Below are 104,123 nucleotides of genomic sequence, written 5' to 3'. Positions count from 1 at the left end.
CTGCTGGCTCAAAGCATGCAGCTGGGGCAGAGGGTGCTGGTTTAGCTGGGACCCCCCTTGGGTGATACGGCAAATCCTGCTGCCAGGTCATGAGGTTGGAGCAGACATGGAAACTCTGATCTCTAAACCAGAGTGAGCTTTGGTGTTCGCATGTGACATTTGCTTCCATCGATCCTGAGGCATCTGCAGTGTGACCCTTCTGCCCCAGGCAGTGTCCATCACTCCCTGAGGCAGACCCACCACTGACTGCCACGAGGCAGGGATGTTGCCTGCAGTGAAGGTTTCCCAGGGTTTCCAAGTATTTTCATTGCAGTGATTCCTTCTCTCTCCATTGAAGTGTTTAAAACCATGGAAGCAGGCTGGGAAGCAGAAGAGCAGGAGCCCACATCCCAAGAGCAGCAGCTGGCCCAGCCCCACAGAGGGTGCTCCCAGCCCTGCCCCATCCTCACCTTCAATCCCTAGCATGGACCAGGCCTGGGAACACACAATAGGATGAACCTGTATTTGCTGACAGGGAAACGTCTCCTCCCTGCTGTGAGTCCCTCAGCAGTCACCGGCTCCAGGAGCAAGCAGCAATGGGAACCCAGCAGGCACTGGCTCCGCTTCGGCTCTCCCCAGTGCCGTGGTGCAGGCAGGGAAGCAGCCCTGCGGAGCCGCGCTCCATGCGCCCGGAGCTCCCGCATCGCCTCCTCCTCTGCAAGGCTCCTGGCAGCATTATGTAAAGATGCAGATAAGGTCCATGGGAAGCTGCAGAGCCGCAAGTGCCCAGAGCTGAGCTCCGTCGGGATCCACGCGCTGAGCTCGTTCCGGGGGCTGGAATCACAGGCACAAGCCTTTGGCTTTACAAGTGTTGGCAGCTCCACGTGTGCTCCCCATAAAGGGCCCTTTAACCAGGGCTGTGCTGCAGCAGGAGGGTGATCCCAATGGAGCGCGGTGACTTCCCTCGCTGCTCGTCAGCACTTCAGGGCTTGCAAGAAGCTGCCCATTGCCTCCCTGGCTGCAGAGCTGGGCTTTGGAAATGCTTTTGATTCCCTGCTTTAGAAATCATTGGCCTCCTGGAGCAGGAATTGGAGCTTTGTATGTGCCAGGCAGGAGAGGGACAGGGAGAGGGACACAAACCTGCAAGGGGACAGCACTGGCCAGGGCAGGATGCTGGTGCATGGGGCTCTCTGGGGAGCAGACACCTCTCCCACACTGAGCCCCTACTGATCCCATTTGAGCAAAGAGCTTCCATCAGCCAGGCACTGAAATCACTCACCAGAGATGGGAAATCGGGATGCTCTCCTATCTTCTGGATAAGACAAAGCTGCTGATGCAGCAGGTTAGGAGGCTGTGTTCTCACCAAGCAGGGTGAGTGCCACCGACCCCACCACCAGCACCTATGCCCCTTTCCACCTCCTAAGTCCCATTTCCCAGCAGCACTGGAGCCAAGCAGGCAGAGCAGTGACATTTGCTTGCAGCACTGGATGGGGGTGTACAAACACCACAACAGAGATGCTGCGGGTTCATTAGGATAATGTATCACTTAGAACCCTCCACCCTGCCAGGGGTGTCAGGCCAGGGCTGACCCCAGAGCCAGCAGGCAGCCAGGCTGCCAGAGCCATGGATTCCTTGGTGGGTTTTAATGGGAAAGCTCAAGGACTGTTATTATGCTGTGTGAATTGCTTCAGCAGCCCTTTGAACCGCTAAGCTATTCCTTGGGAATCTCAGCTCCAGGGATGACAACGTGGTAATTTATGCCAGCAGCTCTCGAGCCCTCAGAGGGTGCAGGCACCGCTCCTGTCGCACAGCACTGGGTACCAGCTCCTTCACCTGAAGTATAGGGGCTGAATTGACTCCCCATATTTAATCAAGGCATGGATTGCTCAGGGTCTGCCCCTCCACGTGTCCCACTGGCCTCAGCCATCCCTGTGCACTGTGCTCTGCTGGAGCGAGGCCAGAGGAGCCCATGGGGATGCTGCGAGGGCTGGAGCATCCCTGCTCTGGAGCCAGGCTGAGAGAGCTGGGCTGGGGCAGCCTGGACAAGAGAAGGCTCCTGAAGGGGAGACCTGAGAGCAGCTCCAGTGCCTGAAGGGGCTGCAGGAAACCTGGAGAGGGGCTTGGGACAAGGGATGTAGGGACAGGCCAAGGGGAATGGCTTGAACCTGCCTGAGGGGAGACTGAGCTGAGCTCTGAGGCAGAAGCTGTTCCCTGGGAGGGTGCTGAGGCGCTGGCACAGGGTGCCCAGAGAAGCTGTGGCTGCCCCATCCCTGGCAGTGCTCAAGGCCAGGTTGGACACAGGGGCTTGGAGCAGCTGCTCCAGTGGAAGACGTCCCTGCCCTGGCAGGGGTTGGAGCTGGAGGAGCTTTAGGATCCCCTCCAACACAACCCATCCTAGCATTCTGTACCAGTGACAAGCTGGACAATGACACAGCCTCTGCCCAGCAAAGACCACCAAGCATCTGTGCACAGACAACAATTGTCCCTGTCCCATGCCAGGGTCAGGCAGAGGCACTGAGCACCCACTGCAGCACCTCAAACCACTGCCCCTTTGGCTGGATGAGGACAAGCACCACTCACAGCCACCCCACGCACAGCAGTTGGTGATCACCTAATGTGAATCATTCCCATCTCCATGGAGAGCTCCCGCGGGAGCTGAATCCATCAGCACGGGGCCGTTGCCAGCACCTTGTGCCAGGTACCCAGAGCAGTGACGCTGCTGGCATGAGAGCAGCAGCACACGGGGCTCCGGGAGGCTCTGGGCTCACACAGCAGTGATTTGGTAACCAACCGTTATTTTTAGGCATTCCTGAGACAAAGCAGCACTTTTGGTGCCTCACCGAGCACATCACAGCTACAATTATAGCTGTGTGTGTGTGATCTGTGCTGCACAGGCTGGGTCCCTGCTGCTCCACACCGCACTGGCCACACCACAGAGCACTGACACCTCCCCTAAAGCCAGAGCTGCCGGTGTCTGAGGACCCCCCCAGCCCTGCAGGGACAGGTATTTGAGGTACAAACATCCCCACTCACTGTGTATCCGACCGTGCTCCTCTGGGGTTCCCACACTGCTGAGCACCCAGAGCAGGAGCCAGGCTGGGTCCCCAGCATCCCCAGCCCCACACCAGTGACAGAGAACCCTGGAAACCAGCCCATCCTGGGGGACTTCACTGCCCCCCTCATGCTCCACAGGCAGGGCACAACCAGGGCATGTGTGTGGCAGCACAAGGAGCCCTGGAGCATCTTCCCCACCTTGCAATGCCTTTCTGCCCAGTGCGGTAGTGAGCAGAATTCCCCATGCCTGGCTCTGTGGGATATCCAGAACCCCAGGGGCACTGCCAGCACTGCCAGTGGAGCATCAGCAACACTGGGGTACATTTCATAAGCAGCAGGACTAAAATCATGCATTTGTACCTCAATTCTGTGATCATGAGGGAGCTTTCTCTATGCTTGGGCACTTGCTGCAGGGAAAGACAGCTCCTTGCTATCAAGGCAGGAACCAGGAGCTTGTCTCCCTTCCAGGTGTCTGCCTGGCTGCTGCCGGCATTCCCAGCTGGATTGCCCATCTCCCCATGGATGCACACACAGCAGCTCCTGCCACCCTGCAGATCCAGGTTAAAGCTGGTGCGAGCAGCACTGTGGGAGCTGCAGAGGGAACAGCTCCGCACATCATCCATCGTTAGGCTTCAGAGTGAACCCCACACTGGGCTGAAGGGCTCCTGCTGCTCCGGGATCACAGTGATTTCCCCTAAGCTACAACTGAAAGTGGAGCCGCATTCCCCAGAGCCCCGGCTCACACAATCCCACTGCCCAGGCCCGGTGCTGGGGTCCCCGTGCTGAGCATCTCCCATGGGCCAGGGCCCATTGGGGCTTAAACCGGCGCCAGGCATGGCCTGACCGGCTCTGGGAAGCAGGAATGTGCTGGTTCTGTTCTCAATTGCACCAAGATCGCATCTTACCAGCGAAGGAGCAAACAGACAATCACAGACTTGATGGGGTGTTAAATGTGACACTGGCAGGAAGAGGGGAGCAGCTGCACCAGAGCTGGGCTCTGCCCGCAGTGGGGCAGCCCCATAGCCCTGTGTGCGCACACGGGTCCGGGCACACGTGTGGGTGCGAAGCCTGATGTGACCAGCACCAGCAGAGGTGGATCTGCCCCAGGTGGACACCTGCAACATCCCAGCAAACAGCATCCTTCCAATCCCAGCAGGCTCCAGCATCCCCAGCACAAGGTATTTGTGTCAATGAACGCCTATAACAGGGTTTTCCCCATTCACTGCTTTCACGGATGGCTGCAGAAGGCTCCCATCCCTCTGCCCAGCAGCACAACAGACCTTTACTCAGCAGCACTAAACACAGACCTGCGGAGGTTCTATTTTTGAAACCCTCTGGACACTGGAAGAGTGAGCTGTGCTCTGAGCTGGGAGCACAGGAACTGGCAACGCTTTGCCTGTGATGCCTGCACAGCAGCCAGTGCTGGGCTGGTACCCAGGGGCACAGGGATGAGGTGCAAGAGCAGATCCTGAGCATCCTTCCTCAGGACATACCCAGAGGGGAGAGCCAGGGCTGGCCAAGCCCAAAGCCACAGAGCAGCAGGACCTGAGGTCTAGGGTCCGTGTGAACCCTGGTTTTGCAGCCTGCCTGGGGACAGGTCAGTGTCACCAGTCCGGGGCAGCCCTGCACCCTTGCCTTCAGGCACCCGAGCATTAGGAGTGGGGTTTTTCAGCCCCCTCCAAGCCTTGGGCAGCTGCTGCACTAATGCTACAGGTTCTGGGGGAGGATCTGTGTGCTGGACACCAGAGCCGGTGCAGGATCACCTTGGATGATCTGTCCCAGGACTGGATGTGCTGCCTTCAGGTGTGTAATCCCCAGGGCCAGTGGGATTAGCCATGGGGGCCAAGGCCAGCACACTGCTGGGGGGAGCTCTAGGTAATGCTACTGCAGATGTATCCCATCCCTGATCAACAACTTAATGACTCTAAAGCAATTAATCTCTTATTGTCATGGAGAAGTTGTTCCTCTGTCCCTCTACCAGCACGTCTGGAAGACACCAAACACTCCTGTACCTGCTACAATGGCACAAGGAGACACCAGAGCCACAGGATTTGGTTTGAGGGATGAAACAAACCCGGACAGCAGACAATGAACACAGCGGATGACAGAGGGAGCTGGGGCAGGACACGGGTGTCACTCACTAACCCAGGCAGCTCCCCACTTGCTGCAGGTCAAACCCCCCACAAGAACCCATCGATCAGCTCTGCATGAGCTGCTTATGCAGGTGATGGGATTATCTGCACCAAGGGCACGGTGGGATCCGTGCACCCCAGTTCACCTTCCCAGTAAGAAAGTGCTGTGTCAGGCCTCCAGCTCCATCACCTGCCTGCTGTTGGCAGATGGACTCTGGTGTTACAGCACCTGGAAGAGCCCCAGCATTTCCCAGCTCCCATCCCTCGAGCTGCTGATCCCAGCTCCCTGCAAGGTGCAGGACAGGGCTGGGCCCCAGCAGCATCCCTGGGGCTGCCCCACAGGGACAGGACCCACATCCACAGCACCCGTCACAGCCAAGCCACAGCTCCCGATCCCTGTCTGTACAGCTCTATGTGTTCTTACAGAACCTTGGGGATTCTGCCGGGGTTTTTTGGGTGCTGGATGGAGCTGGTTCACCTGGATGGAGCTGGTTCACCTGGGTGTGAGGAACCCTCCTCGTCTGCCCCATGCTGTGTTATCCCTCTCCTCAGCTCACAGCAGAAGGCAGTGGTTTGCCCAAGGCCACAGCAGCCACAAGCTGAGCAAGCAGAGGCACCAGGTCTCCTCGCCCTTGCTGGCTGCTATTTGCGGCTGTGTCAGGAATAACCCGTGGGAGAGCAGTGAGCCCCGGCACCACCAGCAAGGTCCCAGCACCGGGGGAAGGCTCCAACACCCAGCACAGGCTGCTCGGTTCCCATCCCGATGGGATTTGCTGTAACAGACCCCATCAGGCAGGGTTATTTTTAAACAGCTTAAAGCATGTGCTGCTGACGGAGCAGATCCCAGCACATCCCGGGCAGCATTCCATGAGCAGTGCCATAGGGAGACATGGATGGGAACACCGCGCAGGCAGGACCTGGGCTGGCTCAGAACGTGCTCCAGGATCCCTGTCAGCAGAGGATGTCCCACCAGGGCTCCCTGTGCTCACCAACGTGCTCCGGGCAGGGCTGGCACTGCCATGGATGCAGATGCCGGCTCTGCAGGATGTGTTCATGCTGCTCATGGAAACAAGTGACACAAAACATTTGCTAATTCAGGGAGATTCTTCTGGATACGGCAAATTCATCAGATGTGATTCACTCTTGTGCTTTCTCTGTGGGACAGAGGTGGATCAGGGGATCAGCGAGCTGGACGGGAGCATCGGGACCATGTGAATCCAGGTTCCCAAAGGCTCTCCCACCTCGGGGCCACAGGACTGGCTGGGCTGCAGCACCCGGGGCCCATTCAAGCATCACAGGCAGCAGAGAATCAGTGACAGGCTTGTTCAGTTGTCCCGATGGGGCCAGAACTAACCAGGAAACACTTTGGAGCTGGGCTGTTAAATTCCCGTTCCCAAACACCTCATGTCCTTGTCAGCTCAGGTGAGGAGCTGCCCACTGGGAGCACATGGATCTGGATGAGCATTGAGGTCCCCTCCAACCCAAACCAGTCTGTGGCTCTATAAGTACCTGTGTTACACAGATGCACTTTGATACCCCACCAGGCTGTGAGGAATCACCTGGCAGAGCCCGATGCTGCCTGTCCCCTCATCACAGGTCCCACAGGGATGCTGCAGCACATCTCTGCTGTCAGTGGGTCAGGATGTGGGGCTCAGCACACCCCCTGCTCCCTCCCAGCCCTGTCCAATGCACCCCACAGCATCACATGCATGGGCTTGAGAGGGATGCAGCATTGTCCCTATGCTGCTGCTGCACCCATCACTCAGGAACATAAGGAGCAGTTGAGGCACTGGGGGAAAAGGATGCTGAAACCCCCAGGAATGCTTCACCAGGCCTCCTGCTTTCCCATAGATTTGCTGTCTCCAAGGGAGCATTTCCAGCAGCCTCCAGTGCCTGGGAACCAGGACTGTGGGAGAGCCCACACCAATTGCATCTGAAAGAGGGAATTCTCTACTAAATCCTCGTGCTCCTGGTGGTGTTATCCACATGGGAGCTCTGGCAGCAGCTGCAGGGATGGTTTCCCCCTAGGACACACAGGGAGGGGTTGGGGACCAGGGCACCCCCCCTCAGGGTCCCCAACACCTTCACTCCCAACCAGAGGACAGAAGACACAGGGTGAGACAAGCAGCAGGAGGATGAAAACACACAGGAAATATCCAGCTCTGAAGTACAGAAAGCTTATGGGGCTGCAGGGATGCCCTTGGCCAAGGGAGTCTGTTCCATCAACTCTTACTCTAGCAGGGTCCAAAGCCACCTTCTCCCCTCAGCGCCCCATAGGCTGCAGGCTCACAGCATCCCCTTCACTGGGGGAGACCAGCGCAAGGGAAGGGGTTTGTCCCCAGAACACAGCCTGGACAGCAGCACCCGTGTTCCCTCTCCTGCCTCAGCAGACACTGAATCATCTCTGGTATTTCAGAGCCGAATTCCTCTTTTAGCACAAACACTGCTCAGAGGAGAGGGCTGAAGGGGATGCACGTGCTGCCCCAGCTGCTGCACAGGCTGCACAGCCAAGGCTGCTGGCACAGAGAGGGATGAGGACAGTGGGCACCGTGACAGCCATCATCCGTATGGGACACTGGGGAGAGCTGCAGCACTTCCAACCCAAACCAGCCTGATCCCATGAAAACCAGACCTGCTTTCCCTATAACAGCCCAAAGGCCAGACCCACCCCAGCCACCCCGTGCATAGGCAGGGCTGTATTGGCTCTGTCATCCACAGCATCCAAAGGGGTGCCAGGTTTCCCATTCCCACAGCCTGGTCCCTGCCTAGGGCTGCTCCCAATCACCACCCACTGTCAGGGCAGCTTTGCTTCCAGTGGCTGCCTCACACACCTCCAAATCTCTACACATGCTCAAACAAGCCCAGGTCACCCCACAGCACTTACACAACCCAGAACATCACCATCAACAACTTATTCCCACTAAATGGCTCATTTACCAAAGATAACAGAATTGAGCAGCAGATGCTGCCTCCAGGGCATCAGCTCCAGGCCAGCTCTGCTGCAGCAGGTAGCAAACACCCCAGTGCATCAGCCTTACCTGGCATAAGCATCCTCTGCAGTGCTGGGATCACCCACACCAATGAGACTGCATTGGGATACAGGGAGCAGAGATTGCCTCTGAACATCACTGCGGCTCCTGTCCATCTTGTACGCACAGCTGAAACAGAAGCCACAGGGAGATTCCCAGGGCATCACCATCACTTGGCCTCAAAACCCAACCCCACAACACAGACCAAGCAGCAGCTTCTCCTTTTATTGCTGAAGATGACCCAGAAGCACCAGCTCTGTGGCCTCATCCCCAGGCATCACCCACAGCACCTGGCACTGATGGCTAATGAGGGCTGACTGCCCCAGCTCCCACCTGGGCTTCCCAAGGAGCTGCTCTCCCCACCCATGGATGCTCCCTGTGGGCAGCCAGACCCACTGCACTGCTGCATCCCTCCCACTTCATCCTTCCCATTGCCTCAGGCTGAGCCCATGAGGAACAACTTGTATGCAGGGTGAATGGACTCATAAGAGTGAGCACTCCTGGGCTGCTCGCTCTGAGGTGTGAGGCCTCAGTTCCCTTAAACAGAACATTCTGGATACAGGCAGCACATGAGTCCATGAGCATCCAAAGCCACACCAGGGAAAGGTTTCCCAAGCATGTGTATGGCAGCACTTCAGAGCTCAGCATACAGTGTGTGAACCAATCCTAAAACCCCAAACATGAAACAGCCTTTTAGCATTTCCCATTTCAGGTAGTTCAGGAGATCAGCACAGGGATGAAATGGCTGCACCCCCAGTAAGGTAACAAGGGTAAGGTAACAAGGCAAGCATGTGGGTACCCAGAAGCTCCCCCCAAGCCTGGAACCACACGAACAAGCCACATTTCTGCTATTTCAAAGCTGATTTATTCTTACAGCAGAGACTTTATTTTTTCCCCGAGCTGCTCTGTTCATAATGGAATGAAACCAGGAAAGGGAGAGATTCCTGCCCTGAAAAACAGCAGGAAAAATGCAGTATAAAGGCATAAGGTTTTGCCTGGCAATGAAATAAGTGAGTTTCAAATGTCACGCCTGCTGAGTGCTGCTGCATTTGAAGGATCCCTTCCAAGCTGTCGGAGGTGTCACAAACGTTGGATTTTGTCTCTCTGTTCCAACTGACTTCTGTAAATGACAAAAAAATGCCTCTAAAACACAGGAATTGGCCATGTTGGCTGCACAAATAAAGCAGTTATCACCGTAATGGGTATTGGTGTTCCCATTGTCTAAGTTACAAACCTTCTGGGTGTCAAATGCCACCCACTGGACGCTCTCTGTGTGTACACACAACCAGTGGAAGCAGTAGGGCTGGAATGGGACCAGGGGAGGTGTAGATGTGACCTCTGAGATCCTGCACCATGAAACATGGGCTGCAGGAAAAATGGGGTAAAAACCCGAACTGGCCAAAGGAAACCCCAAACTGAGCAAAGGAAATATCCACCAGGAAACTGGGGCCAGGTGTCCACTACCTGCCTGGGAGTGCAGGGAAAGGACCATAAATCATCCCAAATTTGCCCGTGGGACATGGGGCAGATCCCAGTTCCGGTGGGAAGAGGATGCTTCCAGGAACCCTTCATCCCCCCCAGGCTGCTGCTGTTCCATGGATGCTCTGGGGTACAGATTCCCAGCAGCGCATCCCTGCTCAGCGCAGGGCAGCCGGTGCCTTTGTGGTGCTAAACACGAGGGAGAGGCACCGGGCTCTGTGTGGGGCTGGAAGGAGCTGCATTGGGAGCACAGCCCCTGCCGGCCCCACCGCAGCCTCGGGGGGACACGGGCCGTCGGCTGCTGGGTCTGCCGTGGGTCCGCATGGAGCCGGGGCCTGGGGGCTGCACCCATCCCGGGGGGTCTGTCCGTGGGGCCGGGGAGCGGCGCATTGAGCTCATCCCTGCCACAGGAAGGCTGCTCGGGACCGAAGCCCTCGGGATGCGCTTCCATGTGCTCCGTTAGCAGAGCTCTGCCTCGGCTGCCGGGGTGGGAGGGAGCTCGTTAGCACTTGTCAGAGCAGATCTGGCTGCTGCAGCTGAATCCAGATCAGGTGTCAGTGCTGCGGAGCCGTTCGGTTGGGATGGATTTGGAAACTCAGCCGAGGCTGTCCCGGGAATTGCGGATGCGGCTCTGCCAGGAGGCTCTCCCGTTACAGCCAGAACTGGACGGAGCTGCTGCTGCTGCAGTGCCTGCATGGAGCACCTTGACCCAGGCAGCACTCACTGGGGACATGCTCCTTCCACAGGAGGCAGAAACCAAACCACCTGGTTTGGTTTGGTACAGGTTTGGTACAGGCATGGGGACAGGCAAGGTCACTGGGACCAGATCCATGTGCATCCTCCTGCTCTGACCTGCTGCCTTGTTCCAAAAGCAGGATCATTACCCCCTGTGCAGAACAGTTATACACCTCACTCCACACTACTGGGAGGGATTCAGCCACTGCAGGCCTTGGCTCCCAGTCAGCCCAGCATGATTCAGTGCTGGAACATTCCGCAGGGCCTCTCCAGGATGGGCATGTGGGCAGGAGGGAGCTGAGAGCCACCTGTACCAGGGAGGAGGGCAGGGACGTGGGCATGTGCTGGTGGAAGAGAAAGGGTGAGCCCAGCACAGGCTGCTCCAGTGGGACCAGGAACCATCCCAGTCACTCACTATGGGCTGTGACCCCAGCACTGCTTGGCACTGCCTGGTGCCATCGGTGCTGCCACACAGAGCCTTGGCACAGGCTGCTCCTGAAAGAAGGGCTTGGAACAGCCTGGTTTAGTGGAAGGGGTTGGAACTGGAGGAGCTTTAATGTCCCTTCCAACACAAACCAACACATTCCTCTGCATTGTGCTGTGCATGGGGAATGTCAGAAACAAACCCCAACCAAGTCATGATCAGTTGCTGGAAGAGACTTTTGCTTGACCGCTGCAGTGCATTAAAACTGTGGACCCCGGAGCACTGGGGACAGATGGACGGTGCCAATGGGTTACAAAGTCATTTGGTGGGTGTTTGAAAACAAGCATGCTGCGTGTTATTAACAATTCATTTCTCTGACCCCAGTCTACAGCCGCAGGTGATGGAGCCACAGACCCACCATGGGTGTTCATGTGGGGCTCGGGAAGTGCAGTGGTACCAGGATGCAGCTGAAAGCAGCAATGTTAAACTGAGCTGTTGATCGATTCCAGACTGTGGGTTTAGTATTTATAATTCCCCTCATTTGACATGTTTGGATGGTGTTTCCATACCCCGTTGTCATGGCGACACATTTGCCTCCCGGATGCTCCGTGAATCCTGTTCTCCAGAGAGCACAGAGCACCCTGGTACCCAGCAGCCAGGCAGGGTCCAACTGGGCACTGGATGTGCTGGCCCTATGGGCTGCTGAGCACAGCTATGGACTGCCTGTCATAGTGTCCATCCCTGAGCTGTGCAGTGCCATCTACACAGTGCAGGGAAGGGATGCATCCGCAGGGACCGTGACAGGCTGAAGAGGTGGGATCATGCAAACCTCATGGAATTCAGCAAGGCCAAGTGCAAGGTCCTGCCCCTAGGCTGGGGCAATCCCCGGAACAGGCTGGGAGAGACTGGATGGAGCAGTCTGAGGAGAAGGACTTGGGACCTCCCTGCCATCCTGCACCCAGCTCTGGGGCAGCAGCACAAGGACATGGAGCTGCTCTGGAGCCAGGCTGAGAGCTGGGCTGGGGCAGCCTGGACAAGAGAAGGCTCCTGAAGGGGAGAGCTGAGAGCAGCTCCAGTGCCTAAAGGGGCTGCAGGAAACCTGGAGAGGGGCTTGGGACAAGGGATGTAGGGACAGGCCAAGGGGAATGGCTTCATACCCATGGCTGTGTGGAAGAACTGAACGCTTTGGCACTTCAGCAAATGCTCCCTCAGTGGCACATGAGGTGTTTTTTCCAGGCACTCACAGTTTCCCAGGGTATTTTATCGTGTTTCCTTGCACACCAGCACAGGCAGCACAGGAGCAGCCGTGTTTCCTTGCACACCAGCACAGGCAGCACAGGAGCAGCCGGTTCCGGGTGTAGTGGCAGCACTGGGTTTCCCTGACTCGTTTCGGACCCATGGAGGGCTGTGGAGCACTGGGGGAAGCATCATTCCTGCTGACAAAATTAGCACAAACAAGTAGGACATAAACCAAGATCTCCAGTAAATGCGGAACCTCTGTGTGCTGCAGGAGCCACAGATCCAGCTGGAATTCTATTGCACCAGGAAAAAGGTTTTAAAAAGATACGGAAAAAATATAAAGCCATTCAAATGTGCCAAAGCTTTGGCTTTCTCATTGACACAGCAGGGAACAGAGCGGTGGAAAATGGGATATAGAAAACAGAATATCCTCAAAGAAGCCTCCATGGATTCACCGCTGAGGCTCCCCTATGGCAGCCTCTGGGGGAAACCAGGAATCCCTGCACAAGGTGCGGGAGGAGCTGGGGCTGGCTGAAGCCCACCTGCTCCAAGTGCCTGTGGTCCCCTATGGGCAGGTAGACAGATGGACTCCATCCCAGGCGCTGCCTTCCCCATGGAAACCTGGCTGAAAACCCCACCGGGCACAAGAACAGGAAAACAGCCCTCAGGGAAACAGGATAACATGGGAACAGCAGTGAGAGCACAGCCAGGTCAACCCAGTGCCTGTCCTCATGGGAACATCCTCACAGCCTCTGTGCTCTGCTTGGGTACTCGGCCACAATCACAGAACCATGGAATGGTTTGTGTTGGGAAGGAGCCCAAAGCTCCTCCAGCTCCAACCCCTTCCACTGGAGCAGCTGCTCCAAGCCCCTGTGTCCAACCTGGCCTTGAACACTTCCCTGGCCATACGTGGCTTATTCCTCCAACCAAACTATCCACCTGGTTGAGCCCTCATGTCCCTAAACCTCACTCCAAGGAAATCTCTTCATGTTTCCTCCCCTGCCCTTTGGGAAGGGACCTGCTCTCCTTGTGCGGAGGAGCAGGGCAGTGCAGTCAAACAGGGAGACCAAGGGATGTACAAGTGCTGCTCATGAATACACACAAGCACTAACAGCTCCTGTTATGTTGGCCCCTGGCGAAGCATTTTTGCAACTTCTCGGTAAAATCCCTCTAAATGCATCATTTCCCTGATCCCCTGTGGAGATGTTTCCACAACCAGAACCTCTGGGCTGCTGCACGTGATGGAACCTGCTGAATGCCTCCCAGACCCCATCACCTCGAGGAGGAGAGCAGTGGGGAGAGCTTGGGTTGCTTCACCAGAGCAGCAGCTTTGCTGTAGCCTGCACAATGGCTCTGTCTCCAGGTCTCTGTCCTGGGAGCTGATCTCTGCCTCAGACTGTGAAGGGAGCAGCAGCGACAGGGAAAAGATGGAAAGAGAAGCGGCACCGTTCCTGTGCTGTGCTAGAGGGAATAAACCCTGCTGCTGATCCACAGCATGGGGGTCACTCACCCAACCCATGGCTGGGCAGCAGCATGGCTCCCTGCCACGGATCCCCCACACCTCACCCTGGCACTGCCGTGATGCTCTGGTTACCCCAGTGCAGACCAAGAGGAGCTGGGGTCAGCCTCACCCCATCCCCTTGGCTGGGGGGGCACAGGTTCCTGGTCCCCATCCCGGTGAGATGCGCTCGGACACATGGGAATCACACTGCAGGGAACAAGGGTGGTGCAGAGCCCACCCTGACCCCCAGCCCCAGCAAATCCCATGGATCAGGGCTGGGGTCTGGTGGCCATGGGCAGCCAGCACCCCCTGCACCATCCCTGCTCTCCCCACTGCCCTGCTTTCCTTGTGTCAGCGGCTTACCCCGGCTGTGATAAACAGTAGCCTGGATCTGAAACCAAGCCCAGTGCCAGGCTGGCTCCCCAGCGCCTCTGCAAGCCCTGCAGGCAGGTGCAGGTGCCACATCAATATGTCAGTGCTCCATGACGAGTTCATCATCTTTTCTGCTTGCATTCCACTGTCTGGGCGCATTAGTGCACAGGAGCTCCCCAGCACTGTGCTCTGGAGCCAGGGCTTGCAGCTTGAATAACAAACCCATTGGTGTAAAGTGTTAGCTGGTGATTCAGAGTGGAAATACCTCATTAGCACTTGGGCATGTGCAGTGCACAGCTGATCAAACCTCCCAGTTGTGACTAATGAAGTGCAGGACAGAAAATATCCCAAATCAGAACTACAGTCATCTACTACTGAGAGTGAGACACACGAGGGCACAGCACCTGTGTGCATGGGGAGGTGAAGGCACCTACAGTAGGGTTTAGTCATAGAACCATGGAATGGGTTGTGTTGGAGGGGATCATAAAGCTCCTCCAGCTCCAACCCCTTCCACTGGAGCAGCTGCTCCAAGCCCCTGTGTCCAACCTGGCCTTGAGCACTGCCAGGGATGGGGCAGCCACAGCTTCTCTGGGCACCCTGTGCCAGCGCCTCAGCACCCTCCCAGGGAACAGCTTCTGCCTAAGAGCTCATCTAAGGACCCCAGTAGCTGTGCACCCAGTGCCCTCTTGGCTCCTCTGGTCGGCACCAAGAAGCCAGGACCCAGCTGTGCCCCCGATCCCATGGGAATGCCAGGCTGGTCTCAGGCACTCAGTGGAAAGCAGGGGTACCAAACTGCCACCCAGCGAGCCTCTCATGCTAAGAAAGGGTCTAAAAATAAGCTTTTAATACACTCTGCATCCTGTCAGGCTTTAAATAACGGTTTGGAGCTCGAAGTTTGAAAACTGTGGAGCTCAAATCATTTATGACAAGTTGGGAGCCAGAAATAAATGGGGATGAGGAAGGGGAGGAGTGAGGCTCCCACCATGGCTGCGAGAGACATGCCCATGGCTGAGCCCACCGACAGCACTGCCAGGAGCTATGGGGACAAGGGGCAAAGCAGTTACTGTGGGGCTCACCCCAGGGGGGTTGATCCATGGTCACCCCATCCCAACAGCATCACCTGCTGATCCCAGTGCCCAGTGCCCTGTCCTGCCTGCAGAGGGAAGTGGCCGTGGGGTGTCACACACCAGCACCAGGACAGCAGAGCAGGGATCACAGGAAAGCTGCTTCTGACTGGGAAACTCAGTGGGAATGACCCAGGAGCCGAGGGGTACATGTACCTCTGAGATACCAGCTCACCACAGGGACCTCCTGGTCGCACTGGGGCCTCGGGGCTTTTGTCCATTGCAATGTTCTTTTACCTGTGAAATACGAGACCCACTCCAAACCAGTTTGTAGTAAGAAAAGCACCAGGAGCTCCTGCTTGGCCCCATCTCCAAGGCGAGACTTGCAGAGCCTGTGGCACATGTTTTCTGCTCTTTATGAGTAGGGTGAGCTCTGGGGAAGAGATGAACACAGACAGAGAAGGGCCACAAAGATGGTCCAAGGGCTGGGCAAGGTGTGAGGAAAGGCTGAGAGCTGGGACTGTTCAGCTCTTCCAGGGGCTCCCGGCTTATCCACGTCCAGCTGCTGTTGGGGGCTAATTCCCACAGTGCCTCTGCAAATGGCATCCACAGGGAGAGCAAGGGGCATTGCCCAGGCCATGAGCCAGGACCTGCCCATGTCCTGGCCGGGACAGGCAGCACCGCTGATGGATGTGCCATGCAGCCGTGGGTCTCTCCCATGTGCCAGACCAGGGATGTGCCACAGCGAGAAGGGAGGGTCTGGGGTAGGGATGGACAGGGAGTGCAGGAGGGGAGAGCTCTGGGGCAGGTGCTTGGACACCCTGTTTACTTTTGCTGCTGCTGGCATGAGGCTCCTGCAGCTCCCACCCCTGTGAGCCCAGTGGGGTGACCAGCCCAGTACCCCAAGATCAGCCCCTTCACCAGAGCAGAGCAATGGGACCTGCTCTGCACCCGGGTTTGGTGCTCCTCAGTGCAGAAGCCTCACGGAAAGCAGTTTTACATGCAGCTCCTTCAGTGACTGATCTCAGATCTGGAAAGGCTGCATCCCACAACAGCAGAACGATGTGGATGTGAAAATGAGGCTTAATAATGAATAATTTGCTCTCTAGGGGGAAAAACGCCAAATGGAAGCGTGTTGTTGTACCTGCAGTCGTGTCATTACAGATGTAGTGATTCTGTGCTTCTTACCAGCTCCTTATGGAAACACTGCTCCAGAGCAGCGAGGGGACTTCCTGAGCCCTGGGGACTGCATCTTCCCACTCCAGGGGCTGCCAGAGAGGAGCCAGGAATCCCAAGTGCCAAATCAAACCTAAGGGTGTAGGCAGGAGCAGAGAGGGAATAATGAGGCAGAGCAGCCTGGGGAAGGAGTGTGGAGGTGTCAGCAGCAGTGGGGAGGACACAGCGCAGGATACATTGGGGTGTCACAGCAGGACCCCCGGTGCCACCCTCCACGGTGCCAGGGGATGGTGGCTCTGGGTGTCCCAGCCTGGCCTGTGAAGCTGCGGCTGCAGCAGAGGCAGTCACTAGCTTTGGCTCTTGGCTCATATGAGAGCCCTGCTGCAGCCCATGGCTGCTGGCATCAGTGCCCTGCACTGAGCATTGCTGTGGGCAGCCTCCATCACCCCTGCAGCTCCATCACCCCTGCAGCCTCCATCACCCCTGCAGCCTCCATCACTCCTGCAGCCTCTATCCCTCCTGCAGCTCCATCATCACTGAAGCTCCTTTGCCCCTGCAGCCTCCATTCCTCCTGCAGCTCCATCACTCCTGCAGCTCCATCACCCCTGCAGCCTCCATCCCTCCTGCAGTTCTATCATTCCTACAGCCTCTATCCTTCCTGCAGCCCCACCACCCCTGCAGCCTCCATCCCTCCCGCAAGAGGCTGTGTGCGCCGCACAGTCCATATTGCAGGTGACACCCAGCGGCTGTGTGCGGGCAGTGCAGCCCCACTGCCACCGCGGGCACCCCGCACCGCACCGGGGCATGCGGCTGCACTGCAGCCGAGGGCTGGGAAGAGATCATCCTGTCCAAGCCCTGCCAAGGCAGGGCCGCCCAGAGCAGGCTCAGCCGGCTGCCAGCCTGGCTATGGCACCGCAGGGACCCGCTGATGCTGCAGCATCCAGCACTGGCTGTGCCAGGGCCGCTCCAGCAGCCGGAGGATAGGGCTCCGCTGGGAGGGGGCATCGGGAGGTATTTGCAATCTCCTTCCCACCCCGGGGCATTTTCCATCCCCGCTCCCGAGGGCAGCGGCAGGAAGCTCAGTTCCCTCTGTCCGAGAGCCGGTTCATAACACAGGTATGTGGGGGAGGACACTCAGCACTAACACCCACAGACAGGAGCACCAGCGAAGGGAGTCCCCACTGGTCCCACTCCTGGAGGGTGCCTTGAGCTCTCCTGCCCCACTGCTAGAGGGGTTCTGCCCCATGAGCCGCAGGCATCGGCCGGCACCGACTGCAACCCGGATGGGACAACCCAGCACCGTTTCTGCCCCTCCACTGGGAGCATCACCCCCTGCCACCACATCAGCATCATGTTCCAGGCCAGGCTGGACGGGGCTTGGAGGAACCTGCTCTAGTGGAAGGTGTGGAACCCCATGGCAGGGGATTGGAGCTCAATGAGCTTTAAGGTCCCTTCCAACACAAACCATTCCATGGCTCTGATTCCAGAAAGACCCTCATTTTGGGAGCAAGCCCTGTTTACTTTGACACAAACGTTCACATCCCTGGGAGCTGCTCAGCTACATCAGCATCAAAACCAACACGGGACATGGGGCTGCTCGCTCTTTTTGTGCTTGCCCACTGGCTGCTCACACAGATGAAAGCCTTGGCTGAGCTGGAGCTGGGTCTGCGGGCTCTGTCTGGCTGAGTCCAATGCACTTTCCCACCCTGCAGCGGTCCTGGCATGGCTGGGAATGCTGTGAGAGCCTCTGAAGCCAGCAGCAATGCTGTGGGACTCAAGCTGCTCCAAGCTGAGCCTGCTGCTAACCCTGCACATGAGACAATTCCAAAGCAGGCAAGTTCCAAGACCTGTTACAGGCCAGTGGGAAGAGCCACGGCCATGCTGGGGTGGCTCATTCGGCATCACTCGCATGAGTGGGAAGCTCTTTACAGCCCTGTGGTGCCACCCAGGATTTGTTGTACCCCCGTGTATCTCCCACCATCCAAAGCAGTTGGGATGTGATTGTCACCATCACCCCTGTCCCCCAGTAGGAAACACGGGTGGCTATGGGGGGGCTCACTCTGACACAGGGAAACATCAGGGCCCTCTCCCTGCCCCTCTGCTCACAGATGGTTTATATGGGACAGTTTGCACCTTCCAGCAGAGTCAGACACTGAACGTGGCCTCATCCAGCAGCCAAAGCTGCAGCTCTGCACGGCTTGGAGCCAGGGCAGCCACGGCACAGAGCAGGGGTACCTGCTCCTGCAGCCTTTGTTACCATCACCCCAGCGGTGGCTCCGGATGAGGCCAGGGCTGTGTGCCACTGACTCACGCCAGGGGAATCTCCAGTTCAAGCCAGTGTCTTGGAGCAGGACCGTTCCCCAGCCGGCTCAACGGCTGTGACAAGCGCTCACATGCCCAGGCTGGGGAGTGGAGATCCGGATTCCTCAGCTCCAGCCTCGGCTGTGCTGGAGCTGGAAGCAGGAGGGGTCAGGGTGCTTCGATGCAGAGCAGATGCAGAGTGGGTGCAGGCACAAGTGGCCCACCCCAAAGGGATGGATCGGACTTGGACAACCTTCTTTGTGCCATTGTCCTCACATGCTCCAAGGGGAGAAATCACAAGAGAAGAGGTTGGGGCACAGTGACACAGGGGCATGGGCTGGGGTGGCACCATGGCACAGGGCCCCATGTTCACTGGGTGAGGTGCGCAGGGATGTGGTAATGGACTGTTCCCAGCCACCCACAATGGGGTTCTCTTGCCATTGGCACCCCCGGCCCTGCCACAGCACTGGGGGGAGGCAGCGGCTGCCGGTGCCTTTCTGCAGTGTCAGACGGATGCACCCGCTCAGCCCCTGGTGTGTGCACACAGCCCGGCCCGAGGGGTCCCCCCCCCACCGAGCCCGGTCCCTCCCCATAGGGAGGGGACTGACTTATGAAATTTGGGAATAGGGAGTGTCTGTGGGGCTGGAGCAGCCGCAGCCACGGGAGCAGGGCACTCACTGCGGGCAGCATGGGCAGAGGGGACTGGTACACGAGGTGCTGCCACCGACGGGAAGAGGCGACTGGGATGTCCCAACCTCCACCTCGCCCATTGCTGCTCCAGCTTCTTGTGTTTTCTGTCCTAAAGCTCCAGGGCAGACGTCTCCTGAGGCCGCTCTCATCTCCTTATCACTTTTCCAGCCCAGCTTCTTCACTGTAACTGTTGGACGGAGAACTGATAAGGGTATGCGAGAGGCACGAGCATCGTCCTGGCACATCGGTCCCGGCGCTCCCCAGGCTGTCCCGGATGGGATGTGGGACTCCAACTAAACCCGAGTGCAAAGCAAACTCAAGGGTTAAAGAAACATCTTGTTTTACCCAAGAGCCGGCAGGTCCTGTCCTTCCTTCCGGGCTTGTTCTCTTTCAGCACCTCCAACAGGTCTGTCCTGCAGGAAAACACCGGTATTTAAGAGGTCTTGAGACAGTGTCTGTGGGCGCTGGAGCACGGCACCGGCACGCTACCGATCCTTGTGTCCCTATGGAGGCAGCTTGAAACCCTTGGGAACTGGCACAAAGAGTCATTACCAAAGTAAGAAATGAGTGTGGTGTGTGAAGCTCCTGTGCTCTGTACCTGCCTGGGGCTGTTCACATGAAACATGACTTACTCCGAATGTTCCATAGTTTTAAGGTGAGCTCTCGCAGCACAGCTGGACCTGCAGCCAACAGCAGGAGCTGGTGCCACAGGAGCAAAGCGGGACGTGGGTAAGCGAAGCAGCAGGTAAGGGTTTGCTCGGCAGAGCCCCGAGTTGCTCACATGCAGCTTTGGGGTGCTGCTGGGGCACAGCCGTGTCCTACCGAGCCCATGGGGAGCTGCCCTGAAGCTCTAAACCTCCCAGGATCTGCTTCTCATTCCCAGCCCACTGTTTTCCTTTCCCTGGGTCCCCCATGATCCCCCATAGCCACAGAGCACCGTGCAGCTCCAGGGAGCATCACCACCCTCATGGGGACCAAGGGGTGACACCAGTGCAGGCAGCCCCTGACTGCATCTCCCTGCACACCCATCACAGTGACAGGGGCTGGGGGTGGGTGCCCCAAATCCCCTCAATTCTCAGGTGCAGGCACCAGGACAGAGACCAACATGGAGGAGGGAGCCCCATGCGGATGCACCCCAAAACCCTGGTGCTGCTTCAGGGACCCTCCTGCTCAGACCTTCCTGCTCCCAGAGCCCCGGCCCCATCCCCACCCCAGAGACCCAGTTTGTTGGAGGTGAAGCACCAGCACAGGGTCTTGTCCTCTCGTGTGACATCCCCCCAGGCAGCCAGGGAGGGCACATGGGGGCAGAGCACTGCTCCCAGTCTCCCCAGTCCCTCAGCTGGGCAGGGCTGCTCCCAGTATGTGGGGAGGCTGCAGTGAGACCCACAATGAAGCAGGAGGTGAATGCTCCTCCTCAGCATCCCCCATGAACTGGTCAAGGGGAAATAACCTGGGTGCTGCCGGGATTCCTCCCTGTGCAGAGAGCCCAGAGCTGCCGGGAGCCACTAAAGGGCTGGGGGCAAACGTCTGCGTCCTCACAGCTGCTTCTGCATGAGGGGTTTGGTGCAGGGACCTCACCTGATCCCTCTGCAAACAGAGCACCCACCAATTGTCCGTGTGCATTGGGATTTCACCCATGGCAGGGGGGTGCTGAGCCGTGAAACGCGGCTTAGAGCTGGCTGGAAAACTACTGAGGCAGCCGAATTCCACAGCGCCAGCCCCGGCCATGGGCGATGGGGAGGGAGCCAGGACCTGGGGCTGTCAGCACGGATGGGCAGCCAGGGCTGAGCCAGCCCCGGTGCTGCAGCCGCTTCCCTCCCAGAGCACGTAGCCCCTATATTAAATCCATGAATAGGAAATTCCAATTCCTCAGAATCCGGATATTTCATAAGTGTCCCGGTGGACATGAAAGGCCAACCAGGAAATTTCACTCAGCAGAGAGATATTAAAGTTGCTGCAGGCCTTGGGGCAGCAGTGGCATGGGACAAAGGATGGCTGCAGGATACACGTGTGCCACGGCCCAGCCCGGCTCACGCAGCTCCTTGCTGTGGCACTGCCTGTCTCACTGTCCACCACATAGAATGGGTTGGGTTGGATGGGACCTTAAAGCTCCTTCAGTTCCAGACCCCTTCCACTAGAGCAGGTTGCTCCAAGCCCCCGTGTCCAACCTGGCCTTGAACATGATGCTGATGCGGCAGCAGAGCCCCACAGGGGTTCGCTCCAGTGCTCCTCACCCACCTCCACCTACAAAATGTCCCTGTCACCAAGAGACCAAGGACACCCAATGGTGCCGGCTTGGGGAGGGCTGTGCCAGGGCTGTCCTCAGAGGAGGAAGAGCCACACACAGGGGCTCGGGGGGGCAATGGGATGGATGGTGAGAGCACCCAGGCATCCCACAGCACAGATGTGCTCCCGCGCTGCTGCACTGTGCGAAGCCACCCCCACAGCCCTGCTCGGAGGTAATTGCAGGTTAGTGCAGGGCTCTGTTGTTAAATACGGATCAGTTCTCTTCCGACAAGCGCTCTGTGTAATGCAAACTCAAATCATCTCCCTCCTCCGCCCCGCACCTCCTCACCTGCCAGGAGACACAGCAAGTCCCAGCCACGGCAGAGGATGCAGCGAGCGTTGGACACATCATCATGGACATGGACACCTCCAACCACACCATTGTTTGCCAGACCCTGTGGCCCCCAGGCAGGGTGGGATTCTCAGGCAGGCCAAGTTGTGCATCTCCCACCACAGTAATGCCACAGCCCCCACAGGCTCTGAGCTCTGACATGGCTGCAGATGGGCCACAGCTCTGACCCAGGTTCCAGCATCACCATCCCCTGCTCACACGTGCACCCCAGCTTCACCTCTGCCTCTTCACCCCCTGTCCTCAGGCCAAGTGGCTTTTTCCTCCCACCCCTGCACTCAACTGGTGAGTAATGGCTCCAGACTGCACTGACTCAGCTCCGGAACTCCTGGAGCTGGTGGGCTCAGCAGCACCCATATGAACCACTCCATCATGGGCTTCAGCACCCAACACCATCACCAAGGATCACCCATATGCTTCCAAACCCTGAGACCCCACTGGGGTTGTGGCTTCCAGGAGAGGGTGGCATCGCAGTGACAGCACCCGGCTTGGGAAGGACCCACGTTCACCACAGTGGGATGGAGCAGCGCTGCTTCACCCCGCAGCAACACAACCATCCTCAGCTCCCAACAGCAACAACCCCTGCCCAGGGTCAGTGGTTTTCCAGCCCAGCACCGGGAGCTGCCTTTCAATGCAAAGAGCTTCTCTGCAGATCCTCTGGAGTAGAGCCGAGATGGAAGTGAAACATCGCGGAGGTGCTGGAATGCAAAGGAAGGAGGAGGAAGTGTAGGGAGAGGGAGGATGCGTCGTCAGGGCAACCGCCGGCTGCGGGATGGGAGCGGGGTGAGGGGACAGGGGACAAGGGGAGTAGGGACACCAGTGGGGGCTCGGTGCTGCACCCCCAGCACAGGCTCACTGGAGGGAATGCAGCTCCTTGGCACACAGCACACGGATGGGAGCAGGTTGAAGTGGTTTTATAGCCACTTTCAAAACACATCCACACCCCCATGTGAGAGGAGAGGGAACAGGAAGGGGGTTGGGAATGGATCTTCACCTCCAGAGCTCTGGTGATGGAGACAACGGGATGGAAATCCCAGTACTGGGGGCTGCCCCTCTGCCCACTGTGTGCCAAGGTGGGTGAGTCCCAGCACAGCAGCATTCCCTGAGTCCATCAGCCTGCATCTCACCTGTTCTCACAGCAAGGAGCTGCCCTCCCTGGAGGAGAGGGGTCAGGATCCAAGAGCTGCAGCCATGCAGGGCCCAGCACATTGAGTCAATACTGCAGAACGCCAGCCGGTCATCAGCAAGGGAGGGCACTGGCTGTGCAGTGACACATGGCAGCAGCGCCTCTATTGCCAGGCCTTAACACAGCTTATTAGAGTCAAAGTCTAATTAATGCAGGCCCTGTTGAGCAGAGGATGGAAAACGGCCCAGATCCCACCCAGCTCCCAGCATTCCTCCTTACAGAGGGGTTTAAACTTTGTTCATGCTGCAGACATGGATCAGGAGATGGGCACTGAAACCTTGGGGTGGGCATGGGCAGTGCCCTGCTTGTGCTGCTCTGCAAGTGGAAGGTGAAGCGAAGCCAGACTCACCCAGGCTCTGGGATGCACTGGCAAAAGAGATTGAGTGGATTCCTGTGTGTGGTCCCCATCTCTGCAGCAGGGATGGAGCTGCTGATCCCCACTGCTGTCCTCACTGCATGTGGAGGTCAGCAGAACCCATGGCTCTGCATTGCCATGTCCATGTCCTGACCCACATCCTGTGCTCTCTCCCCGGCACAGGCAGCAGCCCCATCAGTGTGGTGAGCCCCGCTCCCCAAACACCACATCCCAGCATTTCCCCTGCCGGGCCCTGACAGCTCCTAAAAGCTGCTGCACTATTTTTACCACGGTTGCCATAGAGACCTGGGCCGCGGTGATGCTGCTCTTTGGGAAGCGCTGCATCACCATCACCATCAGCGCCGCTGCTGCCTCCACACGCACCGGCTATTTTGGGCTGAGCCCCACCGGGGCTGGAGATCACCCGGCCCTGTTGGGAGGAGGGAGCAGCATCTCCAAGCCCCAGCACCCTGCCCACAACAACCAGCCCCACCAGAGGACCCCCGAGGCCCAGACCTGCTTTTAGAAGCAAAAAGGGAAGTGCTGAGTTTGTCCAGCCTGAGCGATCAGGGTCAACACCAAAGCAGATGCAAACCTGCCCCAAGCTTTGGTCCTGCAAGGAGAATATCTGGATGCAGTAGGAAGGGGTCTCTTCCGCCATGAGACCCTTGTGAGGAGCACGGGCAGGGCTGAGAAACCCGCACTGGACTTCATAAACATGGCATCAGCCCTAATCAGTAACACACCTGCAGCATCCTCCTGGAGCAGCCAGGAGACTGGACCCCCAGCTGCCCCATAGCAGGGAATACAGATCCTCCCCATGCCCAGAAAACATGGGCCATGCCCCAGGAGGGCAGCAGAGTTGGTTGGTCCCCTCCGGAATGCCGGCACCAAAAGCTTCCCCATCACCTGTACTCATCCCCCCGGGAAACATGGCTATAAAAAGAGGCTGTGCAGGGATGAGCTGGCAGGAATAGCTGAGCGCAGCCCTCGCCACTGCTCTGCAAAGCACCCAAAATAGAGCCAGTACCAACAGCCCGAGAGGGGAGATGGTCCTGCCCATGGGCTGTCTGTGCTGCAGCTTGTCCCAGGCTTTGGAAGCACAAGGAGCCAGGATTGCTGCTTGCACCCTCAGCCTCCCGAGCACCATCGGATCCTCTGGGGATCACACAAACCAGACAGGCTGCTACAGTCCCAACAAGCAGCCAAAGCAGCTCCCTCCTCCTCTGGGCTGGGCCACACTAATTATAACTATAGAAAACGGGAATAGAGGCAGGAGAGCTGCCCGACAGCTTGTCTGTGGGGAGACACTGCTGGAGCTGCCCAGCAAAGCACCCTCAGCACCGCTGTTCTCTTTGGTGTCACCTCTCCTGCTCTCCGCCCCATCCAGGGGGAAGGCACCATGGGGAGAAGAGCCCTGGGCAGGGAGCAGGAGCTTTCCTCGATCCCACAGTGAATCACCCAGAGCAAATCACAGCCTGAGGAGCAGCACAGCCTGACTCAGCAGATCATTATGAATAACTAAGAGAAAACACAGCCTGTGATGGAGTGTGAGGGGAAGGGAAACATCTCCATTAATCACTGTGAATTATTCAGCACAAGGCCAACACACACACTGTTGATGTGAAGAGGGTGGGTTATCATCAGCACCCAGCCCCAGGCAGGGGTCCCAGCTCTGCAGCTAGGAACCAGCCTGGGCTCTGGCACAAGGATGAGAACTAATGAGAATGGCAAGGTCAGCAGAAGAGGAAGGGTCCTTGTGGGTGAGGGGATGTCAGATCCCACCACTCATTGCCAACACTTTCCGAATTAAGAGGAGAGCCCTCAGGAATCTGAGCTGTCAAACGTTTCTGTAAGCCCAGGGTACAAAGATGTTTGGTGAGAGGCCTCTCAAACAAATGGACACTCACCTGCAGGGCTTATTGAGCCAACTCAGCCAACAGAAGTCTCCATGTTCCTGAAAGATCGCAGGGAAGCTGCCATACAGTTTGCTTGCTAATGTGGCAGTTTTCCTTCTAGCTCCAGTTATTGTTGTCAACTTCTACCAAAGAAAGTTGTCATTTTAGGTTATATTTTAGCAATCACAAGAGAGATTCCCCCTCCTGCCAACCTCACCCTTACAGGCAGCAGCAGGCTGATAAACCAGAGCCGCATGTACACGGGTGTTGTACCAGCAGTACACATGTACCAGCGCACACCATTCCCCGGTGCCTGGGCACACATTGGCACCAGAGAACACATGTGGCACAGCTCCCCACGCACACAGGGACATGGGCACCTGTGTGCAGGCACCCCGACACGCATTGTACATGGGCACACATGAAAATACGTGTGTGCAGGGACACGTAGACATAGGCACACACACACTGTCCACACATGGGCTTACCTTGTACAAGCATGAATAGACATAGACACACAGGGGCATGGGCACCCCTGTGCAGGCACCTCCTGCACATGCAAATACACACACTGCAGGGGCATATGGACACAGGCACCCACCAGGGACATACATACTCCTGCACAGACACCTCCTGCACATGGGCTAAAGTGTGCAGGGACATACGGACACATCCAGAGGTACATGGGCACCATGCACAGACACCCCCTGCACCCCTTGTACACGGGCACACACAGGTACTCATGTGCAGGGACACAGGGACAACCCCGACGTGCACCCCCCCCCGGAACACGGGCACCCGCGCACGGGTGGGCGCGGACACGTGCGCACACGGACACCCACCGGGGGCGGATGCGCCGCCCCCCCCATCCCCGCGGGCAGGAGCGGCGGGTGACGCAGCACCCCGAGCGTACCGGGGGACGGTGCGGGCGGGGGCACCGCGGAGCCGCCCCCGGTAACCCCGCACCGAGCAGCCGGTAACGGGCAGCGCCGCCTGCATCCTCTCCCCGGCCGGCACCGAGGCGGAGGGACCCGGGACAGCCCCACCGGTGCCGCTGCTTTCCTCCCGGTCGGCGGCCCCTGCAGCCCCCGGTAAGGGACGAGGCTGCCCCCGGGCCCGGGACCCTCCGGCGGCACCGGAGAGCACGAGGAGCCGCAGGTAAGAGCGCAGCGGAGCAGCCGCGGCCCCTCCCCGAGGGAAGTCCCGGTGCGAGCACTTCCATCCGGCCCCAGCGCTGCGGGAGCCGCGGTTCTCCGGGCACAGGAGGGGGGGTGCGGGGGATGCTCCAGGGAAGAGCAGGGCAAGACCCGAGGGGTAGAAGTGGGGCAGGATTCGGGGCCGTGTCTGCCTCCGGGATGGTTGCAGCTGGGCTCTGCTGGTCCCTCCAGCACCGCTCCGAGCACTGCCTCTGCCTGGAGCCCCAGGGCTCGCAGCTGCCAGGGGTAGGTTTGGTCCTGGGGACGCAGGCAGCAGGGTCATGGGGTGCTCGGGTCATGCGCCATGGCTGGGTCCTTACCTGCCCGAATTCCCCACAGCCAGTGCCAGGGAAGCGCCTGTTGATGCTCCGGAGCCAGGCTGCTGCGGAGCTGTCGGAGTGGAGGCTGCTCCTTCAGCAGCAGCTCACACCAGTGCCGAGCAGCAACGGGTTACAGACAGTGTGACCACAGCTTCAGCAGCGAGGAAGCAGAGATGGTGGCTTCAGCACAAGGAGCCGTAGGAGATGCTCACACTGTCTCCAGTGGGCTCTGTGTTACCAGCCGGAGGACCTGGAGAACATAGTGGAAACCACCGCGGGGTCAGGACTGCACAGATTGCTCTGGAAATCGGGTGCATCCAGGCAGATGCCAGCATGGCCACTGGGGCAGCATAGCTGGAGAAGAGCAAGGTGAGATGAACCAGGGTGTCTTGGTAGGAAGCTGCCAGAGAAGAGCTGCTCTGTGGGGAAGCACAAGTCATAAGCTGAGGACCACCACAGCACAGGCTGGGATGAGACACGGATGAGTCCATACCTGGTCCCATCAACAGCAACCATCGGGGTAACGGGTGGTGAGTCAGGTCCTGGGTAATCGAGGGAAGTCCAGTGAAGGAGCTGGTGTGACAGAGTGGATGGAGGCTCCAGCACCTTCATAGGTCACACCAGGACTGGTCTGGACTAGGCCTGCATTTAAATAGAGCCCCAGCCCAGGAGCAGTGGGAGGGGGGCAGGAAGGTGGGTGGGGATCTCAGCTGAGCTCCTCAGGGCAATTAAGGGCAGTTAAGGTCAACTGGGACCCTGGCAGCCAAGTCATAGAATCACACAATGGTTTGTACTGGAAGGACCTTAAACCTCCTCCAGTTCCAACCCCCTGCCTGTGGCAGGGACACCTTCCACTGGACCCAGTGTGTGGGGTGGGTGGCTTTGGGGTTCCACAGTGTGGGCTGGACACGGTCAGCCAGGACAGGGCAGCCCGGCAGGGCAGGGCAGGGGGAGCTGAGCACCAAACCTCACCTTTCCTCACGGTCCCTCCGCAGCTGACACTGCCATTGCCCACCAGTAAAAACCAGCCGGTGCCATGGATGTGACAGAGCTGGAGACGGGGGGGAACCCCCTCCTGAAGGCAGTGTGGCTCGGGCGGCTCCGCCTCACCCGGCTGCTGCTGGAAGGGGGGGCTTACATCAACGAGAGCAATGAGAGAGGGGAGACGGCCCTGATGGTGGCCTGCATCACCAAGCACGTTGACCAGCAGAGCATCAGCAAGCTCAAGATGGTGAAGTACCTGCTGGACAACAGAGCTGACCCCAACATCCAGGACAAGTCCGGGAAAACAGCCCTGATGCATGCCTGCATCCGCGGTGCCGGTGGGGAAGTGGTGTCCCTGCTGCTGGAGAACGGCTCAGACCCCAGCCTGGAGGACCACTCGGGAGCATCAGCATTGGTCCATGCCATCAACGCCAATGACAAGGATGTGCTGCAGCACCTCCTGAACGCCTGCAAAGCCAAAGGGAAGGAGGTGATCATCATCACCATGGACAAATCCGCCTCCGGCACCAAGACAGCCAAGCAATACCTGAACATGCCACCCTTGCTGGACTTCAAGGAGAGGAGCCCTGAGGCATGCACAGCACCCTCCAGCACCCACCCGAAAGCTCCCATCTCAGCACCTTCCCCTGCCGAGGAGGAGAGCAGCATCTTCCCATCGCACCCTGGGGACATCCCCTGTGCCAACGAGCCGCCCTCCCCAGGGCAGCACACTGGGGCAGCCCACAGAGCGCGGCTGCCGCGGCTCAAGAGGCTGCGCTCGGAGCCGTGGGGTCTGGTGGCACCCTCGGTGCTGGCAGCCTCCACACACCACGATGACACCCGGGTGGGTGCGGATGAGGAGGTGATCACAGGCATCGGAGACCTCTCATTGTCCAAAAAGGCTCCTCTCTCCTGCAGCGGCAGCAGGAGCAAGGACCCGTCTGTCCTGCCGCCGGTGGATGACCCTGCTCCGAGGGCACCGCTATGGAAGGCAGCGTTCGAGAAGAGCCCGGCCGCGGTGCAGCGCCTGCCCCGCAGGAGCACGGTGCCCGAGGAGCCGGATGCGGCCGCGGTGCAGCGCCTGCCCCGCAGGAGCACGGTGCCCGAGGAGCCGGATGCGGCCGCGGGGCTGCGCTGGCGGCGGCTCAGCACCGAGCACCACGATGATGAACCCCAGCTCTGCGGCATCCCCGGCCCGGCCGAGGGGAAGGGGCCGTTGGAGCGCAGGAGGCTCAGTGGGCCCCATGTGGGCTCGCTGGATGGCTACCAGGATGCCCTGGACGGCAGCACGGGCACCTCGCCCGGGCCCATGCGGCACCGGCCGCCTGGCTTGCTGGAGAGGAGAGGCTCCGGCACCCTGCTGCTGGACCACATCGCACACAGCAGGCCTGGGTACCTGCCCCCCCTGAACGTGAACCCCAACCCCCCCATCCCTGACATCGGCTCCAGCAGCAAAGCCCCCTCCCCGCTGGCTGCTGGCCTGAAGGCTCTGGTGTCTTTCACCCCCAGCTCACCCAGGTGGGGAGACCTGCGAGCCAAAAGGAAGCTGCTCCGGAGACATTCCATGCAGGCAGAGCAGATGCGGCAGCTCTCCGACTTCGAGGAAATCGTGGCCCAGTAGCCACATCACCATCTGCTTCCCACAGAGGTCACCAAACCAGTGCTGCCTCTGCAGAAACGTGATGGTTCCCATGCCACCCAGCTCCAGGGAAGCACTGGTGACCACAGGGACCAGACCTGTGCCCAGGGGCTCAACTGGGAGGCTCCTGCTCCCACTCCAGGCAGCTGGAGCCTCTCGTATTGCGGTTTCTTCTGGACCTTTCCCCAGGAGTGATGACCTGAGACATCAGTCCCAGACCATCTGACATCATTTGGCTTCACTCACTGGCTCCTGCCTGCAGGTCACTAATTCCTCATCATTTATAACCTACTTTCCTTCCACCCAGCTTGTTCAGACATAGAAACCTGTGTGGAGCCACACACGAGCGAGCCGTGGGGTGATGTGTGTGCGAAGTGCCTGCCAGGGAGAAGAGCTTAATGATGGATGTGCTTGGAAGACCACCCATTCCTAGCAACTGAATGTGTTGGTACCGTAGCCATGCTGGACAGGGAGACAGCTCTGCAGCTCAGACCCTTGCAAGCACTGAAGCTCCAGAAGCTGAGCTCACCCATCATTGCTGCAGGCTGGTGCCTGGCTTGGGCTGGGTTTGTCTCCATCTCTGGAGTGACCAAGGTTCAGGTGCATCTCCCACCTAACACTGGGAATGCTCCTGGCTGCATGGGAAGCTTCTGCCCATTGCTGGGGTCTGCAGCAGCTCTCACAGGTCCATCCCCAGCACCATGAGCCCAAGCCAGCAAACACACCCACATAGCTGGAGATGGGGGTACAGCTGCAGCTCCCTCCCAGGGCTGGGGACCCAGTGGCCCTGCCCTGCAGACAGAACATGTGGCATCCTGCTGTGGGACTGGGGCTGCACCGGCAGCACAGGCAGCTCTGCACCATCAGGGCAGGGAACTGGGCACTGCAGGGCCCCATCCTCAGCTGGGCTCTGCGGGAAGCTCCCCCCACACCACAGGACCATGGGATGGATGTGCCGTAGCTGCCGCCAGGCTCCACTGAACCCACCACATGGAGCTGGTGGCATGGAGGGAACCAGCCCAGGGCCCTGCGCCACTGCCCGGCAAGCTCTGGGTCTGTACCCCATAGAGGGCTGATGTGTCCTGACACCACTGCATGGGCAGTGGGGTTTGACCTCCTCTGCTGCAGGTTTGGCCCTTACCTGACCCACACGTGCTCCGTCTGTCCATCCATCCCCAACACGGCTGGCGAGGACCCGGTTCCCTGCCCAGGGCACGAGGCAATGCTCAACAGGCTGCTGCAGAGCCTGGCACAAGGCAGAGCTGGGCTTTGGCTGTAACAGCCCAGGAGTGCTCTCTAGGACTGAGGTTTAAATATGTGGCTTAGAGCAAAGGGAAGAGGTTATATTTTTACAGCCTTAACGTTTCTACTTTAGGTCAAATGTCTCAGATTGAATTTCAGACATATTTGTGCTGTAAGTGACGTTTGTCTTATATTTTAGGGTGCAGAATTTTAAATCCTGTTGTTCTCCTCCATTCGTTACTAAATACCCTGATATTTGGTGGTTTTCTTCTTTCTTTTTTAAAAAAACCAAACAATGTTTGATGCCTTTGGGCAGCAGTTGGAGATGGGAAGTCTGCAGAAACTGGGTCATAGAACCACAGATTGGTTTGGGTTGGAAAGGACCTTAAAGCTCCTCCAGCTCCAACCCCTGCAGGGGCAGGGACCACTTCCACTGGAGCAGCTGCTCCAAGCCCCTGTGTCCAACCTGGCCTTGAGCACTGCCAGGGATGGGGCAGCCACAGCTTCTCTGGGCACCCTGTGCCAGCGCCTCAGCACCCTCCCAGGGAACAGCTTCTGCCTCAGAGCTCAGCTCAGACTCCCCTCTCTTGGGCAGGTTCAAGCCATTCCCCTTGGCCTGTCCCTACATCCCTTGTCCCAAGCCCCTCTCCAGCTTTCCTGCAGCCCCTTTAGGCACTGGAGCTGCTCTCAGGTCTCCCCTTCAGGAGCCCTCTCTCCTGCAGTTGAACACCCGCGGCTCTCCCAGCCCCACACGGGTCCCCCCGGGGTCTCCCCGTGCTCTACATGGGAGCAGACGGGGGCAGCGCTCCCACCCTCCCGTTCATGGCGCTCGGGGCCGGCTCTCGGTTGCTGCTCGGTACCGGCCCCTCCGCAGCCCCTGCGCGGCCCCGGGGGCGGGGGTGGCGCTGGAGCCGCCCCCAGCGGAAGCGGCGGCGGTGCCGGTGTGCGCCACGTCAGGAGCGGGGGATGCGGACCGGGATGGGGGCCGGGATGCGGACCGGGATGGGGGCCGGGATGCGGACCGGGATGCGGACCGGGATGCGGGCGCTGCTGGTGCTGGTGCCGGTACTGGGCGCGCTGCGGGCCCGAGCCACGGAGCTGACGTTCGAGCTGCCCGACAGCGACCGGCAGTGCTTCCACCAGGAGCTGCAGCGCGGCCTCAAGTTCACGCTGGACTACCAGGTACTGCCCTGCCCGTGCCCATGGGCCTCTGTCCAACCCGAGGCCCCATGGCCCTGCCCACACCATCGCCCCCTGCTTGTGCCCATCACCGTCCCCACGTACCGCAGCTCTGTGCTCCTGCCCGTGTCCCACAGAGCCCCTGGCAGGGCTGCACCTGCACCTTTCCCATGCAGTTCCCATCTCCCCCTGCACTGCACCAGGACCAGTCCCCAACCCTGTTCTCATGCCCAGTGGTGCCTGTCTTGGAGCAAGCACTGGGATGTGCCCACAGTGACCAGAGGAGCCCCTGACCCAGGGCTGGACCCAGGCACCCCCCCTCGAGCTGTGACACCCCACTTGAGCTGTGTGCCCCATGGGGTGCAACTTCCCCAGTGCCATGTGAGGCATGGGCAGAAGCACGTGCTCTCACCTCAGGTTTTGGCCTGTGCTGCTGCATCTCCTTGTGCAGGTGATCACCGGCGGACACTATGATGTGGACTGCTACGTGGAGGACCCCAATGGCAGGACCATCTACAAGGAGACCAAGAAGCAGTACGACAGCTTCCCACACCGCACTGAAGTCCAGGGCGTCTACACCTTCTGCTTCAGCAACGAGTTCTCCACCTTCTCCCACAAAACCATCTACTTCGACTTCCAGGTGGGCGACGAGCCCCCGATCCTGCCCGACATGAGCAACCGCGTCACCGCGCTCACACAGGTAGGTCCCTGCAGTGACATGGGGCTGCCATGGGGGAAGGTCCTACCGCAGCTCCCGCTTGTGGCCAAACGGCCCCACAGGACGGCGGTTGGGGCTCGTCCCCCTTCCCCTCTGCCGAATGCAGAAGTGCCAACTGCCAACCACCCGCCCCATGCCATGCAGGGCATGTCCTGCTCCCAGGGAGGGATGGGGGGGCTGCTCCAGGCCTGAACCTGCTCCATCGGGAGCACCCGGCTCCCATCCCACTCATGGCAAGCACAGCAGGGCTGGACCAGCCCCAGTGCCTCCCAGTTGTGCTGTGGTGCCCACAGTGGGGTCCCTTCACTGGGAGGTCTCCAGTTTCCCTTTTGAGCAGAGCTCAGCTGGTGGAGACCCACAGCTCAGGGCACTGCTGTCCTGCCCTGGGTGTCCCAGCCCTGCCCTCAGCACTGCAGCAGCAGCAGTGCTGGAATGCACTTGTCTCCCCAGATGGAGTCTGCCTGTGTCACCATCCACGAGGCACTGAACACGGTGATCGACTCCCAGACCCATTACCGCTTGCGGGAGGCGCAGGACCGGAGCAGGGCCGAGGACCTCAATGGTCGGGTCTCATACTGGTCTGTGGGGGAAACCCTTATCCTCTTTGTGGTCAGCATCGGGCAAGTGCTGCTGCTCAAGAGCTTCTTCACCGAGAAGCGCCCCGGCAGCACCAGCACCAGCACCTAGAGCCTCAGCCACACCACACTGAGCTGCAAGGGGAGCGGGCAGCAGTGTTCTGGGTCACCCCATGCTCTGCAAGGCACTGCTGCAGGGAGGGCAATGCAGGGAGCAGGGGATGCAGTGATGCTGCTGAGCTGGGTGGGAAATGGTCACCCAAGTACAGGCATCCCCTGGCAGGTCCTCCCAGCATCACCTCCCACTGCAGCATTGCCCTACCTGCGGTTCTGTCCCCTCTCCTGACCGGTCTGTGCTGCTCTCCAGGTTCTCTGGTGGAGGGGGTGGGTGTCCTGGACCAGCATCAACCCTTCAGACTCTTGTCCAATGACTGATATACTGTCAGAGCATGGGGAAAGAGCCCCAGGGCAGAGGCAAAGCCAACAGCAGTATCCCAGGAGCTGCTGACTCATAAACAGAGCTGAAGGTTCAGCTGGAGCTCATTGCTTGGTGATTCCCATCACTTGATGGGTCCTGTGGTTCCCGTTGCTTTACGAGTCCCTATCCTCACAGTAAAGTATTGCTCAGGCCTTTCTCTGCCACAGGAGCAAGTGACGTGTCCTATGCAAGATCACAGAACCACAGATTAGTTTGGGTTGGAAGTGACCTTAAAGCTCCTCCAGCTCCAACCCCTTCCACTGGAGCAGCTGCTCCAAGCCCCTGTGTCCAACCTGGCCTTGAGCACTGCCAGGGATGGGGCAGCCACAGCTTCTCTGGGCACCCTGTGCCAGCGCCTCAGCACCCTCCCAGGGAACAGCTTCTGCCTCAGAGCTCAGCTCAGTCTCCCCTCAGGCAGGTTCAAGCCTTTTCCTTGTCCCAAGCCCCTCTCCACGTTCACTGTCACCCCTTTAGGTATTGCAGACTGTTATTTTCATACTTACCATCATCCACACCTGGGGCTTGTCCCCCATACACATCCCAGCCACAGCTCTGCCCCATCCGTCCCAAGGAAGCCCTATCCCTGCCCAGCCACAGCAAGGATCCCCTGCACCCCTGGGACTGCAGCCCCATTCCCTGGAGCCCCACAAGGCAGAGGTCCCCAGGAGCAGCACCCCTGGTTCTTTGCTACTTGCCAATAACCCCTGTGCCTGAGGCTGCAGGTCCTGTCCCGCAGCAGGGATGGAGGGGCTGAGGGAGCCCAGCACCCACTGCGGCAAAGGGGGAGCCCCACAGATGCTGCCCCACGGCTCCTGCGGCAGCGCCGGCCTTGGGCAGTTGCCACGCAGCCGGGAGCAGCCGGGGCCTGGCAGTGACCTTCAGCTGAGCCAGGAGCTCCTGTGCAGAGCGGGGCCACAGCAGCACGGAGACTGCAGCCGTGGGCCCCACTGGGAGCAGGAGCCGCTGCAGAGACACAGCCTGGGCACCCTGGGGTCTGCCCTGCACTGGGACCACCCCACGGCAGGGATGGAGCAGCCAGGACCAGTTCCAGACCAGTCACCGTACCAGGAACAGTGGGTCAGGGCTCTGGGGATCCCAGCCCAACTCACCCAGGGACATAGGCAGGGCAGGAGGTGGCCATGGGGTGCTTTATTCCCATGCAGAGCTTGCCAGGCACAAAAAGGGGCTGGGGGCACCCGCAGCAGCCCCACCGCCTGCAGAGGCACTTTGGGGTGCAGGGAGAGGCAGTGACCCCCCAAACCCTGTCAGACCTCCCCTACTGCTGCTGTCCCCCCAGCCGAGCACCCCGGGGCATGGGGCCGTGTCCCTCACAGGGAGCTGCTGTGTCAGGAGCCGGTGCCGAGCACTGGAAGGAGCCGGTGGCCAAGGAGGGCGGCTGGGGCTTGGGTCTGTGCCCACAGGGGCAGCCCCAGCCCCTCTGGAAGGGGATGGTGAAGAGCCCGTAGGTGATGGGGTCCAGGCACGCATTGAAGAGGCCAAAGATGAAGAGGATGTGGGCGAGGGCAGGTGAGACCCTCTTCTCCATGGCCCGCGGGCAGAACCAGTACCACAGCCCCAGCAGGTAGTAGGGGGTCCAGCAGAGGATGAAGGAGGAGACAATGACCACGCTCATCTTCAGCATGCGCAGCCGGGCTCTGGGGATGTTGTTCCTGGAGCACCGCAGCGAAGCATCCTGGGAGGAGACTGGGGGAGACCATGGCCTATGAGTGGGGGACCCTGAGCAGCCTGGCTGGAATGGGGACCCCATTTCCTAATGGGGGGTCCCCACACAGCTCCAGCCAGGGCTCCCTCCTGCTCTCCCCATCCCAGTGTCCCTGCAGAGCCCCCAGGCACAGAGCCATGGCATCCTGGACACTCACAGAGGCTGGAGCCCATGCGCCGGGTGATCTGCAGGAGGATGCGGGTGTAGCAGCAGACCATGATGAGCAGCGGCAGCAGGAAGAGGCAGGTGAAGCCCAACATGTTGTAGAAGGTCTCATGCCAGGGCTGGGCAAAGCTGCCGAGCGTGGTGCACTGTGTGAAGTTGTACAGGGGCTGGATGGTGACCGTGACCGTGTGGAAGAGGAAGAGCTGGAGGCAAAGCAGAGGTGGGATGGCAGCCAGGGGCTCCCAAGGTAGAACACCAGTATCCAAACCAGGGACTATTAGAGCCACAGGGTCAGGCCATGGTCATCAGAGTGGGACCCAAAGTCACCCATGCACCAGACGGGCTCCCCACCCCCAGGGACTCAGGGCACACAGAGGAGGGTGTTGGGCTGCCTCTCCTCCATCCCTCTCCATCCCTGTCCTGCAGGCTCACGGCAGCACCGGCCTTGGAACCCAGCCGGGCACCCTGAAAGGGTGGGAGCCTTCCATGGGCATGAGCCAGAGCAGAGCTCTGTGCCGGTACCTGTGGTGCCGAGAGCACCGCGCTGAGGAGCCAGGCGACCTGCAGCATGATGCGGTTCCTCCTCCGGGCACGGGCAATGGCCAGCGGGTGCAGGATGGCAGCCTGCCGGTCCAGGCTGATGACGACGGTGACGAAGGCAGAGGCGTACATGGCCAGCAGCCGCAGGTACATGAGGATGCGGCAGGCCAGGTCCCCTGCCCACCACTGCAGGGTGATGTTCCAGATGGCATCCAGCGGCATCACGGCCACGGTGAGCAGCAGGTCGGCCGCAGCCAGGTGCCGCAGCAGCAGGCGGATGTGGGAGCGCCGGGACCCCGATGCCCGCAGCACTGCCAGGTTGCAGCCGGCGGAGAGGGCAAACAGGGCAAATGTGATGGCCACACGCACCTGGGCAGCCGGTGAGAACGTGGGCACCCGCAGGGGCTCCGCAGCCCCCTCGGCCGGGGGTGTCCCGGTACAGCCCCCATGCAGGGCGCCCATGGTGCTGGGGGGCTCCACACTGGAGTTCCTCATGGGGTCTGTGTCCGGATGGCCCCGTCCTGCGGCAACAGCAGCCTGGGATGGGGGCTCAGAGGGGACGGGTCCCCCGGAGCCCTGCTTCCTGCTCCACACCATGGGGTCTGCACCCCAGCTCACTGCCTCCCCCTTCAGCTGCTCCCTCCATCCCCACTGCTCCCCCCGAGCCCCTCACATTGCCACAGGGGTCCCTGGCACCAAAGAGGGCAGAGTGAAACAGTCTTGGCTGACCCCAAGTGCTGCCCATCATCCCTCAGCCTGGAGCATCCCCTGTGGTCCTGCATGGGGATGGAGACACACGCAATTCCGGAGTTCCCAAGGGAACCAGCACCCACTCCCCACCAGCACCACCAGCACCACCTCACCTCCAGCCAGGGTGTCCTGTCCAGCCGTGGCAGGGTCACTGTGGCTGGTGAATGAGTGGGGAAGGTTCTGCTGGCTCCGGCACTCGCAGCACCTCTGCACCCGCTGCCAGGAGACACCTGAAGGCAGCTCTGGGTGCCCTTGGCTGGTAGCTCAGGTTCCTCCTTGACGTAGCCAAGCTAGGAACAGCTCAGTCCTGCAGCCTGCACCACCCCCTGTGCACAGGGACACCCGAGTGTGCGCAGAGCTCATGTACACACACACAGACACCCGAGTGTGCACAGAGCTCATGTACACACACACAGACACCCGAGTGTGCACAGAGCTCATGTACACACACACAGACACCCGAGTGTGCGCAGAGCTCATGTACACACACACAGACACCCGAGTGTGCACAGAGCTCATGTACACACACACAGACACCTGAGTGTGCACAGAGCTCATGTACACACACACAGACACCCGAGTGTGCACAGAGCTCATGTACACACACACAGACACCCGAGTGTGCACAGAGCTCATGTACACACACACAGACACCCGAGTGTGCACAGAGCTCATGTACACACAGACACCCGAGTGTGCACAGAGCTCATGTACCCACACACAGACACCTGAGTGTACACAGAGCTCATGTACCCACACACACACCCGAGTGTGCGCAGAGCTCATGTACACACACACAGACACCCGAGTGTGCACAGAGCTCATGTACACACACACACAGACCCAGGTTCAGGGTTCTGTTGATGCCCCCACAGACACACAACACACACGGCTCTGCCAACAGTCCGAGTCCCTCCGTACCCGCTCCCACTGCACCGGCTCATCCCACATCCCTCCTTAACGGAGCAGGGTCCCTGCTGAGCACCTTGTGCAGCTGCGAGCCCCATAGAACCCCCGGGAGCAGGGGGGGTGCTCGGGCAGCAGCGATGTCCCCACAGCCGGAGCATCCCCATGTCCCCTGAGCCGTGGCTGGGGAGAGCCGCAGCCGAGCGGAGGGCGCCGGGGGCTGATTTGCATCTCAAAGGCTTCCCCCGCCCCGCACAGGGAATTAACGTAATTAGCGAGTCCTTGCACAGAGACCCGCAGCTCATTAACCCCCAGGCCCCCGCCCAGGGCCCCGGCGCATTCGCACCCGGCTGCCAGCCCAGCACGGTCCCATTAACGGGGGACCCCAGTGGGGACCCGTGGAGCGGGTTCCTCTGTAGCTCCCCCCCGCGCTCCGCTCTGTCTGCGGGGTCTCCAGCCCAGTGGGGGGGTCAGCCCCACACCCCAGCCCGTTGCGGGATCCCCAACACCCACATTTCACTTCGTGCTGTGGGACTCGCTCCGGCAGAGGGACGGGCAATGCTCAGCTCACACCGAGCCCCAGAGCTGGACCCGCGGGTGCTGGTGATGTCCATTCCTCCTCGGCCTCCCCACAGTGGCTTTCCCAGACGTGGTCTAGCCTGCCCGAGCAGCAGGCCCCAACCTCTGCAGCCCAGCCAGGCAATGCTGGTACCCACACCAGAGCCTGACCAGATAGATGCCTGTGGCTGGCCTGTCTGCAGAGCAGGAGTTCACCAGCTTGGGCATCCTCTTCCTGTCCCCAAATCTGATCCCAGAGCCAACACAGTGACCCAGGAATGGAGCATCCCGTGCTGTACCTGGCTCCTGCCGTGGGAACAGCCACATGGTGACACATGGAGGGGCACAAGGGTTTATTTATGTACAGTCGCAGCCCCCCAGTGTGTCCAGCACAGCTCCAGGCCCACATGAGCGGCAGGTCGTCCCCACCACCCCCCACTGTCCAAGAAGGGACACGGTCCCCAGAGCTGCTCCATCCATGTAGTGCGTAGTGGGGCCGCATGGCACTGAGCAACTGGGGTTTGATCGGGTCAGTCCTGGTGCTGCGGTGGGAGCAGAGCTTCCAAGAGCGAGAGCAGGTCTGCAGACAGGTCCTGGGGAGCAGAGCATGGATCAGAGAGAGACCAGCCAGGAAAGGAGCTTGGGGGGGTTGATAGAGCACACCCACAATGGGACCAGCTAACAGGACCTCAGTGAACACGAGGCAGGGTGGCACTGGGGAGGGTCAGTGACCCGCATGCACCCGCTACAGGGAGGAGAGAGACACCTCTCCCTTCCTGACCCCAGACAAGGCTGTTGTCACCTCAAACCTGGTCCTCCCAGTGCCCCAAGATGTGAGTGCACAAGGGAGTGACCTGTGCCCATGGGCTCACCCCAGACACGTACCTGGGTGACAGTCCCTGCATCCACACACTCCGGCAGCATCAGCCCTGCATCCAGGAGAGGGTCTCCAGGGAGGTCCGGAGAAGCTCCTGCCCCATGAAGGGGAGATGGCCACGAGCACGTGTCAGGGGTGACTGCGCTCCCGTACAGCTCCGGGGGGGTCCTCATCGAAGGGACGTAGGGGTCCGACCCCCAGGCTCCCGGCCCCACGTCTGGAACCCCAAGCACCCCCAGGGGGGGCCCTGCTGCAGCGCCACAGGGAGCTGATGACCCCCAGGCCCCCGGCCCCCCACCGCCAGCCCCGAGCAGCTCCGGGGGGGGCCCGGCCACGGGAGGTGACCCCCATCCCGCAGCGCCGGCGGCCGCAGCGTGGCTCGGGGCCGGTGCGGGCGGCAGCGGGCGGGGCTCCGGGCTCCGGCAGCAGCCCAGGCCCCGGGGGCAGAGCGGGCAGTGCCGGGGGGCCGCCCCCCGCCGCCGGCCCAGCGCCTCCTCGCCGAGCCCCAGCAGCGCCGAGAGGTGCGCGATGTAGCGGGCGGCGAGGCGCAGGGTCTGGATCTTGGTGAGGCTGTGGCCGGCGGGCGCCAGCGCGGGGGGCAGGTAGTGCCGCAGCCGCCCCAGGGCCTGCGCCAGCCGCCGCATCCGCAGCTTCTCCCGTTCGCTGGCGCTCTGCCGCGGGCCCCCCGCTGCTGCCCGGGCTCCCTTCCTGCCCCTGGGGCCGCTCCGGGGTCCCCGGGAGGCTGAGGGGGAGGAGAGGCCGCAGGAGTCGGGCGAGGCTGCGGGAGAGCTGCTGCTGTAGCCCTCGGGGTCCGGGGGTCCGCGGCAGCCCCAGTGCTGCGGCAGGGATGTGGGGGGCAGCGGGAGGCCGGGGGCTGACATGGCTGCGGCTGCGGGGCCTGTGCCGGAGTCTCCCTCCCGGCCCCGCTTTATGCGGGTCCGAGGTGTGAAGTGGCACCTTCGTGGCCGCCACCAGCAGCACTTCAAAGGCCGGGGTGGGGGCGAGGGCTCTGAGCACGGGGGTGACAAATCTCACCCCAGAGCTGTGGGGCTGCTCCGGTGCCTCCCCTCCCCGCCAGCCATCACCCTGCTCATGTTCTGAGGATGGGCTCGGGCCGTCGGCAGTGGGGTGAGCAGTGGGGCTGCAGTGGGGTGTCCTATAGGGTCTGCACTGGGATGCAAGCTGCAGAAGTGCCAGCTCTGGGGGTCCCCGTCCACCACCATCACCACCACCACCCAGCGTGGCTCCCGGGGACACCGGCCCGGGCACGGCCCCTCCAGGTCCCCACTACCGGCACTTCAGTCACCCCTCGGGAAGCACCCGGTGCCGGTGCCGGTGGCGCTGCGAGGGGCGGCCCCCGGCGCGGTGACCCCACGGGGGGGTGTGTGTGAGGGGCCCCCCCGCCGCGTTCCCAGGCCCCGCAGGTGTCGGTGCCGCCGGGTGCGAACGTTTCCAGGGAAACCGACCCCTCGAGGGAAGGAAAACCCATCAGGGAGCGGACGGGAGGGGGGGGGGGGGCAGCGGCACGTGGAGCTCAGCACGAGAACCCCCAGCACGGGAACCCCCAGCACAACCCGGGGTAGGGAGGGGGGCTCGGGACCCCCCGGGTCCGGAGGTACAAGCGCCCCTGCACAACATCAGGCATCAGCCACAGAGCTGGGATGGGGCATGGAGCCAGCAGTGGGGTGACAGAGCGGCCCCTCCGCAGGGAACTGCTGGTGACACAGCGGGTGCTCAGCGCCTCGCTGCTCACGGGCTCGGTTTTCCACAGGAAGCTCGTTCAGTTTTCCCTGGCAGGGCCGTGGCATGGAGGTGACAAGATAAGTCCTGCTTATAGTTCACTGCTGCCTGAACACTCCTGCCACACTGGAACTGGGCACACGGCTCAGCCTGGGCAGCCCTGGCCCCGGTATCACTGTGTGGGTGTCCAGGGCTCCAGCGGTGCAGGGGTCGTAGGGACGGGACACTGACCTTCTGTGGTCCCCTCATGCCACCACACTTGCCATGGCACCAGGCCCGGTGCTGCTGGAGGATGAGCCCCATCCAGTTCCCGAGGGTGCTGGTGCCCACCCTGACCCCCAGCACTTCTCTGGGTGCACACGTCTGATGCTGTCCCAGAGCCTGTCTCCATCCCTGGGGGCTGCAGTGGGGTCCAGGGCGCTCCGCGGGGTGCTCAGCACAGCCCAGGGCACGGCCCCTTCCCCTGTGCCCCTCGGCGCTGCCCCAGCCCCACTTCCCCGCCCGTTCCCGGGCCCCCTCCTGGGTCTCATTAGCTGATGAGCTCCCGGGTAATGAGTTCTGCGGCCCCTGCGGCCGCTTCCCACCTCCCTCTGTTTAGACAAGTGCTGGGGCTCGGCTGGGCCGTGACAGCGCTGATGTGGGGTCAGAGCCCCGCTTGGGACAGCCCGCAGCCCCCACCTTCGAGGGAGATCCCCCCACTTCCCTCTGGCATGTTTAGGACCATAGGGTGGTGGTGAGGGCACAGGGATGGAGTTGGTCACAGAGTTTCTCATGATGCTGCTGCCCAAACCCCTCCTGCACCCCAGGAGCAGCCAGTCCCCCAATAAGGAATCCCACCAGGGTCCCTCCCCAGAACACCTTAATACCCTCTTTGGACTCACCATCCCTGCTCCAGCACCTCTGTCTGCATGGCTCCCAGTCCTGGCTGTGCACTCTTGTACCCCTGGCTAGGATGGGGACTGCTGGCAAGGATAGTGCCCGGCCCAGGGGTGAGGGACATAAAAGCATCACAGGAGACAAGCATCCCAAAGAGCTCAACATCCCCATGGGGCTGCCCACTGGGGACCCAGTCCACAGCCTGGAGTTCACACAGTGGGTCAGGAAGACCAAATCAGGGCAGCCAGCACAGGGATGTCTCCTGGGAAAGGAACATGTCCAGAGGAGGCCATGGAGATGCTCCGAGGCCTGGAGCAGCTATGTTCTGGAGCCAGGGTGAGAGAGCCAGAGGTGTTCAACTGGAGAAGGCTCCTGAAGGGGAGACCTGAGAGCAGCTCCAGTGCCTGAAGGGGCTGCAAGAAACCTGGAGAGGGGCTTGGGACAAGGGATGTAGGGACAGGCCAAGGGGAATGGCTTGAACCTGCCCAAGAGAGGGGAGACTGAGCTGAGCTCTGAGGCAGAAGCTGTTCCCTGTGAGGGTGCTGAGGCGCTGGCACAGGGTGCCCAGAGAAGCTGTGGCTGCCCCATCCCTGGCAGTGCTCAAGGCCAGGTTGGACACAGGGGCTTGGAGCAGCTGCTCCAGTGGAAGGGGTCCCTGCCCATGGCAGGGGTTGGGGCTGGAGGAGCCTTAAGGTCCCTTCAGTCCAAACCAGTCTGGGATTCTGTGATTCCATTCTCATCCCACCACCGGTGCACAGCACATCCCTGCCCCTCGGGGCATTTGGTTTGAGCTGTGGGCACAGCAAGGACTCCCAGCCCTAGAGAGGTGTGGGGACACTGTTGGGTGTCGGGGTGCCAGCCCTGGAAGGTCAAGTCCCAGTGGCAGGGCTCCGTGCAAGGCGATGCGGGCTTGGCAGGGCTGGTGGACGCGTTAGCATCTCTCATGGCCGTGTGAATTGGTTCCTGCACACTTCCCAGCGTCGGGCAGCGCCAATTAAGGGTCGGAGGAGTCAGAACTGACACCTCTGCAAATGGGTCCGGCATTCCCAGGCTCCCAGCCCGGCTCTGTGGGTTTTGACACCTCCGGGCGGCCACAAACCCGTCCCGTCGCATAAAGCCGGGGCACCCCCAGCCCCGGGCAGCGGAGCCATGGCCGGACCCCCAGCCCCGCTGCTGCCCTGCGGCCTCCAGCCCCCAGCACCCGCTGCCCCTCTGCGGGGCTCCGGTGATGCCACCCCCGCCGCTGCCCCCGGCAGCTCCCGGTGCCCCCCGCGGGGCCGGCGGCCGGGCCCCGGTTCCGAGCCCTGGGGCTGCGGGCAGCGGGGCCCGCGGCAGAGCGCCAGCGAACGGGAGAAGCTGCGGATGCGGCGGCTGGCGCAGGCCCTGGGCCGGCTGCGGCACTACCTGCCCCCGGCGCTGGCGCCCGCCGGCCACAGCCTCACCAAGATCCAGACCCTGCGCCTCGCCGCCCGCTACATCGCGCACCTCTCGGCGCTGCTGGGGCTCGGCGAGGAGGCGCTGGGCCGGCGGCGGGGGGCGGCCCCCCGGCACTGCCCGCTCTGCCCCCGGGGCCTGGGCTGCTGCCGGAGCCCGGAGCCCCGCCCGCTGCCGCCCGCACCGGCCCCGAGCCACGCTGCGGCCGCCGGCGCTGCGGGATGGGGGTCACCTCCCGTGGCTGGGCCCCCCCCGGAGCTGCTCGGGGCTGGCGGCGGGGGGCCGGGGGCCTGGGGGTCATCAGCTCCCTGTGGCGCTGCAGCAGGCCCCCCCCCGGAGCTGCTTGGGGTTCCAGACGTGGGGCCGGGAGCCTGGGGGTCGGACCCCTACGTCCCTTCGATGAGGACCCCCCCGGAGCTTCAGGGGAGCCCTGGCTCCACATCAAGGTCGTGGTCGTCCCCACTGTGCAGCCTCGGAGCAGGGACCCCCCTGCAGCCCCCCCGGAGATGCACCGAGGCCACGGGCACGGCACCAGCTTCCTCCTGCTGCTTGGAGCCAGCAGCCCCTCCGCAGCCCCCCACGGTAGGAGTGACGAGCATCGGTCCCCCCGCGACCCCAGCGCCTGGCTTCCAGTCACCTGCGCACCTGCAGGTACTCACAGCCCCGTCCCCATTCCCTCCTCCTGCACCCCTGAGGCTGGGAGAGAGTCCAAGGGTGGGTGGGCAGGGGTGTGGATGCTCTTCATGGGGTGCGGGACTGGCTTCACCTATAAATCCCCCCACAGCATGGCCAGGGTGTCTACCTGGGTATGAGGCACAGCAGGATGTGTGCTGAGCCAGGGAGCATGGGGTGTGCAGCATGGGGCACAGGATGTGGGGCCAGGGATGAGGGACACAGGGTGCTGGGCAGGGACTCTGGGTGCTGGGCAGGGACTAGGGTTGCTGGGCAGGGGCACGGTTCCATCCGGCAGCCTCTCACCTCACACATCTCCTCCTGCACAGCTCTGCATCCCACCAGCCATGGACAGAACCCTCACTGCAGTGCCCCACACAGCCCCGGTCCTGCCCGGCTGCCCCCCAGCACGGCACTGGGGGGGCTGGAGCTGATCCCACAGCCCTGGCCACAGGCTGCACAGGGGACAGGGACGTGGCTGCACCAGACGGACACCGGGACCAGGCTCCTCAATAAAGCTGCTGTGCACTGCTCCAACATGGCTCCTTACTGCGGGACCCCAATCCCTGCGCCCCAGCTCCAGTGCCTCCAGACCAGAGGCACCCGCGGGCTGGTACCCCCATACACACACAGAGCCTGGCATCGCCTCCAAGCCAGGGGCACCTGCAGCTCAGAGCTGTCCCTAAGGGTGAGGGAGGGACCCACCGCCCGGGGGGCTCTTCCAGCCCCCCCGATACCAGGAAGGATGCTCCTGCCCCTTCCCTGCAAGGGGTTGGCACTGGGGCTGCTGGGCCCATCCAGCTCCATCCCTCGGTGTCCATGGGGTCTGGCTGCAGCACCCTCTGGCACACCATGCCCACGCCGGTGCCTCCTGCCCTATCCTGCAGTGGCTGCCGGGGGGGTCACACAGCGCAGGGGTGCTCAGAGCAGGGCTGGGGCTCAGCGGGAGAGCTCACACGCAGCCGTCAGACAGAGGGGCCGGGGCCTGGCGTCACCAAAGCCCCCAGAGCCACTTAGCACCAGGATCCTAATGGCCCCCACCCCACGGTCCCAGGCGCTTCCTGCCCCCCCCCCCAGCAGCACCCAGGGCAGGGTGATGGTGTGAACCCTTTATTTACACCCCAGGCCCTGCCTGAGCCTGCAGAACCCAGCGCCTCACTGGGCAGCGATGGCTGCAGGGACCCACCAGGCCCACAGCCCCCCATTACCCCCTCTGCTGCCCATCATAGGGGCGTCAGGCACAGCCCCTCAGGTGCAGCGATCCTAGAGAGTCACCTGGAGTGTCCTGAGGTTGGAGTGTTTCAGGATGGGGGTTGAGGGGATGGAGTGAAGAGAGATGGGGAGGGGGCAAGGCTGGGGGCGGTGGGCTCTGGGACGTGAGCACACTAGCTGGTTAGCTGGTTATTTGGTTAGCTGGTTATCTGGTTAGCTGGTCATTTGGTTAGCTGGGGAGCTGGAGCCAGTCTCACCCTGGAACCAGGCCAGCACCTTCTGCTGGTTCTCATTGACCCAGTTGATGTTGGTGCGGGTCCTCTCCAGTGCCTGCTCCAGCGCCCGTGTCCCTGACCCGAAGCCAATGTCCTGGTTGTCTGCCTTGAACTGCTCCAGCTGCCAGAGGAAGAGACGTTGGAGCAGCCATGGGGCACACGGCTGCCCCACTGCCCCCCAGGACAGGGACAGAAGCCGATCAGAGCCTGGGGACCCAGGGGCAGGAGCCCCTTGCCGAGGGCAGTGGGATGGTGCCAGCAGTGCAGAGCAGGGCTGGGGTCCCTTGTTCCTCATCCCATAGACCCTGCCTGGTCCAGCCTCACCTGCTGCAGCTCGAACTCCGTGGAAAACCGCTGGGTCACCGAGGAAATCAGCCCGGAGAAGGAGAAGGAGCCACCTCCATACCTGGAGAGCAGAGCAGAGCTGAGCCAGCGGCTCCGGCAGCATGGGATGGGGACAAGGGCTGGTGCCACCCCCAGGTCCCCGGCAGATGGGGGTGCTGCCTCCCCCCCCCGAGCTCACTGGGTGAAGATCTTCCTCCAGTTGCCACGGATGAAGTCCCAGGCCAGAGGCTGCCCCACCACGTTGCTGGCGATGCTGTTGATGGTGGAGGTGGCATCCTGCTTGCGGATCTTGCTGGGGTCCAGGGTGTACTGCAGGTACCTGGGGGAGCACAGTGCCATGAGGGGCTGCAGGGGCTGAGCCATGGCACCCACCGGGACCCTGCACCCACCGGTTGAGGATCCAGGGAAGGCGGCTGCAGGTGAGGGCTGTGCGGAGCTTGTCAGCCTCAGACACCACCGGCGCCTCTTTGAACCGGTCCCAGATGAAGTCCCAGGCCTGCTCCCCGCCCATGGCCACGATGGTGCAGTAGATGGAGGAGCGAAGGTTCGGGGGGATCCTATGGGACAGAGGAGCCGTGAGCCTGGAGCCCTGCACCCAGTGCGGGCACAGCACCGGGCACGGGGCACTCACGGGTTCCTGGAGATGTTCTGCTGCCACTGCTGGAAGTAGCTGCTGGCCAGGTCCTGGCACTCGGTGATGCCATAGGAGCAGGCTGTGCTGATGGCATTGATCTCATTGTACCTGGGAGAGAGGGACCATGCAGGGCTGGGGATCAGCACAGGGCAGCCAGGGAACAACCAGGACCATGCCCTGACCTGGTGGCCATCCCAGTGTGATCGGGGAGACCCTGGGGTGCAGCCCAGCCCTGGGGCTGTGGCACTCACTGGTCCATCAGGCCACTGGGGATGGTGGTCCAGTTACTGGTGATGGTCTTGTAGTGGTTGAAGAGGGGCATCACCTGCTGCTGTATGTATTTCTGGGGGGCAGGAGGATGGTCAGCACCAGAGCCTCCGTTCTGGGGCAGCCCCAGCCCAGGGCTCTGCTCACCGTCATCACCCCAAAGACCTCACTGCGGTCAAACATCAGCTTGAAGTAGGCAAGGTTGTTGAGAGCTGCCTGCCAGGGCATGTATTGGGTGTCACGGCTCAGGAACCGGGTGGTGGCCAAGGCCAAGGTCACATCAATGTAGTGTGCCCTGCACAGAGAGGGCAGCATCAGCACCCACCGGTGCTGCCCTGGTGCCACCGGCACTGCGGCAGCCGGCACAGCTCACCTGGCCAGGTTAAAGGCATCATCGATGATCTGGGCACGGTTGATCACAGGGATGGCCTGGAAGAGAGGGCAAAGTCAGCATCAGAGTGGGGTGCATGGGGTGGGGGCCACTCCTTGTCCACGGGCAGCCCCATGTACCTCGTGGTTGGTGGAAAGCTGGTTGAGGAGCTGGTCCCAGTTCTCCTGGTTGTAGTTGACACGGAAGTACCCACTGACGTTCAGGTTCAGCAGGAGCCAGCTGGAGCTGCCCACACGGAACTCGGGTTTGGTGTCTGGGAGGGGGAGAGAAGGCTCAGACCCCCCCACAGCAGTACCCTCACCCCAGGACCCTGACCTGCAGCAGGAACCCCCTCCCAGGACATGCTGTACCTGACACATTCGTCAGCCACAGCCTCTCCCCAGTGGTCTCCGGTGTCATCCAGGTGATGGGCACGATCCAGGTGTAGCTGTGATGGGACAGGGGCAGTGGGACCATCCCTCACCCCCTGCCTCCCCACACCCCATCCGCAGCCCCCAGCCAGCTCACTTGAACACAGAGGGTCTGTCCACCACCGAGTCACGGTCCAGCAGGAAGTGGTTCTGCCTGACGGAGCCATCCAGGGTGTTGACAGTGACCAAGGGAAAGCCCATCTGCAGTGTCCAGCGGTCCATGATGTCGCTGATGTTGCCGGGCAGCTGGATGCTGCTCCTTCGGACAGCCTGCGGCAGGCAGCGCCGGGGGTCACCAGTGACAGGGTGTGGGTTGGGGGCTGCACCCCATGGCCAGGACCCCCTGAGCCGGGGCAGCAGCAGGGATGGGGCTGAGCTGGGGGAGGCAGCCGGAGCTGCAGCCCTCACTGACCTCTTCCAAATGGGTCCAGAGGTCCGTGTAGACGGTGTTCCCATAGGCGAAGGTGTGGAGGTAGGACTGGGGGAGAGAACCAGCGTGAGCCGCGGCAGGACCGGCACAAGGGGCACTGGCAGAGCACCGGGCAGGCCCTGCCATGGGACCCCCCCCCAGCTCCGGCAGAGCCTCACCTGCAGCCCCTCCTTGAACACACCCTCGGTGAGGAAGTCCGAGAGCATCCGCAGCACTGATGCTCCCTGCGGGCACCGCGGCTCAGAGATCCGGTGCACGGGACACCCGGTGCACGAGACACCCGGTGCATGAGACACCCGGTGCATGAGACACCCGGTGCACGGGACACCCGGTGCACGGGACACCCGGTGCACGGGACACCCGGTGCACGGGACAACCAGCTCACGGGACACCCGGTGCACGGGACACCCGGTGCATGGGACACCCGGTGCACGGGACACCCAGTGCACGGGACACCCGGTGCACAGGACCCACACAGCCCCCCTGCCCCGGGGACCCCTCTGCACCCACCTTGCTGTAGGAGATGGAGTCAAAGACCTCGCTGATCTGGGCTGGGGTGTTGATCTCGTCCTCGCGGAAGGACAGCGGGTGGGACGTGGCCAGGGAATCTGTCGCCATCACCGTGTACACCTCGTTCAGCACCATCAGGTCTTTCTGTGGGGGTGACAGCACCGGCCTCAGCTCTGCCCTCCCCCTGCCTGCACCCTGCCCGCATCCCGACACTCACAATGTTCCAGGAGAGCTCTGCTGAGTCAGCACCCAGGTACTCCACATAGGAGGCGAAGCCCTCATTCAGCCACAGGTCGTTCCACCACCGCAGCGTCACCAGGTTCCCGAACCACTGTGTGGGGCACAGCACCCGTCACACCGCAGGGACAGGGTGGGATGGAGGGGGGACAGAGGGGGTATGGTGAGTACCTGGTGTGCCAGCTCGTGGGCAATGACGGTCAAAACCCGCTCCTTGTTGCCGATGGAGGAGTAGGCATCGTCGAACAGCAGCGAGTTCTCCCGGTACGTCACCAAACCCCAGTTCTCCATCGCGCCCGCGTTGAAGTCAGGGAGACCAACCTGATCTGAGGGCAGAGGGGTCCTGTTGGTGCCACCAACCTGGGTACCTGCAATGCTAGTACCACCAACCCTGGTGCCACCAACCCCCAGTACCAACAACCCTGGTGCCTCCAACCCCAGTACCAACAACCCTGGTGCCTCCAACCCCAGTACCAACAACCCTGGTGCCTCCAACCCCAGTACCACCAGCCCTGGTGCCTCCAACCCTTCAGTGCTGCGGCACGCACCAGACTTGGGCAGCGGGTATGGTGTATTGTAGTGCCTCTCAAAGAAGCTGAGGATGTGGCCAGTGACCTGCAGTGCATACGCGCCCTGGCCCCTCCTGATGGCTGCGGGGCGGCCCCAGATGCGGATCTGAAGGGGTGGGATGTAGGGCTCAGGCTCAGAGCCCTGCGTGGGCAGGGTGAGCCTGTGCCCCCCATCCTACCAGCACATTCCCTGGCATGTTGTGCACGTATGTGAACTGGCTGACGATGAAGGCCAGGAGGTAGGTGGACATCCTGGGGGTGGTCTCAAACCTGGTGATGTTCCAGGTACTCCCATCGATCTGCTGCTGCTGGGTGCCTATGGGGAGCAAGGGGAAGGTCACCCCCGGCCCTGCCGGACCCCAGAGCTCCCCATTGGAGCTCCTCCACCCCACTCACTCCTGACGGGCATGTTGGAGATGGCCGAGTGGTCGGAGGGGTGGATCAGCGTCACCGTGAAGTTGGCTTTCATGGCCGGCTCGTCGAAGCAGGGGAAAGCCTTGCGGGCATCGGCCGCCTGCATCTGCGTGGTGGCCACCACCCTGCTGCGAGTGACCCCTGTCAGCCCCTGGCTCCCCCTGCTTGCCCTCAGCCCCATCCCTGCCCTCCACCAACCTGGTGCCCGTCTCATCCACGTATTCGCTGCGGTAGAACCCGGCCAGGTCATCAGCCAGCTCCCCGGTGAAGATGCTGACCAGCCGGTAGCGCTGGCCCTGCTGCAGCGGGCTGCCCAGCTGCACCACCAGGTACTGTGTGGTGGGCTGCAGCCAGGTCCTGGTGATGGGGGGCACGCTGGAGCCGTCCACTGCCTGCAGAGAGCTGTGGAAGGAGCCCTGCAGGGTGTAGTTGAGGTTCTTGCTGTGGATGAGGATGAGGTCGGTGGCTTCCACGCAGACAAAGACCACGCTGCTGTTGCCCTTGAAGATGTACATGTTGTTGGCGTCAGGCGTCAGGAAGGGCTGCAGGGTCACCTCGTAGAGCTCCGGCATCAGTGTGGTTGGCAGCCTCCACTTGTCCCAGGCATCTTGGGCACTGGGGGTGGTGGAGGCAGTGGAAGCAGTGGAGGTGGTGGAGGTGGTGGTGGTGGTGCGGGTGGTGGAGGTGGTGGAGGCAGTGGTGGTAGTGGTGGCAGCGGTGTTGGTGGTGCTGGGTCTGCTGGTGATGGGGTCGGTGGTGCCAAGATCTGTCGCCTTGTTCTTCTCCTGAGCATACACCACCGAGAGCGCGATGATGGTGGCCACAGCGCCCAGCCCCAGCACCACGGCCACAACAGCCACACTCTTGCTGATGAAGAAGCCGGCTGCCATGGTGGGGCTGTGGAGCGGCGGTGAGGGAGGTGCTGCCAGCCTGGTGAGGCTTTTAGCCTCTTGCTCCCACCGGTTTATCAGTCCAAGTTAATGAGTGAAGGATTAAACGACCATGAGGCTCAGGGTGGTGGCAGCCCCGGGATGAGCTCTGCACCTCCTGGGCTCACGGGAGCACCAACTGCTGCCGTGGGGGGAGGCTGGCACTGGGGATTGCACCATCAGGGATGGGCACAGGCCGGGGCTGCCAGGACCCACCTGGCCCTGCAAGAGGAGGGATGGGGCCGGCGGTCAGAGCATGGCCGGGGCTCAGCGCCCCACAGGGATCCCCATGGCTCCCATCCTGCCAGCAGCCCTCTCAAAGTCCAGGGCCGCAGCACCCAGCTCGTGCCGGGGTCAAACTCCATCCCAAAGCCCACACGTGCCACTGCCACCGGCTACGGGCACTGCAGCCTGCATGTGCCAAGGGCTGTGCTCAGCATCCCACCGGCCATGGGCACCGCAGCCTGCATGTGCCAAGGGCTGTGCTCAGCATCCCACCGGCCATGGGCACTGCAGCCTGCATGTGCCAAGGGCTGAGCTCAGCATCCCACCGGCCATGGGCACTGCAGCCTGCATGCGCCAAGGGCAGAGCTCAGCATCCCACTGACCACGGGCACCGCAGCCTGCATGTGCCAAGGGCTGTGCTCAGCATCCCACCGGCCATGGGCACTGCAGCCTGCATGTGCCAAGGGCTGTGCTCAGCATCCCACCATCCCACCGGGCACCGCAGCCTGCATGTGCCAAGGGCTGAGCTCAGCATCCCACCGGCCATGGGCACTGCAGCCTGCATGTGCCAAGGGCTGAGCTCAGCATCCCACCGGCCATGGGCACCCACAGCCTGCATGTGCCAAGGGCTGTGCTCAGCATCCCACCGGCCATGGGCACCCACAGCCTGCATGTGCCAAGGGCTGTGCTCAGCATCCCACCGGCCATGGGCACCCACAGCCTGCATGTGCCAAGGGCTGTGCTCAGCATCCCACCGGCCATGGGCACTGCAGCCTGCATGTGCCAAGGGCTGTGCTCAGCATCCCACCGGCCATGGGCACTGCAGCCTGCATGTGCCAAGGGCTGTGCTCACCATCCCACCGGCCATGGGCACCACAGCCTGCATGTGCCAAGGGCTGCACTCCATCCCACCGGCCACAGCCTCACTGGGATGCAGGGGTCCCATGGCACAGAGCCCCGGTGGGGGCACGGCTGCAGCTCAAGCTGCCTGTGCCTGGGTGCCGATGGGGGCACACGCTCCCCCATGGCAGCTCTGCCGGGGCAGGGGGAGCAGCCCAAGCCCCCCAGGCCGTGTAGGGTTTCCCCCAAGCCCATTCAGGAAGCATTATCCCAGAACACCCTTCCGGCCGCATGCAGCCTGGGACCGCAGTGCCCCACTGCTGGGGACACCCCCCCCCCAGCCCAGCCCCCTGTGCCCCAGCCCTACCGGCAGCAGTGGATCACAGATGTCCAGTCCTTGAGGGCAGCTTGTGTGCTCCGTGGGGCGCACGTGGGTCTGTGGGGCCCAGGTGGGTCTGTGGGGCCCAGGTGGGTCTGTGGGGTGCAGTGACCCAGCACTGCCTGGGAACAGGGCCAGGATTGGGCTCAGCTGGTGCTTGGCAGAGTGAAAGCAAACATTTACCTACTGCAGGGTTACCTGGTGGGCTGGGGCAGCTCCATCCCCTCTGCCCTGCTGCTGGGGGGGCTGGTGCCAGGGGACACCCTCCAGCAAGCACAGCCCGGCTGAGTGCAGCAGAACCCAGCACCCATGGGTGCCAAAGGGAAGGCTCAGGGTGGGTGATGGAGCCAGGAGCCATCCCCCTCTCTGGATGCCACAGGCAGCAGGAGAGCACAGAGCCCCCGGGCAGCCCCTGCCCTCCATGCCCGTGTCCCCCAGCTCACACTGGGGTGCAGGAGGGGTCTGGTGGCCTCCCCGCAGCCCCTCACGGGTCCATGCCAGTGTCAGGCACCCACAGCCTGGGCCGGGGCAGGAGCACTGCTGCAGCAGCCAGGCCTCACCTTCAGCTCTGCAGGGTCACTGGGGCTCCAGTCGCAGCTCCCCCCCAGCCCCGAGGCTCCCACTGGGGTCAGGGCTGCAGCCTCCAGCTGCGGAGATGGGTGCAGGGTGAAGCACCAAAGGCCCCGTGGGCTCTGCCTGCTCCCCAGCACGGGCAGCACCCGCACGGCCCCTGCTCCTCCCGCAGACCCGGGGCAGGATATGGGAAGGGGCAGTGGGGCCGGAGCCGTTCCCGGCAGCACAGAGCATCCCCTGGCCCCAGAGGAAGCACCAGACACATCCTGCAGCGGGGCTGGACATAGGCACAGCGCAGCCACCACTGCCTGCCCCACACCGACCCCGGCACCAAGAGCAGGACACATCCTGCAGTGGGGCTGGACATAGGCACAGCGCAGCCACCACTGCCTGCCCCACACCGACCCCGGCACCAAGAGCAGGACACATCCTGCAGTGGGGCTGGACATAGGCACAGCACAGCCACCACCGCCTGCCCCACACCGACCCCGGCACCAAGAGCAGGACACGAGCACCGCTCCAAGCTCCTCGCTATGGGCAAACCGAAGTGCAGCCAGATCCCATCCAAGCATCCCGGTGCCAAGCAGGACACAGCCGGAGCACCACTCACCTGCTCCCTCCCAGCGCTGCTCCAGCCGCACGAGGAGGAGGAGGGCTGGCAATGAGGAAGCAGCAGTGTCCGGCTCCTTGACCTCAGGAGCCGCAGTGGCTCAGGGCCAGCTGGGGAAGGGTTAAGCTGCAGGGAGGGGAGACAGCAGGAAAATTCCTTCCAGGCAGAGTCACCGTTTCCCTGCCAGGGGAAGTGGAGGCAGAGCCAGAGCTCAGGTCCCATGGGCCGGGGGAAGCAGAGGAAGGGGCCCCGGAGCCAGCCCGGAGCCTGGTGGCCGGATGGAGCCATGGCAGAGCTCCCACTGCACCCTCAGCCCCAGGACCCCCAGCCCAGGGGGTTCCCATTTCCCACCCCACACAGCACCCGAGCACCCATGAGCTGCACAGAGCCCCCAGTGCTCCCCCAGACCAGGCCAGCAGCACCCACAGCAGACACAGGTTCACATGATGTTTATTAGGAGACAGGGATGTGTCCAGGAGACCCCAGCCTGGCCTGGCCTGGCCTGACCCTACAAGCTTTGGGCCCTGCAGGTACACCCCAGGCTGGCTCCGGTTCATGGAGCTCCAAGGAACAACCGCAGCCAGGCTGGTTTGCCCCAGCACAAGGAGCAGGGTGGGCATGGGGATGAAGAGGGCAACGACCCAGGAGCCAGCAGCTACAAGGGCATTTGTAGTCAGGAACCCAAGAAGTGCTGGGAGAGGCAGGATCCAGCTCTGCCCCACATAGCAGGGACAGAGGCTGCACATTCCCGGGGAGGGAGGGGAGGGAAGGGCACCCTTCATGGTGGGACACAGGGAGCAGAACCGAGCCCAGGTACCCACGGCAGCAGCACCGGAGCCTCACTGAGCCCATGAGCTCCTGCTATGCCAGCCCCACAGCACACCGGGAGCAGGGGGGCAGGGGGAGCCCCAGTTCCCCCCCAGCCCGTGGCACACACTGGGGGCAGCTCACATGAACTGGGACAGGTTGGGCACTTTGATGTTGATGTCCCCGATGTTGATGTTCCGCGGGATCTCCGGGAGGTTGATGTTCTTCACAGCTGAGACCGCGCGGGAAGGAGCAGCCGAGAGCCCCCCCTGCGAGAGAGGGACCAGTGACCCCACACCCACAGCCCCATCGTCACTGTCAGCCTCGATGGGAACAGCCATTCCCATGCCCAGGCTGCCTTCTACGCACCACAACAGCAAGGAGTGAGCTGGTGAGGGACGTCCCCAGCCTGGTCCCCAGGACAGGGCAGGCAGGGACTGGGGACACCATCTGTGTACCACAGCTGCCCTGCAGTGTGGCTGCTCACCTCTGCCTTCTCCAGCTTGCTCTGGGCCTCCACCTGCGCCACGATCTCGTTCATGTTGGTCTCCAGCACCATGCCACCGATCACCATCTCCTGCAGGATGTGGTGAACCTGGGAGGGAAGGGAGGGGAGGGGAAGGCTGTGAACCCAGAAGCTGGAGAGGGGCTTGGGACAAGGGATGTAGGGACAGGCCAAGGGGAATGGCTTGAACCTGCCCAAGAGAGGGGAGACTGAGCTGAGCTCTGAGGCAGAAGCTGTTCCCTGGGAGGGTGCTGAGGCGCTGGCACAGGGTGCCCAGAGAAGCTGTGGCTGCCCCATCCCTGGCAGTGCTCAAGGCCAGGTTGGACACAGGGGCTTGGAGCAGCTGCTCCAGTGGAAGGGGTTGGAGCTGGATGGGATTTAGGATCCCCTCCAACACAAATCCCTCTCTCTGGGGACAGGCAGGACCATGACCCTGAGCTGTCCCAAGGCAGGGGCTGTGCCTGCAGCCAGCGATGCTCCAAGGGCACATCCTGGTTTCCAGCCCAAGGAGACACGAGCAGCCCAGGGCAGCAACTGAGCTTTGCTGGGCACTGGGACCCCTCCAGCCTCAGCACAGCCTCCTTTGCTACCTCAGCATTCCCAAGCACCACCCAGCACAGATAATGGATTTATGGGTCCCTGGTTCCTTCTGTGAAATAGGCTGTTACTGGAAGATACTGCAGTTGTTGGATTGTTTTATGGCTCCTCAGGGGCAGGCTGCACTTGTGAACCCTGTGCAGCTACTGCTGCCAGGGCAGTGCTGGGAGAACCCACACCAGCAAAAGAACCTGCTGGAAACAGCATCGCAGCCTTGTCAGGCCCCATCCTCCTCATGGCACCAGGAGCATGGTGGGATCAAGACCAGGGTGGATGGGGCTTGGAGCAGCTGCTCCAGTGAAGGTGCCTGTGCCCGTGGCAGGGGCTGGGACCGGAGGAGCTCCAAGGTGTGATCCCATTGTCAGTGCTGCACAGGGTGACAGCCCCTGCCCAGGGCACCCTCAGCACTGCAGCTGCAGTCCCAGAGCTCAGCCCAGCAAACACCACAGCTCCTGCACCAGGAGAGCATCAGGGCTGCAGGAAATGCTGCTCCTTCAGGATCTGGCTTCAGCCCAAGCTGGATCCCAACCAGCAGGGCAGGAATCCCAAGCAGGCTTTGTTCTCCACCCCAAACCAGCCCTTCCCGAGGAACTGCATCCCCACAGGACCTGCAGCTGCTCACTGAAACACCTCCATAGGGTACAGAGCACAACCAGGGGCTGGGCAAGAGCCTCCCCTGAGCCTCCCCTTGTGACAGGGATCCCAGTGGCTCTGAGGCTGCTGCTCCCAAGGCTGACCCAGCCCCTGCAAGCTCTCACTGCAGGACCCTGCTCCCCAAGCACAGCGGGAGGTGCATGTGAAGGCAGGAATGGAAAACCCCACAGCCTGTTCCCTAATGCTGCACCTGAGCTGTCGGGAGCAGGAGTGCTCAATGTGAACACGGGAGACATAAACACAGGCCACACATAAAGAGGGACGAGAGGACCAAGTGACAGTGGCCAAGGACTAAAGTCAAGGCTGAGCAGCAGCAGAAGCACAGGTTGGGAAGCAAACAAACCTGACTGGTAGCAAGAGCCTCAGGACCACTGAGCCCAGCATCTCCCTGTCAGAACCCTCCTGTGTGCTCGGAGCCCTTTGCTGGCAGGAGGGTTCAGAACAAGGGCAATTCCCACTGGGAAAACAGGCAGGAAACACGGAACAACCTCTGCTGTGGGTGAGTGTAAAGCTGCTGGGTCCTGGTCACACCACAACACAAGCAACCAAAGTGCATCGTCCTCAGCTGTGGCCAGGGCTGAGCCGGCAGCTGCCAGTGCTGCTCCACAGGTACCTCCTTCCTCCCGACTCCTCTGCTGTCTCTCGGATAAGCAGAGCCTGTTGCTGATGGGGTAACCAGCACTGCAGCACTGCAGGGGTTCACAGCAGGCACATTGTGAAACCCCAGTCCCCTTCCCCAGCACTGGCTCCCTGCCCGGAGCCCTGCCAGAGGGTTGCTGACCTGCTCCTCTGCCAGAGCTCAGGAGCTGGGATTGCCACAGAGGGAACAGTTTACAGCCTCACTGATCCTCTTCTCCACTCCTCCCTTCTGCTGGCACAGTTTGTGTCCAGCAGAACAAGCAAACCTCTCTCAGCAGCCTCGCAAGCCCAGTGCACATGAGCCAAGTCTCTCCCTAAGCACAATCTTCAGCTCCATCTCTGAGATGATCAAAGAGGTTCCTGCCCAGAAACTCTCCAGCTGAAGAGGAACCATTACAGGCTCAAGCCAAGGTTTACCAAGCACTTTGCATTCCAAACACTCCCATTGTTCCTTCCCTCTTTTCCCATAGCTCTAGTAAAATGTTAACAAGGTTCCCAATGGCCCCACTGCCCATGCAGAAGAGGCAGGACACCCCTGCCCTGCTCCAGAGCCTGCCCACCCCACCAGCAGCCTGTGCAGTGAGTGAAGCCTCAGCACAGATCCTGCAGTGCCCCAGCACCGGCAGCAGCAATGCAACAGGGCAAGCACTCAGGGATGGAACCAGTGTCCCATGGACTCAGAACAGAGCCCAGCAACTCAGGTCTCTCATCAGGACCCAACGTGAGCCCAGGCTGACAACTCCCCCACCTGCATCTCAGTATCTCCCCCAAAGCTGATCCTGAGCATACCAACAGCCTCTCCCAGAGGCTCCAGAGCCGCAGGCTGGCTCCTGGCCCTGGAGCTGTGGGGAGGGCAGGGCTCTGCAGCAGCCAGGCACTAGCCTGTGGCAGCACATGGAGCCTACAACCCACCTTGTCCATGTGGAAGATGAGGTCGAGCTCACAGACATTCTCAAAGCACTTGTCCAGCGTCTCCACAAAGACCTGAGGATGCAGAAGGGGAGGTGAGTGCATGAGAGCACCACAGGCTGCTGCCTGCCCCAGTGCCCACAGCTGAATAACCCACAGCCCCAACCTACACTTGCCACGTCCCTGGTGTCACCCTGAGCAGGGACTAAACCTGCAGGACCCCAGCTCCTGTGATGGCCTCGCAGTGTCTGAGCACTGCTTTCAAATGCACTTGGAACTCTGGACCCCTCCCTACAAGAGACCTTGAGGGGCTGGAGCAGGGCCAGAGAAGGGCAATGGAGCTGGAGCAGGGCCTGGAGCACAAGAGATGGGGAAGGGCTGAGGGAGCTGAGGGGTTCAGATGGAGAAGAGAAGGCTCAGGGGGGGACCTGATGGCTCCTTCCAAGTGCCTGCAGGAGGATGGAGCCAGGAGGGGCTGGGCTCTGCTCCCAAGGAACAAGGGATGGGACAAGAGGAAAGGGCCTCAGGATGCACCAGGGCAGGTTTAGATGGAGCCGAGGAACAATGTTCACTGAACAAGAGCCTGTCATTGGGACAGGCTGCCCGGGACAGTGGTGGAGTCACCATCCCTGCAGGGATGTGGTGCTTGGGGACATGCCTGCGGTGGGTTTGGCAGTGCATGGCTGGCACTGTTTTGTCAATGACACCAAACTGAGCGGGTAAATGAACACTGGGGAAGTGAGATCTGCCCTGCAGGAAGAGCTGGATGGGCTAAGGAGAACCTTACAAAGTTCAACAGGGGCAAGGGTCAGGTCTTATGTCTGGGAAAACCCAATCCCAGAGTGCAGCACAGGCTCCATAGGAGTGACCAGTGTGCAGCTGTGGCAGAGAAAGCCAATGGGGGAACTGGGAGGGGACAATATCAGCAAGGGCATCACCAGCAGAGATAAAGATGTCATTGTCCCACTCTGCTCAGCCCTGGAACATGGGTTCAGTTTTGGTTCCTGCTGTACAAAACAAAGGTGTGGACAGGCTGGAGAGGGTCCAGGGAAGGGCCACAAAGATGGTCCAAGGGCTGGGAAGTGTGTGAGGAAAGGGTGGGAGAGCTGGGACTGCTCAGCCTGGAGAAGGCTCAGGGAGACCTGACCCCATATTCCAGTATCTAAACAGTGGCTACAAAGAAGACAACTCGTGATGGGCACAAGTTACCACTGAGGAGATTCCGACTGGACACAAAACATTCCCAATGAGGACAACCAGCCCCTGGAATGATCTCCCCAGGGAACAGGGAACTCCCCAGCACTGGACACTGTTAAGGCTCAGCTGCACAGGGCACAGCTTGGACATCCAGCCTGGGTCATGCTGTGCCTGGAAAGGCTGAACCAGATGGTCCTTGGGGTCCCTTCAACCTGGAATTACCGGTTGCACTCAATGATCTGAAGGGTTTTTCCCAACTTAACACTTCCATGATTCTATTCCTTAAGGAAATCATCGCAATTCACTCCTCCTGCTGCTGCAGAATGCGCTCTGGGGCTCCCTCACCCGCTTCCAGAGGGCACAGCACAAACCACAGCACCCCGGGGCGGTACCGGGGGCAGGCACACACCGGGGGGCAGGCACACACCGGGGGCAGGCACACACCGGGGGGCAGGCACACACCGGGGGCAGCACCGACCTGGATGAGGTCCAGGATGCCGAGCTCGCTCTCCGAGGAGTCCACGCAGAACACGAAGTACAGTGTAGCGTAGTGCCGGTAGATCAGCTTGTAGTCCGAGCCGCCGAGCAGGCTGCGGGGACACGGACGGGACGGGGCGATGCGGGCGCGGCCCCGGGGCCGTCGGGGGCGCGCGGCCCGCCCGTTACCTGCCGCACTCCAGGAAGTTGCAGATGTGCTCGTCCCGCTTGAGCACCAGGTGGAAGGTGTCGCGGATGATCTGCTGCTGAGCCTCCTCCGCCTGCGGGCGGCAGCGGGCACGGTGGAGCGGTGCCCGGTACCGGTACCCCCGCCCCGCAGGACCCCCCCCCACCCGGTACCGGTACCCCCGCCCGCACCAGGTGCTGGTAGAAGCGGACGAGCCGCGGCTTGCCGTGGTTGTTGAACACCAGGATGGCGTTGATCATCCCGGCGGCGGGGCCGGGCCGCAGGGGCCCTCACCCGAACCGGGCCGGGGACGGGGCCGGCCGGGAGCGCTCCGCGGCTCCACCGGGGCACGGGGACGGGGATGGGGACGGACACGGGGATGGGTATGGGGACGGGTACAGACACGGAGACGGGTATAGGTATGGGTACGGATATGGGTACGGATATGGGTACGGATATAGGTACGGTGACGCCGCCGCTGCCCCGGCTCCGCCAGGGGGCGCCCGAGCCGCTGAGCGACGGGAGCCGCGCGGGGACAAACCGCGGCAAGGCGCGCGCGGGGGGCGGGGCTTGGCTGCAGGACACGCCCCTTCTTAAAGCGGCAGAGTGTCCGGGTTACCCGCGGGGTCAGAGGTCACCGGAGGGCCCAGTCCTGATTGGCTGGGCTGGTGAGGATTGTGTTCTCGACTTCTGATTGGCTGAGATGACTGAGGATTGAATCTCTAAAGCTTAATTGGCTGAGCTGTGTGAGGATCGAATCCCACCTTCTGATTGGCTGAGCTGGTGAGGATCGAATCCCACCTTCTGATTGGCTGAGCTAGTGAGGATCATGTCCCCACCTTCTGATTGGCTGAGCTGGGTGAGGATTGAATCTCTGCACGTTAATTGGCTGAGCTGTGTGAGGATTGAATCCCCACCTTCTGATTGGCTGAGCTGGTGAGGATCGAATCCCACCTTCTGATTGGCTGAGCTGGGTGAGGATCGGGTCCCCACCTTCTGATTGGCTGAGCTGGCTGCGGCTTGACTCTGCACACGCTGATTGGCTGTGCTGGGTGACGTTCCTTGGGAGCGGCTCCGGGTTGGCTCAGGCTGCCCGGTGCTGGGGTCACCGTGAGCGGTGCGCCCCGTGCGGCCGGGTCCGCAGTGATGGGGTCAGTGATGGCCCCGGCAGTGCAGGGAACGGGGTCCGGGATCATCCCGGAGGTCTTCCCAACCGGAATGACCCTGGTGCCGCTGGGATCGGTGCGGCCGCGACGGGATCGTGTCTGCGCTTCCCCATTGGCTGAGGCTCCTGCAGCTCCCAGCTCCTCTCCTGATTGGCTGCGGCTGCTCCCGTCTCCGCCGCTGCCCGTGGCTGTGACGAGCCCGTTCCTGCCTCACGCCCTCCGGGGGTGCCGGGGCGGCCACGGCTGCGGCCTGGGGCGATGGTGGCTCCGGGGGCTGCATTCACCGGGCCTGGGCTGTGCCCTCCGGTCACAGCACGGCCCCGGGAGGCTGGAGGGCGCAGGTCCGGCGGGCACGGGCAGCTCGGAGGGGATGGAGAGGGTGATTGTCACCCAAGAACGCAGGAAAGAACCAAAGCGAAGCCGAGCAGCAGCTGCCAGACAAAGGGCTGCGGTTCCGTCTGTCCGGCTCCTCCTGCTTCCATGGAGATCACAATCTCCACCCTCCCTCCTCTCCAGCCCAATCTAGCGGTCTCCGAGTGCACCTTCATCCCAAGGGGTAGACCCTCGTCCTCCTCGCAGGGGGAGTCAGGGTGCTGCTCCCTGACCCTCGGTACAGCACGACCTGCCGCCCTCTCCCACCCACCGCAGCACCATCCGGCATCTGGGGGTGCCCAGCACCCCCAGCATCCCAAATCCCACTCACCCCTTTCTTGGGGGAGGCCGTTTCCAGTTGCTGTGACTCCCCCCTCTCAAGGTTTCTGGGATGCACATAATGGTTCCCATACTCCTATCCCCACTGATGCCCACCAGGTCCCCCTGGATGCAGAGTGATGCCCCAAGCATCCTTTTATGGGGGGATCCCCCCCAAAACCAAGGGGACAGGAGTCTCCAGTGGGACCACGGAAGGGATGGTTTGGCGGGGGCTCATCGGACACCCCCATCCCCATTACCGACAGCCGAGCCGCGCCCCGCAGCTTTGTTCCCCGCAGCCGGTACCGAGGGCGGACCCGGGGAGGGGGTGCGGGGTGCGGGAGGGGGTCCCGGTGCTCGGGGAGCCGGGAGGGGCACGGCGGGGAGATAAAGGGCGGCCGACGGGGCCGGGCGAGGAGGAGCCGCTGCTCCGCATCCCTCACGTCAGCCGCGGTCCCTCCCGCTTCCTTCCTGCGCACCCAGCGCCGGGCCCGCACCGCCGCCGCCCCGCGGAGCGCACGGTGAGTCCCGGCCGCGGAGCCCCCGTTCCAACCGGGGCGGGGGGGGGCAGAGCGGACACCCCCTCCCATCCCCTCCCCATCCCCTCCGGTCCGCGGCCCCGGAGCCGCCGCCTTCCCGTTCCCTTCCACCTCCTCCCGGGAGCGGAGCGGGGCGCGATGGCGGCGGGAGGGGCCGGACACGCACCCCGGGGGGGGGGTCCCGGTACCGGTGCCCGCCCCCTCCCCCTCCCCCCCGCCCCTCGCCAAGTTTCCCGTTCGCCGCTCGCAAAAGTTTCTCCGGGGCCGCGGGGACGGGGAAGTTGCGGGGGGGGGGGGGGGCGGGGGGGGCCCGACCGCGGGGCCGGTACCGGGAGACGGGGGAGCCCCCCCCGAACCGACCCCTCCCGTTTACCGGGGTACCGGAGGCCACGTGGGTATCAAACGGGGGGGGGGAGGCGCCGGCAGCACCTCGGGGTGCCCCCATCATCCTCGGCCTCTGCTGCTCCCCCTTCAGGGCTGGGACAGAGCCGGGGACCCCCCCTGGACCTCACCTCGAGTCCGGGGGCAGCTCCGAGGCAGTCCCACGGTGACCCCCACCCACAGCAGGGGGGGGTCCTGGGGGTCCCCACTGCCCTGTCCCCACCAGGCAGGGCCGTTACAGAGGCACCCTGAGAGCTCCCAGGGCTGGAGCCCCACAATGGCCCAATGGGGGATCTCAGGGAAGGGGCACAGCACCAGTGCTGGGCCCGGGACTGCTTTGTGTGCTGTGGTCCTGCTCGGGAAACTGTGTGTGCAGCTCCTGCAATCAACAGGATGCGCTGGTTACATTAGTTATCATTAATTAAGGAGTCAATCATTAGTAGTTCCCTTGCACACTGTGTGGGCAGGCAGGGCTGGGATGGGAGGGGAAGGCACATCCCTGAGCCTGACCTCCTGCCGGGTCTCAGGCTGGGTCCGGCAGTGGGTGAACTCACAGAGGCCCACACCATGGTCCCAAACCCGGCTCAGTGGGGTCTCCTCCAGCTGCTCGGAACCAGCCTGGTGGTGCCGGGTGTTCTGGTGGTGCCGCGTGTTCTGGTGGTGCCGCTGAGTGTTCTGGTGGTGCCGCTGTGTGTTCTGGTGGTGCCGCTGTGTGTTCTGGTGGTGCCGCGTGTTCTGGTGGTGCCGCGTGTTCTGGTGGTGCTGGTCTCAGCATGGTTGGTGCAGGTAGCCTGGGCTGGCTGCAGTTTAACAAGTGGGTCTGAGCTTGGAGACAGCCTCTCACCCTTGGCTTTCCCATGGGCTCTCCTCTCAGCATCCCCTTGGAGGACCCAGGGTACTCTGCTCCAGGCATGGAATGCAGGGTGGGTACCAGACCCCTGTGCATCCCCCTTGGTGAGAGCCAGCACCAGCACAGGCCACAGTCTGGTTGAGCGGGGCTCTGCTGCTGCAAAGGGCTTCCATGGATGCTCTCTTGAACAGCAATCCCATCCCTCTGAACTGGTAACTGAGACCACAATAACCTGAGTTCTGCTGCCCACCGGGACATGTCCCCAGTTGAACCCAGGAGCTGACTGGGGGGATCAGATGCAGGTACCTGCAGAAGAGGGATCTGGGGCATCTTCCCTGCCTCTGTTCTGGGTGACGTTGGCAGGGTTGGGTTTGACTCCAGTACTGTGTGTTCAGTTGGTTTCATTGGGCAGCATGTGAGGCATCCCAGACCCCATCCCAGGGTGTGCTTGGTGCAGTGTGGTTGGTGAAGGATGCTACTGGGATGTGCAAGGAGCCCTCGGGATGAGTCGTGGTCCCCACAGAGGTCCTTGAGCTGGACCCTGGGGCAGAGGACTGGGATCTGGCAATGAGCCCTTTCCCTTCGTCTCTGTCCCACGTCTTCCTGCCCCAGCCCTGTGCACAGCTCTCCTCCTGCTCCTGTGTCACGGTGGTGTTTGTGGTGGTGTTTGTGCCCTCAGGTGTGGGACAGGAATTCAGCCGGGAGAGATGCTCCTGCTGGAGCCGTTTCTGTGCCTTGGGGCTCTTCCTGTGGCTCTCCCTTCCCTGGCTTGGATGCAGGAGCAGGATCCTTCCCTGTGTCCCCAACAAACACAGGGGTTTCCCCTGAACTTTAAGGGGAGAACCAGAGTTTTAATTTCCCTGCTCTTTGCCCTCAGTCCTGCCCAGCAGGAGAGGGACAGGAACATATTTCTAATGACAACAAGGTGCAAGCATCATGTGTAAGACCTTTGGGATGCATGAGGCCTCTGTGGTGCCCTCATCCTGTCACCACCACCCGCTCCTCTGAACACGTGAACTGTGCTCTCCACAGAGTATCCAGGCTTTGGGACAGGAAAGGTGACTGTGGGGGTTGAGGCTTCTTGTTTGTTAAATCCTGGATCAGTGTGAACCTTCTCAAGTGGGAAGAAAACCTCATCTCCCACCCTTCCTTCCTTCCTTCCTTCCTTCTCCGGGCATGGCTCATTGCACAGCACAGGCCATGGCAGATGGGCAGTGTTCGGGTTGCTCCTTTGGGCAGGGCAAGGAAAAACTTGTGGGAAGTTCAGGTTGAAACTTCCTGAGGCTCATTCCTGGGATAAAAGGGATCAGAGGATGCTGAGCACCAGGGGCTGTACAGGATGCTGACCTGGAGCAAGGGCTGTGCTGCAGCCTGGGGACTGCTGGGAGCCTCCAGCAGCATCACAGTCCTACAGAGGGTTTAAAGCCTCAGTATGTTGGTTTTAACTTGCAGGTGGCAAAGTCCCTCCCCAGGCTGGGGAGAGGAAAACAGCACTGGGGCCGTGCCAGTCTGGGAGCAGGGAATGGGGAATGGGGCTGGCAGATGGGGCACAGGGGGAGCCTCAGGCTGCGGGATCCGGTGGCAGGGACCATGGAGTCCCTGAGCACGCAGGATGTGCTGGTGTGAGGATGAGGCTCCAGGAGGTGCAGGGCAGAGCATCCTGTGCTGCTCAGCACCCGCAGTGCTGGTGGGGAGGGATAAAGGGGGAGCCTGTGAGGTCCGGGTTTACCCAGAGGTGATGCTCAGGGAGTGAAGGGCACCGGATGGTGGGATTCCTGTGGGCAGCTGAGCAGTGACCCACGAAGGAGGGTAACCTGTAACTGTTCCTCACCTTCCAAGGCTATAAATGAACTGAATAAGTCATAAATCAGGTCTGAGTGTTGCTGAGGAGTGCTGGGATGCAGCCTGGAGGTGCTGATGGAGGGGGTGCTGCTCCCTAAGGACAGCAGGAGGGCTGGTGCCATGGGGATGCCACCAGGTGTTGAGGCAGAGGGTGGTTGGTCACAGCATGAGCAATGGGGAAGGGTCTGAGCCTCGCCTGGGGTGCAGCGGTTGGGGATGACGGTAGTGAGCATCCCTCTGATGCACTGTGTGAGCTGTGACGGGTGTGAGCAGACACGTTCCGATGGGGAATGTCTGATAATGGGGATCTGTAGGCTCTGGGACTCTGTGAGGGAGAAAAGCAACCTCAGTGCAATGTTTAAATGGCCCCTGGGATGAAATGAGAGAATTCAGTTAAAATCCAAACTCCTCTTCCATGTCCCTGTTCCTCTGCTCGTCCCACAGATCCCATCACATCAGGTCACTTCTCCCCTGCCCCTTCCCGGCTTCTGTGTCAAATCCCACATGCATTGGGTGCTCAGGGTCAGTCCCTGCCTCCCCCCTCAGCCTGTCCCCACTGCCCCATGCTGGGGCTGCCTCAGCACATCTCCCTGTGCTCACCACACTGCTCTCCCACCGCACCGTATGGCACCATGGCTCCGCTGCCGGCACCATGGCTCCGCTGCCGGCACCATGGCTCCGCTGCCAGCACCCACTGCGGCTCCAGTTCAATGCCCGGCACAGCCTGGACATGGATTTGGCCATGGTGCATCATGGGCAGCCTGGTCCTGCTTGTCTGGGATGGGGCAATGCAGCGCGTGGCAGGGGGACTGGGATCATCCAGGGCTGAGGTGCCTTTGGGATGAGTTAGTGAGTTGCAAGGATGGGTATTCCAGGGAGTGGGCTCCTGTTCCCAACCAGGATGTGAATCCATGAGGGTTATGAGAGTCTGCCCTCACAGAGGACTTTCTGCTCCCTAGTACTGACCCCTCAGCACTCTGAAATGGGGGAGTTGTGATATCAGACCCACAGCATCCCAGCCTGGTTTGGGTTGGAAGGGACCTCAAAGCTCCTCCAGCTCCAACCCCTTCCACTGGAGCAGCTGCTCCAATCCCTGTGTCCAACCTGGCCTTGAGCACTGCAGGGATGGGGCAGCCACAGCTTCTCTGGGCACCCTGTGCCAGCACCTCACAGGAGGAGAACACCTCTGTGCTCTGTGCAGGCACTGCTCAATCTGCCCCCCCCCCTGGTTCACCCCCAGCATGGCTCTGGAGCTGTTGTGGTGTCTGCCCCATGGCTGTTTGCAGGAGGCTCCTGCCCTTGCTCACTTCTCCCTTCCCCATCGGTGGCTCCAGGGGTGTTTGCTGAGGTTCTCCCTTGTTCAGCCTGTGCTTGTGAAGCCCATCAGGGTCAGTGCACATCTTGTCTGCAGAGTGAGTGATTTATGGGGCTTTGAGTGGTTTGGTTTCAGTTTATAATTACCAACAGGGGGGACACAAGCAAATTACTCCAACAGCTGAATATTTGGTGTATCTGTAGGACTTTCTTGCTGTGAGAGAGCACAAAGTACAGCACTTACATAGGCTGTGATGAACGTGGGGCTGAGGGGGAGCAGAGCAGACCCTGGGGCTGTCACAGCAAAGGCAAACGCCTGTGGCCAGCCCAGCCCTTGAGATCCATGTTAAACCAGTGATTGAGAAGAGTAAAAGGTACAAACATTCCTGGATCCTTGTGTCTGGGAGCCTGGACAGGCCAAGGGGAATGGCTTGAACCTGCCTGAGGGGAGACTGAGCTGAGCTCTGAGGCAGAAGCTGTTCCCTGGAGGTGCTGAGGCTCTGGCACAGGGTGCCCGGAGCAGTCACCAGGAGCATGTGGGACATGGAGCAGTGGCCCTGGGTCCAAAGGGGTTTTCCATATCTGTTACCTACTTCCCCGGCTGGAGCTGTACCCGTCACCATGTCACACTCTTCCCCTTGGTCAGGCTCAGCTCTGCACTGGAGGAGGTTTTGTTCCTTCCATGGCAAAGTTTGGTGTTTTGAACCAGACCCTTTGTGTTCCCGCTCCTCCGTGCTGGGGTTTGGGACCATTCCGATGCATGGGGCAGGGGCTGTGGATGGGGCTGGTGCTCGGGAGCCTGTTTGGAGCTCTGAGGAGGTGAAGGTGACGTGGGGTTCTGTGCACCCTCACGTGTGCAGGCAGGGGCCGGAGCAGCCTCACTGCAGCCCATGGCATTCCCTGGAGCTGTGCAGCCGTTCCCCAGTCCCACAGTGTGTGCCCCAGCTGCATGGAACAGGATCTGAAACCCTGCGCCCCACGGATCAGAAACCAGGGCACTGTTTGCAGCTGAGCGCTCGGGTTTGCTCCCAGGGTGATGGTGTGAGGCATCCCATAGGGTTTACTGGTGACACTGGAGCTGGGTCGTTCCCGGTGTCACCCCAAGCTCTGCTGGAGGCAGTTTCTTGTGGCACTGGGCTGGGAGTGCTGCTCCTCTGCCCCTCGAAGGCTTGTCAGGGATCTGTGCCCTATACCAGGAGCAAACTGCAGCCGGTGATGGTGATGGGATCTATGGCCCATGGGTGCTGGCTCACGTAGGAACGGGTTAACTGACCCTTCAGCCACAGTGACCGTGCTCCAGGCCTAGCAGAGCTGACAGGGATGCAGCACCTGCATTAAACTGTTCCCAAGGATAAGGGCAGCGATGCTCTGGGAAGTGAGACTGGCATCCTGCAGTGGGGGTCTTCCCTTGGCCCTGGCACCCTGAGAGGCTGCTTCACATCCCTTTGGGGTGTCACATCTCCCATTCACCACACGTTGGTTGGTTCTCCCCTTCCCCAAGCAGCTGGACAGGTTATGCTGTGAGGATGCTCCAGCTCCTGCTCTGTGCTGGCTCCTCTGACCTCCAGCCACGTTTATTGCTCTGCTTTGAGGCAGTTTATGATTAACTGGTGCCAGGGCAGCAGTGATGCTGCTGTTGGGCTCACACTGGGACATCTCTGTTGGTCCCATCAGGCCTCTCCTTGGCCACCACGTCTGAACCCGCTGCCATGTGCAGAGAGGTTTGAGGTCTGCAGGGTGAAGGGGCAGCCCTGGACCACCCTTGACCACAACCGGGTTGTGCATCCCTCCCAACCATCCCACATCCTTCCATGCAGGGTTTGGGGTTTGACCTACATCTGTGTCACTGGCTGCTCCCCACAGAGGGGATTCCTCCGACTCTTTGCTCCTGTCTTCCCTGGGTGCTGGGTTATCCTCTGGGAGCCCCGATGGTCGGGATGCTCCTTCCCAGAGCCGCATGTGTGAGTCCTGGGAGAGGTGCCTTTGGAAGGAGCTCCGCGTCCCTTCCAGGGAGTTAGCACAGAGCAGATTCATTCTGTGCTATGCTGAGAATTAACTCCCCTTTCTTCCTCTTCCCTCTGCCCCCGCTGGAAAGAGAGAGAATGCAGAAAAGAAGAAAGGATTTACATTGTGCTGGTGATTGGCACGGGCGCTGAATGAGAGGTCATTTCATCGCCTGTTCCTTTTCAAGCCCTCTTTTTTCATGCCCACTGTATTCAGGCTGGAGCATTCTTTCCTTTCAAAGCTTCTCTCTCTGTCTCTCTCTTCCCCCTCCTTTATTTTTCATCCCTTTTCTTTACTTTTGCTCTCTTTTCATTCTGGTTTTCCCCACCCCCTTGGGGCTCCAGTTTTTTCTTCCCTTTTTCCTCTATTCAGTTCCTTTTTCTCCCCTCGCATCGGTTTTGAATAGCTCTTCTATTTTCGGAGAGGAAAGGGACTCGGTGGCTGCGGAGCCGCTGCCGTGAGCAGGAACTTGAAAGTCTTCCTTCCCCTGTTTATTTCACTTAAAAGCAGCAAACTGTTTTCCAAGGGAGAGGAAGGTTTCAGTGCGGAGCCTTTGAAGGGAGCTGGGACAGCACAGGGCTGCCTGGGGGGGGAATTGTCGCTGCTCCTTCCCATACCACGGACACTGCTGGTCCCAAACACCCCCTTAAAGCATGGGGAGGTCTGTAGGTGCTCGTGCTGTGAGAGTGGGATCCAGGCAGCCCCTTGACCCCTGCTCACCCTACACCTTTGGCCACCAGTTATAGACTGGTTTGTGTTGGAGGGACCTTAAAGCTCCTCCAGCTCCAACCCCTTCCACTGGAGCAGCTGCTCCAAGCCCCTGTGTCCAACCTGGCCTTGAGCACTGCCAGGGATGGGGCAGCCACAGCTTCTCTGGGCACCCTGTGCCAGCGCCTCAGCACCCTCACAGGGAACAGCTTCTGCCTCAGCTCATCATCCCTGGGGTCACACTGAAGCCAGGTCATGGGGAGCTTCTCATGAGCCAGCCCCTCAAGTCCTTCTCCTCAGGCTGCTCCATTCGTCCTCTTCCCAGCCTGTGTCTGTGCTGGGCATTGCCCTGACCCAGGGGCAGGATCTTGCACTTGGCTTTGTTGAACTCCTGAGGCTCACACGGTCCCTGTGGGTCCCATCCCTTCCCTCTGGTGTGCTCACACCACACAGCTCAGCAGGACAAGGCTGGTCCAGAGCTGCTGCTCCCCAGGTGCAGTTCAGTGCCAGCTCCAATGCCCTGCTTGGACAGCAGTGCTGATGGATCAGCTCAGAGCCTTGGAGATGTTGCTGTGCCACTGAGCAAAGCTCCAGGACCTCCGCAGGGGTCTGACAGGATCCTCCCTGCAGTGCTGCTTTGGGCATTAACATCCTCTCTCGGATGTTTCTCCATCCCATGGCTCCAGTGTTTGCTTTGGCTCAGTCCATCCCTGCACAGCAGCTTCCTGGCGCAGGCCATGCACGTGTGGCAATGAACCCACTCGGATGGGTGCCTGCTGAGCTGCCCACCACAACACAGGAGTCCTGGGAAGTGATCCAGGCTTCCCTGCTCCTTCCAACCATCCCAGCCCCCGGCAGAGCCTGTGATCCCCAGGCAGCTCAGGCTTCCATGGCCAAACCACTGCAGTCAGGTCTCTAATGTTCAGCAGTGCCCTTTCCCCATCACCTTTAGCCCGAGGCAGACTGGGGAGGCCGTGCTGGAGCACAGTGATGGGTATGGGCATGGGCATGGGCATGGGCATGGGCCCTGTCCGTGCGGGTGGGCTGTGGGCTGTGGGGCTGGCACTTCAGGAAGTGGATTGTTTTCTTTGTAAAGTGAGATTCAAATACTTGTAACCCCCGAGATAGAGAAGATGTTGGAGGAGATGAAAAGGGAGAGGAAAGGAAAGGGAGCAGAGGATGGGGGTTTGGGATAGAGGGAGATGAGGAGATAGATGAAAGAGAAAGGAGGAAGATAAGAGGGAGAGAGGGGACAGATCTCCAGCGCGAGATGGGCGTTGCCAGGGAAACGGGAAGAATGAGGGAGCGACGGAGGGATAGAGGATGCTGGGGGCAGGGAGGGATGAAGGCTCCACTTGGTGCAGGAGGAGAGCGGTTCCCACGGGATGGGGAGCGGGATGTCCCGTGTTGGTGGGTGCTGCCCCCCGGGGGTGCTGGGGATGGTGGCTCTGCAGTGAGCAGCTGAATCCGCTCACCTGGAGCTCCCCTGCCCTTGCAGTGAGGACACAGGCACCCGCTCCCGGTTGAGCCCATGGGTCTTCTGGAGGGCTGGTGAAGCAGGAGCCTTCCCTGCGCTCAGCCTCGGTACTGGTGTTCCCTTCCAGATGTGGCTGCTGCGTGGCAAAGATAATGAAAGGCAGTGGGTGATGGTGAGGCCATGGGGGCAGAGCAGTGAGCGGCTCACAGGGAGCGTGGCACCGAGGTGTTGTGTGGCTGTGATGGCAGTGCCAGAGCTCAGCTGTGGATACCTGAGGCTGTGCCAGCCCATGTGTCGCATGTGCCAGCACCAGGCTGGTACTCAGTGGGCAAGGACAGCCAAGCATCCCAAACCAGAGCACTGAGCAAAGCGGTGCCCAATTCCCATGTGTGGAGCAAGGGTTCCCCCATGGAAATTGGGTGTCAGGTCAGGATGAATCCTGGTATCATTTAAACTGAAACTTAAACAGTGGAGCCTGAGCTGAGCTCTGAGGCAGAAGCTGTTCCCTGTGAGGGTGCTGAGGTGCTGGCACAGGGTGCCCAGAGCAGCTGTGGCTGCCCCATCCCTGGCAGTGCTCAAGGCCAGGTTGGACACAGGGGCTTGGAGCAACTGCTCCAGTGGAAGGGGTTGGAGCTGGAGGAGCTTTAAGGTCCTTTCCAACCCAAACCACTCTGGAGTTCTGTCTCATGCAGCAGATTAGGTTGTGTCACAGCCTCAGTCACTTCACCCCGAACCACTTCACATGATACACGTGCTATGGTGCACATCCTCCCTTGCCAGCATAGCCAGAGCTGAAGGGAGCAGTTCTGCTTTCTGATCAGCTCACAAGTAGGTTTCCCCTTTGTTCTAGAGGGGCCATTAACAAGAGTTTCCCCTCAGAAATGGAGGTGGTCTCTGATGTGGATTGGGTGGATTTAAGAGCAGTTTGGGTTTCTCTCACAACACGGAGCTCATTGGGCAGCAGCCCCCAGCCCCTTGCATCAGTTCCTGCTTCTCAGACCTCCAGCCTGGTTCACCTGTGTGAACACACTGCGGTGGTGTTGGCTCTGCCATGGGCTGGTGCAGGACAAACATCCTGGCTCAGATTTAGGGACCATTTTAGTTGTGATTTTCAAGAAAAGCCTATTTTTGTGTTTAAAATGTTGGTGGAACTTTAAGGAGCTTCATGTGCAAACGGCAAAACCGGAGATGAAAAACTGATGCTTCTTTTATTAAATTTAAATGAAAGCTGCTTTTAAGCAAGGAAGAAACATAAAATCAAAGCTATCTCCCAAGTATTGCACGTATGTCGACCACCATTTCAGATAGAAATGGCTGGAAAGCTTTAATGCCTCCTACCCCTACAAGGCCACCCCATGGACTCAACTGCACCTGATCCTGTTCAGCCTCATTTATGCTCAGGTTTGACCCTGGTGCACCGCAGGCTTTGTCTGTGCACTGAGAGCTGCAGGCAGCTTGTGGCAGAGGGTCCCACAATGGGGGTCCTGCAGTGGGGGTCCTGTAACCCCAGGGCTCACCACTGCAGCAGTTCAAAGCCAAGGAGTACGGGGGTGCTCTGTGCCCCCCATGCTCTGCTCACAGCATTGCTTTTGTTTCTGTGGGGACACATCCCTGAGGTCCTGTCAGGTGCTGTGGAGTTTGTCCTACAGCCATAATGCTGGGGACGGGCACGGGGTGAGGTGGAGATAAACCACTGCCAGTACCAGTGGGTCCTGGCACGTACCTCGGATGGAGCACAGAGCACAGCGAGGAGGCTCCTGCAGCCCTGGCCGAGGGGTCCCTACTCCTCAGGAAGGTAGAGCACAAACCCTATGGGGCTGGGGGGCCCTTGGTGTCCTCTCCTGCAGGGGGATGTGTGGTGTGGACACTGCTCACCTGGTGTAGAGAGCAGGGAAGGAAGTGGAGCCTGCTGGAATGGAAGGGTCTGCAGGAGGTGAAGCCTCAGCAGTGGCAGAGGCTGTGGACCCTTAGAGGAGGTATCAGCAGGATGATGCACTGTGAGAGCAGAGGGGTCTGCTCTGGTCCCCCCCTCAGATCTCGGTCGTTGCAGCAAACCCTGTGTGTGTGCACCAAGGTTATCCCGACCCAGCTGTGCTGTGTTGGGGCTGCTCCAGTCAGGATTATTGCCAGGAGCCCCATTCCCAGCACCGGTGTCTGCTGTGGCTCAGCTCGGAGCAGCCGGTGGTGCAGGTGTGTGGATGGGTGAAACCAAGGGAGTGAAAGCAGCGAAGGGAAAAGTGTCCGGGATGGGTGGCTCGGTCTGATGCAGGGCTGGGAAACACGGAAGCGGGCAGGAAACGTACTGGGGGGGAAGAGGCCGCTGGGCAAAGGGCTATGGAGGGGGGGACCTGTCTGGTGTGAGAGGCTCCAGGTGAGAGGGGTTAGAGGGGGGCGAGAGGTAAGTAGCAGTCGAGCCCCATGAGGAGATGAGAGCCATGTAAATGAGCTTGTGATGGTTGGGAGGGGCTGGTGAGGGGCTGGTGAGGAGCTGGTGATGGCTCCGGTGATGGCTCCGGTGATGGCTCCGGTGATGGCTCCAGGGCGGCGGCCGGGCGGGGTGCTCAGGGTGTGCCGGGGCAAGCGGGGAGCGGAGATTGCGGCAGAACTGAAACCGGGTGGGAGGAGAACAGAGAGGGAACCCGTTTCCCAACCCCAAGGAGCAGGATGGGACCTGCTGCTGGTCCTGCCTCTGAGCACCGGACACACGGAGCAGGGCAGCAGGAGCTCCGCACGTCCGGCTTCCGACGGGATGCACCGGGAGCGCTGGTGGAGCTCTGCGTGCGGGCGAGTGAGTGTCCCCAGCAGCAAAGGAGCTGGAGAGCCCCTGAGCTGAGGGTTTGGTTGGAGCCCAGAGGAGGGTCCGTACCCAGCGGTGGTGCATGGGCAGGGATGGGTGGGTTTGGTGAGTGAAGACCTGCGAGGAGCCAGGGCCGGAGCACGGAGGGGGAGGAGTGGCTCTTGCGGCAGCAATTCCTCAAAATGGGATCTTAGTGTTGTACAGAGCGAGGCAGAGACAGACTTTGCCCAGGGAGGGGGCAGTGGAGGGGAGGGGGGGCCGGAGGCATCAGGACCTCACGGAGCTGCCCCGCTGTCGGCAGGGACCGGGGTGCTGAGGAAGGGATTTGGGGCAGCAGCAGGGTTATTTTTGCCCAGGATTCTTGCCCCGGAAGGGCTGTGAATTGGTGACAAATGGGCTGCTGATGCTGGTCCTTGCTCAAGGAGATGATGTGTTGATTGGGGCCTTATCGAGGCAATGCAGACCTCATGGGGCTGCTTTTCCACACAGGATGGAATTCACTTGTTAGAGCATCCTGGAGACCCAGCCTGGTGCTCTGGCACTGCAGCAATGCTGGAACTGTTGTGCCAAGATGGGCTGATGGAATCCTGAATGACCGGACAAGGGGAATGGCTTGAACCTGACAGAACAGGGGAGACTGAGCTGAGCTCTGAGGCAGAAGCTGTTCCCTGGGAGGGTGCTGAGGCGCTGGCACAGGGTGCCCAGAGAAGCTGTGGCTGCCCCATCCCTGGCAGTGCTCAAGGCCAGGTTGGACACAGGGGCTTGGAGCAGCTGCTCCAGTGGAAGGGGTTGGAGCTGGAGGAGCTTTAAGGTCCCTTCCCACCAGTCTGATTCTTTCTCTGATTCCCACCCATCTGTGCAGCAGGGACAGCAGAGACCCCAGTGCTGGGGGTGCTGGTGTGTGTCCTAGGGGAGCCTGAAGCCTGTGACCCAACCTCCATTGCAGTGTGTTGGGAAGCAGCATTTCCAGACAGCTGTACAGGCCCTGGGGAGGCAGAACAGGGAAGTGAGAGTGGGAAGTGAAACGGGAGCATCATCCTGGTGCCACTTCCCCTGTGGTGCCTGTGCAGCAGCTCCTCAAGCCCTTGGGCCCTGCACTCACAGGAACTGTGCAGGGGATGGTGCAACACGAGGCCTTTGGCTCAGCCCTAAGCAGGAATCCACCACTTGCTTCCTTCTGCTTTACATGCTGCTCTGTTAGTGCCATGAGTTACTGGTGGCCTTGGCAGTGCTGGGTGATGGTTGGACTTGATCTTAAAGATCTTTTCCAGTGCGGTTGATTCAATGATTCTTAAAGCATCCTGGTGCTGTTGCTGCAGCATATGTGTGTGAGTCCATCAGCTTCCTCATTCACCTCATGGTGCTTGGGGCAGAGGCCTGGAGCTGTGCTGGGGAGTCCCCTTGGTACTGCTGTAGATGGAGGAGAGCAGCCGGGTCCCATCCTGTGTCCCATCTCCCGTCCTGGTTGCTGCCAGCTGGCTGCGGTGCTGGCTGGGTCCTGTGCTGCCCTTGGCTGTCCTTGCATGGCACTGGGTAGCACCTGCCCTGGCAGGATTGATTGGAGCGCCTGTTCCAGCCAGGATCAGTGTGTTTATTGTTCTATGTGGTTGTTGGGAAAAGGGAGATCTGGGCTGAGACATTGTGTGCATGGAACCAGAAACTGCCCGAACCAGGAGGGAGACAGGGACCTTCACCTGCTGCGGGTGATGGCATCGGTCAGCCCAGGCCCCGGGGCCCTCCTGGCACAGGGATCCTGGTGCTGGCAGCCACCTCCTCAGACACTTCCTCCTCTTCCTCCCCCCACCTCCCTCCTCCACTTCTTGCTTTGTTTCGCTGCCTCCGCACTTCCCCTCCCCCTTTTCCTCCCCATCCTCTTCCTCCTCTCTCCCCCCATCCTCCTCCTCCTCCCCGTCCCTCAGGGTTTCTCCCTGTCTCAGCCCCGGGGGGATCCCCAGCCCATGCTCCCCATGGCCTGGTGGAAGCAGGCAGCTGCCTGCACTCTGCCTGCGGTGCTGTGCCTGCAGCCCTCGTCCCGCAGCCGTACCCAGCCTGGCTCTGGGACACGGTGCGTGTGCTCCGGGCTGGTGCCATAGTAGGGTTTGGAGCTGATTCCTGCTTTACCTCCCCCATAGGATCTCTCTTTGTTGTAGCTGCAGAAATAATCACATTCAGGAGAACACCGGCTGTGTGTGGGGCTGGATGGTGGGACAGCATCCCCGAGGTGCCTGCATCAGTGCTGCCCTGCTCCCCTCTGCCCTGCAGCTCCGACATGCTTTGCTATTCCGGATTCCCGGGTAGTTTATAGTGGGAATTCCTTGGATTGCTGGCTGGCTGCAGACTGGTGCTGGTGGGAGGGAGTGAGACACCAGCAGCTCTTCTGTGTGTGCAGGGGGGCCTGGAGGCTGTTACAGGGTTTGAACTGACCACGCATCCCTCTCCTGACCAGTTTGGGCTCTGGTTTCTCGAGCTCCCTGTGCCCTTCCCTGCTGCTCCCTGCTCCCCTACGGACCATGGGGTGGAACAGCACGTGTGGCTTTTTGCTGTCCCCACACTGCATGAATGGCGCCCAGGGCCGTGCTGGGGTTTGTGGTGCTGCCAACACCTGTGTTGGTTTGGGGTCTGTGGTCGGTGGTGAGGAAGGAGGTGATGGGTAGAATGGAGCAGCATCCCCACTAACCCCATGTGTGTCCCTCCCAGCCATGACAGCGTAGGCAGGCGGTGAGCCATGGATCGCTTCACGGAGTGCGGGACGCAGACGGACGCGGTGGTGGTGCTGTCCCTGGCACAGGCCGCGGTCCTGGGCTTGGTGTCGGACAATGAGCTGCTCGGTGCCACCGTCAGCCCCGCTGGCTTCTTCCCGGCGCTGGGTGAGGAGCTGCTGGACACAGGGGAGCCCGAGGGTGAGGGTCCTGTGGCCGCGGATGGGCAGGAGGAGGATGCCCTGGAGCCAGGGTCCCCCCTGGAGAAGCAGGCACGGAGGAGGAAGCGGCCTCCGGTGAGGCTGGTGCCCAAGGTCAAGAGCGAGCAGGCGGAGGATGAGGCTGCACGAGAGGAGCCGGTGGTTGCAGAGGAGGAGGAGGAGGAGGAAGGCAGGCAGCAGCAGCAGCAGCATCAGCAGCAGCATCAGCAGCAGCAGCAGCAGCAGCAGCAGCAGCAGCAGCAGCACAGCCGTCGGGCCCCGCAGCAGGACCCCAGCCTGGAGCACACGGTGCAGAGCAGTGCAGTGAAGATGATAGACCTGGGTTCCCTCGGCAGGAAGCCGCGGCGGCTGCGGCACCTGCGCCGGCACCTCGAGCTGCAGGGCTCCAAGCGCCGCATCGGGGCCGGTACAACCGATGGTGCCGCGTCCCCCGGTGAGGCACCCGCATCCCCCGAGCCCGTGAAGAGCGAGCCTGGCTGCGGGTGGCAGGAGCCTGGTGAGCTGGAGCCGTCCGGAGCCACCAGCGAGCGCAACAAGAAGGCGCAGCTGGACCGGCTGGACATCAACGTGCAGATCGATGACTCCTACCTGGTGGAGGCCGGTGACCGGCAGAAGCGCTGGCAGTGCCGCATGTGCGAGAAGTCCTACACCTCCAAGTACAACCTGGTGACCCACATCCTGGGCCACAACGGCATCAAGCCGCACTCGTGCCCGCACTGCAGCAAGCTCTTCAAGCAGCCCAGCCACCTGCAGACCCACCTGCTGACCCACCAGGGCACGCGGCCCCACAAGTGTGGGGTGTGCAGCAAGGCCTTCACCCAGACCAGCCACCTCAAGCGGCACATGCTGCTGCACAGCGACATCAAACCCTACAGCTGCCGCTTCTGCGGCCGCGGCTTCGCCTACCCCAGCGAGCTGAAGGCGCACGAGGTGAAGCACGAGAGCGGGCGCTGCCATGTCTGCGTGGAGTGCGGGCTGGACTTCTCCACGCTCACCCAGCTGAAGCGCCACCTCTCCACGCACCAGGGCCCCACGCTCTACCAGTGCCTGGAGTGCAGCAAGTCCTTCCACTACCGCAGCCAGCTGCAGAACCACATGCTCAAGCACCAGAACGTGCGGCCCTTCGTCTGCACCGAGTGCGGGATGGAGTTCAGCCAGATCCACCACCTCAAGCAGCACTCCCTCACACACAAGGTAGGGATGGGGCACCCAGGGGTGCTGCCTGGGAGGGGATGTGCCAGCTCTGGATGTGGGTGCTGGAGGTGTCCATGCACCCTGGGAGATGGGTGCTGCAGGTGGCAGAGGCACCCCTGGTTCATTCTCTCAGGGACACTGATAGGCAGTGAATGAGCATCACTGTGGGTAAGGATGGGCCCTGGTGCCTGCAGCCCCCAGCTCCTTCCCTGCTCTTGCTCACAGCACTGGCTCAATAGTGGCCGCAAGGACTCCTCCAGGGTGGGTGAGACTGTGTCTGGGGTGAGGCAGGAGGCAGGGTCCTGCCCTAGGGAGTCGGCCATGGGATGGCCCCAAGCTCAGTGGTGCCCTCTGTGCCTGCAGAAGGGGAGGGAGAGGGAGAGGGCAGCAGGAGATGCTCTGGGGAAGCTGTGGATGAGGTGATGAGGGTAAATCCGCCCCCAGCTCCGGGGGTCCAGCCCCTTGGCAGTCACAGAACCAGGGCATGGCAGATGCTTTGGCTTCAGCACTCACCCCCTTCCACCTCCTGCCACAGGCAGACACCATCCCCAGAGCTCAGCTTAGTGTGAGGCCGTCCTTGGGGAGCACAGTCCCTGCTCCGCACCGTGCCCAGCTCCAATGGGGTCTGTGCACTGACCCCATAGCTCTGCCCATGGCTCTCCCACCCTTTGCAGGGCGTGAAGGAGTTCAAGTGCGAGGTGTGCGGGCGCGAGTTCACCCTGCAGGCCAACATGAAGCGGCACATGCTGATCCACACCAGCGTCCGCCCCTACCAGTGTCACATCTGCTTCAAGACCTTCGTGCAGAAGCAGACGCTCAAGACCCACATGATTGTGCACTCACCGGTGAAGCCATTCAAGTGCAAGGTACGGGGGGGCCGGGAGCCCCAGCAGGACCCCAGTGTGGTACCTGGTGCTCTGTGCAGGAGGAGCCCCGGGGGGCTGAGCACTCGCAGGGAAGCAGCAGCTTTGTGATGCCTCCCTCTGTCCGCTGGGGCTAACAGCTCCTGAGCCTGCTCCGCACAGCGGCACCGGTGATGGAGGCGGATAACGGAGCCTCTCCCTGCTGAGCACTAGGGGTGCTGGAGTCCCAGCAGCACAGAGCACCCCGGGCCCCGCTCTGCTGCGGACGGAGCAGCCCCGTTACTGTTGGTGGGGCACTGGGTGCCGCAGGGTCGGGTCCTGGTGGTGCCGCAGGGTCAGGTCCTGGTGGGTGCCGGTGCATGGGGAGCTCTCGGTGATGGCAGCGCTGCCCGCAGGTCTGCGGGAAGTCCTTCAACCGCATGTACAACCTGCTGGGACACATGCACCTGCATGCGGGGAGCAAGCCCTTCAAGTGCCCCTACTGCTCCAGCAAGTTCAACCTGAAGGGCAACCTCAGCCGGCACATGAAGGTCAAGCACGGGGTGATGGACATCAGCCTGGACAGCCAAGGTAGGTGCAGGCTGTGGCCAGGGCTGTGGTTCTGTCAGCTGCGGCTGCTCTGATGGGTGGGTTTTGGCAGCCTCATGTCTGTCACCCAAAGGCTACCCCCTGTGCTGCCAGCACCGCATGGTGACAACAATGTGTCCCCAGCCACACACCCGTCCTTTGTAGAAAGGTAGTGAATGGGATCAGGAGTAAGGTGAATAATTAACCTCATTAATAAGTTAATAAATAGCTCCTGAAGGAGCCACTGAGGGTTCAGCATCTCCCGACAGGATGGTGCCCTCGTGACACTGTCATGATGGTTTTGATGGAGGGTTGCAGGGTGGGAGGGTAAATCCTGCTGCTCTCACCCCTTCTGTCCCCTCGGTACCTGCCCAGGGACCCTGAGCAGGGATGGGAGATGCTGCAGCCTCAGGAGCACCAGCACAGGTCCTGTGGCAGCCGCCGTGCAGCGCAGCCACCCCTGCTTCATGGCACAGAGCTGGAGACTGGCTCTGGCTGCTCCATCCCATTGGTTTCCCAGCAGCTTGATGCCAGCCTCGAGTGTGCCCTGGGGGACCCGGCAGGAACCCCCATTCCTGCCAGTGCAGGGGTGCAGGGACTGGGGCTGCACTGGGAGGATGCCTCCCTGTCCCTGTTGGGTGGGTGCTGCGGACCCCTGTATGTAACACAGTGAGCACACCAATGCCAGCTCTCTGCTCCGGCACTGCTCTGCCATCAGCCCATCCCTGCTGGGTGCATGGCTGGGGATCCTGAGCCAAGATCCCTGCACCAGTGCCCTGCTTGAGCAGAGCTGTGGCTCCTGGGGACCTCTGGGCTCTAACCCAAGTCCATCATCGGTGTCCCTGTGCTGAATCCTAGATCCCATGATGGAGCTGGCTGGGGCCGACCACACGGAGCTGGATGGGCAACAGGAGATGGATGACTTCGAGGAGGAGAACTCTTATGGCTATGGGGGGGTGGGCAACCCTCCGGACGAGCACACCCTGACGGAGCAGGCCATGAAGGAGATGGCATACTACAACATGTTGTAGCGCAGGAGCAGGCTGCCGGGGCTGTGTGGATGCTGTGTGCTAAGCGGAGGTGAAGCACCGACCAGACCCGCACCAACCACCCCTGGAGGGAGGGCTCCGGCTGGGGTTGGTGAGGGATTGAACAGCACTGTCCAAAGCCTTTGCTGGTGGCAGCTGCCATGGGCACAATGGGTGCAGGGGGGGCTCAGCCCTGGTCTGCTGCTGCTGGAGCTCTCACCACTGGGGGGGGTCCTGCCTGGAGCGGTTATGGCAAATGCCTCCAGCTCTGCCCTTGCTTTGCCCTGCTCCTGCCCTGGCTCCTGCGCACCAGGCTGAGCCAGGACCAGCCCCAGCCCCGGCACACGCTGAGCCGCAGGCAGGGCAAGGCGCATCCGGACAATGCCGTGTTACTGATTCTACCTCCTGGCGCTGCCCCACGGCCGTGTGGGGCTGCAGCCCCAGCCCTGAGCTCGCGGGGGGCAGGAGGGGCCGTGGGTCTGGCTGCAGGCCGTGGGGCAGGTTCGGTGCCGCGGTGCCGGCTGTGGCGATGCCCCCGAGCAATGAGCCTGGCTGGAAAGTAATTTATTTTTGTCAGACGTGCCCGTGGTTGGGTTCAACTTTCACCATGTTCAGTTCCCTTCAACCAATGTGCTTTGTAAACCTGTGTGCCGAGTGTGGTCTGTGCCGGGGGGCTGTGCACCGGAGCCGCACCAGAGCCCTGCTCGGAGCCCCCTGCGCTGTGCTGGGGCTCAGGGCATGGCAGTGCCTGGGGAGCCCTGGGGATAGAGGGTCCATCCTCTGCTCTGGTTGTGGGGGAAGGAGGAGCTGGGGCTGGGAGCACTGTCCTGGCTTCCCACACTCTCTGCCATGGGGTCCTAGGGGAAGGGTCTGGGACCCCCAAGCTGATCCCTGCACACGTTGCCAGCAGCTGCACAGGTCCAGGTCCCACCGTCCCCACATGGAGCATCCTCCACCCATCCCCTAAGGGCCCAGCCTGGCTCTGGAAGGTGCCACATCCCAGTCCCAGTGCTCCCAGTAGGGCAGGGGCCCCCAGCCTTACCATCACCTTGGGAAGGATGGAGGTGGCCACAGCAGTGCCCAGCCTGGACCCTTTGTGCAGTGTGGTTGTGTCCCAACCATTGCCCCCTCAGCCCCATTACCATAAACCTCCCACATGTGTCCCCCCTGCAAGGGGGTGCCGGGTGACTGCAGCACCACAGCACCAGGCCAGGGGTTCTCATGGTGATGGCAGAGCTGGCACCAGTGGACACCAGTCCCATTCAGCCCCCAGTGCACACCCCTGCTGTGTTCTGGCTGGTTTCCATCTCGGTTTGAGGAGCTGTTTGCCAACAGATCTCATACCTGTGGGTTCCGGAGCCACCGCACCCCTGCCCGTGCCGTGGGGTGAGGTGTTTAATGGCTGCTGGCACGGGGGGTACATGAGTCAGTGTGGGCCCCCTGGTCCTACACATCCCTGCTAGAAAAGCTTTATGAACACTCCTAAGAAAACTGCTTACAGAAAGGGCTGAGCTGTCCCTGTGCTGTGGGGCCAGGCTGGAGGTGCCGGCTCCATCCCTGCCGCGGCAATGGGGCCCATGGCTCCGGTCCCTACTTCTTGCCCAGGGCCTTGTCCAGGTTGTTCTTGATGGTGTCCAGGAAGTCGGTGGTGTTCACAAAGTGCTCGTTGAGCTTCACACTGCAGGGTACGGACAGGGCATGGAGGGACCCATGGCTGCGGGTCCCTGCCTGTGCCCACTGCTGGCAGCACAGCCCAGGCCATGAGCTGCACCAGACCCAAGACCCTGGCAATGGGCACCCATGTCCACCCTGCACAGCCCCACACGTACTTGGCCAGGCCGTGGATGCAGCCGGCGAGGTCCTTTGTCATCGTCCCACTCTCCACTGTCTCCACACAGACTCTCTCCAGTGTCTGGGCGAACCTGGTGATGGCAGCATCACACGTACGGCTCCGGCACAGCCGGCACCTCACCAGCACCGTGTGCCACAGACCCACAGCCCCAGTGTGCCACAGACCCACAGTCCCAGTGTGCCACATCCCATTGCACTCACTTGATCAGCTCAGGGTTACCATCCAGCTTCCCCCTGTGCTCCAGGCCGCGGGTCCAGGCGAAGATGCTGGCGATGGGGTTAGTGCTGGTTGGTCGTCCCTGCACAGAGAGAGCACTCAGCACCCGGTGTGGGCAGCATGGCACCGGCAGCACCCGCAGGTGTGCCATACACCCACCTTCTGGTGCTCCCGGTAGTGCCGGGTGACGGTGCCATGAGCTGCCTCAGCCTCGATGGTCTTCCCATCCGGACACACCAGCACCGAGGTCATGAGCCCCAGAGACCCAAAGCCTGCAGGAGACGGGGTCAGAGCAGCCCTGCAGGGTGACTGCCCCCCCCCAACCTGCCCCACAGCGCCCACCTTGGGCCAGGATGTCTGACTGCACGTCCCCATCGTAGTTCTTGCAGGCCCAGACGAAGCCCCCGGAGGACTTGAGGACCTGAGCCACCATGTCATCAATGAGCCGGTGCTCGTACCAGATCTGCAGCTTGTCGAACTCGGTCTTGTAGTGCCTGGGGGTGCAGGGTTGTCAGCCCCATTGCCCCCCATTTCCAACCCCATTGCCCCCCCCATTGACCCCCATTTGCCCCCCCATTTCCAACCCCATTGCCCCTCCCATTGACCCCCATTGCCAGCCTGAGCCCCTCCATGCCCATACTTGTCGAAGATCTCCTGGAAGATGTCTTTGAAGCGGCCATCGTAGGCCTTGAGGATGGTGTTCTTGGTGCTCAGGTAGAGAGGCCACTTCTTCTGGATGGCATATTGGAAACAGCTGTGGGCAAAGCCCGAGATGGACTGCAAGGGAAGTGCATGGGCACCCGTGGGACCCTGAGCCTGGCACGGACCCCACAGGGACCCCACAGGGACCCCACAGGGACCCCACAGGGACCCCACTGCTCCATCACCTCATCCGTGTTGTACATGCCCATGCCCACGCCGCCGCCAGGGAAGCTGAACACCTCCCACTCCCTGGCCCCACTGCCGTCCTTGGGGGTGAAGATCATCCTGAACGTCCCGGACTTGTCCACCACGAAGTCAGTGGCTTTGTACTGCAGAGAGCAGAGTGTGGGGCAGGGCAGAGTGTGGGGCAGGGCAGAGTGTGGGGCAGGGCAGAGTGTGGGGCAGGGCAGAGTGTGGGGCAGGGTCTGTGGGGAGCCCCCGGACCCCCCGTGCCCCACAGCACTCACCTGGTCACCGTGGGCATGCCGGCCGATGGTGATGGGTTTGGTCCAGCCGGGCACCAGGCGCGGGATGTTCCTGCACACGATGGGCTCCCGGAACACTGTCCCCCCCAGGATGTTCCGGATGGTTCCATTGGGGCTCTTCCACATCTGCTTCAGCTTGAACTCTGGGGTGCACTGAGGTGAGACCCCCCAACGGACCCCCACCAGCCACAGACCCTGTACCCCCCCCGGCTCCTCCATGCTGGGAGCTGGTGCCAGACTCTGCTGCCAGCCAAGGAGAGGCACAGACAGCGGCTCAGCAGCTCTGTCCCAGCCCCACAGCACCCTCTGTCCCAGCCCCACAGCACCCTCTGTCCCAGCCCCACAGCAGCTCTGTCCCAGCCCCACAGCAGCTCTGTCCCAGCCCCACAGCATCCTGGGGGGGGGGGCACAGCACTGAGCACAGGGCCCCCAGCCCACTCCAGACCCTGCCCCTCACCCCTGCCCACCTTCCACCCGGGCCTCATCCGGTGTGATGGTCGCACACTTGACAGCCACACTGTACTTCTTGGTGGCCAGAGCCGAGTCAATGGTGACCTGATCGTCTGTCCTGTCCCGATGCGGCAGCCCCAGGTCAAAGTACTTCAGCTGCACATCCACGTTGGGCAGGATGAGCTTGGGGGGCAGAGAGTGTCAGAGCCAGGGCATGGAGCCGGGTGTGCAGGGAGCAGCATCACAGCACAGCACCATGGCACAGCACAGCACCATGGCACAGCACAGCACCATGGTACAGCACAGCACCATGGCACAGCACAGCACCATGGCACAGCACAGCACCATGGTACAGCACCATGGCACAGCACAGCACCATGGTACAGCACCATGGCACAGCACAGCACCATGGTACAGCACAGCACCATGGTACAGCACAGCACCATAGCACAGCACAGCACCATGGCACAGCACAGCACCATGGTACAGCACAGCACCATGGCACAGCACAGCACCATGGTACAGCACAGCACCATGGTACAGCACAGCACCAAGACACAGCACAGCACCATGGCACAGTACAGCACCATGGTACAGCACAGCACCATGGTACAGCACAGCACCAAGACACAGCACAGCACCATGGTACAGCACAGCACCAAGACACAGCACAGCACCATGGCACAGTACAGCACCATGGTACAGCACAGCACCATGGTACAGCACAGCACCAAGACACAGCACAGCACCATGGTACAGCACAGCACCAAGACACAGCACAGCACCATGGCACAGCACAGCACCAAGGCACAGCACAGCACCATGGTACAGCACAGCACCATGGCACAGCACAGCACCATGGCACAGCACAGCACCATAGCACAGCACAGCACCATGGCACAGCACAGCACCATGGTACAGCACAGCACCATGGCACAGCACAGCACCATGGTACAGCACAGCACCATGGTACAGCACAGCACCATGGTACAGCACAGTCAGCCCCAGACCTGGCCCCAACTCCAGCCCCCGCCCGGGACTTCCCAGGTCCCAAAGTATGTAGGGCCGAGTGCAGCACCTGCTGCCTGCAGACAAAGGACAGGACACAGGGAGGGGAGGGCAGCAGGGGGGGCAGGCAGGGGGGGGCAGGCAGGGGGGCAGGCAGGGGGGGCAGGCAGGGGGGCAGGCAGGGGGGGCAGGCAGGGGGGCAGGCAGGGGGGGGCAGGCAGGGGGACAGGCAGGGGGGGCAGGCAGGGGGGGGGGCAGGGGGCTCTGCACATCAGCTGTCCTGGACCCGTTACCTTGTCCTTGATAAAGGCCCAGATGATTCTGGTCATCTCATCCCCGTCCATCTCCACCACCGGGTTTGCCACCTTGATCCGTCTGTCGGCATCTGGGACCAAGAGGTGGCACATGAGAGGTGACACCCGGACCCACAGCTCTGCACCCCAGCCCCACAGCTCTGGACCCAGCCCCACAGCTCTGGACCCCAGCCCCACAGCTCTGCACCCGGACCCACAGCTCTGGACCCAGCCCCACAGCTCTGCACCCCAGCCCCACAGCTCTGCACCCAGCCCCACAGCTCTGCTCCAGGTGCAACGTCCTGGGGCACCATGAGACCCGGGCTGGGCCATGGTACGAGCTGGGAGCAAAGCCCCACGTGAGACCAGCACTGGGGGGGACCGTGAGCAAACCCCCTTAGAACGGGACCCGGCGGCCGCTGGGGTGTAAAACCAGCAGCAAACCCTCCGGCTGCCAACCCAGTATGGGACCAGTACAGCTGGGACGGGACCTGGATGCTGCAGAGCTCAACGTGGGACAGGGACCGGGCGCAAACCCTTCCGGGGGCCACACCGCACAGAGGCCGGGTGGAAACTTCCACATGGGACTGGGGACAAAGCCCTTTGGGGCCCGAACCCGGTGGCACAAAACAAACCAGGACCAAACTGGGTACGAACTGGGCTGCAAAACCCGTCGTAGAACCGGGACTGGGAACAAACCCCCCCCAGGACGTGCTGTGAGCAGGGTACGGACCCCAGAACCGGCCGGGACCGGGAGAACCCGCCCCGGACCGGCTGTAAGCAGGATACAACCCCAATCACACCCCCAATAGGTGTAAGCAGGATACAACCCCAATCACACCCCCAATAGGTGTAAGCAGGATACAACCCCAATCACACCCCAAAACCCCCAACCCAACCGACCTCAGTGCAACCCCTTCCGTGGGTCGCGACTGCTGCACCCCCCCTCGGAACGGTCAACACTGAGGGTCCCCCCATCTCTAAGCTCCCCCCCGACTTCCCCATAGACTCACAGTGCCGGCGCTGCCCCACGGAAGCAATGGGGAGGGGGCAGCGGAGCAAGCGGCTCAGCACCGGGGCAGCACGGAGGTAACGGGCGGCCATAGCGGGGCGCGACGGGGCGGACACGGAGGCAGTGGGGAAGCGGGGACCCGATTGCTCCGCCCCGGGGCGGTCCCTGCCCGGGTTCCCCCCCCCGTAGGACCCCGCGAGGGCCCGAAGGGGCCCTCGCGGGGTCCTACGGGGGGGGGAACCCAGGGCCTTTGTTTCACCCCATATCCCACCCCCCCATCCATCAAACACCCGAGGGGGTGATGCCCTCCATCAGCTTTGTCCTTAGGGTGAGATGTGCGCCCCTTTGTGGGCATCGCACCCTACAACTGTGTGTGGGTATGAGGAGTAGGAGGGTTTGTGGTAGCGAAGGGAGATGGTTGTTCTGGGTACAACCGAGGAACACTGTTGATGGTGGATCAGGGGTTGGAGCGACCTTAGGTTTTCCTTACATAGAAGTGAGTGTGACTACACGATGGCAGCTCATGGCTTAGGGCTGATGGGCTCAGCAGGGGGGGTGGCTGCTCCCATTGCCCCACGGGGACCTTCACCCGACCCCTATAAGGGGGAAACGCACCCCATGGGCACCCCAACAACAGCCTGTGTGCCAGGAGATGTGCCAGGGTGGCCCAGAGCCTGCTCAGCCCCAGGCCTCTGCCCTGGCCAAGCCAACGGCTTATTTTTAGGCACAGGGGCCGGGCAGATGCCTCTGCGGGAGGAGGAACCTAGCGCAGGCTGTGGGGCCGGGGGGGGCAGCACCCATTCTGCCTGGCTTTAACATTAACCAGAGCAGCAGCCTGCGGCGGTGCCAGCGCGGGGGGGGCACCCGGTGCTCTATGGGGCGTCCCCATTGCCTTCCCCGTGACCCTCCCAGCACCGGCTGCCCCCCGGTGACCGCAGCGCCCGCAGGACCGGGTCACACCGGCGGCCATGGGGCACCGGCCCAGAGCCGCCTCCCTCCCGGGCCGTGGGGCTGCGGGTCCGGCAGTGGGGGGCCACAGGGGGGTCCGGCTGATGGATGCTGCTCGGAGCCACCAGCTGTGGTCTGCTTCCCACAGGGAAGTGCAGGGACAACAGGGACTGTGGGACCCCCACTAACACCCCCTGCCCGCACCCCCGGGCACAGGCAGCTGCCTGCAGCAGAGCCAGTGGCTTGGCCAAGCGCTGCGGGTGCGGCACAAGGAGCGGGGGCACAGCAGCTCTGTGGACATGGCCCCGTGGGGCTGGGCTACCAACGGGCTGGTGGCCCAGGCAAGTGGGCAGCAGTGGGGATGGGACAAGGGAAGGGAACTGCACGTGGCACAGGCAGGGGGAAGGATGCTGCAGGACACGGGGTGCGGGGCCACAACCGGATGGTCCTGCTGGGCCCTCTGCCTGCCCCACTGCGGGGTGCTGTGGGGCAGCAGTCACCCGAAGGTGCCCAGATGTCACCACAGCGATGCCTGGAGCCATGCTCTGGGTGTCCCACAGCCAGGACACCACTGAGCCCCTCTCACCCCAGCGGGGACCCCACTGTGGTCCCCCTGCCCCACAGCCGTGCTGAGCCCCATGGCCGTGCTGAACCCATCACTGCGGGGGGGCAGCACCAGCATCACCCCCCCCCGGCCGCACACCGGGACCCCCCGGGAGTGCCAAGGCCTCACCCCAGAACCGGGACCGACCCCCCCGAGCCCGGACCACCCCCCCCGGCAGGCGGGGCCCCGGTGCCGGTGCGGGGGGGGGGGGGCGGGCGGGGCGGCCCCTTTGTTGTGAGCGGAGGGCGGAGCCAGCGGAGCCGCCGGAGCCGCCCCGGGCCCGACCCCCGGAGCCGGCCCCGCCGCCGAGCGGTGAGCAGCGGGGGTCCGACGGGGGGGGGGGCACCGGGACGGGGGGTGCGTGTGTGCGGGCACGGCTCTGGGGGGGTCCCTGTGCCGCCGGTGCGGGGTGCATGGGGGGTGCATGGGGGGTGCGGGGTCTGTGGGGTGTGCAGGGCTGTGGGGCGGAGGGCCTGGGTGTGCGTGTGTGTGTGTGTGGGGAGCGTGTGTGTGTGTGTGTGTGTGTGTGTGCATGTGTGTGTGTATGTGTGTGTGTGCATGTGTGTGTGTGTGTGCATGTGTGTGTGTGTGTGCATGTGTGTGTGTATGTGTGTGTGTGCATGTGTGTGTGTATGTGTGTGTGTGCATGTGTGTGTGTATGTGTGTGTGTGCATGTGTGTGTGCATGTGTGTGTGTGCGGGTGTGTGTGTGTGTGTGTGTGCGGTCCCACGGGTGTGCCGGGTGCCGGCCGTGGGGTGCAGGGCTTTTCCCGCAGGGTGATTCCAGGGGTGTTCCCGTGTGCCCGGTACCGTTACACGCGGTGCCCGCTGGGCTGGGGACGCGGCCGCATGGGCCGTGGGGCTCCCACTGGGGTTGCTGTTGGGGTTGGCACCCCCTGTGCCAGGAAACACCGCTGCGAGGGTGCCACTGAGCTGCACGGGGAGCACAGTGACCTCTTCGTGGGCTCCATGGGGCCAGCAATGGTTGGGAAGGGGTCCGCACCCCCCAGGTCCTGCACCCTGGTGTGCAGTGGTGCCTGTGCTCAGCGCCCACTGCGAGCACTGAGGGGTGCTCACTGGTTCTGTTTCACCCTGTGCACCCCAAGAGGTGCCCGATATGCAACAGGGGGCCAGGGCAGCACCCGTGGGTCCTGCAGCCATGGGTGCAGGCAGTGGGTGTGTGGGTGCAGGCAGGCTCTGGCTCTGGGTGGGAGCTGGACCATGGGGATACCCCATAGTGCTCACATGCAGAAGCAGGGTACAGGAGGCAGTGGGAGCAATGAGATGGGTGCATTTGTGTGGTGCCTGACAGGCTGGGTCCAGGGTACTCAGTCACTCCATGGGGTGAATGGGGTGGTGTGGGGCTCACTCTGTGCTGCTGTTGGACACCAGCACCCTGGTCAGGAGGCCCTGGCAATGTGGTCAGAGCTGGCTGCAGAGGGGCAGGGTTGCACCCCTGGGCCCGGGAGGGTGGCATGGCCAGTGCCCATGGGATGGGGAGGATGCCCCATGGGCACTGCACCAGGTTCAGTGCCAGGTTTCACCACTGGCTGGAGGCTGCCCCATGCTTGTCCCTTGTCCTGCTGGAGGCCTTTCCTGTGGCTGCTGGTGGCAGGAGCAGAGTTCTGTGAGCTGCTTCCTGCCAGCACCCATGGGTGCTGGGGACACGTGGGGGTCCTGGTGCTGAGCAGTGGTGCTGGGAGCATCTGTGGGACCAGCAGGGCCGGAGCCTGCGGCTGCAGGTGTATGAGTGCACGAGGGCTCCCTCTCTGCGCCTGTGCACAGCGGCCGGGGGGGGCCGGGGATGTCTGACAGCCTCCAGGAGACAGACGAACCGGGGGGGGGTGTGAGCCCCAGGAGACGTGGGTCGGAAGGAAGAGTGTGGGCTGCAAGCGAGCAGCTGTGGGTGTGAGCAGGAGACGTGTCTGCACTGCTGCCTGTGCTGCTGCCTGTGCTCTGCCTGTGCTCTGCCTGTGCTGCTGCCTGTGCTGCTGCCTGTGCTCTGCCTGTGCTGCTGCCTGTGCTACTGCCTGCACTGCTGCCTGTGCTGCTGCCTGTGCTCTGCCTGTGCTCTGCCTGTGCTGCTGCCTGTGCTGCTGCCTGTGCTGCTGCCTGTGCTGCTGCCTGCACTGCTGCCTGTGCTGCTGCCTGTGCTGCTGCCTGTGCTCTGCCTGCACTGCTGCCTGTGCTCTGCCTGTGCTGCTGCCTGTGCTTTTCCTGCACTGCTGCTTGTTCTCTGTGTCTGTGCTGCTGCCTGTGCTCTGCCTGTGCCACGGCCTTAACTGAGGCAGCAGGTGGAAGGCATCAGCACACAGGCAGCAGCAGCAGCAGTGGGTGCAGGCAGCTGCAACAGGGTACAGGCAGCAGCAGCAGCAGCAGCAGGATACAGACAACCTCAGCCCTGCTCCTTGCAGGCAGCAGCTCCCATCTCCGCAGCCTCCTTCCCAGGACCCGCTGCCTGCAGGAACGGGGCTGGCGTGGGAACTGGGTGCAGAAGTGCCCCTGACGGTGACCCCAGGCCATGGGGTTTGCAGCTGCACCTCGATCCCCGGCTGCAGGCAGGGACGGCAGTGGGGCTGCAGTGCTTGTGCATGCAGGTACCTGCACGCTCAGGCCTGGGCGCGCAGGGCAGGGTGCTGCAGGGTGCCCTGGCAGGGCCTGCGTGGGCCAGCGGAGGAGATAAATGGGAGTCTGTGGTAAACAGGCCTGGCTGCCAGCAGCGTGGGGAGCGCCGCCACGCTTAAAGGCACAGCTCTGGCCTCCATCCACTGCCTGTTCCCTGCCCTCCCTGCCTGCTCTCCCTGCCTGTTCCCCCTGCCTGTACCCTGCCTCCCCCCTGCGTGCACACCATGCCCCCCAAGTGCTTCTGGCCTCTCCATGGGGCTCCCATCGCTTCATGCCATCAGACAGGGGTGTTAATGGGTGCTCACATGGCCATGCACAGGCCAGTCCCCCATGCCCCCCCAGGTGCCGTGGAGCGGAGGGGCCGTGGGTGTGGGTGTCTGCTCCCATCCCACGCAGGGTGATGGTGATGGTGACGTGCTGGGCTCTATGACGCAGAGCCCTGTCCCGTCTGTGGCACTTCCCGGGCAAAGGGTACTGATAAGGCCGGTGGGGTGGAGCTGGTGGGGCTGTCCCCGGCCCCAGGAAGGGACGTCACCTTTGGGAGCACAGTGGGAGCAGGAAGGGAGCCAGGAGACAAGGGAGGCCGGACACCAGCGGCACCACCGGCCCCTGGGCACCAGGTACAGCCGAGGCAGTGCCGGTGGGCAGAGCACGGGCAGGGCTGTACACGGAGGTACAGGGGGTCCCACCGGTGTGGTGGATGGCCGGGGGCACCGGAGCCAGGCCTGGCCAAGGACGGTGCCGTGAGCTGTGCCCGGCGCGGGGATGCCGGTGATGGGCAGCCCCGGGGGAGCTGCCGCGGTGAGGGGAGACCCCGTTCCCCCGTTGCCATGGCAATATCAGGAGCTGTCAGTAATACCGCGTTGCTGTGGCAACCGCTGGACGAGCGGGGAGATCCGCGGGGTCTGATCCTGCCGGGGGCTGCTGTTCCAGGGTGCGGAGCCCCCGGTGCGGAGGGTCCTGCTCGGTGCCCTGCCCGTGCTGCGGCCCCACCGGGACCACAATCACCCCGGAGCCCCCCGGGACGGGCACTGCGGCTGCCGGGGACGTGTCCCGTGTAACGGAGGGGCTGCCTGCGCGGACACCGGTGCCGGGGAGCCCTGCCCAGTGGGGGATCCTGGGGGGGGGGACGGGACTGGCACTGGCATCCGCTGTCCGGTTGTGCCGTGTCCCGTGCGGGCCCATCGCTGCTGAGGGAGGGCAGGGGGCTCGGGGCTGTGCAGAGCAGCAGCCACGGCCCCAGCAGGGACCACAGCCCCAGGACAGACCCCGGCCCCGGCTGAGGCCCCGGCCCGAGCCTCGCAGGGCAGCGGGGAAAGCCTCCGGAGAGAGGAGATGGAGCAGAGCTGGAGCTGAGGCCTGAGGGAGCAGCAGCAGCCCCAGGCACCGGCTCTGGCTGCAGCCTCGGGGTGAGCTGTCTCCGGGACAGACAGACCCCTCGGACAGACAGACCGACCCCAGCATCCCAGGCCGCTCGGGTTCCCGGCTGCAGGGAGGGAGCTGTCGGTGCACGGACTCCCCCGTCCCTGTGCCGGTACCCGCCGCCGGTGCAGGGGACACAGCAGCCCCCGGCACCAGGACCGGGGTGCCCGGGAGGGGCAGGGCACGGTACCGGGGTGCTCGCAGCACCGGGAGACCCCCGGGGCTGCCGGGGCGGGGCGGGGCGGGGAGGGGGCGGTCCTGGTGGGGAAGCGGCCGCCTCCTCTTCCGAGCTGCTCTCTCCGCACGGGTGCAGCCTGGGTCGGTACCGGGCGGCTGGCCCGGCTCTGGGCAGCCTGGCCCGGTGGGGTTGGTACGGCTCGGTACGGTGGGGCTAGGGTCGGTACGGAGGGGCTGGGGTCGGTACGGAGGGGCTGGGATCGGTACGGCGGGGCTGGGATCGGTACGGAGGGGCTGGGGTCGGTACGATGAGGCTGTGTCCGTGTTCTGCCGCCCCGCCCCGGTGCCTGGGGGGGCGGACGGGCAGCCCCGGGGCCGGGGCTGGCGAGGGCGGCGCCGGGCGGGCGGCGGGGCCGGGCCGAGCTGAGCCGAGCCCCGCCGCTGAGCCAGGCTCTCTCCGCAGGTCAGCAGCGTCCGGGCGGCTTGGCGGAGGCGGCGGAGGCCCGGTTCGGTTCGGTTCGGTTCGCCTGGGCCCCGCCCGGGATGGCGGCGCTGCCGGTGCTGCCGGTCCTGGCGCACTCGGTGCTGGCGGCGTTGGTGCTCTCGGCGGCGCAGGAGCCTGTCCCCCGGGTCAGTCTGCCCTACGGTGAGTGTCCGTCTCTCGAGGGTGTCCATCGCGGGAGCCTCTCGCGGGGCTCTGTCTCCCTCGGTTACCGAGCATCCCACCCAGCCCCGGGGCTCCGCACGCCGCGGACGGGGCAGCAGCGTGGAGGAGCCGTCGGTGCTGAGGCTGCACAACAGCCTCCCAGCCTGCCCAGGATGCTGGGGCCCATGGGGGGCACGGCCGTGGCAGAGGGGTCCCGGCAGTGGGATGCAGCAGCCACAGCTGGGGTCAGGCTGCTTGAATGGGGCAGAGCTGCGGGGCTGTGTGTGTTGCAGGTGGGAGCAGGGGTGCGTGCAGGTCTGCATCGGGACCCTGCATGGGTCTGGGACACCCAGGGGTGCTCCTCTCCCCACATCCTGTGTGAGCACAGGATGAGGTGAGCCAGGCACGGGGGTTCTGCCTGCTTCGTGTGTGGTTTTGTCCTTGTTTCATGGGCAGCTGTGGGGCTGTGGGTGCCCTCCCCTCCCCGTGTGTCGCTGGGGCTCTTGCTGTGTCTGGCTGCAGGCTGTTGCAGGACCTGCTGCAGCCCCACCAGCAGCATGGTTCTGGCAGGGCCTGGGGCTGCACTGGGGCAGGCAGGGGCTGTCGGGGCAGGCAGAGCTCCTTGTCAGGAGTATCGTCCTGCAGACAGACCCCTCTGCAGAGCTCCATGGGGCTGGTGGAGGGTGGGTGAGCAGCAGGACACGTCCATGGGCAGCTTGGGGTCGGCACCAGCAGCTGCTGGGCCCAATGCTGGGGCTGTGGCACAGTGGGGACCGCCCATGTGTGCCTGTGGCAGCCGCGCTGCCAGAAGGTGGCTAAATCCGGCTGTGGGGCAGCCTGGGAGGGTGCCGTGGTTTGGGCCGCGCTGGCAGCGGGATGCGGGCAGCTGGGAGCACTCCCTGGCTCCATGTGCTGTGGTTCACCAGCGGGGACGTGGCCCTGCCACATGCTCCCGTGACCGGCAGCCACGGCTGTGGTGGCACCAGATGTGGGACCCGCTGAGCTGGATGGGATGGCCCCGCTCGGCGCCGTGCCATGCCGTGCCACGCCGCGCTGCCCGGTCCTGCCTGCACAGACCGGTTCTGGCTCAGCTCTGCCCAGCTGCGGAGGCTGCTGTGGCTGTGGGGCTCAGGGGCTGTTCCTGGGGTCCCAGTGTGGATCCCAGCTCTGCCATGTGGGGCCATGCGGGGGGCACGTGCCCGGCTCTCTGCCGGTGGCTGCGTGTGCCCGGTGCTGGCTCCTGGGGGCCATGGCCGTGTTGGGGTTGCAGTTTGGAGGGAGGAGCTGGGAGCTGCTCCCCTGGAAGCTCTGGATGTGCCTCCAGCAGGTTTGTCTGGAAGAAGCAGGTCTTGTCCTAACAGGTCCTCTGGCAGCCGGCACAGGCTCCTGCAGCTCCCCGGGTTGGGATGGCAGTGTGGGGTGCAGGGGCCCCCGCTGCCCCTCTGCCGCCTGCACTGGGCTGTGCCCACGTTGGCCAACATTACCCCGCAGCTGGGATGCAGGACCCCTTGTGGGATGGTGCCCTGGGGGTCAGCATCATTCTGTGCTGCTGCAGGAGAGCTGGGGCTCATGATGGGTCCCTGAGGATGGGGAAGATGCTGCCCCATGCACTGGTAACCAGGACCTGGGGAGTGACTGGGGATGGGAGAGGAGCAGGGCCCTGCCCCACAGCACTGCTGGCCCCACAGCACCACTGGCACCGCAGCACCGCTGGCCCCACAGCACCGCTGGCCCCACAGCACCTCAAGTCCTTGGGCTGGCTTGTGCAGAGGAAGGGCTCATGGGAGCCCTGGGGCTGCCCCCGGAGCAGGCAGGGGGTCGGGGAAGGTCGGGGTGTCCCCAGGGCACAGGGGTGTCAGCAGTAAGGGTGTTGTCAGTGTGACTCAGGCTGACAGGTCCCGGTGACACAGCCGGGCCCGTCTGATTCAGAGCAGCTACAGGAGAGCAGAGGAGAGGAGAGCAGGAGACCGGAGCAGAGGAAGGGCTTCCGGGGCCAGGCCACCCACACGGGATGGGCACTATGTGACTCAGCTGCAGGAGCCACCTGTGTGCGGGTGCGAGGTCCCGGTGCCGGTGCCGGTGCCTGTCCCTCCGTGCCACGAGCTGGGGCACTTGTGGGGCCAGGCTGGGGTGTTTGTGTCACCCAGGGTTGTGTGTGATGGGACAAGCGTGGCCCTGGCTGTGGTGCTGGGTGCAGGCAGGGCTGCTACAGCGGGTGCTGGGGCCGGGACCAGGCAGTGGCTCTGGGTGCCCTCAGGTGCTGTCATGGCCATGCACAGTCACTGCGGTGCTGTGTGTGCCTGGAGAGCCAGTCCAGCCCTGGCAGCTGTGCCAAGCAGAGGGTCAGGACAGGAGCAGTACTCGGGGTCCCCAGGTCTGGTGCTGAGCGCCGGGGGCTGTGCTGATGCTGGTGTCTCTCTGCAGACTCGGAGGAGCGCATTGTGCAGCGGTTCGAGGTGCCCGGTGTGACCAACTACACAGCCCTGCTGCTCAGCCCCGACGGCAGCACCCTCTATGTGGGGGCTCGCGAGGTGCTTGTGGCCATCAACACCAGTCACTTCCAGCCTGGGCCACTGGTGCGCAGGGTGAGGATGGGGCTGAGCTCTGTGGGACCTCGGGAAGGGACATCTCAGTGCAAGGGTCCCCTCGCTGGCTGCGTTCAGGGTCTGTGCAAGCTGCTGCACATCCAGAAGCTGCTTGGGCTGGTGTGGAGCAGCCACTGTGGTCATTGGGGTGCTTGGCCCCAGTCGGTGGCTGCCTCACTGGGGTGGGGAGGACACTGATGGTGGGAATGAGCTCTGCCAGCCTGGGGACAGGGTGCGTGGGGACCAGGCAGTGTGGGGGGCTCACGGTGTCTGTCCCCTCCCCACAGCTGCCATGGGGCGCCGATGAGGAGAAGAAGAGGCAGTGTGTGTTCAAAGGCAAGGACCCGCAGGTGAGCTGTGCTGGGTGCCTGTGCCATGGCACGTGCCATGGGGCATGTGTGGCTGAGCCTGCTGCTCTCCCATGCAGAGGGACTGTCACAACTACATCAAGATGCTGCTGCGGCTGAACAGCACCCACCTGTACACGTGCGGGACCTGCGCCTTCAGCCCGGCCTGCGCCTACATTGTGAGCACGGGGGTGGGTGGGGGGGTCCCTGCTGCGGGACCCCAGTACTGCTGCGGGACCCCAGTACTACTGCAGGACCCCAGCACTGCTGCAGGACCCCAGCACTGCCGTGGGACCCCAGCCCTGCTGTGGGACCCCAGCACTGCTGCGGGACCCCAGTACTGCTGCGGGACCCCAGTACTGCCATGGGACCCCAGCAGTGCTGCGGGACCCCAGTACTGCCATGGGACCCCAGCAGTGCTGCGGGACCCCAGCACTACTGCAGGACCCCAGTACTGCTGCGGGACCCCAGCCCTGCCGCTCACTGCCCCCTCCCATTGCAGAACGTGCAGCACTTCAGCCTGGAGCGGGATGCGTCGGGGAAGGTGCTGCTGGAGGATGGGAAGGGACGCTGCCCCTTCGACCCCGAGTACCGCTCCACAGCCGTCATGGTCGGTAAGGCCACCGGCCCCTGGTGCTGCCGGCAGGGCCCTGCGGAACCGGCTGAGCACGGCCCTGGCCGAGCAGGGCTGTGCTGGTGGCACGTGCCGGTCCCAGCGGGAGCGTCTCCTTGGCAGACGGTGAGCTCTATGCTGGGACTGTCAGCAACTTCCAGGGCAACGAGCCCACCATCTACCGCAGCCAGGAGAGCCGCATCGCCCTCAAGACTGAGAACTCCCTCAACTGGCTGCAGGGTGAGAGCCGGGCCGGGGTCTGTGCCCTGGGCTGTGGGTCAGTGCTGAGGGTGCCTGTGTCCCCAGACCCGGTGTTCGTGGGCTCAGCCTACCTGCGGGAGAGCCTCCCTGCTGGCAACCCCGAGGGTGACGACGACAAGGTGTACTTCTTCTTCAGCGAGACCGGCAAGGAGTTCGACTACTTCGAGAACACCATCGTGTCCCGCATAGCGCGTGTGTGCAAGGTGGGCACGGGGCAGCGGGGTCACTAATGGGGTGTGTGGGGATGTGGGACCACCCTGTGTATCCCTGTCCTCTGGCTCCTGGACACCCAGCGCCCATGGGAGACCCCTCTGAGGCAGTTATGGCTTCAGATCACCCAGCCCAAGGCTGAGGCTCACGCCTGCTGCTCCCACCAGCATCTTTGGTGTCAGTGACCCTTTCCCATCTCCTCTGCCCCTCGCTCCAGGGGACACAAGACCCTTGGGTGGTGTTTCCTTTCCCCTGGGTGCATCAGAGCCTGCCCACTGGTGCCTCCCTGCACTGGGGCTGCTCTGCCGGTGCCCTGGCACTGCTGCGTGGATGGACACAGACCCTGCTGTGCTGGCCCAGCCCATGGGGTCACCATGCCCTGACCCACTGTGCCATGCAGGGGGACCAGGGTGGGGAGCGTGTCCTGCAGCGGCGCTGGACCACGTTCCTGAAGGCACAGCTGCTCTGCTCGCACCCCGAGGACGGCTTCCCCTTCAACGTGCTGCAGGACATGTCTGTGCTCACCCCGGCCGAGCTGCGCTGGAGGGAGACGCTGTTCTATGGGGTCTTCACCTCGCAGTGGTGAGCAGTGAGCAGGGCCGTGGGGTGGGGGGCTCAGCAGAACCGGGGTGCTGACCCCTGCCTCCCCCCGCAGGAACAAGGGTGGCCTGGGCAGCTCGGCCGTGTGCGCCTTCCCCATGCGCAGTGTGCAGAGAGCCTTCGGGGGGCTCTACAAGGAGGTGAACCGTGAGACGCAGCAGTGGTACACGGACACCGGCCCCGTGCCGGAGCCGCGGCCGGGCACGGTGAGTGCCTCTGCAGAGCCTGCCCTGGTGCAGGATGTGGGGCAGCCCCTTGCACCCCAGCTGAGCCCTGTTCTCTCTGCAGTGCATCACCAGCCACACGCGGCACCTCAAGATCAACTCCTCGCTCCAAATGCCAGACCGGGTGCTGAACTTCATCAAGGACCACTTCCTGATGGACAGTGCGGTGCGCAGCCAACCGCTGCTGCTGCAGAGCCGCCTGCGCTACCAGCAGATCAGTGTGCACCGCACGCAGGGCCTGCATGGCACCTACGACATCCTCTTCCTGGGCACCGGTGGGTGCTGCTGCGGGCAGGGGCAGTGCTGTGGGTGCGACTGTTCCTGCTCAGCACCATCCTTCTCTGTGCAGATGACGGGCGCTTGCACAAGGCCGTGCGTGTGAACCATGGGGTGCACATCATCGAGGAGATCCGCCTCTTCCCTGCCGGACAGCCGGTTCTCCAGCTGCTGCTGGACCAGGAGCAGGCAGGAGCTGGGCACGGGCATGCTGGGGGTGGATGCTGTGGGGCAGCCCCTGTTCATGGGCTGGGGTCTGCAGGGGCACCCCCTCTGTATGGTTCCCTCTGACCCCACTGTTTCCCTTCCTTAGGGCCTGGTGTACGCAGCCACCTACACGGCAGTGGCTCAGGTGCCCTTTGCCAACTGCAGCCTGTACCGCAGCTGTGGGGAGTGTGTGCTGGCGCGGGACCCTTTCTGTGCCTGGAGCCAGGGTGCCTGCCGCAGGGTCACCATGCACCCCCCGGTGCACCCCCAGTAAGTGCTGCCTCCCTTGCACCCTGCAGCCCCCTGCAGCACCTGCAGCACCTGCAGCCCCCTGCAGCACCCCACAGCACCCCACAGCACCCACTGCCCTGACCCCTCTGTCTCTGCAGTCTCTGGGCACAGGACATCGAGGATGCTGACACAGAACGGCTCTGCTCAATGCCCAGCACCTCCCAGCCGCGTCCCCGCATCCTCCTGTCGCCAGGTGAGCTCCTGCCCCATGGCTGCTGCCAGCCCAGTCTGTCCCAGTGCTCCCATCACTGTATCCCCATCCGCTCACTGCCGTGTCCATGGTTTGTGTCCCTGCAGCCTCAGGTGCCCCATGCCAGCGGGTGCTGCTGCCTCCCAACGCGGTGCGGCCGCTGCCGTGCCAGCTGCTCTCCAACCTGGCCTCCCGGCGCTGGCTGCACCACGGGGCTCCCGTCAACGCCTCCTACCTGGTGCTGCCCGACGGGGCTCTCATCCTGGTGGGCAGCCCCGAGCGCGCCGGCACCTACGAGTGCTGGTCGCTGGAGGAAGGGTTCCGCAAGCTGATGGCCAGTTACTGCGTGAGCCTGCAGGAGCTGCCCGAGCCCGGCAGGAAGGCAGCCGCCGGCCGGGACGCCATGGACACCGTCAGTACATCACGCAGCACGTCGGCTGTGGGCAGCACCGCGGCTCGGCTGGACGGCAAGACCTACTGGACCGAGTTCCTGGTGATGTGTGTGCTCTTCGCCGCCGCCGTCCTCGTCCTGGCCCTGTTCGTCCTGCACCGGCACCGGGACGGCATGAAAGCCTTGCTGGAGCCTGGCGACCCCGGCCGGCCCCAGAAGCAGCCCCGCAAGCCGGTGGAGAGCCTGCCCCTGAACGGCAGCAGCCTGCCCAGCGCAGCGCCCGAGCACAAGGGCTACCAGGCCCTGCAGGACAACTACATCGTGAGCACCCCCGTGCACGACCCCCCCGGCCCCCAACGCCCCTTCTCCGAGTCGGAGAAGAGACCCCTCCATGTCCGAGACAGCTTCGTGGAGGTGTCTCCCGCCTGCCAAAGACCCCGGGTGCGCCTGGGCTCCGAGATCCAGGACTCGGTGGTGTGAGAGGACAGGAGCCAGGCCCGAGCCTGACCCCCCCTGCTCTGCTGAGCCGTGCGGACCACAGCGGGTCCGTTTGTCTGTGTGTGCATGCCCGGAGCCCGGCCCCGCTCCTGTGTGGGGCTCAGCTGCCATGGAGCTCCTGGGCATCACCTGTGCTGCTGTGGCTCCGGAGCCAGGGGCACCTCGTGCCTTCAGGGCCTGCGGCATGATCCCTGCAGTGGGGATGGACACGGTGCATGGCCCCGGCTCTGTGGAGCCCTCTATGCAGAGGGCAGGAGGGGCGGCCACGGCCCCTCACGCCCTGCCTCACTGTGATGTGCCGGCGCAGGACTGGGCATGTGCTGTGTGTCTGTGCTTGGTTTGGTTTCAATGCGTTGGAAATGTGACTCGTGTCCGGGCAGGGGCTGCCTGTGCCCATGTGTGTGTGCAGAAACGTCTGTGGTTTTTATATAAAGTCAGGTGTCTCCTTTGGACCCCGTGTGCTGCTGCTGCGGCACCGGCTGCGGGGGGACCGGGTCCAGATCCCATAGCTGATGGGGGAAGCCTGCCCCTGGCCGGCTGCTCCTCACACCGAGAGGGACGGACAGATGGACAGGACAGGAGGGATGTGCTGTTGCTCAGGTCTGGTCTGTGACGTTCCCATGTGCTTGGCTGTGTGTGGGGCTCTGCAGGGATGCAGCTGCATGTCATTGCAGTGATGCTGCCAGGGCTGGTGCAGGAGGGTCCCTGTGACCCCACTGTTGGGTGCTGTGCATCACAGCAATGCTCAGTTCTGGGGCTGTGCTGTGGCAAGGAGGCTGTGGAAGGTCTGGTGGGACAGAGCTGCAGAGCAATGGGTGATGCTGTCCCAGCACAGCAAGAAGTGGAGGAAGGCTTGAGGTGAACGGGTGCTGCCGTGCTGGGAGTGGGGCAGCCTCTGGCAGGAGCATGGCTGTGTCCTTGTCCCTGTCCGCACAGTTGCAGGCAGACCCCAGCTGCTTTGCCAGTGGGATGTGGCTCTGTGAGGGCTGATGCCTGGGACTGGTGCTGTGGCACCAGCAGTGAGCCCTCACACACCCTCATGCTGGGGTAGCACAGGGTGGGGGGGGAGCAGCGTGTCGAGGCAGGAACCCCCCCAGGGCCAGCACTGCCCTCCCAGCTGGACCAGCACACCCGGCTTCCTGCCCAGCCTGTTCTGGGACATCAAAAAAGCCACCGGAGGCATTGGCTGGTTTGGTGCCAGCAGACACGGCCCCCAGGGCTGCAGATACCATCAGCACCGCGGGCACTGAGCTGGAAGGGCCAGGAACAAGGAGCTGGTGCGTGAGAAACGGCTGTGCCGTGAGACAGAGCCAGGCACAGGCAGCAGCCCTAAACCTGCAGCCCTGACCCAGCTCTGGGGCAGCAGCACAAGGATGTGGAGCTGTTGGAGCGAGGCCATGGAGCTGCTGCGAGGGCTGGAGCAGCTCTGCTCTGGAGCCAGGCTGAGAGAGCTGGGCTGGGGCAGCCTGGACAAGAGAAGGGGAGACCTGAGAGCAGCTCCAGTGCCTAAAGGGGCTGCAGGAAACCTGGAGAGGGGCTTGGGACAAGGGATGTAGGGACAGGCCAAGGGGAATGGCTTGAACCTGCCCAAGAGAGGGGAGACTGAGCTGAGCTCTGAGGCAGAAGCTGTTCCCTGTGAGGGTGCTGAGGCGCTGGCACAGGGTGCCCAGAGAAGCTGTGGCTGCCCCATCCCTGGCAGTGCTCAAGGCCAGGTTGGACACAGGGGCTTGGAGCAGCTGCTCCAGGGGAAGGGGTCCCTGCCTGTGGCAGGGGTTGGAAGCTTTAAGGTCCCTTCAGACCAAACTCCTCTGTGGTTTTCTGATTCTTTGCTCCCAGGAAAGACAGGACCATGACTGAACCGCTGGAAGCACAGGCAGCGCAGGCAGGGTGGCTGGAAGCACAGGCAGGGTGGTTGGAAGCGCAGGCAGTGCAGGCAGGGGTTGGAAGCACAGGCAGGGTGGTTGGAAGCACAGGCAGGGTGGTTGGAAGCACAGGCAGGGTGGTTGGAAGCACAGGCAGGGTGGTTGGAAGCGCCCGCAGGGTGGTTGGAAGCACAGGCAGCACAGGCAGGGTGGTTGGAAGCACAGGCAGGGTGGTTGGAAGCGCAGGCAGGGGCTGGCAGCAGCCCAGGCCAAGCTGATGGATGAACAGACACAAAGGCCCCGGCGCTGCCTGCAGCAGAGGTGGCTGCTCGCCTGCCCTGGATTTCCCTTTGTGCTCTTTGTGCTGCTGAGAACCAGCCCTGGGCTGGGGAGGGAGGTGGCTGCGGAAAGGGCTGTCAGCAGCAGGACGTGGGACCTGGAGCTGGCACAGGGGCCTGGCAGGAGGCTGTGTCCCCAGCACCCACATGGCACCATCCCACAGTGCTCCGGAGCAGCCCCCGCAGACAAAGGCAGCACAGAGCAGAGCCTGAAACCAGAGCCCTTTATTTGTGTCCTGCAGCACAGAGGAAGAGGCCGGGGCTGTGGGGCTGCTGAGGCAGAGGAGGGGCAGGGAAGGAAAGGGGAGCAGTGTGGTCAGTGCCAAGGGGCTGTGTGCTCTGTGCAGCAATGAGTGGCACAGCTCTGCTGCAGGACAGCACATCCCCAGCGCCCCTCGGTCACTGCTCAGGGTTATTGCTTGGAGAAACACCTCCGTGTGTGGGTTGTTGCTTGAATGGCTCCATGTCCTGGGCAGGGCTTGGGGAGGGGAGGGCAGCTGCTGCCTGCTGCTGAAGGCACGAATCGGTGCTGAGGGCAGAGAGGGGGCCCCGGCCAGGAGCACCCCAACAAGCTGCCCTTGGTGTGCACAAGGAGTTAAAACTCTACCCTGGGAGAGCAGAGGGGCTGCAGGGAAGGCAGCAGCTTCCAGAGCCACCTCTGAAAGGAGCAGGAGGGTGTCCTGCCTAAGGCACTGTGGGTGCTGCAATGAGCCACGGGGCTGCTGGAAGAGGAAACATCTGGAGCTGCTGGAGCAGGAGGAGCAGTTCTGGAGCCGCAGGTGCTCACAGGACGATCTTGAAGGAGCTGCAAGAGACGGGACAGGTTCTGCACCTCCTCCTTGGGGCACAGGCAGTTTGTGAGCACCCAGTGCTGTGAGGAACAGCATCACCCTGCACGGGATGCAGCTCTGCTGCTATGGGAGACTCTGCAGGGTGGCCTTGTCCTGCAGCCACCGAGAGCTCTGCCCCAACACCAGCAGAGTGATGGGGTGGGTGAACCCCCAGAATGAGCTGTACTGCTGCAGACTGTACCTGGTGAAGTCCGGGGAGCGGGAGACAACGTGCTGGAACTCGGAGATGTTGATGGTGCCATCCTTGTCGATGTCAGACTCCTCCAGGATCTGAAAGGTGAGTGGTGAGCTCTGCAGCTGGGACCATGCAGTGGCTCATGCCCTGCCCCATGGTCCTCACGTTCTGGATGAGCTGCTCCATCTCTGCGCTGCTCAGCCGGGACTCCTCACCCTGTCCCGTCAGACAGGTCACCAGCTTCTCCAGGTCCTCTCTGTCCAGAGTCCCATCGTCATCGAAGTCTTTAGGGAGAGGAAGGTTATGTTTTGTCAGGGCCACAGCAACCCCAGAGCTGTGAGGAAAGGGCCTGGCAGCCGGAGGACACCGGAGGCTCCACACTGCACCTCTCTTGGTGCACAGCATCGCACCAAACCAGCAGCTCCAACAGGAGATTCTAGAGCCCTCTGGGATTCATCCTGACCCCCATCATGAAGTGTGCGGACCCCACAACCCAGCACCCACCCCAGCCTCACCGAAGATGCGGAAGGCGTAATGGGATTTGATGTCTGAGGTGGCAGAGTCGCTGAAGGCGCTCAGCATATCGAGGAAGTCCTCAAAGGACATGCTGTCATCACCGTCATCCGAGGTGGAGAACACATGGCAGATCCGGTGCTGGAAAGGGTTTGCCTGCAACATGGGACAGCTCAGGGCAGGGCCGGGCTGGTTCCAGCATGGCAGACACCGGCCACAGGTTAATGCCAGCCCCACTGTGCCCCTCCGGAGCAGCCCCGCGCCACAGGGATCGCCAGGCTCCTCCATGGCATGGCGGGATGAGGAAGTTGGGTGTTGGCACAGCAAGGGAGCAGCTCCCGGTGCCTGCTGGAGCAGCACGTCCAGGGCAGCGCCCGGCACTGCGATGGGTAAACAGGGCCGTGCCCCAACCCGCCCGGCCCCGCTCGCTGCCTGCTCAGCACCATACCCGCAGCTCCGGCAGCGTCAGGATGCGGCTCTTGGGAACGCGCGCGGTGCAGGCATTCTGCCTGTCCTCCTTTGGCAGCAGTTCACTGAACCTCTTGTAGGCACTTGAAGAGCAAGAACAAGAGCTGCTCTGTGGCAGGAGGCAGCCCTCTGGGCACGGGCAGCGCGGGCAGCACGGGCAGCGGTTCCCAGCGCTGCACGGTGGCTGACAGCCCGTTTCCCACAGCCGCTGCCAGCGGTGCGGAGCGGGGTGGGCAGGAGCCGGCCGGGGGGGTCCCGCAGCAGCGCCGGCTCCAGCCCGGCTCCTGGCACCGCAGCGGGGCGAGGGGGTCCCGCAGCAGCCCCGGCTCCAGCCCGGCTCCTGGCACCGGAGGGGCGGCCCCGGTGCCTGCCCACCCAGGGCTTCCAGGAAGGAAACAACCTCTCACGGGCCACGGCCAGCGCCCCGCTCCGCAGGGTGGCACCAGCCCGACCTTCGCCCCATGAAGCCGGGCTGGGGAGGAGAGGCCCAGCCGGGCCCCGGCTCCCGTGGGCCGTCGAGGGGCCGCTCGTCGGGAGGCAGCCCCAGGACAGCCCCAAGCCCCCGGTCCCGCTCCCCGTCGGTTACTCACAGCAGGATCTCCTGCTTGCTCAGGAACGTCAGCTCCTGCGGGGAGAGCGGGGGTCAGCGGTGCCCGGGGGGGGCTGTGCCCGGGGCTCCGTCCGCCCCGGTGCCGGTACCGGTACCTGGTACTCGCGCAGCGCCTCCCTCGGCAGCAGGCTGGCCGAGCCCCCCATGGCGGCCGGCGCCGCTTCCGCCGCTCCCGTCAGTGCCGTTGCCGTGGCCTCAAGCACCGCCCCAGTGCATCCTAAAGCCCCGCCCGTGCCCCGGCCGCGATGGCGGCGGAGGATGCGGAGCCGTGTCCCGGAGAACCGGAGCCCGAGGAGTTCGTGTACGGGGAGGAGGACTTCGTGCCGCAGGCGGCCGGGTGGGACTCTGACCCCGACTCCGACTCCGCTCTGTCCCGCTTCGACCGGGCCCTGCTGGACGGCTGGACCGACAGGATGGAGCGCGGCTTCTTCCGGTACCGGCTGGGCCCGCTGCCCACCCGTGTCCTGCCCGGTGCCATGCGGCTGGTGGCGCAGCTGAACGTGCAGCGCAGCGCGGAGCGGCGCCCGCCGCAGCCGGTGCACAGCCTGCGCCAGCCCTTCGACCCCGGAGCCTTCAACTTCACCCGGCTGCGGCGGGGGGAGGTCCTGCTCCGGCTGCGGGGAACCGGCCCCGACCCGCTGCTCGTGGCCATCAACGCCAGTCCTCTGGAGCGCGGACACGTCCTGCTGCTGCCGGAGCCGGAGCGGCGCCTGCCGCAGGCGCTCACGGAGCCGGCGCTGCTCGGGGCGCTGCAGGCCGCGTTCCTCAGCGCGCACCCCGGGTTCCGCGTG

General features: G+C 62.4%; 11 protein-coding genes across 12 annotated transcripts; 5 read left to right on the top strand and 6 right to left on the bottom strand.

Moving 5' to 3' along the window:
• Positions 1 to 27,801: 27,801 nt before the first annotated feature.
• ANKRD34C (ankyrin repeat domain 34C) lies at positions 27,802 to 29,370 on the top strand. The gene has a single exon (XM_005141194.2). The coding sequence runs from the start codon at positions 27,802 to 27,804 to the stop codon at positions 29,368 to 29,370; it is 1,569 nt and encodes a 522-aa protein (XP_005141251.2).
• Positions 29,371 to 31,644: 2,274 nt separating this feature from the next.
• On the top strand, positions 31,645 to 33,634 carry TMED3 (transmembrane p24 trafficking protein 3). Its single transcript, XM_005141195.2, has 3 exons — positions 31,645 to 31,812; positions 32,261 to 32,509; positions 32,978 to 33,634. Exons 1-3 carry the CDS (start codon positions 31,645 to 31,647, stop codon positions 33,212 to 33,214), a joined length of 654 nt encoding a protein of 217 aa, XP_005141252.2. The 3' UTR covers positions 33,215 to 33,634.
• Positions 33,635 to 34,856: 1,222 nt separating this feature from the next.
• Positions 34,857 to 38,549, bottom strand: LOC101871591 (gonadotropin-releasing hormone receptor-like). The gene is made up of 4 exons (XM_034066134.1): positions 38,522 to 38,549; positions 35,991 to 36,529; positions 35,461 to 35,671; positions 34,857 to 35,284 (listed from the first exon to the last, which is right to left on the bottom strand). Exons 1-4 carry the CDS (start codon positions 38,547 to 38,549, stop codon positions 34,857 to 34,859), a joined length of 1,206 nt encoding a protein of 401 aa, XP_033922025.1.
• Positions 38,550 to 38,682: 133 nt separating this feature from the next.
• Positions 38,683 to 39,980, bottom strand: LOC117436662 (mesoderm posterior protein 1-like). Its single transcript, XM_034066133.1, has 2 exons — positions 39,108 to 39,980; positions 38,683 to 38,815 (listed from the first exon to the last, which is right to left on the bottom strand). The coding sequence occupies exons 1-2, from the start codon at positions 39,978 to 39,980 to the stop codon at positions 38,753 to 38,755; spliced, it is 936 nt and encodes a 311-aa protein (XP_033922024.1). The 3' UTR covers positions 38,683 to 38,752.
• Positions 39,981 to 42,864: 2,884 nt separating this feature from the next.
• LOC117436661 (mesoderm posterior protein 1-like) lies at positions 42,865 to 43,961 on the top strand. The gene is made up of 2 exons (XM_034066132.1): positions 42,865 to 43,595; positions 43,934 to 43,961. Exons 1-2 carry the CDS (start codon positions 42,865 to 42,867, stop codon positions 43,959 to 43,961), a joined length of 759 nt encoding a protein of 252 aa, XP_033922023.1.
• Positions 43,962 to 44,935: 974 nt separating this feature from the next.
• On the bottom strand, positions 44,936 to 53,401 carry ANPEP (alanyl aminopeptidase, membrane). 2 transcript variants are annotated; one of them, XM_034065937.1, is made up of 22 exons: positions 53,072 to 53,401; positions 51,877 to 52,044; positions 49,714 to 50,666; positions 49,498 to 49,643; positions 49,281 to 49,417; positions 49,081 to 49,207; positions 48,704 to 48,858; positions 48,513 to 48,626; positions 48,296 to 48,439; positions 47,944 to 48,009; positions 47,768 to 47,833; positions 47,453 to 47,625; positions 47,296 to 47,372; positions 47,065 to 47,198; positions 46,928 to 46,983; positions 46,702 to 46,849; positions 46,539 to 46,630; positions 46,285 to 46,395; positions 46,043 to 46,210; positions 45,832 to 45,972; positions 45,633 to 45,714; positions 44,936 to 45,429 (listed from the first exon to the last, which is right to left on the bottom strand). In XM_034065937.1, the coding sequence occupies exons 3-22, from the start codon at positions 50,403 to 50,405 to the stop codon at positions 45,247 to 45,249; spliced, it is 3,012 nt and encodes a 1,003-aa protein (XP_033921828.1). In that variant the 5' UTR covers positions 50,406 to 50,666; positions 51,877 to 52,044; positions 53,072 to 53,401; the 3' UTR covers positions 44,936 to 45,246. The 2 variants fall into 2 exon arrangements, with proteins under 2 accessions (XP_033921828.1, XP_033921827.1); XM_034065936.1 differs by lacking the exon at positions 53,072 to 53,401 and having other exon boundaries at positions 51,877 to 52,384.
• Positions 53,402 to 53,505: 104 nt separating this feature from the next.
• On the bottom strand, positions 53,506 to 59,514 carry AP3S2 (adaptor related protein complex 3 subunit sigma 2). Its single transcript, XM_034065939.1, has 6 exons — positions 59,235 to 59,514; positions 59,046 to 59,137; positions 58,858 to 58,969; positions 57,186 to 57,257; positions 54,366 to 54,473; positions 53,506 to 54,147 (listed from the first exon to the last, which is right to left on the bottom strand). The coding sequence occupies exons 1-6, from the start codon at positions 59,301 to 59,303 to the stop codon at positions 54,019 to 54,021; spliced, it is 582 nt and encodes a 193-aa protein (XP_033921830.1). The 5' UTR covers positions 59,304 to 59,514; the 3' UTR covers positions 53,506 to 54,018.
• A 1,842-nt stretch (positions 59,515 to 61,356) lies between these two features.
• ZNF710 (zinc finger protein 710) lies at positions 61,357 to 80,025 on the top strand. The gene is made up of 5 exons (XM_034066229.1): positions 61,357 to 61,420; positions 75,509 to 76,925; positions 77,600 to 77,791; positions 78,184 to 78,358; positions 79,214 to 80,025. Exons 2-5 carry the CDS (start codon positions 75,537 to 75,539, stop codon positions 79,384 to 79,386), a joined length of 1,929 nt encoding a protein of 642 aa, XP_033922120.1. The 5' UTR covers positions 61,357 to 61,420; positions 75,509 to 75,536; the 3' UTR covers positions 79,387 to 80,025.
• A 705-nt stretch (positions 80,026 to 80,730) lies between these two features.
• Positions 80,731 to 85,530, bottom strand: IDH2 (isocitrate dehydrogenase (NADP(+)) 2). The gene is made up of 11 exons (XM_034066230.1): positions 85,403 to 85,530; positions 84,390 to 84,481; positions 83,106 to 83,271; positions 82,621 to 82,781; positions 82,339 to 82,482; positions 82,092 to 82,228; positions 81,794 to 81,945; positions 81,611 to 81,723; positions 81,436 to 81,533; positions 81,213 to 81,305; positions 80,731 to 81,061 (listed from the first exon to the last, which is right to left on the bottom strand). The coding sequence occupies exons 1-11, from the start codon at positions 85,491 to 85,493 to the stop codon at positions 80,974 to 80,976; spliced, it is 1,335 nt and encodes a 444-aa protein (XP_033922121.1). The 5' UTR covers positions 85,494 to 85,530; the 3' UTR covers positions 80,731 to 80,973.
• A 5,775-nt stretch (positions 85,531 to 91,305) lies between these two features.
• On the top strand, positions 91,306 to 98,967 carry SEMA4B (semaphorin 4B). The gene is made up of 15 exons (XM_034066428.1): positions 91,306 to 91,379; positions 91,640 to 91,822; positions 94,247 to 94,407; positions 94,695 to 94,757; positions 94,835 to 94,933; positions 95,257 to 95,368; positions 95,491 to 95,607; positions 95,674 to 95,831; positions 96,239 to 96,420; positions 96,494 to 96,644; positions 96,727 to 96,937; positions 97,012 to 97,127; positions 97,252 to 97,415; positions 97,535 to 97,629; positions 97,734 to 98,967. The coding sequence occupies exons 2-15, from the start codon at positions 91,720 to 91,722 to the stop codon at positions 98,495 to 98,497; spliced, it is 2,496 nt and encodes an 831-aa protein (XP_033922319.1). The 5' UTR covers positions 91,306 to 91,379; positions 91,640 to 91,719; the 3' UTR covers positions 98,498 to 98,967.
• Positions 98,968 to 100,922: 1,955 nt separating this feature from the next.
• Positions 100,923 to 103,791, bottom strand: CIB1 (calcium and integrin binding 1). Its single transcript, XM_034066218.1, has 7 exons — positions 103,428 to 103,791; positions 103,313 to 103,347; positions 102,703 to 102,805; positions 102,257 to 102,410; positions 101,907 to 102,025; positions 101,748 to 101,836; positions 100,923 to 101,520 (listed from the first exon to the last, which is right to left on the bottom strand). The coding sequence occupies exons 1-7, from the start codon at positions 103,476 to 103,478 to the stop codon at positions 101,499 to 101,501; spliced, it is 573 nt and encodes a 190-aa protein (XP_033922109.1). The 5' UTR covers positions 103,479 to 103,791; the 3' UTR covers positions 100,923 to 101,498.
• Positions 103,792 to 104,123: the final 332 nt, after the last annotated feature.

Source organism: Melopsittacus undulatus, chromosome 9 (genome assembly GCF_012275295.1).
Source record: "Melopsittacus undulatus isolate bMelUnd1 chromosome 9, bMelUnd1.mat.Z, whole genome shotgun sequence".
In the NCBI taxonomy this organism is placed as follows: domain Eukaryota; kingdom Metazoa; phylum Chordata; class Aves; order Psittaciformes; family Psittaculidae; genus Melopsittacus; species Melopsittacus undulatus.
Note: the sequence above shows the minus strand (reverse complement) of the source record. Positions and strands in the feature narration are given on the sequence as shown.

Coding starts and splice junctions, on each gene's coding strand:
- ANKRD34C (XM_005141194.2), top strand. CDS start 27,802: ATGGATGTGACAGAGCTGGAGACGGGGGGGAACCCCCTCCTGAAGGCA.
- TMED3 (XM_005141195.2), top strand. CDS start 31,645: ATGCGGACCGGGATGCGGACCGGGATGCGGGCGCTGCTGGTGCTGGTG. Junction 31,813..32,260: donor AGTTCACGCTGGACTACCAG/GTACTGCCCTGC, acceptor CTCCTTGTGCAG/GTGATCACCGGCGGACACTA. Junction 32,510..32,977: donor GCGTCACCGCGCTCACACAG/GTAGGTCCCTGC, acceptor TTGTCTCCCCAG/ATGGAGTCTGCCTGTGTCAC.
- LOC101871591 (XM_034066134.1), bottom strand. CDS start 38,549: ATGTGGCTGTTCCCACGGCAGGAGCCAG. Junction 36,530..38,521: donor GTTCCCACGGCAGGAGCCAG/GTACAGCACGGG, acceptor CTGTTGCCGCAG/GACGGGGCCATCCGGACACA. Junction 35,285..35,460: donor GCGCATGGGCTCCAGCCTCT/GTGAGTGTCCAG, acceptor GGTCTCCCCCAG/TCTCCTCCCAGGATGCTTCG.
- LOC117436662 (XM_034066133.1), bottom strand. CDS start 39,980: ATGTCAGCCCCCGGCCTCCCGCTGCCCCCCACATCCCTGCCGCAGCAC. Junction 38,816..39,107: donor ATGCAGGGACTGTCACCCAG/GTACGTGTCTGG, acceptor TCTGCTCCCCAG/GACCTGTCTGCAGACCTGCT.
- LOC117436661 (XM_034066132.1), top strand. CDS start 42,865: ATGGCCGGACCCCCAGCCCCGCTGCTGCCCTGCGGCCTCCAGCCCCCA. Junction 43,596..43,933: donor AGCCCTGGCTCCACATCAAG/GTCGTGGTCGTC, acceptor ATCCCCCCACAG/CATGGCCAGGGTGTCTACCT.
- ANPEP (XM_034065937.1), bottom strand. CDS start 50,405: ATGGCAGCCGGCTTCTTCATCAGCAAGAGTGTGGCTGTTGTGGCCGTG. Junction 47,373..47,452: donor GACAGACCCTCTGTGTTCAA/GTGAGCTGGCTG, acceptor GTCCCATCACAG/CTACACCTGGATCGTGCCCA. Junction 46,850..46,927: donor GATGCCTTTAACCTGGCCAG/GTGAGCTGTGCC, acceptor CTCTCTGTGCAG/GGCACACTACATTGATGTGA.
- AP3S2 (XM_034065939.1), bottom strand. CDS start 59,303: ATGATCAACGCCATCCTGGTGTTCAACAACCACGGCAAGCCGCGGCTC. Junction 57,258..58,857: donor GCATCCTGGACCTCATCCAG/GTCGGTGCTGCC, acceptor CTGCATCCTCAG/GTCTTTGTGGAGACGCTGGA. Junction 54,148..54,365: donor GCAAGCTGGAGAAGGCAGAG/GTGAGCAGCCAC, acceptor CCTCTCTCGCAG/GGGGGGCTCTCGGCTGCTCC.
- ZNF710 (XM_034066229.1), top strand. CDS start 75,537: ATGGATCGCTTCACGGAGTGCGGGACGCAGACGGACGCGGTGGTGGTG. Junction 76,926..77,599: donor AGCACTCCCTCACACACAAG/GTAGGGATGGGG, acceptor CACCCTTTGCAG/GGCGTGAAGGAGTTCAAGTG. Junction 78,359..79,213: donor CATCAGCCTGGACAGCCAAG/GTAGGTGCAGGC, acceptor GCTGAATCCTAG/ATCCCATGATGGAGCTGGCT.
- IDH2 (XM_034066230.1), bottom strand. CDS start 85,493: ATGGCCGCCCGTTACCTCCGTGCTGCCCCGGTGCTGAGCCGCTTGCTC. Junction 84,482..85,402: donor CGTGGGGCAGCGCCGGCACT/GTGAGTCTATGG, acceptor TCTTGGTCCCAG/ATGCCGACAGACGGATCAAG. Junction 81,062..81,212: donor TGCATCCACGGCCTGGCCAA/GTACGTGTGGGG, acceptor CGTACCCTGCAG/TGTGAAGCTCAACGAGCACT.
- SEMA4B (XM_034066428.1), top strand. CDS start 91,720: ATGGCGGCGCTGCCGGTGCTGCCGGTCCTGGCGCACTCGGTGCTGGCG. Junction 94,758..94,834: donor TCAAAGGCAAGGACCCGCAG/GTGAGCTGTGCT, acceptor TCTCCCATGCAG/AGGGACTGTCACAACTACAT. Junction 95,369..95,490: donor CTCCACAGCCGTCATGGTCG/GTAAGGCCACCG, acceptor TCTCCTTGGCAG/ACGGTGAGCTCTATGCTGGG.
- CIB1 (XM_034066218.1), bottom strand. CDS start 103,478: ATGGGGGGCTCGGCCAGCCTGCTGCCGAGGGAGGCGCTGCGCGAGTAC. Junction 102,411..102,702: donor TGACGCTGCCGGAGCTGCGG/GTATGGTGCTGA, acceptor CCCATGTTGCAG/GCAAACCCTTTCCAGCACCG. Junction 101,837..101,906: donor TGGAGCAGCTCATCCAGAAC/GTGAGGACCATG, acceptor CTCACCTTTCAG/ATCCTGGAGGAGTCTGACAT.